At 41.5% G+C, this 144,179-nt stretch overlaps 1 protein-coding gene across 1 annotated transcript; it reads left to right on the top strand.

The window, feature by feature from the left end:
- Positions 1-26,961: 26,961 nt before the first annotated feature.
- On the top strand, positions 26,962-124,229 carry ARNT2 (aryl hydrocarbon receptor nuclear translocator 2; the record flags this gene model as incomplete). Its single annotated transcript, XM_080351116.1, has 19 exons — positions 26,962-26,992; positions 51,265-51,376; positions 57,405-57,452; positions 63,179-63,392; positions 65,424-65,637; positions 84,256-84,358; positions 85,986-86,051; positions 86,516-86,601; positions 96,156-96,232; positions 98,280-98,414; positions 99,277-99,351; positions 103,347-103,498; positions 110,272-110,344; positions 110,502-110,625; positions 114,992-115,091; positions 117,221-117,359; positions 119,440-119,605; positions 122,066-122,202; positions 124,131-124,229. The coding sequence occupies 19 exons, from the start codon at positions 26,962-26,964 to the stop codon at positions 124,227-124,229; spliced, it is 2,151 nt and encodes a 716-aa protein (XP_080207242.1).
- Between the last annotated feature and the right edge of the window lie 19,950 nt (positions 124,230-144,179).

Genomic DNA, 144,179 nt, shown 5'->3' with positions numbered 1-144,179 from the left:
CACGAAGAGCAAAAGCTGCAGTAAATGATTTCTCATTAGGGATCCTAATTTTTTCACTGTGGTGACTATTTGGCCCTTTGGGAAGCTGTGAAGGAATTACCCTCACATCTCCTGTAACCAGCTCAAGGTGAGGGGTACGAACCAGCAGTTTTGTGAAGCCGGACTGCCACCCGCTCCAGCCCTGACCTTCAGAGCGACGATCAGGAGAACAGACCCATTCTGGTGCCGTGCTTGCCTGTCATCAGCCCTCCTGTGACCTGCTGCTGGTAATTGTGCCTAACCAGCTGTGCTAAATTGGTGAAAACAAATACGTTGCAGTCCTGGAGGTAAAGATGTGATGCTTGCTCCCATAAAGGTGCCCCAATATGTAACACAGTGGTAATTAATTAAGATTTCTTAAGACTAGATGTTGTGTAAGGTGTCGATTTGCTCATCCCCCTGAAGCTTTTGGGCAGGGGACATTTTCTTTGCCACTGATGGGAGGGTTAAGACCTTCTGAGAACAGCAGCAGCTTGGTGGTGCTGAGAGGAGGCTTTAACCCCTTTAGTAATGGCTTTGAGAATTCCCCGGGGTGTGGGGAAATCCCAGCTGCCAAAACAGTGTGGTTAATGAATTTTGCAGGAATGTTAATCAGATGCTTTAGAAAAAGGGCAGTCAAGGACAGGCATCTAGAAGGAGGGTGTCACATTTCCCTTTGGGAAGTGTTGTATTAGCCAAACTTCAGCTTTTCCTGGAATTTCTCTGTCAGTGCAGCTCTCTATGATACCCCTCAGCATCCTTGGTACTGTATGTATTGGTTTCCATGCTGTGATTTCTGCCTGTGAAAATGACAAAGATACTCAATCTGCCCAGCTGACACATAATGCTGGAAAGATGCTGGTTTGCACTTTTGCAAAAATAACATTTCGGAGTAGAGGGGAAACCAGCACATGATATATCGGTGTCAGCATCAGTGGGTTTCTATGAAATAAGAAATCCTGACCTTTTTTTTCTCTCTTGTACTTACAGCTGTGTTTAGCACCTCAAGGTAACAAATTTGTTGAGTCATAGAAAGTAAGAACCATAAAGGTGCCTTGAATTTTAAGTTTGATGAATATAGTCATTTTGTATTAGGTGCTCATGTCTTAGCTCTTAATATGCAGAAAAGACACAGTCCCTGTCACAAGTAGTATCCAGTACAAATCAGACAAAATGATGCAGATGTGTAACAACCAGGATTGCCAGGGGACAGCCTTGTTGCAAGAAGAGCAGGAAAATCTGTCCAGATTTGGGAGCTGCAGTGTTGATAGCTGAAACAACTCACACTGAAGGACCTCAGCTTTTATAGGACCCTTTAAAAAGGCACTCAAATTTTCCTCATTATTCCTCTGTCACCCTTTTGCAGCACATTGATCTTTCCAATAAGTCCATTTACTTTCCTTGGTTGGGAGATAAGATGCAATGGATTTCTTTGAAGCTTGAGCTGGACAAAAATAGAGTTAGCACAGTAATTAGGTGTGGACTTTTTTAACATTCCAGTAGACATCAGCCCTGGCCATGGGTAGATAAGTAGTTATTCTAATGAGTATCATAATCTCATGTTCAGGAGCTGTGGTGTGGGCAGAGGGAAGGATTATAGACTTCGGTGGATCATTTTCCTCTAGTTTTCTGGGCTCCTTGCCTCAGCTCAATAACACAGCAAACTCTGCTATGCTAACGCATCACTTTACTTTCTGCTAGTATAACAGTATTTTAAACGCTGAAAACAAAAAGAACCGAGCAACTGATTTACTGGAGAGGAGAGGCACAAAGGACAACAGTGTTGACTTAAAGCCTTTAGGAGACGTTTTAAATTTAAAAGCACAGTTTTGCCCACAGTTAAAAAACACAAACCCAAACCCAAAGCTGTCTATGCAGTCATTTCAATGAAAAATAAGTATGTTGTAAAATAACTGTCACATTTAAGGAACAGACCCTGGAAGTGTGGGGTTGTCAGTTTGTTGTTGAGTAGGAAGGTACCAGTGACTAAGAAGCAATGTTGCAGAAGATGATTTAATTGAAGAGCTTTTCCAACCAGCTGGAGAGTATATTATATTTGCAAACTGCAATAAAAGAGAATTGAATTTTAACCTTCCTGCTAGGGAAACATAAAGGGCTCATAATTGACTCTGGACGTGTAATATTGAAGAGAGCCATAGAGTGCAGAGTGTTCACTTTTGAATCTATGTTTATTGTAAGTTTATTTATTTGATGGTCATAAATATAAAAAGATTTATATAGAAGCAATATAGTTGTGTCAAGAAGAGACTCCATAAGCTTAAAAGAATTTGGGAGAAGCTGTGATATGCCTTTATCAAAGTGTTACGGTGGTACAATATACCAAACAGGTTTGCTGTGGCTGCATTTAACAGCCCAAGCGATAGCCTGAGATAACTGGTGGTAGGTGCCATACAGCGAAGCGAGGAGCATGGGCTGCATAGTGGGCTGCTGAGCTGGAGGACAGTGTGTGCAGAGGGTCACACTGTCACTCCCGCTTCAGGTGGGGAACAAAAGCCAAGCTTGCTCAGGTCACTTTGAATCTTCAGAGAACTTGGAGAGCGCAACTCCAGGTCATCAAGAGACAAGGAAGTTCTGTGCCGCCTTCCGAAGAGTTAGGCAAAAGATCACCCTTTTTCCTTAATTTTAAAAATATTTAATTCCAATTTGAAATATTGCTTCATCACCTCTCATCTGGCTTTGTGGTCAACTGCGCTGCGACCCACAGAAATCAATCCCTGGAGAAAGGACTTCATTACTACACATCATATTATGACAGTAGTTAGAGAAAAATCTGCCTGATATTGTGTCCTAGAAGAAAAGTCATTACAAAAATTAGATATTTGCACATTAAGAGGTAGGACAATAATACTTGGTTTGATGTGAGATCCTATTTGTGTGCGCACTGAATGAAACTTACTGCAGTTAAACTGTGTTTAGTGTGTGAGATGGGCATTCATAACTATAACGCTGACATGCCGTTATTCCAGAATTATTTAAACTAAATTGAACTATGATTTTCAACATAAGCATATAACTACAAACTAAACAGGAACGCTATTTTTAGGAAGCTGCTTTAAATATGCATCTTTACTTATTTCAGGTGAATTTTCCTGAATATGCCAAAATAGGCAAACCCAGTAAAAGCGAATGCACAGGAGTAGTGCCTGTCCCCTCTAGGAGGACATTCCCAAATCTTTCTTGAACTGATTCCATCCTATTTCATTTGAGATACTACAGCTTGTGGAGATGAGCAAAAGGAGCTGAGTATGTACTCAGCAAAGCATCTCATTTGAATTAGAGACACAATTTGTAATTTGATGGGGTAATTAACTGTGGGATCAATATCTTAATTAGCTCGTGTTTTTCTCTTAAATTATCAGATTTTGTGCTCTTTTATACTGTGTTTCAGCTTTTCTTCTTTTGTTACTCTCAGTACTGTTACTCTTACTGACTTGCTACAAATAAAACGTATTACTTGATCCACAACTTTTCATCTATAACATTTTCTATGTAAAGCCATAAGTTCAGCCTTACTTTTTTTACCCTTCCTATATGATTGTTCTCTCTCAGGTCAAGACTAAATGGAAATCCTCTTGCTGCATTGGCGACTTGAGGTATGGCCCCAGTAAAACTGTAAGTGGAATCATAGTACTTGAACTTGGTCTAATTTTGAATATTCAAGAACATTTTACGACAATGGTAGTCCCTGTGCCCAAAAATACATTTGGCCCTTCACAGGTGACAAAAAGGCAGGCCCAGCCCTACAGATCCTTGCTTGGCAAAGACGTGCTCTGGGAGATGCACTATGGAGGTGCGGGAAGTTACGGGTTTATATTTCAGCACAAGGGAAAGATGAGCAGAATGCTACTAAGGAAAGCAGATGATGTGAACTGAAAGGTATGCAGACAGCTCGGGTTGTCCATGAGATCAGAGAATGTCTCTTCAAACACATTTTGCGTTTGGATCTTGCCACTGGACTTTTTTGGGAAATGATTGATATTAAAGTCTGAAGCTTTCTGTGTTTGTTTTGGTGGTGTTTTTAACTTCATCAGAGATAAGCATAGGGTGAAGGATAGTCTAAGTGGTACAGTCTTGATTTTGCGATCATAGAGATGAGAACTTGAGGTGGTTGCCACAAGAGATAGAAGCTTCTGAGAGTCTGGAACAGCAACTGAGGAGAGTGCTGTGACATTTCAGAAAAGAGCATTTTAGTTGCCTCTTAGATATGCTGAACTAAAATAGAAAGTGAGATCTGGGGGTTGTGAACAAACCACAGTCCCAGAGATCACATACTGTGCCAGGACAGAGGCTAGAAATTCATAACTCTGATACAGATCATGAGATTAAGCTGGGACGGGTGACCAGTCTCTTACTGCTTTTCTGTGACAGTTATTTATTGCACAGCAGTGAGAGGTAATGAACTTCCTTTCCCATTCCAACAGAGTTAATTCTACCTATCAAACTTCCTTTGGTATTGAAAATTCAGAGGTATAAACCAAATTATTTTTATGTAGCCAGTTCCCAAAAGCCTCCAAGAGAACAAAAATTGAATGAGTTCTGAGAAATATTTTCTTCTCTTTCTCCTGTGTCTTTGGGAAAGTGTTTGATCTGATGAGCTCCTTATCTGCACATCTTGTTCCTCTCAGAGTTGGAGTCAAACACTTAAAATGCTGAGTGAAAAGAAGAGCAATAGCAGATCTGGCTGCAAATGAAGGATTTAGGAAAATGGGTCTTCTATACAGACAGCTTCTACAAAGAGAAAGGCAAGAGCACAGTGCCCATGCTGTCCCATTGTTCTTCTAACTTGATCTAGAGGACCTGGGATGAGAGAGGAATTCAGGTCTGAAGGTCCATGATTCTCTCTGAGTGGGCAATGGTGGGTTTGTGTAAGTAATGCTTTAAAGAACCTAATATCAAAAGTTAAAAAATAACACCTGTGAGTTATCGTATAGAGAACTGGATTGCTCCATGTCTTGATGGCTTTTGTATGATAGGACAAAGAGCTAATGAGCCCTCATGAAAGCAGATTCCTATGGTTGCTTTGTGGAAACTGAGGTGCTCAGTCCCTCCATGGAATTGAGTCAAAATGACTGTTGTTCCTACTCTGTGAGGTGGGTGACCTGGAACTTACTTTAAGTGACAGTGAGGGGACAGACTCTTCTGTTCATTTCAGATGGTCTCTGAAGGCAGACCCAGACTATTAGAATTTATTTCAACACATGAATTTCAGCTTATTAGCTAATGTCTGGATACATCAAGTGGTTAATAGTTGGGTGTGAATCTGCTTTTAATGTTTTGTATTAAGCAACAACTGAAAATCTGTGTATTAAGACATCTAGGAAACAAAACTAAATCAAGAAATAATTACAGTGAGACCTTCTTAAGAGATTGAGACGATCTCATGAAAAAATGGGTTATTACAGGATGGATTGTAAGGCCTGTTGATTATAGGGTCATACATTACACCAGGCTCCTTTCAAAAATTTACCATGGTGCATGGCATGTATCCCTTGGAACAGTATGCAGGTAAAAAATGCATCATATGTGGAATGTGTAAGTCAGATGAGGAATAACAGCTATGAATGATCTCATTCATCTGTGCATAATTTTCAGATTATGTTGTTGTTACTCAGTATCACAAGACATTTATGACTGGGGGAACCAAAATGAAAATATGGACTTGGAACAAAAAATGGTTCATCGTGCCAAATGGAAGGGTTTGTGGTGTGTGGTTTTTTCCTTCTTTTTTTTTTTTCTAGAGAGCAAACCATGCCTTCCTGCCATATAGATGCTTTGACGTTTCTGTGCAAGAAGCAGATATCTTGCTGCAGTTCAAAGAATTGCAGGAAAAACACCTTAAAAGAGCATAAACCTTGGTTTATGTTGAAAAGATTGAAGGTTGAAAATGTCTAAGAAGTTCTGATTCTCTTTTGTACAAAGACAATTTCATTCTGTTGAGTAGTGGTGAAAATATTAAATGAGTCGTATAAATTGATGTCTGTTGGAAAATCTTCTGTCTCTTTTCAAACTTTCCTTCAAAATAGAGTCGTGTTCAGAGGGAAAATGTCATGGCTTTACACACCTGGTCTTTAGCAGGAATGCGAGAAGGAAATTTCACCTGCATGAAGTTCCCTCCTGAGGTTTTGATCTGTGCTTAGAAGTAAACCACTGTCTAAATGGCAACCAGCCCCAAGTCCCTAGATTTTCTTTGCTGATGTAAAAAGCGTGCATACCAAGGATCCAGATGGGGAAATCATAGACCCCCAAACTCACTGGCTGTTTTACAGTGCACTTCAGCAGAGCTGATGCTCTTCTGGAAGTGCGATTACACTTGGAATTGGCCTTTAGTTACTGAGTCCACAGGTGATGGGCTCTGGGTGGGACACATCTTTGTTTTGCTGTCACAGTCCTTTTCATTCTGTAGGGAATTTTTTGGCCATATGAAAGGCAACACTTACATACATGCTCTCAGTTTTTTTCATTAGACAGAATCATCTTCCAGGCTTATCCTTTGTGATTTCCAAGGGGTGCTGTAAAACAGCATGCCAAGCCCAATTTAGAGAAAAACTATTATCTCTGAGGTTTTCTAGCTGATGTGCTTGCTAAGATGGTATTTAAATTGGACCAGTGGGCTTATTATCCAGCCACACCACAAACCTCCCTATGGTCCTGAGATGGAGATGCATAAATAGGATTTTTATTTTGCTCTCGTACCTACTCTATATGACTCTATTCTATAATTTAGTGCTTGATTTGGCACAAATGATCAGCTCTGATCAGAGTTGTAGATGTAGAGGGAAGAGCAAAGATAACCCCTCTATTTGCATTTACCTACTACATGTAGCTCCTTATAAAACACTATAGCCTTAAAAATTAACAGGCAATGGAGGGAAAGCCTGCGTTCAGATAATGAGGTGTTTTCTGAGAGATACAGCTGCTGCTTTAGGATTTCATTTATTGCACTGTCATAGCAAAAGATGCAAGAAAAGTTTCAGTTACTAGTTTCAATAAAATCAGCTCAGCTTTGTGACAAAATAAATCAACCTCAGGCCTCAGGCATATGACAAACAACAATTCCAGTAGAGACTTCAATTTCTTCATGCTGAAACTGTCAAACACTATTAAAAAATCAAGAACACATTTTTTTTCTGTAAACAAAGAACCATTCATTATAATATCTGCCATCTGATCTTCTATGCTCAGTGTGTATTAACAACAAAGATTAAATGCCTTTTCTTGAAAAAGGAAATATACAATAAAAGTAACAGAATGTAATTTTTTACACACACAGAAGGACCTGGTTATATCACATGCATATTTATTCTGCTGCAAACATCTTTTAAAATCAGAACAAATCTCTGTTTCTCAGCTCTTGAAGAAAAAAAGCTCTGCTCCAGTAAAGCTGAGCTCAATTAAACAGATCATTACAGCAAACAAAAAGCTCAGTTCCCTAGAGAAGAATAACATTAAGAATGATGAGTTGTTTGTTGTTTTATGACCAAATGTCTGTGAACAGTCCAGTACTGAACTAACTTATTTTAATTTTTGCTCGTATTAGGATTATTTGTCCTTTACTAAAACAGTCTAAAAATCTCTTCCACAAACTGAAAGACCAGGAAAAAAATCCTTCTAGACTTCAGCCTTGTTATTGTAATATGATGGTGCTTTAAAGTTTTGAGCTTCTAATTTTTTTAGCCACCTGCAACTTCTCTTCACATTTGAAAAAATGAGCAAGGTTTGCCATTTATTTAGTGCTTCTCGATGTTTCAGTGTAATGAAAATGCATTAAAAAAATCTGAGTCCTGTCTCAGTTGTGCATGAGCCTGTTCACATCAGAGAAACCATCCCAGTGTGACTGATGGAAATCTTCATGGGAATCCCTTTGCAGACTTTCTCATTCACTGCTCAGCTAAAAAGGGAATCAGGGCTTGTTCTATTATTTTCTGAGAAGCCTTATACATCGATAATAACAACTTTTACTCCTTTCTGCTACTCAGACCACACTGATGGATTTTTTTTTCATCATGTGCCAGTGGAAAAAAGAATGAATTCCTCTCAGTAAGCCCCATTGTCCAGGAGGATCTGAAGACATAGGACAGACCTTCTCGTCATGGGCATCCCAAAATCTGTGGGAACCAGCCAACCCTAAAAGTGGCTCAACAGAGAGCCTTCAAAGGCTGGGAAAGGACATTTTCTTGCCATAGGGTCAATACACAAACACGGTCCTGAAGCTGCTCCTTATGTCCTTATATCTCTTTTGTATCAAGATAGCACAGTTCATCAAATGCACAAGGTTTTCAGCTCTGCTGGTACCAGTGGTTTGAGGATCCAGCTGCTGGATGGCAGCTGGGGCAGGAGGTGAGCAATCCTCAGCTGAGCACAGAGTGATGCTCTAGTCCTCCTGCCGCATCCCTGCCAGCCACACCGCACCTCTCACACTCACCCACTCACTCTTTAGTGGACTAACATTGACATTCTTCTTGGAAAGAATGTGTCCTCCAGAAGCTCATGACTGTGATGATGTGTGGCTATTTATAAATACCAGCTTGTTGAATAGTTTTCCTGCATCGCAAAGGAACGTTTCTTAATTCTGCGATGAGATGCTACATTTTATACAGCAGATGGGTGTTTTGTCTGGGTGGATTTTGCAGTGGCTCCAGCAGTTTCTTACAAAGTGCTGCAAAACTCCCACTGTTGCAATTTCACCTTGATGCTGAATTAGGAGAAAACTGTTCAGCCTGACACTAAGTGTGTGCACTGGGTGTTGCTAAGAGAAGATAACTCTAGATGGATTCAGTCCTTCTCTCACTGCTTTTGCCGTAGCGTGCCACCTTGTTAGCAGTGACTGGGGACACAGGCATATTCAAGGTATCAAGAGACACAAAAGATATTAATACAGTGTTATGTGGACCTGAACAGGACAGAGGCAATGACAGCAGTTGTACCCTTATCTCCTCTTTCGTTCCCAGTGCCGCTTTTTGTAGCATCACGTCAGAGGTGTCAACCAGATAACTTTGCTGTTTGTACATGTCAGCTGCTAAATCTGACACACATGCTGATTTAAGCTATGTTTTCCAAGAAAACTCGAAATGGATTTGCAAGTTCTTTTTCCTCTTCTAGATATCTATGTTTGTCTCCTTACATTTTAAGTGTATCTCATTTTAATTGTAAGCACCAAAAGTGAGAAATTGGGCAAAGAAGCAGGATGCACTGTTTTCTGTTTGAAGTGCATTGTTCTACCCACATATAGTATATTTTAAGAAGCCTTGACAAATATTTCCCATTTTATGCTGGAAGTGTTCTCTTGTATTTTGTTGCCCTCACTTTTGACAAGAAATCCAAAATAGTAAGAAACATCAGGCTGTATTGGAAAAGTATTCTCGGTATAAAATGGTTTACAAAAAGCAGCAGTGTGAAAATATTATACATTGGAGGGGGGCGAGTAGAAAAAAAGTAGGGAAACAGAAGTGTTGGAAAACTAGAAAATGTTAAACAAAGGGAAATACTTAGCAAGCGAATTTAAAAAGCATGAAAGCTCTAGTTGCTAGGATTTTTTGGAAGGAAAATACTTAGTTACACAATGCCTCAGGTGATGACTCACGAAGACCTACAAAGGAAAGCAAATTCAAGAGTTAGAGACCCTGCAGCACAAAAGTCTTTTCCACCAATGATCTAACCTATAAATCTGGGAATTGTTAGTATAACATTCTAGAAAGCTGATCTTAACTACTGTGGTTTGGAGAACCAGGGGAATTAAGTACACTTGCTTTCATGAAGAGTTTATATGCTTTGGCCTGTGCATGTGAAGATTACTGATAGAGTTAAGTCCAAGAAAGCTGTTTAGTCTAGGAGAAGATGGAAACCAATGGGCAACAAAACAGTCATCAAGACATGATACCTGGGGTTAACAACTTCAAGGGAGTTAAAATAACAATAACTCAATAATAAATTGGGAAAACCCTATTTTCCAGGCCCAAGGCAGTTACACAGCTGGTTTGCCAAGTCTGAGAGCCCAGAGATCAAAAAGAACATGAATCTTAAAAGGACTTTGTTGGAACAAGAAAGGAAGAAGTGGGTTGTGAGCAGCTGCCTGGGGATGAGAGGAAGAGTCTGAAAAAGGAAGGGAACGGAGCAGAGCCCAAGGATGGAGATAACTGAACAGACTGGGAAAGTGTGGGCTGAAACTCCCTGCTGCTCAGGGCTTATTTCAGCAGCAGGTGGAAGTAAATCCTAGTGCACCTGGGCATATGGCAACTAGAAATATCTGGTTCCTAAAAGGATTTGCGCAGGTATTTGATGGGGTTTGATTTTCAATGGACAAAGAAGGTGAACTCTAAAACTGCATTTTGGAGCCTCATGGTTTGTGATTCAGATTTATTTTTGTGCTCATATTTTCCTGAATTAGCCAGACTGTTCTTTCTATGCAGTGAAAAAAAAAATCTTGTTAGCTTTACTCATAATGTTCTGCAAAGTGCCTTTGTTCATCAAGTAATGTTCATCAAGCTACTTCATGTTGGCTGAGCTGCAATAATTGCTGGTGTTTCTGTACATTATTGGCCAGTGGCAAAGGAAAAGTCTTAAACTCTAAGTAAAATATATATTGCATGGAAACTGACTGGGAAGTAGGTCCCTTTAGGTTGAATTCCTCTGGAAAACACATTGTTTGAACATGATTATGACACATTTCCTTTCCCCCCCCTCTTCTTTTTCCCTTCTTTTCCTCTTTTTTCTCTTTGTCTCCTTTAGCGCTGATCCTAACATTTACAGGCTAAACCAAGTCATACACAGCCCTTCAACAAATGAATTGTGACCTTCCACATGAAGCATTTCTCTGCAGTCAACATCTCATCTGCTAACTCAACTCGCAGCAAAAGGTTTTCCACTGACAGCAAAAAGCTCATCAGCATGTAAGTACAAGCATCACCTGTGTGGGATGAGAGATTGTGTTTGGAATGACTCTTTTATCTTTGAAGTCTTGAAAACCTTACTAAATATTCTGGAAGCTGGTTCCCTGACTGGGGTTTGTTAGGGATGTTTTGGAATCCCATCGTGCCTGCCTCTCACCCCATCCCACAGATCTGTCTTGTCTGTCTGCTGTGGCTCATCAATTGAGCTTAGGCACCATGGAGCACGGATTGTCACTATCCTCATGCCTCAATGAGTTGGCTACTACATGCTGCATAAATATTTGCTACAAAATAATAACAACAGCCCATCCAAGTGGGATTCAGTTAAGCACTGAATTATTGCTTTTGAATTTGGAATTTCTTGTACAAATCGTCAGGAAAACCCTAAGCTTTTTGAGGTTAAATTCTTCTGCAGTATAAAAGTCATAGACCACAGCAGAACAGAGATCATTCAGTAGTGACCTCCACGTTGGAGTCTGCACAGTTGGAACACAAAGGCCTGAATACGCTTCTAAGCTGTGGCAAATGATCACCATTTTGATTGACCCTTTGGTGGATATTGCAATAAATATTGCATTTTTATGGGTGCTCAAGATTCTCCCAGTGGGTCTCAACTATTATTCAGTTTGCTGAGCAATTGCTAACAAACTCTTATGGTGTAGCTGAGCCTCTCCTCAATAAGACTGTGTGTCAGTTGTGCTATAGGCACACATCTGGCCCAGTTTGTGTCAACGTGGGGTTAGATGTCCAGGTCCACCCACAGATTAATGCCAGCACAGAGTAATGAGCAATGCTACAGATCATTTGTCTCCATCTCTGTAGAGAACTACTTTAATGTTTCCACTGAAGGTAAAACTGTGCTAGCTCATGAAGCAGAGGATTATAAAGTCTACCAGAAATACTGTGCCACAGAGTTTTTGGAGTGACATATTATCCTGGTTCATCTTCCTCTTCAGAATTAACATCCACCTAAGCAACTCTGGGCATCCTGGCTAGGGACCAACCCTGTTCTCAGCCCCCGGCCGGGACAAGGAAGGCTCAAGGCTGACCCCAAGGACCTGCCATCACAAGGGAGGCACTGACAGCTCTTAAATCATCACACATGTACAGCTCCAATTTGTTACTCAACAGCATCCTCGCTGGAAGAAACACGTGGACTTGGAAAAAGTGAGTCTGGAAGGGTGATTGAAAAATAGATGACATTAATGTTTCCGGCTTGGCACAGGACTCATGGACACCCTACTCTGACACCCTGCCAGGTATGTTCAGTGAGTGGGTAGGACTGAACAGTCATTTGTGAGCACAGTATTTTAATACTCAAATGCCCTAGACCAGCCATAACCCTCAGTGAACTTTCCCTATGAAGACTGATGGGCCTGACAAGAACGAAAAGAAATGTGTAGCATTCAGATATGTTTGTGCATGGGCTGCAAACGTGGGGTCTGAGAACTGGGAGCGACACATCTGCTTTCAGAGAAGTTCATTATGTTCCATCAATAGTGATTTTCAGGATTCCTGCTGCATTTTTGCTTTGGTTCCATCTAAACTCTTGACCCTTTCCCATGAATTCTCTTCCTTTTTTCCTACTCTTAGTCAACATAACAGGACTAAACATTGTGTTTGATTTTCAAATGTAATGAATCCTTTGAATTCACCACCAACAAAAGCTTCTTCCTTGGGAAAAAAAAATATTACAAATAAATAATGAAACATTTTTAATGGTCAAAAGCACTCAGCATCTCTGGCTGATATTATTCGGAGTCTTCCCATTGGCACTGATGTCATTTATAGTTGGATAAAAGACAGAAACATATGCATAAAAATTAAACATACGAACAGAACTTTCTTAATTTTGATCTATAATTTTACTGCTTGACAGAGAGAAGGCTGCCTTAGCTCCAGGAAAATTGCAAAATATCTTTTTATGCAGCCATCTAATACTGTTAACATGCACTGAATGTCAAGGTATAAATGTATTTTCTCTGTCTTCTGACACTCATTCCCAAAGAAGGCTCTCCACAGAAACAAATTACTTCCATCCCCTTACATCATTTTGATGATCTGGTCCCCTGTTTTTTTTTTTTCCCCTAATGTTCATATGTGATCAACGGGATAGAAACACAGTGTCTCTGTATCTGTCCATGCATTTCCTTCTTCCAGCATGTACTCCAACAGTAATCTAGCTAAATAAACCCAACAATATATATATCGTTACCTCTTGCTGCCCTATGTCTGCTGCCCAAGATTACTTCATAGCCCACTGAGTTTATTAGGGGATGTAAAAAAGGCATTTCTGGAAATGCTGGTCAGATGTAATTCCACTGGATTTAAATAAATATTTTTTGACTTTTTGCTGTTCTAGGTCAAAGCCAGATTCATGCCTGCATACATACTATTTCTTATTTTTGCCAAATGAGACAGTAATACAAAACACCACTGTCTCTGCATTCCTCATATTTAGGGATCATTGATTTAGCAAGCTCTTATTAACAAACTCTTATTTGTCTTTAAGAAGCATTTCAGAGATGACATAACCAACGTGAGAATTTTGTGTTGTGGATCCTAAGCTCTTTTTCATTACAAATATGAACTAGTGATCAGTCAAGAATCTTTGCACTGGGACTGTCTTTACCATTGCATCTTCAGTCTTTTATTTACCTTGTATTCATCCTTTGCACCAAGGGTGTATTTGCCTCAATATCTCAGGTTTATTTATTTCCACCCAAATGACAGTTTCCTGGAATTGGTTTTGAGCTCTTCAGTAGATCCAAAGTTTAACTTCTTACTTATCTAGATGGTAGTAAATAATGCATTCTTCTCAGGGGAACCAGATTCATGGATTGAATCTACTGAAAAATTATTATTGCTAATAAACTAACCTATTTCTGACCTTAGATCAACCTATTACTTGTCAATGGAGCAGACTTAGAAAAAAAATAATTACATTGTCCTAAGAACTGCACCTACATTAACAGACATGCTATTCCTTCATTAACTGACGTTCATCCCTCTCTGCTGCTTCTGCTTCTGCAATCTGGACTCTTTGCAAAACTAAGGGTTACTTGTATGAGTCAGGCTTTCAAGCCCAAATGTCTTCCTAGCTGCAAGTAACGTCCTTAATGGAAATGAAGAATGCGAAATGTTAGAATACCTCAATGCTGCACCATCACCAGCCAATTATTCCATGTGTGGGAGCAGAGGTGCAAAATTACTGAAGCAAATAAGCAAGAGATCTTAATAGTTGAGTAACATTATACTTCTTTAAATGTTTTGTTCATTTTTGGTGCTTTTTTCAGTGGCTCATCGAGCGTAAGTTTTGCATCTAGAGTTGCTCTCTTGGTGATTTAAATGATATTCAGTACCTCAGTCTCATTTTACTGTTCATTAATACTCATTCCTTACAATGAGGTCTTGCATCTGCATACTTCCTTAAGCCACTTGCTCATTATGCAAGAATTGCTGAATTTCCTTTAATACTAACGTGAAGAAGAGGGGATATGTAAAGAAATGCAATGTGAAATCCTCCTCGCTGTAAACCTATCTCTTTTTTAATAAAAGCAAGCTTGAATGGCAGGGTTTTTTACACAGTGCATGTCCCGCACCTTGCCTGTTCACCATGTCCTCTTTCAATCTAAAGCTTTGCAAGTAATTGAGCACTGTGTTGACAGTAAGACATTGATGCCGTATTATTTGTGGGGTAATTTGGTTTCTTCAGAACTCTTGCAGGTCCAAAGGATCCTGCAGACCTACTTGTTCAGGTGCATGAGGAACTTGGCGTCCAGCACTTCTGGTTATTAAATCTGTGTCCATCCTGTTGCCGTCCACAAGTGAGTGTGACCCCAGGGAGACGAACCCCAACCTGTAATTCTGCAATATGGCATCTTCTCCTTATGCTTTGATGAAAATGTTTCGTGGCATGTGATCCTCCAAGTGCTGGCGTTAACCTGCTCTAAAACTGGTCCATGAGGCTTAGTTAGTCTCTTAAAATAACAAACTCAAGAGATTTTCTGGGACCTTCCTTTACTTATGCAGTTAAACCTTATGTTCAGAGTAATATCCTTGAGTCCAGTGGCTCAGCTGATAATTTAATACACAATCCAGCCTGTGCAATGAAGGCAGAATCTGGGCATTTATTTACACCTCTATGACATTTGCATAATTTAAATAAACTCCTGTGACCCTTGTGTGAATGTTATTGTTCGTGTAATTACAGACAAAAATGATCTCGCCCATAAACCAGGAGAATCCTTTATTTTAGGGAGTAAGATTTTGAAACGTAAGTTACAGAAGGAATATAACACGCAGAAGAAAATGCTTTTGCCAGAAACAAACAAACATGTTGATTCACTGATCTTTATTTGGTTTTTAATTTGTAACAAACTTGCCCAATCTCAGTTTCTGTGACTTTGGTTGAAATATTAAATAACTGTATAAAATACATCCCTTTTGACATTAAAAGACATGGAAAGCTTAGGCGTGCATTATTTGCACTCCAAAATGTGGCATGTCGCTTAATAAACCTAATTTAAGGAACCTTAGAACAATGATATTTATGCTTTAATTAGAGCTGTGCTGCACACTTTCAGACCAAGTGTTTTTCTTGCAGGATGAGGCCTTCCTGCCTGTGTTCCCCTGCAGTTTGCCACGTGTCAGCCTTGGCACATCGGCAAAACTGCCCTCCTGGAGACAGACGCTGGCAAAACAAAGTACCAGAATAAAAAGTATTATGGAAACCCAATAGAGAGTATAGGCAGCGTCAGAGCAAGGCTTTCTCAAGAACAGATTGGACTTTCCCAGGGAAATGAAGTCATTTATTTCTCTTTAAGGAGAACAAATTGAAGGGACCAGATATGCTCCAAAACCAACAATAACAGTTTAAGATGAAAAATGTTGTTATAATGATCACTATCTACTCTGGTATTCTAATCACAGAACATATGTTTAAAGCAGAAAACATCAAAATCTGCAAAGAAATTACTGACATGAGATAAAAACCCCATCAAAAATCAGAGATAGATTAATAGATCTAATTTACTTTAAAGGTATTCACAAATGGTTATAAAAACCAGATTGGTCATAAGACGTAAAGTTGTTACCATATGCATCTCGCAGATTCGGAGTTATGTTCCTTATGCTGGCAAACTGACTAATGATCTCAAGACTGTTCCCCAGACAAGAACATGACAACTTGTGTGTTATGTATTAAAGCTCTTTGTGCTCTGCAGCAGAATGAAACATAAAGTTTGCAGAAGAATTTAGATGTTCTTTCACAATCTGCTCTGGTAAAAAGAAAATTGTGTAGAAGCTTAATGTATATTTAAAACTGACGATCTTAGTGAATATAGATAAATGATGTAGTATGTATAATGCACTCACACTTTTTTTTAATCCTACAGACACAATCTCAGTATTTTATCATCTTGTAGGTTTTTATATTGAGAACTTCTGCAGACCATTTGGCTGTTGAGTTAGGGATGTGTGGGGTTTTTTTGCAATTAGACAGAGTTTGAAGGCACTTGGGACTGTAGGATAAGCACAGCAGCCAGGTAGATTTGTTGAAAATAACAGCAATTTAATTGTTTGCACTGAAACCTAATGGCATTAATTAAAAATATCAATATTGTCAACAATCCAATAACATCATCGATGCTAAACACAGGTATTTAGAAATACAGCCAAAACCCTTTTTTTTAAAAAAGCTGATAATGAAATAGAATTCCAGTTTCTCATGGATTTCTAGAATCTCAAGGACTTTATTGCCAGTCTAAACACCATAATTTTTAGCAGGGGCTGATGTGGCAAAAATGCATTTAAATCCGGAAAGCTGTGGTGCCCTGTTTAGTTTAATAGGACAGAAGTATTTGATGCTGACTTTTGCGATTTATCCTACGTTGAGTTTTATAATAAAGTATTATTAAAATCTATTACAAAAGTCCAAACCAGATACATAAAGATGGTAGAGAAAGCTAAATGTTTTTTCTGTGGTTGAAATTAACAATTTTGATATGACTGAAATAAAATCGGTAAGTGAAAAATGCTTCCAGCTTTCTCCCTTCCCCCCTATTTTTTTTTCCTTTTGGCAAAAAAATACCAGAAAAAAAAGGCCAAAAAAGCCTGTTCCAAAGGGACGCTTTGAAACTCCAGATTCTGGAAAAAACTGTTCCATTCAAGAAATGTCAGCAACCTCCATCATGGGGATCATTCAAGCAATGTAATGAATACAAAAAGCTAACGCTTCCCCACACCCCCATAATCAAGAAGAACTAGAGAGGAAGTTAATTTTGGAAAACACTCGAACTGTAGGATGTATGTGGCATCAGGCCAAGTACTCGATATTAGCTGTTAATTGGAACTCCAATTCTTGCCCCCTTTTGCAGGCTCCTCTGCACAAAAGGATGACGCCGATGGGTGACGCGAGGGACGGCAGATGATTTGGGAGAGCAGCTCCAACGCTGTGTGATGCGGTGGTGAGGGAAAGCCATGAATGTACTGAGTTTCATTTCTTCCGCCTGGCAGTGAAGACGAGAATAAATGAGCAGTTATCGCTAAAGAGTTCTCTATTTTAATCCTGAGACATGCCCTGCAGCATCACACTGAAGAATTTGAAAACATTGAATCACACCACTTAATTGGAGGTACTTGAACCTTTGTTTGACTGTGACAGAGTTTTGATTCTGAAGACACAATACAGAAAATCACAAAATTTAGAGTTAATCAGTTCTTAAAATTAAGGGGTAAAAATGGTGTAAACTCCAGAAAAATAATTGCTATTTTAAGGAATTATTTTCCTTCCCTGTTACCGCCATCCTGTTGTAACACAGCCCAGTGGAGTGGGCTTTGCATGTGTGGTTGCAGTTGCCAAGCGATGGTTAGACGATTAGTAATTCAACATGACCTTAAATTCTGTCACCTGCAAACTGGTAATCACACAACTTATGTCTGTTTTGCTATTGCTTTAAGCAGGAGAAGATGGAAGGATTTGCCTTCTTCACGAATATTTTAGCAGCAGGGCTAATCTGATTCCATATGGTATTAATAGAAGTTCATTTTTTTTTTTTCTTAAACAATTTGAATAATGTCTAAGAACAGCATTTGATATTAGCCATGGTAGTGTGAAAATATTGTGTCAGTATGTTTTCCATGAAAAAGTACTGCAAGAAAAGATGTATTTTGCAGATGCTAGTCTTCAGGACACATTCCTACTATTTTGGTCACCTGTGCTCCTGGGATAAGGCAGTGAGAGTTACAACAACTAATACCCCAAACATATACCGAATAATTTGTTCATTGGGAATGAGAAGAAAATAATGTTTGCATCCCTGGAAACATCCCAGGCCAGGTTGGACAGGGCTCTGAGTAACCTGATCTAGTTGAAGATGTCTCTGCTCATTGCAGGGGAGTTGGACTGGATGAGCTTTGAAGGTCCCTTCAACCCAAACTATTCTATGATTCTTCATTGGGAAAATGCAGAGTACTAAACCCTGGTTTTAATGACCATCTTTCATTTCAGGATGAGCTTCTCAAACGCCTGGTCTCCCCAGGCCTTTTCAACATCCTAAATTCATTGAGGTAGCTGACAGTAAATGGAGTGATGCAGAACTCACCCAATCCTCATTTTAGCACTGGACAATGTCAAAACTGTATACATATTTTTCATTACCAGGCCTTGTCCATTCATGAGGTGAATCTGCCCTTGTATCTCTGTAAAATTCAGCAGCTTTTGGGCAGTGTGATCACTGTTTGGAAGTCTTACTGTTCTCTACAGACACCATCTGTTTCAAGCAAAGATAACACTATGCTGATGCTGAGCGTGACTAAAGGCAAATTTAGCCAAGGGTCAGCTGTGTCCAGCACCACTCCAGGAAGTGTTTGGGACAGTATTTTCCTGTGATCTCACATTATTATTTAGGCTCTGGTTAATCACATTTCACACAGCTCCCTTCTGCATTTGCTCTGGTCCATCTCCACCATGCACTGTCACTGCCATAGATGCTGGCAATGTAATTGTAACATGGGGGCAAACACACAGCCCTGTCCAGATAGACAGAGCTGCACAACCTTAATATCCTCCCACCTGGGGTTTGGGAATTAGCATAATCTCTGTGGTCCTCTATAGCTCCAATGCACCAAGGGCATGTCTTGAAAATCCTATTCTCTGATTTTGCCTTCCATCACTGTTCAATACTCTAATTGACAGATCTTAACGTTGAGGTGAAGCACAACGTGCTTAGAATGGCAAATCCCTGACAAAATCTGTAAACGTGACATTATGAGTTGATAGCTCAGGCTCTGAAGAATCAGTCACCAATCTACCGTTCTTCTGGTCTATCTGTCCTTCTGCCTCACACCAACAGACGGGATAAAATATATCATGAAACAGGCAGTATGATAAAACAGTGTCCTGCATACATCCCACTGATATAGGTTAAAAAGCATTTCTTTTCCAAGTTTGTTGTGAGCGTGCTGCTCTGGAGTGGATTCCATGCACACTTAGGGAAAAAAGCTCTCTGGAGTGGTAGAAAGTGGCTGTTCCAGGACTGTGGATTGGTCTGGAAAAGCCCCAAGTATCACCCGAGCCCACATCACACTGTGTTTTGTAGCGTGCTGATTGAATTGTGAAACAGTTAACTACTTTTTCATCTTTTTTTTTCCTTCCTTTTTTTCTCTCTCCTTAAATAGCGATGAGTGGGAAAAGGAAGATGCTGATTTTCCTGCTTCCAACCCCCCAAAATGAATTTGCCTAATATTGTCCAGGTGCCTTGTCCTCAGAAAACTTTGTGGATGTAAAACACTCAGGCAGGCATAGCGAATACAGACTAGATGAACACAGCAAAATGCATTTAGATCTCTGCATACCCAGGATATTTTGTGATAGATTTTCCTACTATTTTGTCCAGTTCAAAGCACACATATTAGGCATTGCTGTTCCACAGTCCTTTCCCTACAAGCATTCATCTCGGTGTGCCTTTCAGTGCTATTTGCACTGTAGCATTCTCTCTTACCCCAAAAGATGCAGCTACGAAACAGGAATCCATGTGGCGACTCTATCGCTTCACTGTTTAAACTCTTGACACTCAGCCTTCTGTTTGAGGGGATCAATACACAATCCAGCCCAGCTGGATAGAAATAAATTGATGTGACATTTTACGATTAATCCAGAACACCGGTCTGATGCTAAGAGGGGTTTTAATTATGCTGATGATACCTCCTACTTCACGATTTCCCTTAGTTGCAGTTTGCTGGAAGCTGCAAGAGAGTACAGCAGAGGGAACTATAACTCAGGATTTGTCTTGTCTTCACCAACTCAGTGGACATTGTCAGAAACAAAATGCTTGGCCAGGTGGATCTTCTGCTTAGTTCTTATATATTGGTAACTGTTTTTAACACAACTACACTAATACACTTTTATTTTCACACGTTAGCTGATAGAGTAAAATAATTATATTCAAGGTGATCTGATAGGATGGTTAGAAAGAAAAATTATCTGTGCCTATATATCTAGCTATTAAAACATTCAGGATGGTTGTTCTTTCTTTGTAAATGCAAATGCAAGAACCATAAAGCATATGGTAAGGGATGCTCCATCACTTTTAAAGTACGCTTTTGCTAATACAGAAATGAATTATGCTGCATCCCATAATTCAGGGGTTAGATTTTTGAAGATGATTAAGCATGTACTGTCTGGTCATTGGGACTCAGGTACCCGTGTTCAGTTTGTCTATTTCAGAAATAAAATCAAGTGGGAAGCTACCAAAAGTATCTTGTGCAAGCTTTTAAATGAAAAGGTCTGCTGAGAATTTGCATAATATCTTACTTGTGAAATGCCAAACCTGTCATAAATCATAATTCAATTTATAAGACAATTATAATGCATGTGTTTCTATTCTCTTTAATGGTTCCTGGAAATTGTTATCTTGCATAGCTGTAGAAAGAGGGGCTAAAGAAAGCAGAGAAAGAGCACATTAGAATAGAGGGCAAATATCAGACAGGCACTTCCTCCACGTGTTTGTTTTTTCCAGCTGTCCTGTGCTCAAATGAAATAGCACAGCGTGCTTCAGATTCCTCACAATTTCTTATTTTCCTTAGGATACAGATTGCCTTCTTTGTCTCATGGGACTCAGACATTTTTGTTGCAATTAACTGTGAAAGATTTTCTGCCATTTTAGGCTTTTTGCAGCTTATGATCCTCAGTAAATCTCTCTGATGAGATAAAGGAAACTCTGTAAAGAGGATAAAATGTTGTTTATAATCCTTAGCAAAATACTCTTCATACATTCTCATTTCAAACAAGGCAAAGGATTCCACCAAGTTGGCAGCAGTATTTTTCCAATATACAATGTTCTTATACATTTCAAACCGCCTTGCCATAAATGTAAACATGTCCTAGTCCTACTGTTAGTTTTATTGTATGTCAGAAAGTATCAGTCTTTTGTGGATTACAGACAGGTCAATTCCAGAGATATTGCTGAAAACCTAGAAATCATGAACCAAGAAATGACATACTTTCGTCAAGATGCGTGGATGTTACGTTACTTGAATCTTTACATGTTATTGCATTCACAGGCTTTGTAATAGAGCAGATGGGGCAGCAGGAGTCTGGGAAACTGGTAGTTTGGTCCCACCATGAGCAGTGAGTGATAAAAGGCTCTTTTTCCACGCAAATGACCAGCTCTGGTTTTTATTAAACTGTCTAATTTTTCACTCCAGCTGGTATTATAGGGCTAACGAGTTGAAGGGATGTGGCACAGTGGCAGGATCATTAAAGAAAGCCTTTATCTCACTGGAGGTGATGGTAATGTGCACATTTGCTTCTGCAGAATTTAGCTCAGGCCCTTATTTCTGAAACTGGAAGGGGATGAAGATATTCAGGAGTGTCTAGTGACTTGGAACTCAGTTTCTATGTCTCCAACCCAACTGGTTCATTCACCTCCTGCTTTAAATCATAGTATCCTGATTTAAATACACCAGAAACACATCCATTCAAATGAGTAAACTTTTATTTTATTTCTAAGTGAGAAACACGGCATTTTGGAGGAAAAGGCTTTACTCGTGTAGTTCTGATATCCATGCCGGTTTGCTGATTCAGTGCTATTTCGAGGATGTGTCTTTTTGTTCATGGCTTGGGATTTTGGTAAGTAGACCGGTATGGTTTATAGCTTTTTGGTTTGTACCCAGTTGCTTCACAGAATGGTTTCAGGGTTATAATTAGGTATATACTGTGAAAACTATATTCCCATATGCTGTGTCCAGTTCTGCCTGAGATACCACAAACAGCCCCTTCTAGCTTACTGGTGCCTATTGGTGGCAGTGATTCTTCCAGTGAGTGACATTAATACCAGGAAATAAACCAAAATCTGCTTGATAAACATTGTAAAGAAAACAAGTTATGTGTTAATGTGTTTGCACCAGCTATTCCCCTCTTAAGCTTGATAATCAAGCTTTATTGTTTACATTTTGGCTGTCAGTACATAGTTAATTTTATACAAACTTAGAAGAAGCTTGAAGAGAGGAAAGATGCCTCTGTGTTTGGTTCCTAGTACAGACTCTCACTAACACAGGAGTATTGTCTGATCTCAGTTACATTTCTTAGACAAGAGAACTGTCACAATCGTTTCACCTTTAGGAGAGTTTCTCCAGTTTTCCCTGGAGGAAAAGCACTGCAGATCTTAACAGCAATAACTGTAGAGAACATCATAGAAATTACATTTCTACACCTCCAGGACTGAATTGAGATTAATGTAACTTCCACATTCCTATCAAGGTATTTTATTGCATTTTATAGGAAGAATACAATTTTCTTTTAAATTATATGGAATAGTTTAAAGAACAAGGTTGTAATTTCCTTAACAAATGCTTTTAAGACCTTCCTATGATAGTTCATATTTTAAATTTCATCATTTTCTTTATAGCTTATTTAGGCAAGTGTGGTCATCCATACATGACGAAACAAATTTTGAAAGGGCACGTAATGTTCCAGTTCCGAGTACTTGGGTGGATATGGTTGTTTAATATACATATATCATACTCACTTCAAAGTATCCAAGACTTTCGGATGAATTGGGTGCAATATATTAACTCAATTACAATGGAAACACAGATCAAAGAATGTAGCTGGGAGGTGTTATTAAACTATGAGTCTTTATTAAAATGTCTCTGGGTTTGATTATATAGGATTAAAATGTCTGAAACTTCCCTTTGCTTCTTCATGTCCCCAGAAAAGAAAATTCTCCTGGGGACGTGTAGCTTCAAGCTTTCAGACCTTGATTTTTGATTCTGTTAAAGTGGAATTGTCATAAATCAGTAAGAAAAAACAAATACCTTTTTAATCAGTTTTTGACACTGATCATATATTATCATCCTATATCATCCCATTTATTATCTTTTTCTTTTGTTTTTGTTTCTGGACTTTACTCATTCACATGGAGTAAACCATTTTGGAAAGACGTCAGTTTTTCTAAAGGAAATAGCAAAACTCCCCCAACTTTTCCACATTTAAACAAAATAAAAATCTTTTAGAAATTGTTAGTGCCTGGCATGGGATGAAAACACATAGAAAGGTGCAAGTTCAGGTTTTCCAATTTCCAAGCCAGTGCTCAACTTCCAAAGGCAGAGTATTAAGGAAGAGCAGCTCCAGCAAGCTGCAGTGCTCAACTCATCTATTGCCGCGTCCAGTGCCACGGTGCAGAACACACGTGTGTGCTGAGCAACAGTGTCAGTGATAACAGCCCTCAAAACTGGGAACAACAATTGTAAAGACACCTAACAGATGTTCTCTGGTACATAATAACAAGATTGAGAGAAAAATCACTCTTCTTAATTTGTTTACTTTCCTGTTGCAACACATCATGCCAACACTTGTTGGTAAATATATTAATGTGGTAAGTGAAGCGCCCCGAGGAACAGTGAAAATTGTGCACATTGTGATTTTGTGAATGCCTTCTGTTGTGCACTTTGTATTGATATAGTGCTGTTTAATCTCTCAGAAAGGGCAGAGTCCAGCGCTGTCCCTGCTTTTCTTGTGAGGAACCCCATTCCATAGGAAATTGGCTTTCAAGGTACACAGTTTTGCATGAACTTAGAGAAACATGAATTCAGTCACTAGATTGATTTCATGCTTTACTGTGTGTGGGTTTTTTGCATTACAGCAAAACACAGAGCATGCACTTCCACTACTAATAGGACAAACTTTTAGGAGTAGTGATGGTTCATTTCTTCTGCTACCTTTGTTACGGATCTCACAGCATATATGGAATGAGACAGCAGGGAAGTAGTTTATTACGGATAAACAGAGAATAGTTCCATTCATTTATAGATTGTTTCAGGGATTCTGAAAGACCCTGCTAATACTGCCTATTAAGATAGAGGAGAGGAGAACATGTAGAGGAGAAAAAAAAAAAATCAATCTCATTTCTCAGTCTATTTAAGTGAACAAAGAACTGCATGTGGAACTGAACAGAGCGAGTCAACAAAGCTCACACCAAACCGAAAAGCAGCTTTATTTTGCGTAATTGTTTGAATCACAGTAGATTTGACAGAACATGTTCCATCCTAAGCCCTAAGGTCTTGCTGAGGTGGAGCAAAATATCAAATACATCGGTTGTAATGTGCTCTTTCTGGGCTAATCTAATATCTCATGGGATATTACGCAAGGGGACAGCACACACAGTTGAATGGTTTCATTGGTTTATATGCAGTCATTGTTTGGTTTATTCCATACGTCTGTTGAAAGCTATGGTAGTGCACTGTCAGGTCCCTCTGGGTTTGTTTCTTCTAGGATGGCTTCCTTATCTCTAAAATAGAAACTAAATAAGAAATGTTAATGCTTTTCTGGTAAGAGAGAGATAAGATTTAACCTATGAATTTAACCTATGCTTTCAGAGGACACTTGAGAAGTGCCTAATGCTATAAATTATGGTTTTATACGGTATTTACCTAGCATTATGGTATTAGGGGTTTGGCCCTTTAACTTTTATGCACGTGTATATAACTTGACCTAATAGTGGCTTGTGGAAAAGCTTTCATGAGCAGTATTACATGTGCAATTTGAACACGAGACTTTACAGAAACCTAAAGGAATTGAGCTATGACCTGTTTCCTGCAGCAGGATAAGTTACTCTGAATGTTGCTTTCCTCGTTAAGGGTAAGAATATAGAAATCCTGTGACCGAGGTTCTCTCAAATCACAATGACATTTTATCTGAATGGAAATAAGCTGTATTTATAAAATACAGTTTTATTATTAGCAAGGGTAAATGCCTTAAAATGAGAATTAAGATTGCCTGCTGAGCATCCAAAACTCCACAGCATCAGGAGGCACTAAAGCAGTAAGATGCTTAGAAAAACAGCTCAACATCTGATAGGCAAAAGCACAATAAATCAAAGTAAACTTTCCAGATAAGCAGGAGCATGTTAACACTACTCTGTTTAACTTCATCTACAGGAAACAAGTAAACACAGCCCCCATGCTTTCTCCATTTTTCTGCCACTTTACATTTTATAGTAGCTAAACTCTTTTCAGGTTACTTATTCAGCAAAGCAAGGGATTGAGTTGCAACTTTTCAGTTTGAGCACTTCCATTAACTTCTGCAAGGCTGTTCAGGGCACCTGAGCACAGCCTTGGGGAGGTGCTTAAAGATTAACAGGCTTTTGCAGCATTCCAGGGTGTGAAAAAGCCTATTTTTTCCCCTCTAGTATAACATATATGCCACATGTGACTGCTGCAGTTATTACACCGGTGGCTTTTCACATATCTTGCAGTTTGTTAATTCTGTGATATTGGTGTAGGGTTTTTTTTTGTGTTGATGTGTTTTTTTTTCTCCCTCTAAAGATCTGAGCTATGAGGTTATGAGAAAAATCTCAGATTTCATTGAAAGTGTATTTTTAGTCCTTGTGTTTGTAATGTAAATCCCTTAAAATGCCAGCTGAGTAAGTTACAAAGGATCATTTGTTCAGTTGCACTACGCTTGAACGTGAACATAGTGTGAGATAAACCATGGATTTTAGAGGGACATGATACAATTTCTGTGCTCCACCTGGAGAAGTGCAGAATGACCTGTCTCTGAATTCCTGGATATTTTTTTTAAAGAACTACAAGAGTTTTACATTTTCCATTATAATTCCAGGAAATTAGTATTATTAACAAACGACTGAGATGTTTCTGTGTAGCACTATCCATTTGAAGCACCGAGTCCTCCATCCTGCAGACATACGCTGAGTGTATTTGTAACGTGAAGATGACACCAAAGCTCCTTTTCTTTCCCCCCAAAAAAAAGCTCTAGGGCTCACTTCACACTTGACCGAGCTGAACGCCAGCCACACATCAGCGTGTGTGTTGACGCCAGGGACCCCCAGAACAGCATCCCTTGAACCCCAAGTGGAGGAAATGTTGAAAGTGGAGAAGTCGGGGTGTTCCATCCCACTTGCATCTCGCAGAGGACGCCCATCGTGCCTGGGGATGACACGCAGAGGGGTGATGTTGACTAACAGTTTTCCTCCTACACCCTCTCAGCAGGGCTCTCAGTTTCGGGGGTGGCGGGCAGGACTCCAACCACCCCCATCAATTTTGGGGGCGGCGGGCAGGACCCAACTGCCACCCCGTGAGCCTCCACCGGAGTGCGATCCCTCAGGGGATTCCGCGCGCTCCGGGTCCCCCGGTTCGAGTCCCGAGGGCGGCGGCTGGTTTGGGACCGGGGCCAAGGGCACGTTCACTCGGGCCCTTGCGGGACGAAACGCGGGGGGGTCCCGCTCGGACAGCGGCGGGCGCGGGCCCAGCGCACATGTGCGGCCGCCCAGCACATGCTCACTGCGCGCAGCGCATGAGCAGACGCGGCGCGGGGGCCATCGGACATCTTGGGCCGCCCCGCACGGAGCGGGGAGCGCCGCCGCCAGCCCCCGGGGCGGGAGCAGCCCGCCGCCCCCCGCGCCTCCCGGCCCGCCCGCCCCGGCGCTGGCTGCCTTCCCCTCCCCCGCCTCCCCTGGGCTGCTCAGAGCGTCCCTCCTCCCCTCTTGCATTTGTCTTAATTCTTCTCAGAGACAAGATGGCAACGCCGGCGGCGGTAAACCCTCCCGGTGAGTAGCTGCTGGTGCCGTCGCCCCCTGTGCCGCAGGGAGTGCGTCTCGCCCCATGTGGCCCCGCCGCACAACACGTCCCTCCCCGCCCCAGGCACACACCCGCACCCGGGGGCGGCGCGGTCTCGGCAGCCATGAGGCCGGGCAGCCCCCGCCGCTCTCCCCTGCGCCCCCGGGGCTCGTCCCCGCTCGGCGGGGGCCGCCGGCTGCGGGCCGGAGGGGGCGCGACACCGGCGGTGGGAGATCCCGGGTGAGGAGCCGCCCGCTCGCCCCGGCACCGCGGCGGGTTCCTCGGGCTGCGGGAGTCCGGCTGCCTCCTCTCACCCTGGGTTGTTGCCCTGGGGTGTTGGCACCCCAGAAATGAACAGTTTTGCATAAGCATCCGCGGTCATATGGCAGAAGGAGAGGAACGTGTTCCCCAGGCGAAGGCGGGTGGGACGGGCGGCAGCGGGTTTGGGCTGCACCCTGCAGACCTGTGTCTGCCCTGGGAACTGGTGGGAGTATTTGGTTTTCCTGCCAGTACCTTGGGGCCAAGTTCATTGCCAGGAAGTAACATCGGGTTGCGAAGCAAAACAAGGCGTCGAAACTGACCAAGGGCACCTCGGTGCCTGTGGGGTCTTTGCCACGTGTTTGTTTTCTTGCCAAAGTATGAAATAAACATTTCGTGTTAATGTCCTATTTGTTAAGAGAAGAAACTTACATGAACTTATCTTTGAAGTTTTGGTGAGGGAAGACTTTCCCCTGGTGTTGTGTTACGTGTCTGAGATGCAACATCTATTTTGTTGAATGCGTGGTGGAATAAAACAGGTTTGGGTGAAATGCTGTAGTATGTATTTTGGAGATGTACGTGGATCAACCGAGTGTTGGATCATCGAGTATCCCACACTAAAAATAAGTGGAACTATGGATCTTGCACTGGACTTAATAAGAATGAAGAATGTTTTTATCAAAAGTGGATTCCAGTTTTACTTGTTTTGATATGTGATCATGTTTTGTCATTTTTCAGACTCGAGTTCAGTTCTAACAATGAAGGGCTTACTTGAGTAAATGCCAACTAATTTTTAAAGGCTGTTCTTTAGATTAAATCCTGCTGTAGTTGGTCCTGTGGTTGTCATACTGAACGTAAATATTATGATATAAACAATTAATTTGTTTCAGTAAGTGTCAATAAAGTAAGAAGGAACACATCTTTGCCAGTCAGATTAAGTTTTAATATTGGAATTCTACATACTAAATGAAAATCAATCGTTAATGGAAGGTTATTAAATTAATATTATTTAGCTTCCAGGATACCATGCTGTGCATGATAACAGTTTCATAGCTTGCACACATATTTGGAATCAGTGAGCTGTTTTGCAGACAAAATAAAAAACAAACAGCCTTTTTTGGCTTAGGTTTGGTTTGCCATTGCCCTGTCAGCTCCTACAAGCCGTGCACAGAAAGACCAGCCCAGAGACAGGGAATACTCACTTTGTGAATGTAGAGAGCATTATGGGATTTTTGAAGAAACATAAAAATATATGAGGGAAACAAGAGCTAAGTGTGTTGGCTGTACGCATCTCTGGGCAGTGATACGGCACAGTTGAAGTCAACTTGCAGTGTGGTCCTCAAACTTTTAGACACAGATTGCCGGTCCATGGGAAGGATGAGGGGACATGTTGGTTTCTTGAAGTGAACCGATGCCTGCTGCAGGGTTGAGGTTACAGAGGTTTCATTCCTCATCTAGGCAGTTGGAACAGATCTGAGCTGAAAGACAAATTCACTGGCTGTTAATGATCCACTCAGGTTTTCTGTGTGTGAGTGCTGCTGTCAGACAAACGTAGCTGTGCGTGGCCAACGTTAAAATGGGGAGTTTTTCAGCTGTGAAGGGGTGAGGAGAGGGGACCTCCCATCTGTACTGCAGTGCTGTGTTTCCTCTACCATGGACAGCAAAAGACAGAGCTGTGTGAAATACCGTGATTTATGCTGTATTTTTGTTAATGTCACAATCTGCTGCTTTTGTTATTTTTTTGGATTAACTGCGAAGTAGTGCAGAGAAACAATAAAAAACTGTAGCAAGAGGATTTTGGTACTGTTATTTTCTCTTGGGGCCAGACCCTCAGCTGAAGTAACGTGAAAGTAGCCCTATAATATTGGTGAAGCTGTGCTGCCTGATGCCAGTTGACTTTCTCATCTGCAATGTTAGGGGAGGACAATAGAGAGATTAACTTGTTAAGCGTCTTCAATGATGATTAGAAATTACAATATAATTAAATTTTTATTAAGCAATTGTCTGGGGTTCTAATAACAGTCGATAATTTAGGCAGGACATTAACTTGCAGCTACCACAATACAAATACGTGTGATTTTAGTTATATTTTACATAGCAGAATGGGGATTAGTGGACATAGAAAAGCTGGGTGTTCTGTAACTCTGGCTGTGAAAGTCTTAGTGTGGGATCTCCTGGTACAGAACCATGCACTGCTCTGCATCGTCATCATCTTTCTCACGTTAGATGCCGATTGATCCGTTTTCCCCACTGATCCTTTTTTTAGTGGAGAGTTTGAGTTACAAAAATTCATGAGAGTGGGAGCAGTTTGCAGCCTGTCCTGGCTGTGTCTTATGGGAATTTCAGTATCAGGGACTGAATCATGGTGGGGATAACACCACCTCTGTGGGGCTCCTGGGCTCTGTTAGATCTAAACTGATAGTTCTTTTTGGTGAAGTTCATCCATAGCTGCAACTGGACCTTGCACTGACAAAACTGGGTTGCCTCTGTGACATAGTCTTCTTTCTTTCTCTTCCCACATGCTTAACCTTGGGAATGGGATCTGGTTAGAAGCACTTTGTTCGTTTGTCGTAATCCGGATGACTAACTGAAGTGTGAAACACAATACAGGTGTGTGGGAAGCTCATCTGCATTGGCACAAAGCATCAGAGTTAATTTATTTCCTCCTGAAATAAGATTGGCATATTAAATGGGATTTAAGAACAAAAAAACTGTGGAGGTGTAACAAGCATCTCATAAATTACTGCTTGCAGCAAAGTAACTTAGTGCCATGCCTGTTTTAAATGTGTATATTTTTGGAAGGCAAACTTGTCCATAACTGTTGCTACTTTGAGGTCAAATTTTCTTAACTTGTGGTGCAGTAAACAATGTGGTGATTCTTGTACTGGCCAAGCTGGGATGAAAACATCAAACTCTTAATGAATTCAGCATTTCTTTTCCCGAGATGTTACTTGGTCTTGGGTGACAAGTTCCAATCTGGCTCAGTCTGATGGGTGGTCCCACAGCAGCAATTTTCTGCTGTGACCGGGTGATGTGAAATGAACTGGTTATATCTTTTCAGTTCCTCCTGGTGAGATATCCCTTGATGGAAGGGCCGCCCTGGGTGGTACCCACAGATGCGTTGCCAAAAGCCACAAACTAAGTCAAGTCAGAGTAAAACATGAGATTTCAGAGTTTATCTAGACCTGGGCTAGAGGGCAGACCCATTAGGATGTATTTTTGGCTATATTTTAAGATTTTGTGAATCACAGAATGTCAGGGACTGGAAGGGACCTCAAAAGCTCACCCAGTGCAATCCCCCCATGGAGCAGGAACACCCAGATGAGGTTACACAGGAAGGTGTCCAGGCGGGTTGGAATGTCTGCAGAGAAGGAGACTCCACAACCCCCCTGGGCAGCCTGGGCCAGTGTTCTGTCACCCTCACTGTTAAGAAGTTTCTTCTCAAATTTGAGTGGAACCTCTTGTGTTCCAGTTTGAACCCATTACCCCTTGTCCTACCATTGGTTGTCACCGAGAAGAGCCTGGCTCCATCCTCCTGACACTCACCCTTTATATATTTGTAAGCATTAATGAGGTCACCCCTCAGTCTCCTCTTCTCCAAGCTGTTATATTTAACCATAAATTAGTTTTGTACATAATTACTAACTCTCCTTTAATGATTTCTTACTAAGCAGAGAACCAAAGGTGTAAAGTATGGAGGACAACATGTCATAAGGCTGTCTACTAGAGATGGGTTGAGACTGAGGGATTTGGTGGCCGTGAGTGAAAGCAACTTCTGTGACTTAAGACATCACTGTCACAACCACAATAGCTGATGGTGGGCACTTTTAGCTTATGGCTAATCCAAGATATGAAAATAATTGGTGTTGAACCTTGAAGAAAGATGATTAAATAAGCTCGCTCTTGGTTTATAATGAGTTAACAGCAAATTTTATGTCCTGTCAGCAGAAACTTGTAACTCAGCCCTGTGTCTGGGCTCTTGTCTTAAGCAAGTGTCTTGGGTTCTGGGTGCATTGGTTTTGTTTGTATGGTTTTTTTTTACCTTGGGAGTTAAATGTTGAGATAAATCATTCTCCTGTTTCTGCTGGACAATCTGAGAACAAAGTCATCTGTTAGCCAGTCTTACGTTTGCACTCAAGGAACTAAGATATTAGGTGCTGTGGGTGAATTTTCTTGACGATGCCTATTCCATATTCCTGAAAGGAATTGTATTTCTGAAGTTGACAATTTGGCCATTCTTTTATGGTTTTTTTTTTAAGTATTCATAGAGCTTTGAAATTGATGACAAAAAAAAAATCTACTTTAGTGTTTTATATTTCAAAATTGTCTATTCAACTCAGAGCCCAAGAGTAGTTGTGTTTTATTGCTACAGTAGTAACAGCTTTGCCCTTCATTACAATATAGACTATCCAGTAAACTCCAAAATCAATTTAACAGCATTCTGGGAAGTAAATGGAGTGTTGTAGTGATGGAGGTCGTAATGGGCTCTGATGTTGCTGGGATGCAAAAAAGTGGTATTCTTTCTAAGATAATGTTAAACCAAAGGTCTCAAAACCCGAAAACTCATTAGCTAATGTGAGGTTAAAATTGCAGATCTTTTTCTTCTTGTATTTTCTTCCTTACTGCAGAATTGGTCCTCGTTTCAGTAAAACTGTGGTACGAGATGATAGCACCTCTTGAATTGTTCTGTGATGTTTTGTCCTTCAGGACTGTGTACCACACAGTAACTTGCGTAGAAGAAATGTCAATTTTTGGTATTTCTAATATATAGGGTGTACAACAGATTTGACTTCAGGCTATCCCTTCTATCACAGAATATTTATTTAAAATTTGGGTATGTAGCTTGTGGTTAGTTCCAAATATTTTTTTCAAATACAATAATGTTTCCCATACCTCTTAATAAAAATGCAAACCAAAACAAATATTGCGTTTTTCTGTAATACCAGATGGTATTTTATTTCCAGTAAGAAAAATTGCTGTAGAGATTAGGTAGGAAAGGAAAAAAAAATGGCCTTTTCAAAAAGACAAGGCGAAATAATACTGTTGACGTAGTGCTTATTGTTATTAAGAGGACAAAAATGGGACTGTCATTATGAAGATGTATTCGGAGATTATGCTTAAATGGCTTGTGAAGATCAGATATATGTATCATTTAGGGTAATTTTTTGGGCCATACTTCTTGATAACTGGCAAGTAAGAATGGAAAATGCATTAATTCAGTGCTACCTGCAGAAAGTACAATGTTATTAAAATTTGCAATGGAAAAGGCAGAGAAGGATCTAGAGCAGGGGTGTCAAACTCATTTTCACCGGGGGCCACTTCAGCCTCATGGTTGCGTGCAAAGGGCCGAATATAATTTGAGGACTGTATGAATGTAACTATTCCTGCATTTATACAGTCCCAAAATTATATTTGTCCCTTTGAAGGCATCCGCAAGGCTGAAGTGGTAAAAAACAAGTTTGACATCCCTGCTCTAGAGTTTAAGACACGGGAATTTAGATCTCGGGTCTTGTTGTAGATCTTTGGCAGATTTTCCAGTCTATCTATAGCAAAGTGTCTTTGGGTGCCCGGCTGAATTTAGAGATGGATGAATCAGCCCTGGATGTGCTGTTCTCTCCACCCAGCACTGTGGAGCGCACAGACGCTGCCTTGGTTGCAGAAGCATGTGGATACCAACCCAAGTGACAATATCTTCTTGACTGTAAGAGTGTGCTTAATAAACATTATGTAGGAAGGAAATCTACAATGATAGAGGGGCTTCTCCACCCAGTCTGTAAGATAATTTATGCAAAAAATTAGATTTGCTGGACAAGACAGGCAAAAAATTTGAAATCTCATTGCTCTATGAGCAAATTGTAGAGTTGATTTCTTGCTAACAGTATTTCCTTTGTTCAGATGTAAAGTATTTCCTGGCACCCCTTCTGTATCAATCATCCTGTCAAATGAGGAAAAATTTTATAAGGCTGCAATTGTACATTTTCTCTGTGTTCTGATTATAATCCAAATAAGATGGATTCACATTGTTAGCAAAGAAAAACTTCAAAAATGAATCATGCACCATCTTCCATTGTTTAAAATGAAACTCCAAATGAAAATCATTTGATTTTCCCACACGGACCAAATACTCATATTTCGGCTACTCCCATGAATGAACTGTTTTATCACAAAAAGCTATAGGATTTCAGCAAAATATGGCCTTTAAATTGCGAAAGTTACATGGTTTGAAACTTCAGTATCAAACACAGAATGCCTATGTTTTAATAAGAGCTGGTTCAAACTTGGATAGTCAAAATTTCAAATAGATCTTGGTTTTATTGTTTACGTAGATTAATGACTGTAGTCATGCGGTGGGTAATGAATTAGAAGCTGTTTTCAAGATAGATGTAATTTCCTTTTTTGTACCCAAAGCACGCTAGTCTTCTTTGGGCAAAGCCATCTGCACAGGGAGAAAGAGAAATCCTTTGTTTTGCATACTCTACATATTGATGGATGTTTCTAAACTTTCTGCTTCCTCTCTTTTGTCAGCTGTTATTTCTATTTTATCTATCTTTGGTATTTCTATCCTGTGGTTTCAATCCTGCTTTCCATTCACATGCCTCTACCTTTCTTACAGCTCCTGTAACTACCCTATTTTAACCGTGGTGCTATGCTGAGCTGAGTACTGACTTCTTAGTTACTGCTGTTTAAATGTAAATTAATCCTGGCATTGTACTGGGCCTATCCCCAAGTCTTTCAACAGCTTATAAATTCAGACTCCATTCTATAGGTAGCATATAAAGTCCCCCTTAAAGAAAAGTGGTACTTTTTCTGCCGTACATAGCAACTGTGCTGCCTTCCATGTGACCCAGCAGGTACTGTAAGATATAATCAGTTGGCTCCAATTAGCAATGTGTATTAGCTTACATCTACCCTAGATGTATACATGTTGCTGTTTTGTTCAAGGACAGCTCATAACATTTGTTTCAAATGTTTAGATTTGGGCTGCTGCTGATTTTCTCATCTAAATGTCAACCGCATGTGACAAACAGAATAACATAAAATAATTATGATTTTTGTTCTAATCAAGCAAAAGGGATGTTGAATTGTTTAATCGCTGGCTTTGCCAGCGTGCAGATGGGAAGGCTTTTCAGGTAAGTTGCTCACACAAAATGCCTGAAATGGATAGTAATTAACAACTGGCTCTTCATTGGTATGTTAATTATGCTGCCATTTGTCCTGGTGCCTGTCCTTGTTTAAAAGTGCAGTTACACTGAACTGAAGCGTTCACTTCCTGGCAAACACAGAATGTATCAGAACAGTTTGACTCTCAGATATATGCAAATATTTTATGGGAAGAGGCATGCCAGTAAATCACTGAGCTGCAAAGAACAAAAACACTGCATATTTGTATTCCTCGGAGGTAAAAGCAAAACCTGTTTCTGTGGGATACACAGGCCTGATTTTGAGAAATGGTCTTTGGTACTTTCCCAGTTATAATCGACAACAGAATTTCATGCAAGTAAAAAATTGTAGGGACTTGTTACTGCTGGCTCTTTCTGTTAGTAAAGGTTGGTGGACATCTGGGTGCTGTGAAATGCCCTTGCAATGCATGTGTTTTTAAAACTGTATTGCCTGTAATACCTGGATGGAAAACCAAACTGAACTGGATACGCTGTTAAAATTCAGGATAAAACTGATTATTTTGAGTGCAAGGAGAGTTAAAGTAACTTCTTACGAATAGATCACATCAGTAGTCTCAGGTCTTATTTAACTTACAGTTTAATTCTTTGGAGAATGCAGGATGTCTTCTGTTGTGGGGATGGTGCTTTGCAGAGTGCATCCCCATCCTCCAGAACTACTGTGGTGGGTAAAACCAGACTGCATCTCGAAGGCTCTCGAAGCTATTTGGTAATGTCCTAAAGAGGGGCAGGCTGGTGAAGTTACGTGGCTCACCAGTGTGTCACTATGAAGCTGGTATTTTAATTTGCTAAGCTGCTGTTACATGGAAAGCGGTTGATCTGCCCAATGCTCAGTGACCCGCAACATGTGGCAGAAGTCAACCGCTGAAATTAGGTGCCGTTCATAACAGTAGCTGTGGGAAGTGGATTACAGTCATAAAATTAGCTGTAAAATGGCACTAGCTACTGTGTGTCACTGCCCTCTGAGTCATGTTTGATCTGTTTATTGACAAAATTTTATTGCTGTTGGTACTGCAGAGCCAGTACCACCATGGACGAGCTGGATTTCAACTGCTTTGTGTCCAAATAGCAAAGTTGCTCCCTCAGTTTTGAGTCCAACTTTAATAGTGCTGTCTAGAAAAGCTTGTTTTTGAAATGCTTAATAAAGCACACGCTCAATAAATTAATTCCTATGTTCCCAACCACTGAGAGGCAGCTCGTTTAACAGCAGTTTGTGGAGGCTGGTCCTGCGAGGGGGTTTGGGAAGGTAGAGGTCGGTCTGACGATGGCTCCTGTGAGTCACGTCCATGTTGTAGTAAATGGGGACACCAATGGTTTCCTCAGGTTTAATTTTTTTATTTGAAGCATCCTTAAGAAATTGCTTGGCCTCTTGTGCATAGCTCTATCACCCTTGAAAATACTCTGTGCTTTCTGTATTGAGTAGTGGTTTGATCAGTAGAAAACAAGGCTGTCTAACGAAAACTTCCCTTTACTTTTATGAGTCAGTGGCCTTAGGAATACAGTGGCAAATTACTGGAGCTATATAAAAGTTCCAGTGTTTCTGAGATGAATGTTCTTCTGCTAATTTGTTTTGTTGATGCTTTCACATAAACCAGATTTTTTTTCTGGTTTATGTTAAAAAGAAACCAAAAAAAAGTTGAATTTGCTGTGCAATCAAGTTTCTGGGAACAGCAATTGCATCTTAGCTGCATTGCATTTTTGCTTACCAGTGAAGGTCTGAATTATGCATTTTCATTGTTGAAATTAAAGTAGATGAACCATCACTAAGAAAAATACAGGAGGATTTTCAAGCTCTCATACAAAAATTGGACAATAAGACTTTCTGAATGTATGGACATATTTAAAAGCTGGACTGGAGTCCTAATATTCCTCAGCTCATTTCTGGTGGACATCGTATCAGACCAAACATTTTGTTTTGGGGTGTTCAGACCTTCATTGGCTGTGAAATATGGTTCCGATGGAAGAGGTGTCTGTCTGCTCTGCAGGAGGACGGGTTCCTGCTGCCATGACCAGGTCCTCCTGCCTGAAGGGGTTTGGAGGTCACCACCCCAGTGCTGAGAGAGCACAAGGGTCTGTGCTCCACCTCAGTTGCTCCACAGCCCTGCTGTGGATTAAAGACTAACGGAGTGGATTTGAGCTGCATCTCTGAGTGATAACCATGAGCAGTTGAGGTGTTGAGGACTTGTGTTCTTGTCACCTTCCCATCATGATGTTGGATATCCAGCAAAGTGTACAGTGGACTAATGGAATTAAGAATGTCTTAAATGAGCATTAAAATCTTCCCCAAATGCCACGTGGTGAGGCTTCCAGAGTCCAAATTTCGCAGCTCCTACACAAGTCCTTAAAAAATGTGTAATGTCTGTGTAGATTCTCTGCCAGGAGCTCTCTGCATCTGTGAGTTAAGGTTGTTCCAAGTGAAACCGTTTCTTTTATTGGGGAGATAAGGCTGAACTGGATTCTCACTAAGAACAAAATGTGCTAGATCAGACTTGTGCTACATGGAACCTCTATCTAAAAATAGCCTGTCACAGACATTTTACAATAAAGTATACAATTTTCATTGTGGATACTTGGAGAATAGGACAGCAATTGAGAATTTTCTTCCTTTTTTGTTGTTGATGGGCATTGTGAAGTACTTAGGTTTATATGAGTCTTTGGGGCTCCTTGTAGTTTATTCAAGCTTGAGACTTGGTTCTTGAATGATCACAGCTGTTGTTTTTATTCTAAATTAAACCATGTGTTTCTGTACTTGCTGTACTCTGTGATATCTTCCTCACACACCAAATGAACTTGTGCCTTCATGAGGTGTAATACTTTTCTGGCTAGATACATCTTGATACTCTTTCACCCTTCAAACAAGCTAATATCATATGTTTACAAATTGTTTCCTGAATCAAGATTTAATCTGATTTTTTAAATGGTGCCCTCCTTCTGCTTCTTAAGCCCTTTGGTTCAGAACTGTAAAGGAGACTCAGGTTTATGATGGTTTTTAGCAGTTTAGTGAAATCCTCCAGGTTCCATGCATGCTTTAAGAAAGGAGGCCATGTAAATATAATATGTAAGTAATGTTTGAGGTTAGGCAGCTGCAGGATGGCACTGTAAAACAAAGTCTTAATGCTGCAGCACGATAGCTGAATTAAAAGATGGGTGGTTTTACTTGTTGGCATTTCGGTTGAGTAGAATCAGTTGGAGATGTGTGAGTGGGTGGAAGGAACATTAACATGAAGTTCATGCTGAATTATGTTTTGCTTGAGGAAAACTATTCATTAGTCTCATAGCTGGCACATGCCTCTTTATTCCCTCTCCAAAGTAGTATCTGACTACTTTGATGAAAAGGTTGATATGACATTAAGGAATTGGTTCTGCCTCATCTACTGAGGATGTGCCGAAGCCTTTCTGCCCTTGGCAGAACTAAGACACAGGCAGCATGCCAGTCCTCGCCTTGCTCGAGGAAGGGCACGCACGGGGGGACACGGTCCATCTCTTCGGATGTTGTGTATGGAGGTTAATAACGTTGTCCCTGAGTCCAGCTCCAGACCTCACTGTGTCTCCACCTCAGCGCCTTTGTTGGTATTGGTTTTTCAAGATGGTCTTAAGGACAGAATGTTCTTTCATCATTGCTAAATTTAAAATGACTGTGGTAATTATGAGTAAGAATTTCAGAGACCAATAAATTCTAACTTTGCAGGAAAATTCTTGGCTGTTACCAGCTGCCTGCATTTTTCACTTTTATTGCTGGCTGGCTCTCATGTCTGAGAACTGACCAGGCAGAGGAGAGAGTTTTGTGGTACAGGCACTGGGCAGGGTTCAGATTTCCCATAGACTTCCTACTTAACCTCTGACAAGTCATATTCCCATGCCACAGTTAAGTCATCTTATTCTTGTTTCCATTTCTCTTGCCTCCAGTTTGCATGTCCTGTTTGTAAGACTGTGTATTCTGAGATGCTTTTATCATGTGTGTCTGTGAAATTACATCAATTACTTATAAAATGACATATTTGTAGGAGAGTGTGGAGTGCAAGTAGAGATTTTTTTTTTCATTGTGATGTACTAATTGATAATGTTTTAATAACAGGCTTTTATTGCAACCACATTTATGTTGGATTAGCAAAGATTTTTTTTCTCCCTTTGGGAAGAAGGGGACATAAAAAAAACCAGAACAAAGAGCTTCTTTCTCCTTGGAAACAGCAGATATTATTTATTCCAGGCACGTGAATAACCACTGATTTGTATTTTCTTTCTACAGTAGGTATGCTGTTGGGATAATGTGCTTTTTAAGTGTCTCGGCAAAATCTACACAAGCATAGATGGGTAGCTATTTCAGTGCTGAACTACCAACCATCCACCTAGCTTTAAAGTATTAATATAGATTTTACAATTTATTTCTTGCTATCTTGACTTATGGTTCCTTTTGTGACTTTGAAGACACATTAGTTTGTTCTCAGTTACAGTTTGAATTAATATAGAGAACAAAATATTAGTAGCTTGATACACAAAAGAAATGATCAAACTGTATGCAAAACACAGTTACAGAGTGAAAATGATGAGATCGTTTTCAAGTGTTGGTTGTGTGTTTGAGAGTTGAATTTTAAAAAGTAGGAAAAAGCATTATATGTGGGTATTTGGTTAGTAAGTTGACTCAAACCACTCTTTAAATCAAGTCAATGAGCTGTCACTGGAAGTAAATACATTTTCAGAAATCAAATCACGGTTCTTTGTTATGTTGCAATGCAATGACAAAGTGATTGCTCGGTAAGTGCCTTTGGCTGCCACCAGTTGTTTGTGTGGTTGTGGAGGGTCCCTGTAGTAGCTGGAACCTGATCACCGAGTTTGGCATTCAGACCAATTTTATATGTCCTTTGTACTTGTCTGTGCTGCTCTTCAGTCAGTAAATATCAAAGCAAACCCCTTAGTTTGGTCAATATTTACAGACAAACACTCAGCTTGTTTTTTGACAAACATCCGCTTTGTTTATAGTTAGGATTTTTTCAGTATCATTCTTCACTTCTGTGTTTGATATATCCACAGAACTGGCTGTATGCTTTTGGGAAAAAGTGGCTTGTAATGGATGTCGAATCATGTTTAGTATCAATACGGGGACATGGAAGAATAATGATTTGTTATTTTGCATTTTTGTTTGTTTAGTAGTTCACTGGTATAACATCCAGTGAATTCGTATATTTTCTAATTATGAAAGAGCAGGAAAAATGTGGCCATTACAGCTGATCGCTTCTTCAAAGCCAAGCAGAACTTACCTGGAAATATCCACATCTCTGGTAGGTCCCAGTTGAATATTGTGGAAGACCGGCACACTCTTTTCAGGTGGCTTTTCAAGGTCCACTTTGATTTAAATCTGCAATTTTCTGACTCACAGACCTTTTTCCGTAGTCTGAGGGCTGGACTATAGTGCTTCATAAAGTGGGCCTGGAGTTTGGAAAAATAATGGTTTGGAGTGATAGATGATACAACCATTCTGTTCACTTGGACATCTCATTTGAGGCATATGAAGTTTTTGATCCTTGTTACCACTACAAGAAAATGAAGTTAGCTGTTTTCTCATATCTCTAGAGAAAAAAATGGAAGGAAATGTTGATCAGAAAATCTCCTTTGACTTAGTGGAAGTTCAGTAAGGGATAAAAGGAACTTATTTAATATGCAAGGCTCAGGCTGGATTTTCAAAAGGGAGTTAAATGTGGGATTTCTCCACCCAATTTTTACACAGAAAACGTTGCATTAGAAATTGTGAGGAAATGGAGAAGTACTAAAGCTATTTTTAGAACATGTTTTGTGATGCATAGTGACATTCTTCTTAGGGTGTTTCACATAAATATTCTCATTCTTGGTAATAAATTGGAATGTGGAAACACCTGAAAGGCCAATCAGTTATCATAAGATCAAAAGAGCACCATTTGCTTGTTGATCAGAATTGAAGTCGTTAGTACTATCAATAAAATACTGTTTAACGAAAACAGTAGCATTCAGATTAGCAGTGCCCAAAGATGCTGTAAATATACTGATAATTAAGTGATTGCTGTTCTGAACAAAATTTAGAATTAACATACTATTCTGAGGCACAGTGAAAAAAATCTTTGTAATAGTAATAAATGCATCTGAAGTGCAGGAGTAAGTAATTTTCAATGAATAGTTTAAATCGGAGTGGTCTAAGTTTTATATCTGTGTAGCTGGACTATTGTTGCTGAGCTTCCCGTAGCTGGTATGCAGTGGATGTCTCCATATGGGTGGGTGCATCACAAAGTCTTTGACCCCAGCTTGGTCAGCGGCTGCAGGGCAGCTCATGGGCCACCACCACAGCATCAGTGGTCGGTTCAGTCTCATGTGGTTTGACAGTCGCCACTTCCTCAGAAATACTTTATGCAGGTCTTTCATGGTGGTCCTTACCAGCCCCTCCATGACTTAGCTCGATATGGTAACGAGCAGAAATTATTTCTTCTGGTGACTGACCCCATGCTCTGTTGTAGTAGGAATGTCAGCTTCAAGATACCATTTCTGTCTCCTTGGATTTTCAAATTTTTAAATTTAGGATAAGTTTTATAAATACTTGCATCTGTGAACTTACACAATGTTCACTGTGCTTGTCCACCTCATTGAAAATGGGCTATAAGAATATTAACGTGAAACGATTTTAAGAAGGGACCAGGAATGAATCCATTCACAAAAACATCTCTGCTCGTTATTTAAGAAATATCTAATCAAAGTTATTCCGACTTGAACCAAAAGCTGCAGTCATAAATACTGCCTTGCACACACATGAAATGTGACAGCTGATTTCTATTGTAGTTAACAGAAAACATGGACAAGAATCAGGTGATGTTGGCAAACAGCAATGATGGTATAAAACTAGTAGTCAGTGATCTAAAGCAAGGGCATACTAAGGAAAATGCTTGATTTGTTAATTAAATAAATTAATAGTTGTAGTTGGCTCATTTCTTACCTTTGTAGAAGGAGCACTTATGAGAAATGTTGCATCCCCTGCTCATGATGTAAAAACGGGCTGTCTTGTCCCTGAAAAATAAAGATTTTCCAGGCCCAGCATTCCTTTTGCAGCACTGGCCAAAAGCAGGTGCTTGAACGAATTATAAAATCAGAGCAAGGGTGTTCGGTGCTTCCCCCGGGTACCTTCCCACGCTCCGGCCGTGTGTGACTCAGAGGCTTCTTGAGCCAGGCATGACATTTGTATTTTGTAGCACTCAGTGGATTTATTTTCCACAATTTTGGACAGGCTCTGCTAAACCCCACAGAAACTTCCAGCATCCACAGCTTCCCATCGCAGAGAGTTTAGGGCATCCAGAGATGGTTGTGGCTGGTCAGGAAGGCTTGGCCGAAGAAGTGAGGGTGTGGGAAGGTGAAAAAGGGGAAATGTGGCAAGTTGTGGGATGGTTTGATAGTAGCTAAACAGTTTCACATTGTCCTTGAGGAGTGGACAGGCTTGGGGTGGCTCCCGCGAGGGGACAAAGCAATGCGATGGGAGGAGGAATCTAGTTTGGCTGTTCTGCTTGATACATGTGGTCATGAGAATGGGCAGCAAGAGACATCACGTCGAGCAAGGCAGGAAATGAGGAATGGTTGGATGAGAGGGTTTTTCTTTCTGTGTCAACTGAAGTCCGATCTCAGCAAGTCTTAGCAGAGCGGAGGCAGATGTGACAGAGCTTGGCCATGACTGGAATCACAGTAAAGCTAATGGTATGTGGTGGTGTGGATTGCCTCTATTAACCAGCACTGAAACAAATCGGGAGTTACTCGGTTGGCTCTTTGCTTTTCTACAGAGCAACAGATCTTACCAAGCCCTTTTAACAAGCAATTAGTGATAATCTTGTGGGTCAGGGCTATGTGCAGGTGTTTTGCCTAATTCAGTATTGTTGTGCTGGGCTTTAGTGTAGCCTTAGCTTGTCTTGCAGCTTCCACTTACGTCCTGATGTTTCACTGGATGAAATACAGCAAGTGTTCTGTTTTAAAAAAGGGGGAAAAAATGTGCTGTACATGCATTTCTAATTGAATGCCAACCAAAACAAGCTAAACGAAACAGAGCTGTTAAATGAAGAGTTAATAGACTGAGCATGATATGCCTCAGAGAAACTCGAAGAAAGGTCATTACACTTTATTATTTTTTCATGGTGTTTGTTTGCCAGGCTGGGTGTGTGCTTCTGCAGTGTTGGTGAGTTCATTAATGGGTTCGCTTTGGCCACTTCTGCATAACAGAACAGCCATATACGGTATTTGCTAGTTCTGATGCTAAGTGAAAATTATGGAAAATAACTTTGAATGTTACCTTCTGTTTCTTGCACACAACTTATAATTATGCAGTTATTTTTGGCAAATACGAAATGTCAGAGGAGGAGGGAGTATCACCATTCATTTCAAATGGAAATGATGCATAGTTTGGAGAGCCTGTTTCTTTTTGGTGATTTGTTTAGTACTTGTGCCACATGCCACTAATAATATCAATAAAACCTGAGCAAATTAGGGTAGAAAACAATTAAGTGAAGAATTATGTTATATCGGTGCACGATGATGTATATAACAGCCTGAGACCAGGTGGGGTCACATTCAGCATAAATAACCCTGCTGCTGTTGACTGCAGTTTCACTGTGGCCCTTCATGGAAGCTAGGAACCCTCCTCTCTTCTTTTAATAAAGGTTCCATCAATCCTGAAAAAGCCTTTCAAAGCCAGATTTTCATCCTCTCTGCCAATTGGCCTTTTACAGTGGCTGCCCTACTTCCCTGCCTGATTTGCATGTGTATTTTCCCACTTGCAACTATTTATACCTGAGAGACTTGCCAAGCATTGCAGGCTCAGGTTGTGTTTTCAATGTAAGGCTAGTCCAGGTCCTTAGATTTGCTTCTAGCTTACATTTTGGTGCACTTCCAGACTTTGGATGTGAGAAGTGATTTTTTTCTGGTATTCCAGTCCAGGATGACCATGGTGAAGACCTAGGTGATGTTCTGCTTGGGTTAAATCCTCCCCCACTTCTATGGTGAGAAAGATTTATCAAATTTCAGAGCAGGCCAGCTGCTTAGCTTCTGCAGTGGAGACAGAAGCCTTGTTTTAATTCTGAGGGGTTTTATTGTTTTCCAAGCCTAGAGACATGCTTTCAGAACAAGAGTCATTAAGGCCTCTTTTTTAATCTTTCCTTCTTATTTTGAATTCCAGCAACCTCCTTTTCTTGATGGAAATGGTCATAGTTTGGCAGGACTTGTCGTATGTATTGGCTTTTGTTAGAGGGAGTATGAGAAATAGCTCATCTAAGCCAGAGGCTGAATACGTTGAGAAGGGATAACAAGGAATTATGAATGAGAAGTGGAAAGATAGCTGAGGAGAGATGCATGGACGTACATGAGGAGGTGAATTGGGGCCATGCCATTTGTCAGGAAGACAAGAGGGATGAAGGAGCAGCTGCTCTTTCCCTTCTTCCCAGCCTAACCTCAGATAATAATGGATATATCCTGTCTGTGCTTCAAGTTGAATTTTTAGTCTGTAACAATCTCTGCAGTAGGTGCAGAGATGTGACTCCAGGTCTTCTGCATCATGCTAAAGGCCATTCTGAGTTTATTCAATATATATGCCTTGATGTATGTGGAAATTGTTGTGCCTTGACCACAGGGTAAATCTGGATGGAATGGAATTACCAGACATGGCTGGAATGAAGGTGATTAGCATGAAAATTAGAATTAAAAAGAACTGTTGTCAAAGTAGCATTCAAAATCCCTTAGAAGTACTGAATGAAACCATTTTTGGTGTTACAAATCATAAGATTGACATTTCCATGACTGGGTTTTTGGGTGCCGTGCTTTCTGCGTGCCCAGCTTTAGATGCTTTGTAGGACTGTGATTGGCAGTGTCGGCTGCTCATCCTGCAGGGATCTGACTTGCATTGTCCCTCAAGCCGAGCACTTAAAAGCAAGAATTTTCCCCTAAAGTAGGCCAAAACTCACCCCAAAATTTTGGGCCTACATCCTGCCTTCTTTTGCACGTCCCCGTGGTGGTGTTGAACTAGAGGGCACACACAAAAGTGTGGTTCATACTGAGATTCCAGGACTCCACAAATGGGTTGTGTGGACGCAACAGTGGAGATGGAGGCACCGTAGAGGATTTCGCCTCGGGTTTCACAACCTGCTCTCCCAGTCTACATATAGGGGACATATAGTAGATATCTCTTAGATGTGTTGCATTGCACTGACTTGAGCATCTGCTCCAGAGTCACGGCATAAAAGGCGGTGGGCAAGATAACTGGATCTGCCCTCAGGACCACCAGCTAGGCCACTCTCTTAAATGTTTGGTCACTATCACTGCGGAACAGTCAGTCCCCCCAAAATTATCAGCGTAATTGCATCATCTCCCTCCCCTGCGTGTGTACTTAACATTCACCTGTGACACAGACAGATGATAAAGCTCTGATTTTAATTTTAAAAAAGGGAGCGTTTCTCTAGTAACTATTTGCAGCATGCCCTAATTTTTCTTCAAGACTACGGGGGGGGGGGACACTCTCCTCCCCCCACAAAGTACAGGGCATCTTAGTGGAAGGGAAATTTTTAAATTAAGTAGGATTTATACGTTATTCATAAAAGCCCTCCCTGTCTTAGTAGCTTTTCCCAGAACCTAAATGGTTAAAGTAGAAAATGTTAGTAATTTTGCTGCAAATAAATTGATCAGTATGCAAGACGGTTGTCACCGGCTGAATCATGGTCCACAGTTAAGGTAAACAGATCTGTGATGACATTTTCTGAGCAGAATACCAATGCTGCTACATTTCTTCCCAGAGGTTTCTGACACTTCTTATATGCGGATAAAATTTCTCTCCGAGAAGGTTTTGTTTAGAGGAAGGAAACAGCATCTTTGCATGAGACTTCCTTAAAGGTGGGATTTATTATATTTCCTGATTTGTTTTCCTAATTCTGTTAAGAGCATGGAAACGAATGTTTTTGCTTTTCTGCATATCCTCTCTGTACAGTAGATCTTTCTGATGTGGAGTCTATTTAAAGTATCTGGCAATGGAATGCAAGTAAAACAGTATTAACTGAGTTATCAGGAACAATGAAAATGTTTTACTTTTTATGTTCTCTGAGAGCGAGCTCTGTTTTATAATCTCTACAGTAGCGTATAAAAGCAATAACTTGAGGATACAGCTAGATTTTTAGCAGAGGTGTTTCTGTGAAATATTTTTGGCTACGTGATGGCTTCTTATTTTCATTGGCATATTCTAAAGTTTATTATGATTTAGTTTATTCTTAAATGTCTGTGCTAGGCAGAAAATCCCCTTTGCAACTGACTGCAATCAAAACCCTTTTTGCTGAGACGCATCTAGCTCCCGTATGACTTCAGGGTATGGAAAAATACAGTTTCTAAATAAGTTTTTGAAATCTGCTTTCTTAGAACATTTAAGATCTCTTTGTATGATGCTGTTCATGGGAGACGGAACATTCATAATTCTGCGTTTAGCCTTAGATCCACATTTATGTGGAGGTGATTGACATCTCAGTCATTCTGTGGATCAGTGGCTGGAAATCTGTCGCGTTTGTATTGCTAAAAGTAGAATGTTGTTCATTTAATCAGATGCTGGTATCTGACTTTAATCCCGTTTATTACAGTAGATAGTGAAGGATAAAGAGCCCTATGGAGAGCATGCTCAGTACCTGACATGTAATAACAAACCTGGAATTGGTTGTTAAAAGTTAATGTTGGGGATTCAAACTCCATTTAAGTTGACGAAAGCATTTCTCCTGTAGGTTTCAGCCTTAAGCCCTTGTCTGGTGTCTGTAGGTGAGGGTGGTATACACCGAGATGCCCAAGGGTCTGAAAATCGCATGGTTAATAGGACCTTTTGTAAGATGGACTTAAAGTCTTGTCATGCACAGCGTCTGGTTGTATTTCAAAGCTTCACAGCAAGATGTACGGCTGTGGTTTTTGGAGAGGGGCAGAGCAGGAAACATCTCCGGGGCTGTGCGGTGCAGGCACTGAAGATACGTGGCTGCACTTCATGGAGGTGTCTTGACAAGTTGCGAATTTGGGTTGTTGGAGATGGGTTAGAGCTGCATTTCAGGTGATGGACCTGGGGTGGGGCTCGAGATTTAAAGTTTGGGTTTAAGAGTCATGTTTTAATAATTCTCTGATAAAAAGAGGAGTCCATGTTCATCCTGGCGTGTTGCACTGTAGAGTAATTCTTGTTGTGGTTGTAGTTCACATACACTTTCAAGGTATCCTTGAGCAGCATTTAACTTGCTTTTTGTGGTTTGCTTTGCGAAGTGAACAGTAGCTGTTTTTTGTACAGAAGTTTGACATGAACAGGGAATTTATTTGGAATAAATCCCAGTATTTTATCCATGTATTTTTAATGTATGTTTTCAGATTGTCTTTTATTTCAAAAAGATCCCTGAATATTTGGGGCGTGATGTACATGTGGCGCTGGAGGAAAGTGCAATATCCAAGCTGGAAGTGTTCAGCAGTGAAATTAATTCTGGACAGAAATGGAGGGACTAATTCTGCCGCTTTTACACTGTCCCTGGGTTCATGTGGCTCCTCTGGGATCCGCAGGATGAACCTCAGTGTTAGTGGCCGGATCAGGCCTGTGCCCAGGACTAACAGCAATAAGACAAGAGCTGTTAGGTGCCATCTAACTGGAAGAAGAGCCACTGAAGATTGTTAGTGTTGTACTGGGTTTCATTTTAATAGCATTTCTGTGTTCTTTGACAGATCCCCAGGTAACTTTCAAACTTTGAAATCAAATACTGTGTGGATTTTTACAGCAGGAAAGTGATTTCTATTTGACACTAAGGAAATTATTTTAAATAATTTTTTTCAGAACACTGTCATGATGGTCGTAGATGATTTTCATCAGCATTCCACCTGACCTTGTTTTACTTTCTGAACATTATACCTTTATGCTCATGTTTTAATTTTGGGTCAAGTAAGCAACACTTGTTTTATTTCAGTTGGCAGAAGGAAGGTCCGCTCTCAGAAGGTCCAGACTCAGAGAACAGCTTGTCTCCTAATGTTCATTGCTACTGAAACACTTCTGTGAACATCAGTGTTAACATCTGGCTGCATGTGGCTGTAGATGAGCCTGGAAACATGATCTTTATGATTGTTGACCCAGCATGTCCTTTTTTTTTTCTTTTTTAAAATACATATAACCACCTTGACACCTGCCTTGGCAGTGCTGGGCTTTCGTACTAGTTTATGCTACAACAGAATAGCTTCATTTACTTTCAAGGGGCTGCCCTACATTTATATTGATGTAACTTTACACAGTCACAGGTTACCCTTCTGATTTTATATATATATATTTTTCTTTAGGTCTGTGTCTGATGCACACTTTATTTATTTTTTCCCTAATGGTAATAGCCTCCCTGGAGTGCCCTTCTACCACTGTATTTCTATCTGAGATTCCAGTCTGTGGGTGTCTTTTTTTCCTCTGTCTCGCTTGTTTTCTTCCCAGAGCACGCACAGACAGGTAACTCCTCGGGTGCTTAGTCAGAGGAGCAGTTGTTCCATCAGATTTATCTTCTGGCTCTACCTTCCCAGATTGGCCCCTATTTTTTGAGATAACATGTTTCTGCTTTTCTGTCTAGCCCTTTTTTGTAGATGTAAAAATGTCATCAAAGATCTGGTCCTTTTATATGCTTGCGGATAAGTACAGAAGGGAGTAATTTGGGAAGCAACTCAGATCTGTTCCATCGTCTCCCCAGAAGTTCTTGCAGCAGCGAGCTGCTCCATTTGAGTAGAGTTTCTACAACCACAATCTAGCGCTTGTGTTTCTGCGCAACCATCCGACTTTGATGTGGCTTCCAGCACCCAGCTGGCTGCAACTGAGCAGTGGGTCACTCTATCATCTCTGTCCCTGAAGTCCCCCTGTACTGCTCTGGTGCCACTGTTTGTGCACTGAGACTGGGTGTGAGGAGCTTCCCTGCTGGTTCTTGGTGCTCCATGTTCCATGGTGGTGTTGCCCTTGGAGTTGCTTTCTTTGCTGTATTTGCCATGTGGCTTGGAAGACACCCAACGCTCTTGGCGTCTCCATCTGCAGAGCTCCTGTTGTGACAGGAAAGGAATCTCAGAAAGCCGACTGGTTTTGTTAGCAGTGGCTGTCCACCACCAAGGGTCTTAGGAAAGCTGCAGTAGGTCATGCAATGGCTGGTGTCTCTTTCACATGGGGAACTCTGAAGGGGAAAGGTAAATTGGGTGTGATGGATGTGCAGGTCTCTCACACCTTCAGGCTGTTCCATAATGGAAAGTCTTCTGATTTGAAGGGCCTGAAGCTTTCCTCCCCCCTAGTTGAGTTTTCATGTGGATTAATATGTGTGGATCCCTTGATTTTTATTTTTTTTTTCTTCTTGTGCTTATATCTTGTAAATGGCAACTTTTTAAAACATCCTTTTGGAACAGACAGCCCAATGAGCTTTGTTTCATTCTCCCAGGACTGTGAAGGCATATTTGAAGGCTATTTTGTGTAAGAAGTCACTTTCTTCATTGCGCTGTTTTTGATGTACCGTTCTAGAGGTTCAAGATACCTACACAGGAACTCTTCGACTTACACCCTTATAGACGGATGATCTATTTCTTGCAGAATGTTTTCTTTCAGGTGTTTTTGGACACTGATATAACTGAGTCTATAATTTGACTATTCCTCTGGCCTTTGCTTTTTTCTTATAAAAAATACAGAGTTTCTGGTTTTCCTTGCTACTTGAAACTCACTAACTACCCTTACTTCTCATGTCTTCATGCTTTAAAGGCTGAACATAAGAGCAGAAAACCAACTAATTCTGCCTAGCCTCAACTGCCGAAATTGAACATAGGGTCAAACCTATCTGTCTGGGTCTCCCTGAGTTCTCAGCAGCGAGAGCAAGGAACCTATAGAAAGAGGTTTACTCAACCAATTTTGGATGTACCTCTAACCATGGGATGCATAATAGTGGAAGGATGGTGCTTTTTTTTTCCCTTTTAGTGATTTATACAGTTACCTTTAATTAGATTTGGCTTTTAGACTTTTAAGAGTAGATGGATCCAACCCTTGGCCTGGTTTTTCATCGTCTTTGTTTTAGATGGAGGGAAGTGAGGTTACAAGAAGTTCTCATCACAATCACAAGTACAGTATTGTCTTCACTCTCTTAAAATACTGCTCAGAGTTGATCTGAAATTGTTTTACAATTACTACTTAAAAAAAATCTGATCTCCTTGATGGTCTGTACTGAAACATGTTTTTGAGTGACAGGGACCTTTGCAGGTAGATTTATTATGGATTTTAACATCTGCTTTAATTAATGAGTGAGCAGAGCATTTCAAAATGACCTTCGGTTCTATCCATGAAATGTGAGTTTGAATGTGAATTATTGGCATTAGACCACTAAGGGTAGTTGTTCTTGAAGTACTGATTTAACAGTTGTTTGGATGCTCATGCTTTTATTTGTATGGAAATATGTTTTTATACATTAATGTAGCGTTTCCACATAGCAGCAGCTTTAGACACAACGGGACTTTCCTTGGTGTGGTGTTGTAGGCAGAGGTCTCACTGTTTGTCCTTGCGTACTTTGCTGAAAAATATTGGATAGTACTTTGCTTCATTGCTTTTCAGTTGAAAATGTGTTAATAAAAGCAAATGTACAAGAAGAAATCCATGAAATCAGTGAACAGATAAAATGTTATTATTTGAAATGCACAATGTTGCATAATGGATTTATATAACGTGTGGCAGGTCTCCAGACATGATGAGAGAACATGGATTCCTGTTTCCATAATTTAAGTTCTTTTGTACTTATCTGTTGGGGGGAAAATAGCACAAGTTTTTAACAGATTTGCTTTCCATTAGTAAATATATTTATCTGTAGCTCTAGATACTCCACTAAGTGTTGTAAAAGAGAAAAGTTTGAAGGAAGATGCGTTTTCTTTTAAGATAATTAAATGTGACTGTAGATTTTACCATCAGAATTAGTATAAAGTATATCTGCATTTAAAAACTTTTAATTGCTTACGTGGTTTACAGGAGTTGCACAGAGGCAAAACATGGGATAGGAGAAAGGGGTATAAGTACATTATATTCCACTTTTCTTTTTCGAAGTGTAATGGACTGTTATTAGGGTGTAAAAGTACATACCATTAGCAGTCTGAAAACCATTGCTGTGCTCTTGGTGTTCCTCAGGCCAAAGCTCTGAGGTTTGAAGATCCCACTGACCTGTGGCTGTACCCAGGGCACTGGCAGAGGGGTGGATGTCCCACTGGGTTTCGAGCTCAGTTCTGCCCCCCACAGAAATACAGGAAACCTTGGAGCTCTGATCAGTTCAGTCTGGTCCTCTGAATGCCACCAGAACAGAAATAATAAAAACCAGTGTCTTCTGATAATTCGTCCCTTCTCTTGACCTCCCTGGCAAACTGAGAGGTTTTTGACGTTTGATTTTTCTTCGTACCCTGGTACCAAGATGAACAGCTTCATTTGTCTTGGGAATTCAGCTCTGCGTTGCTCTACAGGGCAGTTTAACTACGGTGAAAGGTTGTTTGCCTTCATCTGACAGCCCCTCTGAGAATTAAAATTAGAACCATTAGGTAAATTGAAATACAGAGGTTACCTACCTGCAATTTTCTCTGTCTCCCGAGGCACTCATAATGGCTATTGACAGAACTGGGCTTCTTTTAATGGAGCTGTGAGTCTGCTGGTCTTTGATAGGGAGAGCTTTACTTTTCATTAGAAATAAAAAGGAAAACTTTCTCTGCTCTTTTTTGGGGCCTTTCTATAATATGGTCATCACAGGTTTCCCCTTGAAGGTAATGGATTAAAGTGGTGTTGTTTTTTTTTGTCCTTCTCTTTCTCTACCTCTGCATTAAAGAAATGGCATCAGATATTCCTGGCTCGGTGGCCTTGCCCGTGGCACCAATGGCAAGCGGACAAGTGAGAATGGCAGGATCCATGCCTTCCAGAGGAGGAAAGCGCCGCTCTGGGTAAGCCATTCCTTTTCTTTTATTTCAGGTCAGAAACTGGAAATGACTGGTATTGAAAGTCTGGAAATGTACCTATATGTGTATGTTTGTTCTGCAATATTTATATAGGTGAACTACATTATGGCATTAGTCACTGATGGTTTGTTTTTCTCTTCAATGTATTTGCTCTTCCTGCAAGATCAAACTTGCTGATAAGTGTATTGTTTGTGTTCTGCATGCTTCAAAAGACTTTCAGGTCAGAGTTTGGAACTTGTGTCTGTTGTACATGTAATTAGTGCTTATTGCCTACATCTGTTTAACCTCAGAAGGATTTCTCATGTGAATAAAGGTAACAAGATGTGCTATTACTTGCACATGAAGACTTATCCGACTTCATCTGAAGTTTGGAGTTGGAATCTCTCAAGTAGAGGCCTTGAATTCTTTATAATCACAGGTACAGAAATAGCACAAGTAGTCACTCTTCAGAGATTGTGGTCTGTGATTTTCTAGGTCTTTCTGGAAATGCAGTGTAGTCTCTCTGATTCTGGGAGAAAGAGCCTGCATCCAGTTCAGCCCCTGCGCTAGCTCGAGTGCTCTGCTAAGGTAGAAATTGGGTTTTATCCAACTACAGAGGTTGGTGTGTTGTACGAACAGTTTTTCCACATCACATTGCTCTCTGACAACTCATACTAATCCTCTCTTGGAAGAAAAATGTATAAAGAGCTGCAGAAGGGCAGAAAACTACTCTCTAGTATTAACAGAAAGACCCGTTTTTATCAAAGGTTGATCACAAATAATGGTCTTTAGGTGATGCTTTCTCAGAGATATCTCTGACCCAAGAGTGCCTGCAAAAGAGATTGGTAAGTCTTATATTTCGCCCTAAATATGACAGTGATAGGGCTTAACAGGATCAATATTGTGAGATCTTCACTGATGGACACCTAAGGAGAAGACATTATTCCTTGTGAGAGCTACTCGAGGGATTGTTCGCCAAGGTACGTTGACTGTTTTAGGTGTCTGCATCCTGGAATGAATTAAGAAGGGAGAAGATGGACCTTGCCTTGGACGTGGAGTTACGTTGGTGTGACGTGAACACTCAGGATCGTTGTTTGGGGGGTTTCCTTTGGACAGGACATTTTGGAGGTTTACCCCCACTTAGTGCATTTCCATATGCTGAACTCATTGTATGAAATTGGTCTGAGAAACTCCTGAAATCTGTCTTTGACAGACATCACGTTTTTATTTTAAAACTGTTCAATGAAAAAGCCTTTTCAAACTTCCACTCAAAAGAGAAAACAAAGCTTTAGCATATTTTCATTGCTACCTAACATATATGAACTTTTGTACTTTTGAGTTGCAGGATAATTGATCTCTTTTTTGATCATAAACCATGTCAACCGCAAATACCAGTTTAGAAATTACTGTTACCAAGGGTTGATGCTTCTGACTGTGAAGTCTTCTGATTATATTAAGTACTGATTTGATATTAATTGAAAGCTACACTTTAACCGTTGCATTTTAAGTATCATCATCTATTTGCAAGAAAGTGGAGTAGGGGGAGGGTGGGTGGAACATAAAATCAAATTATTTTAGATGTATTTAACATGCAAATTCAGTGACAAAGGTAGTATAGATTTGCTGTTACACCCAGTTATATTCCATCTGTGCACCATACCTCTAAACTAATGGCCCGTCTCTAGGCCTGAGCTGAGAGTGCTTTTTTGTTTCATTTTGTTTTGATTTTTTGGGGTTTTTTTTGGGTTTTTTTGTTCAGTGTGCACATGTTCAGACCTTGAGGGAGAGAATGCCTGCTGTGTCTAATTCCTCCCGGCTTCTCTTTGAACAGAGTTGCAGCTTGGTCCTTTCATTACTGCCCTGGTGATACGTCTTTGTACACCTAAATCCTTGGGCATTTTAGAAATGAATGCTTTGTGTCAAACATAAAGGAATGTACCTAGTCAACACAGTAATCTTTTCCAGCTTCGGTTATCTCTGAAAATTGTTTCTTTTCTCATAATTGCTGAGGCAAGCTGGCAGAATAATTGCTGCATGGACTAGAATGTAGATCAGTTTAAAGTCATTGACTACCCAGAAGGTAGGAATTCAGCTTCATTGACAGCTTGGAAAAATATTTTTCCTTTCTATAAATTATACCAAGTACTTTATAGAAAAAAGTGACAGCCGAAAATAATGCACTGCAGTGGTCAATGACTACCGTAGGTTAAGGTCACATCAATTTTTTTATTCGATGTGATTTTTCTTTAGGCTTTGCTTTACTAGAAGATACGTGGCTTCTTTACCTTCCTAGGCTATTGGTACTTGGAGAAGGAGGCTTGGTGGGGTTTTTTGGTTGGTTTACAGGTGCATTGGTTTTGTTTCAGTTCAGCCTATAGCCTTGTCTTTTCTCTGACCCAGAACTGTAAGATGTGGAGGGGAAGGGGCTGCAGCCCACCCACCTTCCTCCCCAAGTGTACCCCCAGTATTGTACTGCGCAAAAGGCTGGAGTACAGATGCCCGTCTGCCTCTCAGCTGCATCTGCTCCAGATGTTCCTGCCACCGCCTTCGTTCGCTGCCTCGTCATAGCAAGCCCTTTTTCACACTTCTTGGGAATTTTATGTAATGATTTTGTTGCGATGTTCCAGCCCTCTCCCATCTCAATTTCTTTAACCTGTGCAGGACCACCTTGTTGTGGGTGGTGTTTGTATTATTTTTTTAATGAAAGTATTCCTAATTAAAAATAAATAACTTTTAAAATATTTTTGTCACGGTACTTATGTTACCCACATGACTTTTGAGCAAGATATATTTTAATAAATACCTCATACCTCAAGCCTTTTCACGATTTACATGAACAGTATGAAAGAAGAAAACAAGATTTATGCTGTCTCTTCGAAACAAAAGAGCATAGTGCAGCTCTTTTTTAAAGTCTCTTTTTAATGAGAATTTTAAATGAAGATAAAAGATACTCTTTCTGAGATGATGTCATTTATCTTCTTGGAAGCTGCTTCTGCTGTTTTGTTAATGTGCAATATATTCTATCTGAACAGAAGATCTTATCTGTCAGGGTATGAGGAGTTTGTTGGGATATTATTTTTATGTGTTCTGCTAAAGGTTACAGCTGATTCCCTTATCTTTCACTCTGCCTCGCTGTAATGCGATATGGTGCTTCGGGCAGGACATTGGAATCACTGACTTTACACCTGAGAATTTTTGTTGTTGTTTTAAAAGGGGCTTTTTTTCATTTTACACAGCGAAGTGTGAAATTAGGAAACTTGTTTATTAACAAGGGTGAGACAGAGATAAATTTGCTGTTGCATTTTTACAAATATTGACATTTTTTATTTAATTTTATGTTAGGTTTCTTTTTTTTTTTTTAATCTTGCATTTGGAATAAAGTGAAGATTTTTAGGTAGTTTAACAACGCAAAGGTGTTATTTAATAATTTAGACTGCTGTAGTTGGTATTGCACCCTGGACACTCAGATTCCATTGTAATGAGCCTGCCATAAACATGGTGGGTATTACCGATGGATATTAACCCATCAACATCGGGTACGATGCGAAGCTGACACCCAGCCAGCTGGATAAATAGGTGAGCTGGTCCCACTCGTTTCTTTGGCAGTCGGCACACAGCACAGGCGGCAGGATGGAGCCATCAACAGCCATCAGGGTCTCCCTAATTCTCTGCATTACATTCCAGTAATAATACACCAGACTAAATGTTGTAGAACTAATATTTGATTCTGGGGGAAAAATCCATCTCTTAGTACTCAGCTGGAGGATTTGGCTGGAAGCTTAAGAAAATCTACCAAAATCTCGGTGTACTGGAGAGGATGGAAAAGAAAGACAAAATGAATCCGTGCCAAATTAAATCCCTGAAGAAAAGGCTTCTCCCCATAGGTATATATATTTTCTGCAACACTTATCCCCCAAGTTTGAAACTGGGGGTTTCTCGCAGTTGCGTTTCAGTTGCCTGTGAAACCAGTGAAGGATACACCTGATGTGATGCTTGTGCGAATGGTTCCAGATGAGCAAGACCATTGCTGGTTTGACCATGCCCTTTGCTTGTAGACAAACAGCTCTCCTGTAACACTGACTTTCACAATTTTGGTGTTGGTAGAAACATTGCAATTGGAATAACTCAGAAGTTTGTTCTGGAATGTCACCTACAGGCACATTCTTATATGTGGGGAAGTAGCACGTAGGTTGTTAAATTGTTGGAAGTATTGTATATGCAACAGATCTGGGGAAATTCAGGCTGCTGGTGCCAGCGCTGGAGGCCACATTGGGGGTGACAAGTGGCAGCATGTTGGCTGTGCCAGGCAGCCCAGGTCCGCTGGCTTTGAAACCACATTTGGTGGTAATTGGGTGAGCAAAAATATAATTTATAGTGAAAATGATGACTACATCAAACTTTTAACCAAATTAAATACATAATCTTTTCTTAAGACTCTTTAGGGAAAATGGTTTTCTTTCTGCTTCCTTCAGAAATGAATAATCACTGTTACCATCTGGAAAATATTATTGTGACTTTTCTAATACCATTTCCAATTTCTGTACTTAGTTGCTGCCCTTATCCTGATTGTACATAGATTACTGGGACGCAGATACGTCTTTTATAGACCAGCCTTTCTCTGTTATCAAAGTTAGAATGCAAGGTGATATTGCCTGACTGTCACTCATATTTCTCTGTTCTGATGTAGTTTTAAAGAGCATTTTTACATCATTGTTCCCACACTATGAACATACAAATCTTAATTTTGAATTTGTAAGCGTTTCTTTTAAGATTGAGAGAAATATTGTCACTTTACAGGGTTTTTGCCTTTAGTATGACTTAACAATATGAAAAGTGTTAGAGACGTGGAATCTGTAATTGTATGAAGTTTTATGTCATTGAAATGTTAGAAACCTTGAAGTGCTAAGGAAAGCCGACAAAGTTGTTTGCAAAACAAACCTATGATTTCGTATTTACGTGAACTACATTTAAGTGACTGATCACGGTCTGTATATCATACTAAATGTATTTGCTTATTAAAATGAATACACTAATATAGTAGTTATATATGATAATTTTGTATCAGCTTGGTTCTTAATCTGCATTTATGGCAGAGTCACCCTTGTATAATTGGGATATGTATTTGTCCACCTCTTTTTAAAGGTGTAAAAACATATAAAATGGTTTGGAGATTATACTGTTGCATAACTTCGTGGTGACTTGATATCAGTGGAAAGGAGGCAGTCACACTGCCTAACACAAGAAGCTCATTTAGGTGGCTAATTTAGGAAATTAATCTTCTCAGTCTCTCTGTATAAGAAATGAAGAAAGAGGTTCCTGCTTTTTGTCGGTCCCTGGAGGAGCCCAACTGGAGGGTTGGGACTTGGCCCAAGGAAGAGCTTGTCTCTTCCACTAACTTAAGAAAAAGATCTGGGACATAAATCAAGTAAGTTAGGTACACAGTAGACCCATAGGTCGTTTTAGTAATGACCACAGGAATACCACAAAGTATTTGCTATCTGCAGACTGGTGATATAGGGCAAGACTAAAGAACGTGCCACAGTTACAATCAATAGTGGTGATGTAGATAATCCTCTTAGCAGGGATGCTGGGAGTTAATTCTGCGCTACCTCTAACGTGCTTGCTTTAGACTGGGGCAAAAACAGTGGCCTTTGTTTTCTTTAGACTTAACTTCAGTCCTCTAACATAGAGTCCCCACTGATTTCTGTTAGCTTCTATCAGAGATACTAGTTCTGACAATCTCGCAAGAGCTCTATTTGTTGTGTATTTAATTTCATTTGTTAATTTTAACAGTGCAGATTTCTGTGGAGAATGGTGTTTTATTCATTTAAAAACTCCCCTTGTGTTCTTTGTATTCTTGACAGTTGATGAGCTGATGTAGGGGGTCTGGAGATTGTGAGCTAGACTGGAATCTATAGTCATTAACACCTCCAGTCAAAATAGAAATCAAACAAGGTTGAGAACCTCTGGCTTGACTGTTCATGTCACTATTGCCAATGTCATAATTACTGATTTGGAAATCTTGCTTTTACAGAATGGACTTTGATGATGAAGATGGGGAGGGACCCAGCAAATTTTCAAGGTGAGCGTTTACAAAGAGTTGGCCAAATCTCTGACTTCTTTCAGTGGCAAAAGACAACAATCTCGCTGCTGATGTTATAAAGTCCATATGAATATGGCTGAAGAACTTGCCAACACTTGACCTAAATTCTAGTTGCTTTTTTTATCAGCTTCCTCTGCATATTAGACGTCCTGGCAGAAATCTGTGTAACGTAGTTATTGGCTCACAAAGCTGACTGTGCGTGTCATAATTTCGCTCTGCAGCTTTGTCAAATGAGAAAAATTGTGATTTTTAACTTGTTATTTCAACTGCTGTAGATGAACTCTGGTTATTTGACACTGCTGAAGTTGTCCTTCTGCCACTGAAAAGGAATTTTCATTTGGATTTATTTCAGATGTGAACTGCTTGCTTAGACAATATGACACATCCTAGAGGTGTGGATTATTTTTTTAAGGTTAAAGCTCATTATGTACCATTAGCTGTAACTGTATAGTAAAATTTGCCAAAATAAACGTTAATTAACGTGAAACATTCTAGGCTAGGAATAAAAACAAACATTAAAGCATCATTGCCATTTTTTCACTTTTCCTTTTTTTTCTGGTCACACTGTTTGCATTTTTCCACTAGAAAGCACGCAGCTGCAGTGAGGGGTGGATACTTTGAGGCCTCCAGATACCCACTGATTATCCAAATTTACCTGCTGCTCGTTAGCAGCCACCATGTTGAAACACAGCTGTCACCGTGGGGTTTTAACAAGACCTTACGAGTCAGTCTGACAGATAACTATGCTGAGAACGTGTTGTAACGCCATATCATAACCTACTAGATAAGCCCTGCAGCATCTCTGTTTATCTGATGTCATTTACAGAAAGGATATTCCAGTCTCTGGTGTTAATACTGGTGATCTGAGGGCTAGTCCAAGTATTTGCTAGAAGATACATGTTAAGGGAACGAGATTTGTGATGAACGTGACCTGATTTGTGCCTGTGTAAGCGTCAGGCACGCTGGTGCACATGTGTTGGTTGGTCTCTATCTTGGTGTCGGCTTCTCAAAGTTTGGTGGTGTGGAGAGCCATTATTTTTATTGGAGAAGTGTGCTGTGCGTAGACTCTGATTTTAGATGTCAGATCAAAATCTGATAATTAAATCTTAAATGCTGTAAAACCCCAAGTTCTGCTTTAAGAGAGTACAGCAGAACAGTGCAGAGATGCCTAGCACCATGTTCAGACATCTTCTAGTTGTGTCCCTTTAGGACTTTTCTCCAGGTTGCTCTTGTGACTAATCCCAGCTTGTCTTAATCCAAATTATTTGGTTAGCAAAAGCCTTAGTTTAAATGTTTAAGCTAACCCAGCTGGCTTTGAAGAAGCACATACACAGGGGGCTCAGCTGGGAGCGTGGAAGGGAGAAGACAGTAGCTGGAGGCAATAACATCCTCAGCACAGCACAAGAATGGGCAGCCAAGCCCCAGGCGGGTGGGAGCAGAGGAGGCAGCAGTGTTAGTGTGGTCCTGCACCTGAGTTAACACACCTTGCTTCTCAGGGGCTTCCAGGCCAGCTCAGGTATCTGCATGGCATCTCCCATGGAGGCGTGTGCATGTACTTCTCACCTAACCGCATGTGGCCGTTCCTCATTCAATCTGTCTTTCTGTTTAAAATCTTTTGGGCTCAGTCTGTTCTCTGGGCAGAGTCAAGTGGAATAAAGTGGTGTTTTCACTTGAGTGTTTAGAGGGTACTAGTGTTAACATAGGAATAAATACAGCTCAAGTCTCGCTTAAGCTTGGTCTTCAGTGCTTGAGTCTCAATGAGGAAGCAAAATATGAAATCTCCTAGAGGAACCTGCACAGTTGAAGTACTTAAAATCAGTTTTAATTCATTTGAGAAAATTAAAAAAGGAAAAGCTCATTATTAGTTTTTCAGAAGAGAAAAGATGCTTAATTATGCTGTATTTGTTAGCTAATACATGAGACAGTCATAGGCTGTCTGTTGTAATAAAAGGTGTAGATCTAATACAAAATCTCACTTGACTATTTTTGAGCAGTAATACTCTTCGCTTCTAGAAAAGCTGTTGTTCTTATTTTTGTATTTTTGAAAACCTACATTTTCTGTTTTGGAGTAAGCAATTTGATTTCCCCAGAAGTGAGACGTTTTTCAAACAAATGCATCTTTTTCTAACAACGCTAGCAAAATATCAATTCAAATGATCAGTATGTTTTTAGGAAAGGGAAAGGAGGAAACACATGTCATTTTTCTAGTGAAATGTCACATGTCACAAACGAGAAAATGCTTCAGAAACAGTGAATCCTTAATCCCACGGGGCGAAAGTCCCATTGATCTGGATCTCCTCTGTAAAGTTGCTGCCCATAGACTGCACATACCTGTCTGGGCATCTGACTTCCGTTGATTTGGGTAGGAATGAGATGCCTGTTTAGGGATTTCAGCCAGTTTTAATATCACTTCTATTTACCCAGCAGTTTCACCTGCCTGGCTGACTTCTGCCAGTCTTCCCTGCAGTGTCTGTACCTACCAGAGCTTATTTCTGAAGGTGTCCTTACATTAAGTATTGCGCTTCAGCGTGTGTCTCTGCCCTCCCATGTTATCTGTAGACCATCAGTGCCCTCTGCTGAGTGGAGTGAGCTGTGGTTGCAATCTGGAAAAGACACAGCCCTTTAACTTCCAACACAACAACGAATATTTCATGGGCTGCTGTCGATAAAAGCTCAGTGGTGTTTTCTGTAATGGTGCTGGTTGTTAAGTCTCCCAAGCAATGAGTGTACGTCAAAGTGTTTGTATAACTCCACTGAAGTGTGTCTCTAAGTTTTTTAAATATATAAGTGAAGCTTTTGAACCGGCATGGCTTGGAAGTTTCATCAGACTCGTTTTCTTTGCTTTATCATTCTCATGCCCTCATTTTTCTTGCTGTTAATGTTAATAGTTTGCAGTAGTGAACCTCTTTGCTTTCTGCTGTGTGTCGACTATCACTCAATGTATAACCCTTATGCATTTATTTACTATCTTTTTTTTTTCTAGGTATGATGGTGATCAAATCTCTGGTGATAAGGAAAAGTTTGCAAGGTAGGCGTGTTCTGTAGAGCTCTTCTGCTGAGAGAAAAGAGAGGGATGTTCGTGTCCAGAAAATCTCAGTACGTGTGCTGTAGCTTAGAGAGCTGGTTATTCTGTTTCTAGGTGGGAGGATGATCAGTGTACTGCTGACACAGAAAGGATGGCCAGGTAGGAAAAAGGGAAATCAAATACAGTTTGCCCCCATTTTTATTTTACATGATGCCGTTCTGACTGATCAAGAGGGTTGGCTGATCCAAAGATGCTTGAAATCAGAAATACTGACTCTGGATGTAAGTGGGTTTCGATCAGCTCCCGCAGTCTCCTGAAATGTAATGTCTCTCCAAAACTTCCATATGAAAACAAAGTTAGAAATGACAGAATTAGGACATCATTCTGTATACATGTTTATGAATGCCAGGGTTCCTAGGGCAGGCATTTTTGGAAGGGGAGCACAGCCCCTCATTTTCTTTTAAGGGTTTAAATTTGAACCGATTTCAGGAGAGTTTTGGGGGTTGTTAGCTTGAATGTTTTCATGGCCAGCTGATTAACATACTATTAATTTTTAGCTTTCATGATCATAAATGAAATGGACTGTTGGGTATTTTTCCCTTCCTTTTCAGGAAGTTTTGCAGTCTGTTTGTTCACCTTTTATAATGGTTATTTTCAATGTTCAGGAGTATTAAAGTGGCTGACAATGTAGTATTTATTTATAAATGTAAAATATATGTTGAATATGTGTGTTCTTTGTCTCTCTCTTTTCTTGATCACCATTTCTGTGAAAATGCTGAACTTGGAGCGAGCTTTCATCACGTGAAAATGCGTTTTTCTTCCCCTTGTCCATTTTTATCTGGATGCATACTGACATGTACACGCGAGTGCCCTTATATACATGTGCACTATCACAGTAGCTGTTCTGCTTGCCTATGTGTATACAGTCCAACTCCCACGTTCCCGTGTGTGCTCTTATGTACATGTGCACTGTCACACGAGCTATTCAGATTGTGTATACGATCCAGCCCCCACAGGCGCTGTCCTCTCCCACCCACACAGAGGCTGTTTACCAGCCATTTGAAATGCAAAGGTTCACTATGCGGTGTGACAGATAATTAAGTCAATAGTGACCTTAACCAAGGGACTGGCTGTAATTTACTGAAGGAGCATGGGCTGGATTTTGTGAATATCAGAGTAAGCATAGGCATCAGTAGGAATAATAACTCTGCATGTAGCCATAACAAGTGGTACTTCTGGAGACAATACTTCATGCATATAACACCTATATGTACAGGGGAAGGATACACATTGTAAAGCAGGGCAAGCTCATGCATTCCCCTATTTCAGGTAGGAGGATACTGTAGCTCGGATTCTTTCCTGTGTTTAAGAAAAGTCTCCTTTATTAAAAGTAACCAAAACGTGTGCCAAGTCTTCTGCTTTCCTGATCAGTCTTCATAACAGCCAGCTCTAAAGAATGTTGCAGTTTCTTTTAATGTTATGTTATCATACCAATCAATACTGGTGGACTCTTCAAGTGATCACCTTCCACATCTTGTTGGATCAGCCAGCGATCCCACAAGAAAATGCCATCCACGGCTCATTGAAATCAGTGGAAGATGCTACTTTGACATCTGAAGCATCATGTACCTGTTGTGTACTTGTGTTTAGCTGCCACCTGACAGGTACAGTATGGGAAAAATAAGTGCTTGGCACTGAAGTATTCTGGGTCCATTTGGACCAGTTCAGATGTATATATTGGTGTAGTTCCTTAATAGTGATCAAGCAATGGTGATTTACAGTATGGGAAAACTGAACTCCAGATCGTCAGTTCTGAAACACTTTGGTGACTGCTCATTTTGAGAATTCTCAAATTTGACTCACCACCTCAGTCATATGTTTGCTATAAAGGATGAGAACATGGGAGCTCGGCCCAAAGTGGGCCATCATTAAGTACTGTCATTGTTGTTTCCCTGCTGTGCTAGATTGTTCTCGAACATAAATCCTGATCTGTCTGACAAGCCAGATGTTTACTTGCTGTCTTTCATACTCATTTTATTTATTTACAGAGATTTTTTTTACATGTACTGTTATACCACATATAGTCCCTGTCCTGCAGTCTGATCCCATAGGGATATAGCGTCTCCCTGCAGGAGATGTGGGATGCTCCACCCAGCATTACAGGACTGGAGATCTGTGTTGTCATTGAGTGGGTTTTTATGTAAGTCAGTGCTGACACTTACTGCTGACCTGATACAGCTGTTAGTGAGCCGTTTCCTCTAAAACAAACGTTCTATAAGCAGATCCAACACCTTGAGCAAGGACTGGAAGCTGTGAGATGCATCACAGCAAATTTAGGAGTTTGGCTGGAGATAACAGTTGTCAGTTCTTCACATCTCTACTTCATTTGTTTCCTTTAAACCACAGGAAATTAAACCGTTAAGAGATTAAGGCCACAATCCAATAGCTAGAAATATGGACTCTTTTCACAGCTGTGGGCAAATCGTATTTATCCTTCTGTGGCCTGGATGTTCTGTCTATAAACTGAGGGATAATAGTACTTAGCTTTGTAAAGCACTTCTCTTTCCCGGGGTGAAAACAGCAAAACAAGTGTGAAGTATTATGATTCGCTACCTCCAGTTGAAATTCTTACTAATCGTGTCCGCTTTTTTGTTGATTTGGTGTTTCTTTAAATGTTCAGGGAGAATCATAGTGAAATTGAGAGACGCAGGAGAAATAAGATGACACAGTACATCACCGAACTCTCTGATATGGTGCCCACTTGTAGCGCATTGGCTCGTAAGCCTGACAAGTTGACAATTCTTCGTATGGCCGTTTCACACATGAAATCAATGCGGGGCACTGGAAACAAATCTACTGATGGAGCTTACAAGCCATCGTTTCTTACAGAACAGGTAGATTTTTCACAATGTCCTTTTTTTTTCTGGTTTGTGGTCTTAAAAGATGTGAAGAAATGCTGAGAGGAGTAGAGTCTCAGCTTGATGCTTTGCTGTTCTGTAGTAACTGGTAGAAGCTATATGTCCAAGGTGTGAATACAGACATTTTTTTGGTGACTGTTTGGACTTGATCTTAACTATATGACAAGCCTTTCTCCCTGGAGCAGCAAAATGGGCATTATTGTCATTGAGGTATGTCCGTCTGAAAAGCAAATCATTTGCTCCTCTCATCACTGGCAAGGAATTTTCACCTCCAGAACCGCGTTCTTCCCATCCTAATGAAGATCCTGTAAATAGGGAGAAATTAATCTGGAAAGACTTTCCACTCATGGTTTAGAGGAAGGTTAAAAACATTGTTTAGTCTTTATGTGTAAGTTCCCGGCAACTGAACTGTGCAGAGATTAATCCCCTTTGTACTGGCTGAGTTACTTCATTGGTTACACTTTTGATAGAAGGAAGATGTAACCAGTGCTTGCAGGAAAACTGCGTTTAACCGAGCGCACTGAAAATTCCTACCACCTTCATTGTTTTTGAAGTCCTATGGGTATAACGTGCATTTTTGTGGTCTGAAGGATTTAAGCACTTACACACGTAAGCGATGGCTAGAGGCAATACTTCTTTCTACTGGACAAACAGCAGCTGCTGCTGACCTCGCGGTGTTCCCATCTCTACTTGTTCTGGCTTTCCTGACGTGTTTCTGGAGGGACGATGCTACTCTACTGGTTGTTGGTAGGGCACCCTGGCCACTTCTCATTGCAACTTTTTGGTTTTTTGAACCTGCAGAATGAGTTTATCTTCATATTTGTTAATAACGTATGCAGAACAGCTCTCATTATCTTCTATGTAGTGCAGCCAGCTATACAGTGAGGGTTTTTGTTCAGTCAGTGGTTCAGTTTAGTCAGTGGCTTTCTCTATAAAGAAACAGCAGAAGCTGACAGTCTGTTAAGTGTATCTTGAGATGTTATGCATTTCTTTAGTAGAATTTGTCGGATTTTGATCCTCACCTAATCAGCTAATACCTGCCGCTTGCACACCAGCCATGCTGACCTGTCCAACCTGGAATGGGACTCAGATTGCCCAAAGCTCTCTGTCCCACTTCCACATGCAGTATCTGAGCAAGCTCTGGTGGTCACCGGAGCCACCAAGCAAAGGCTATTGGAGCTTGTTTCCCAGGCATTGGAGTGGTTGTTGTTATCCTTTCCCATGAGGGGTTTTCCAGCTCTGTTAAGCAAAGGTAGCGTTTCTGTGTGATGGTCGGGGCTCTGGGTGCTGCATCTCAGGCAGATGTGAGGGCGTCTCAGGACAGAAGTGTCCAGGATGATGAAAAGGCCAAAGACAAAGGTGTTCCAGACCCTTTGGATCTCACATGCACAGGCTGGAAAAATAAAGCGAGAAGTGATACAACCATCTTGTGTAGTGGCTCAGGCCCCTTAATGGGAGGGGAAGCTGGGGATTCCTGCCCTTGTTCCCGTTACACTTTCTGCCTTTTATCCAGGGACTGTTTAATTTACAAATAGAGCTCATCCTGAGGGGGAAAAAAGTAGTAAACCAAACCAAAACAACCAGAAAGAATTGTTGGTTTCTTTCCAAATACATTATTTAGGACATTCAATTAAGGAGTGAGTTTGCTTTATGAGTTATAGCTGTTCATTTCCGTTGTTTATACTCTGAAATAACTTTTATTTTTTTAATGTTAGATGCCTATCACATAATATGCAATGAGTTTTATTTACTTAATTTTCGTAAAGTGCATTGAGATGAACAGATGAAAGGCAATAAAGGAAAACAAAGTGTTTGTTATTGAGATCAGCAATTTATGGCTTGCTGCAAGTTCAGTTGTGTTGTTATACCAGGAATACAGGGAAAAATTCTGCTTAGGCTGTGATTAGCTACTAAGATCGCAAGAAAACAATATTCTTTGGCAGTGACAGATGTGTTATTTAATTCCCTTTTCTTGCTGGCATTCTAATAAAATCCTTTCTTTGGAAGGAACTGAAACATCTTATCCTGGAGGCTGCAGATGGGTTCCTGTTTGTAGTTGCAGCTGAGACGGGAAGAGTGATCTACGTATCGGATTCAGTGACTCCGGTGCTGAACCAGCCACAGTCTGAATGGTTTGGCAGCACTTTGTACGAACAGGTTCATCCAGACGACGTGGAAAAGCTGCGAGAGCAACTATGTACATCCGAAAACTCAATGACAGGTCAGCTATGTCTGATGTATGGTTCCGTGTGTTACAGATCCCTACAGAGCTTTTCTGACATTCAAAATGCCTGGTTTAAGAATCTGATAAAAATGAAAGCAAGATTTAACCACGTATTTTTGCTCGCAGTGCCATAATATAAATGTTCTTTTGCATGACTGCATTTTGCTTCCTATTTGTTTGACTTCAGTCAATCCACCTTCACGTAGCTCTGCATTCCAGCTTCTGGCTTGGGTAGGTTTGGAATCTGGATTGTTTTCAGGCTTGGTCTGGAACTCTAGATTGTCTTCCTGTCGTTGTCAATGAACTTGTGACTTCTTTACAAATATGTGTTTCTTTAGGGCAGTGCGTATTTTGAAGGCAAAAATCATACTTTAGACTCTTCCATTTTCATAAAATGCCTTGTGGCTTGATAACAGGAATCCTGGGGAAAAAATGCAGTGTTTCACAGCTAAAAATCTAGTGGATTTTAAATGGGAGGCTTGCTCCTGTAGTAGTGGTGTAAGTTAGCTGTAAGTTGACTACCTACCATTTTGCACATAAAAATAAACCATATTAATATCTTCAGTTTAACTCTGATTTTTACAGTTATTCATACTCAAGACTGCCAGTAGGAAACTACCCTTGTCTCTAATAACATACATGTATGTTAGAGCTATGAGAATTAGCTCAATCCTGCTTTGACTTGAACTTAGAAAGGAGGAAATTCAACTTCTCTTTTTATTCTTCCACATAGTATGTTCGCAGCTAAAGGCAAAAAGCTAGGGGAGAATGTTTATAACAAAGTCTTGATCCATGCAAAAGTCACATAATTTCCTCTTTCTTTAGTTATTCAGAATTCTGACCTGGTTTGCTGGAAGTTTTGTTGTGTTTCATAACTCAAAGGACAGTGATCCAGTTTTGAGTGAACCTGCACACTGTTTACAGCTTCCATGTCAAAACAGTGCCAAATTCATGATTTCCTGTGGTTTGAATGTGATGTGGGTTTGGCAGAGCTTTTGTGTATTAGAATTGGAAACTCAGAATTCTGTGGTGAAAATCCAGATGGACTGAAACCAAGGGAACAGTTAGGGGAACCTGTGCAGAGCAAACCAGCTGAGTTTCATTCCACGAGACTTGCAAAAACGCACCGCCTCTGTTTTTATCATGTAGCATGTATTACATTTTAACATGCTACCATCTTCTTCCAAGGGCTTATTCCAGAGCCTCAGTGAACAGTCATGTTTCAACTCCCAAAAGCGCTCGGTTATGGGGCTTAAACCTGCACAAACTAGAGCAGGACTAGACAAATACAGAACACTCCTGAAAACCCAACTGTGTTTTCCCCAGTTTTAACCGTGTGCTTTTCTTTTACACTGAATATTAATCTGTAACCAGCGGAAAGAGACGTTCAAATAACAGTGTTTATAGGGCTAAATCTTTTCCCTGCCTGAGTGTTTTGAGTTGTTAGATTGACACAGAAGGGCCGTAAATCTGCTGTACCTGGACAACTGAACATTTTTGCAGTGTGAGGAAAACATCAGCCTGTTCAGAGCCAGGGTAGCCTGCTTAACTACACTTCTTAAGGTGCAGAGGCAGCCTGGTTGTAGAAAGGTGCTTTTTACACACTGGAGAGTGTGTGTAGTTACAACTGTTCCAAGCAACTGCAAGTAAGAACAGTAAGTAATTGGTCCTAAGAGTATGGGGCACACTGTGCAAGTTTTCCTTTACAAAGTTATTGTGGTTACATGTACTGTGCAATTTTTTGGCCAGCTGAACATCTCACAAGCCATAAACACAATCATCTGCTTCTGAATATAGACAGACATATAGTTGTATGTATATCTTGTCTTGTAAGATCATCAAAGAACAAATTTTTAAGATGTCTGATGCATTTTTCTAGCTTCTTAATAAAATCAGTGTAAAGCAAGTGAGATCATAATACAGTCCTGCTTTTTGAGTAGTTCTGTTTTAACGATTTGGCAGGTGAAGTACATTTAATTAGTATACTAGTAGTTTTATCAGTCTGTAGAGCATCTAGATAAACACAAAGCTCTAAATTTTGCTGTATTGAACTTGCACTTCCTTGACCATGTAATGTACCATTAAATAAGAAAAGCAGCCTTTTACAAGGATGGTCAGCCCAGCATCAATTTGCTTGTAAAAACCATGCAGCAGGACTTCAGCAGCATCTCTCTCCCTCCTGTGAGATACCTTTCTGGGAGCAAAGTGATTCTCAACCACTTACACCGTCCTTCCTGTAACACAAGACATATTGAGAGTTGCAGCTTTGTACTAGGTAGGAATCAAATGAGATGTTGCAGTGAACAGAAGTAATGGGTGCCTTAGTGACATTTTAAAAGAAGTCATGTAGGCAAATGCGTTTCCTTTAAGTCAATATTTGTCAAACCATTTGGGCAGCCCCCAAGTCTCTCTTGGCTTTCCAGAGTTATGTTTCACACAGAAGAAAGGGCAACACAGAGCTTGGAAGAGATGCGAACTGCAAGCCAGCCAGCTGTGCTTGACATTTTTCCTGCTCAAATTGAAGTTTGCTGCATGCAGCAGGAAAATCCCCATCGTTTGGTGACCTCTGGCCATTGAGCACAGGGTCTGCTTAGGGAAAATAGAGAGTTTTGCAGGCGAAAGTGTCATGATATGTCATGATTTTTAATTTTCCTCTCTTACTCATCTTCTCAGGGTCCATTTTCTCAACCCTGTAACCTCCTCCATCAGAGCCATGTCCTTTGATTGTATTTGTTTGTCCTGTTACTAGTGTCGATTATTAGCGCTGCATTTCTGGGCTTTTCCCAGCACCTCTTAGCAATCCTGCCACCCAAGGAAGCTGGTCCAGACCCCAAGGACTTGGGAGCTGCCACTGCCGAAGGGGAGCGATGGAGAAGAAGCTGGTGGAGAAAGGAGGCGCTCTGTCACATTTCTGCGCCCAGAAGACTGGGACTGTGGTTGCATGAGCGTTTCTTTGGCAGTCACACCAGCTTATGCAATCCTCACCTCATCTCACCCTTTCCTCCTTTGGCATCTCTGTGGTACTACAGTGAGTCACATCAAGGCTGAGCGCTAAGCTAAGCAAAAAAAAACCGGTTTTGGTAGAGCCAGCTCTTTGGCCCACCTTATCATATGGTTGCTTGAACTCTTGTGCTTACACCAAGGAGAAGCCAGGGGTGAATAGTTAAGGGTAAGGAGAGGACGGGACTTCAGGAGCAGTAAAACCATATGTCAAATTGAAGTGGTTGTTTAACTATGGCCTAAACCCCATGGTGTGTTTGCAGAGTGAATTGCTTCCTCTATTTTTAACTCTCGGGATATGGAGAAGGATGGATAGCTTCTATTCCATTTGATATCCTTGGAGATTTTATTCCCTGGAAATGGAACAATTGTCTGCTTGTTTGTTGCACATTAATTGCTAACACATTGTGGTAACAGGAAAGCTGAACTGTGAAGTATATGTACAGTTTGAAATACTCTAGAAAATACAGCAGCTGATGATAGCAACAAATAGAGTTCCCAAGAAGTCTTTACATGCGTCATTGGCCTGATTAATCAGAATGGGCCAGATATTCAGAGTAATAATTTATTTTCCCTCTTTGTTCTTGAAAATCTGCAGATGGGAAGACAAATCACTTCAAATATGGATGAAGATCAGATCCCACAGTAGGATCCATTAACAAAAACCTCTTTCCCCTTAGGATACACTCATGAAACTTGATGAATGTTGGGTTCAGATGCAGGTTCTGGGCTGGAACTTGTGAAAGGCTGAATAACACACAGCACAGTGGAATCCTAATGCAAGCGAAAGGCTCTGAACAGCTGTGGACAACAAATTTCTAATGGCACAGAGAACTGACAGAACTTAGATTAAAGTGCAAAGAAAAACGACTTGCAAAGAATGCCTCTGCTACACTTACTTTCCAAAAAATGACTGAGCAAGTATTGCAGTAGATTGTCTTTCTGTTAAAATATAGTGCTCCGGAACACTTTGCCAGACTGATTTCTACCAATCTAATTCTCCATAAGCAGTTCATAAAAGAGCAGAATGAGGAATATAGGTACCTCTGTATGGTTGCCTGGAAGAACTCCAAGGGATTCCATGGTGTGTCTGAGATGTTCTTGTCAAGGCTGTGAGGTCCCTGTTCCTGCAGCCAACATCTCCAGTGGTCCAAATGGGAAACACCCAAGTTTATTATATTTGATTCTGAGCCCCAGGCAGCACAGCACATAGTAATCCAGCTATGACATCTTTCTTCAGCCTCGCTCTCTATAGCTAAGGTGAGACAGGGAGCAGCAAATGTAATCCCATCCGTGTCACAAAGCCTCCTGAGCACATTCAGGTTCAGGTGTCCTCACAAACTGTTTTAGCTGAGTAGTTTAAGAGGTTTTGAAACTGCAGATGTGTGACTGCAGGGAAGTGATGAGAACCAGAACCTCTACAGCTTTCATTTTCAAGTGACTTAAAAATGACTAAGTCAATTTACTTCCTAGCTGAGAAAGATTAATCGAGGTTACTTCTGGACAGAACTTGTATGCCAAGTTTAATCTTGGCATGATGTTTTATTGCCATATTTTATAAGTCCAAAAAAGTAGAAATTTATTATGGAAATAGTGACTGACCACAGCAGAAGTTGAGCTGATAGGCACCTTTTTAGAAGAAAAGACCATTGTGTGACAATTTGCTGTGGTTCATGAATATTATGGAAATATCACTCCATGTTATACAAGCAGAGATTTGGATTGGGGAACTAATCTCATGGAGCATGCAAATCATGTGTTGTCTTGCAATCATGGTTTCAGCATACACAGTTTTCTCCCTGACTGCAAAACTTTCTGTTACCAAGCACAGTTTGTAGACAGAGCCACAAAATCCAGATGATGTAGAGTCAAACTATCTGTAAAATTGAGAAAAATAAGTGTTTAACTCAAAAGAGGGCAGTGCCAGAGACCAATGGAGAAGCAAAGTAAAGCTTTCCACAGCACTGAACAGATGGGCAGTGCTCAACAAATGGTAAATAACCATGTGAAAGAAAAGATTAGGAATAACTTCTCTCTACGATAGATGGTCTTCCCAAAAATGAGTGCAGGACTACGTGTGCTGTGAGCTCCTCTTATACTTCTATGGCAGTTTTCCGATGATTTCTGCATGATTTTTCTTATAAGAAAAGGGATTCTTCTCATATGGGCAGCCAGGAAGTGAATGCAAATGTGATCGCTGAACTCTGACCTCAGGGATTGATTTAGGGGAAACTGTAACCGATATGAAGAAGAGCCGGATGAGGCTCTTATTTGGCTTCATGTGCAGAATTCTCCGAAGAAGTTCAAAGTCTAACCTGAGGCATGACCAGAAACTCAGCCCTGGCACATGTAATTCTGTTATGCGCTAAATGTCATCATCAGTAACAGTAAAACTCATATCCAATGAACAAATATTATCAAAACATTTAATTAATGGGATGATTTCTGCACTGTATTAGCAACACAGGAAGTTTCTCATTCAGGTGGAAATTCAATAGGCCTATTTTTTTTTAACAGGGTTAAAAAGTCTATTTATGGTTATTGGTGCCAAAAAATGTATACAAATAATCTGTTTTCAGATGCTTTGTTTTCCTTGTGTATTTTGTAGAAGTTCAGATACTTGCCACAGATGGATGCTTTTCTACTCAGAGCTCTTAACTCTCCTTGAAATAAATAAAAAGATAAAAAAAATCCCTTATGTTCAGAGAAGTGTGTCCTTGCGGAGACAGTTGGCAAAACAAGGAGCTGTAGGTAAACCTCCTTTGGGACTATGTTTTCTAGGCTTTGGTTCTGAAGAGCACATTTATCTGAGCTTTATGCATTGGAAAGGTGCTCTGCATGTAAAGGGCTGTTTCACTGACAGCACTTGATTTCTTTTCTTTTCTTATGTTTTTACTTCTGTTTGTGAACTCTTTTAAGTACATGAACCCTAAAGAACCATCTGTCTCTGAAACGTGCCCAGCCCAGCAGCTTACTAAGTCAGAGTACAGAGAATTAAAACCAGATCCCAGCATTTTACATTTTAACATCTAAGCACAGGATGACTGACCCAGTCAGCCCATCAGCCTCCAGGCAGGTAGGGAATGAGTTGTATAATTTTCTGTTTATACAGAGAGTTAATAGCTACTTGTGCGTTTTACCCCAGGGTAAAACTGGTTCATCATCAGCTGTTTTCACTGAATGTCCAAGAAACATCACAGCCTGTAGAGGGAAGACAAGCAGGCATCCAGTAAACACCACACAGCAAATAAGTCTCTATATACATGATATGAGATGTCCTGAAATCTTTCCTGTCTCTGCAGGTCCGTCTGAAATTTGGCACTTATTATTTTATATGATTTTTCCACCCACACACACATACCCACACACCTCCCAATTTATTCCTTAGAAGGATGCAGCTGTGCCAGGATTATTGCACCTGCAGTGGAGGGGAACGGAGAGATTTTTGAAAAGAGAAGCTTCAACACTGAGAGTGTCCCCTGAAAAAGAGAGGACAATTCTTGAAACATACTGCCATGTATAGAACGTGAGTGATTCATGCGAATGAAGTATTCATATTTCAGGTTTCAGTCTGGTTTTCTTGTAGAAAAATCCAGTTTTGGCAGGGCATCTTCTCCTATTTGAAGTGTGAAATCTTGGAAGAGATTTGGCTCATTGCTAACAACTACCGAATCAGCATGTGATACCTGTTTTTCAGTGAAGTTATGTGGTCCCACCGGCATTGCGGAGAGTGAAGAGGATGTTTCAGATGTAAGAGTTTCCATACACACCAGCCCATTGTGGTGCCATTGTTCCAGATAAAAAAGTCTGTCTGCATTTTTGTGGACTGTTTGTTCTCATAGCAGGACGGTCACAGTGCCAGCCAGAGGTGGCCTCTGAATTGGGCAGTGCCGAGCGTAGGAATTTGTGGGGTTTCAGCTTTAGTCTGTTCAGCTGGTGGGTTTTTACATGTAGGGTGGAGGAAATGAATGTTCTGCTTCTCCCATCCCCATTCTCTTTAGAAGCAAATGAAGTGCAGTAGATGCTTAGGAAACAATGAAGCTGTGTCTATACAGCATCTGCATCTTGGTCATCTCGCTGGCACGTGCCTACAGGTGATACCCAAAGCCTCCATGTCTTCAGCTTCTCTTCTGTCATCACTTGGTTTGATCCAACACAGTTTGCCAACTCCCAAAACAGAAAAGCTTAAGGGTGAGCAAGAGCTGTCCGAGTCTGTGGCTGTGCTGGGCTCTCTAGAAGGCAGAGAAGGAAAGCTTAAGATACTCTGTGCATTAAATTACACATACGGGACTTAATGTTGCCTTTGCAAGTGGGTCGCCTTGTTTTTCAGTTGAAGTGAATGAAACAAATCCTTCATTCATTTGTGGCTATGTGACCAGTGACTGTGGTCCCATGGTCTTACAGGGACAATGCAGAGGGTGGAATTCGGCTTTTTGTACTGTTTATGTGAGAAAGAGGATTTTAAGGCCTTAGAGCTCCATTCTTGCCCTTTGACACACTGGACAATACCAGAGAAATAAGAAAAACCCAGTCTGCTCTCAAAAAATAAGTACTTTAAAATGATCATATTTTAAACATATGGTACATTTAATCTCTGTAACTGATTCCAAGCAAAGTTTGTTTTGCTTTGCTCTCTTGGGCTATTTCTGGGGAGAAAAAAAATCCCAAATGTTGGGAGAAGCCAGCTATGTATGAAACAGTTCATAAAGCAACTCCTACACAAACACAGTGACCCAGTGGTATCCCCACTGCTGAGACGCTCCATTTGGGTGGATAGTCCTGGAAGGAAAACTAGTGATAATGAGTTGCATTTTTTTTTAACTACTTTGGTAATTATAATGGTGGTTTAGAGAGATCACTACATGTTTTTACCAAAATAAGGGACCAGTGTTAGCCTAGTACTTTGAGACAGACTTATGACACCTGATTAGCACTAGGGAATGCTCTTAGGGTGAATTTTCAGGTATTTGGGCATGCATGTGCAAGTGGGTTTTGTGGTCGCTATTCAGTCTTCACCTTGAGTTTCTCTCTCAGAAACTGCCGGATACTTAGGTCTGTTATCACAGATGTTTGGACCATTTTCAGTTGCTGGGTTTCAAGGGTGGTGGAGCTTTTTAACGTTCAATATTTATTCAACCTGCTCTGTTTTGTTAAACATCATGAAATACATGGAGTTAGTGATTTTTAATTTTTTTTCCCCTTTAAAAAACACTAACGTGCCACAAGTACCTGCCTAGCGTCTTTGGTTAACACATCGCCAGTACAGCAGTTTGTGTGCCTCTTGGAGCCTTTTGGCACTGGCCCTGCTTGCAACCCTCTGTAAATCTCAGGTGCTTCACTGCTTTGATGGGAACTCCACAGACTCTGGGAGGATTCAGTATCACCCTTAACATCTTGCCCTGTGGAGAACAAGAATTTCCTTTAGCCTAATTTGAGTGTTATGTTGTCTCAATTAAGTTAATACAATGCACTAAAACGTTCTATTATTGCGTGGTGAGTTGTAGCACCAGGCTAGGGAGGCAGGGGGAGGAGTGGTGCCTGGGAGTGATAATATTCCACCCGAGTGTCCGCTTGCTTCCAAAGGGAATAATTGAGTTATGCCATGCTGCTGACATCTCCTTCCTGAGCTGAAGCTCTCCTATTTATTAATATTGGGACAGCAGAGGCAGGATTTCCAGTCTCTGGTCCTTTCCTGGCCTTTTCCCAGCCTGCTGAGCCCACGGCACCCACGTGCTCCACACTGAGACCCTGCAGAGCTGCACGGAGGGAAAAGCGCAAACCAGCCTGGTCACCTGGCCCACTGTCAGTTTTCCGTGGTTTTATCTGGTTTATTGTACTGCCTTAGATCCGAATTTATGTCATCAAATACTCTTCTTCCTGTTTTCGTAGTATGGAGACTTTTACATGTAATTTCTAAATGTCTTGAGTCTCCAAAAAGATAATTAAAACTCCATGAAGTTTTGCCCCACACACCTTATTTTAATTGAACGAAAGGAGTAGCCTATAAAAACAACCAGACAGCATCTTTGGGCCTTTTTTTTCTCCTGCCTCTCTCTCCCTCTTCATGTGTTAAAATTTAATTCTGTCCCCAGCAAAATATCTCACTAAGTCATCTTGCAGTCATTATTTGTTTCCTCTGATGGACTATTCCGTGGTGTGTCACCAGCTGATGTGGAACAGATCACAACCAAATTTCAGAACCAGATGATACTAGTATTTACTAATAAAGCATATAACCTAGTTATTTGAGTTTGATAATGAAGTAAAAGTAATACAGAATGCCAGGAGTTGAAGCTTTTTTGGCAGAAGTGTTTTTCGGTAAAGCTTCCTGCTGAGCATTAGAGTGAAACAAATAGTTTAATTTAAAAGCTACTTACAACCTTTATGTACTGATTTATTATGCAGCTGTGAATGGTAAAAGAATAAGTTACATATTGCAGAGTTATTTTGGATAACTGTCCTGTCTTGAGAGTCTCTGCTGATGGTGCTTTGGAGTAACTGTTTCTGGGGTTTTCCATCCTTTTCTTAGTTATAGAAAGTCTGCTCTGTATTTTGAGGAGTTCTTTGTATCTTGGATCACCAGCAGGATTTAGTATGAGAATTTTCTCCAGCTCAGGCTTTCCTTCAAATACATCTGAGAATTGTAACACAAATGCTGCCCCAACTGCCCGGCTCATTGAACCATGAACTTGGTGACATTTATTTGTTAGTGACCAGGACTGAAAGTACCTGCGGAGATCAGAATGTGGCTGTGTCAGGACTTATACAAACCTATAGCAAGATAAAGCTTCTGCTGCTAAAGTTTGTATGGACAATGCAAGGATGAAAAATGAGAGGATCATCTTCTTGTTTTACAGATAGGGAACTGGAAATGGAAATAGATGCTGTTGTATTTATTTCTGAGGAGAGCTTATACATCTGTACGGGCTTCTGTAAGCTACTTTATTTAGTATACTGAATGTTTCCCATATGTAAGATAACCATTGTTGAGAGTTGAAAATACATTTAGTCCTTAAAATGTTGTGGGTTTTGGTTTTTTGTGTGCATTGTAACTTAACTTTCAACATGTGCTTTGAATTATTTGCTTGTTTTTTCACGTACAGTTTTTCCAGGTCCATCAGCCGAGAGACTCGCATGTGATCTGTAACACTATCCCTCCAGATAGTCCCTTAAAATTAACTCAATAGCAAGGCTCAAAAGCTCACATAGTTTCCTTTTTAATGTAATTAAAATGATGCATATTTGCCCAACGCTGTGGAGAATTACATGATGCAGACTGGTTAGTCAAACATGAAGGCAGGCACAGCGGAGACCTTTTGGCCTCGTGGGCTTTTATAAGAACAAGTTGTATTAAGCGAACAGCCGTGTAACGTGTTTCTTACTCAAAAACAAGAGGGGGTGAGAAAGCTTTTCAGTTCCCCCTTTGTGGGTCAGTGTCTCCAGTTGGTAAGTAGGGGACAGACAGATATTTAAAAATAGCTACATTTCAATTGCATTACTTCTTTTTTCTATTTTTTTTAACTTTGCTGTTGATTGGATCGACTCTTCATTCTATTGTAAGAATGTCATAACTTGACTCTAATGCTTATACAACGCCTTTTGCAATTAGATGATGTAAACCTTAACATATTTAGAGAGGTTCAAATAGTCCCCCTGAGAAGCTAGCCTAGTGAGGAAAGTGAGCTTTGATGGTTTATATTTATAAGCGGAACATTAGCCGTCGTTACAGGATAGGTAGTTCAGGAATTTTTTCATGAGTGCAGAGGGAAAAATGAGCAGTAGAGAGCATGTCTTACTTGTAAGTAGCATCGTGAAAGTGGAGTCTTCAATTCAAGTGAGATTTCTTTCCCCTATTTGGGCAAATTTGTTTTAGGTTCTATACATCAAGAGGTTATCACTGGATATAAAGAAAGATAAATCAGCCACCCAGCCTATAGTCTTTTTTTTGAAAGCATCATCATGTTTATTTCTCATTTAAGCTGATTATGCCCTTATAAGCCTATAGTTGTCATGAGTTTTTATGGACTTTCAGAATCACCGTGGATTATATCATTAAGAATTTTCATCTACAGCTACAGTGTGTTGGGAACTCACATGGCTTATGTGGCTTGGACCCTGTTCCTAACTGCACCTCTGCTGCTGGTTTACCACAGGCAGGAGAAATCACCTTTGAGTTTCATTATCCTCATCTTTAAAATAGCAGTAACAGTGTGGATCTCCTCTGAAAGTTTCTTTAATGTCTGCCAACAGGAAGTACATGCTTGGAGCCAGTTATTTATTTCGCATACTGGTATATTTGCTTATCATATATTAGCCATGCTTTGTAATGCAGCGGTGTGTGCAGTGGGGCAGGGCCTGGAGAACAGACCCTTTCCACATGTGAATTAAGACTATATGTACACCATTAATCCACAGTATGAGAGAGAAAAGCCTGCTACCTATTAGGAGCCTATCTGCATCTCTGTGGGCATGGCAGTGTTCCCACATGGTGATGCAGCCTCTGGTGTGTCAGGAGTCCAGTGTCTGCATGTTGGGTCATTTGTGGGCAAGCAGGGGTTTTGGTGAATGAGTTAAGCATCACAAGTTAGCAAATCTGTTTTGTAAAAACAACCTCATCAGGCTCATCCTTTCTAGAACTGTGTATTCTTCATGGCCTCTCGGTGTGTTTTAAATTTTATCACGTCTATTTGTCGTAGATTTAAAAGACCAAGAACTACTCAGCAAAGATGAAGTGGTGGTGTTAGAATAAACAACAGGTTAGCAGCGTTGCCTTGTGGGAGCTGCATTGTAACCTCTGATGTGAGTGAAAACGATGCTGGAAAATCAGTGCTGGTTTGGGGTGCACAGTGTTAACTGGTGCCACTCACGTGGTTCTGCCCTTAGTTTGTAGTTTGAAGTTAGGATGATGTTAAGTCCAACTCTGTTTTGAGTGTCACGCTCCTCTTATTGCTCATGTGTTTGCCTCCCCTCAATGAGAGATCAGAGAGCCACATTTTTTGTGAGTGTAGTTTTATTAGGATTGTATCGTCTGGTGTGTTCACATAGTTTCTGTCTCTCGCGTTGTGATGCTGAAGGGACGCTCTGTTTCTAGAGGACACTTGGATGGCCTTCAGTGCATTTCTGTGCTATGGCAGTTGCCTCACCAACCCTACAGCAGATATTTTGTTATAGAGTGGGGACTTGGGCTTTCAGGGCTGGGACTGTGTATGTACACAGTAGATATGTCTGTGCTTTTGTGAACGTTACCTTTACGTAAATAATCAAACCCAGAATGTTGAAAGAAGAGCTATATGACCATGGTTGGTGTGGGTTGTTTGATGGTTTGTTTTTTAATGTGTATATTGTTTTATTTGTGTATTGCGAGCTGCTTCTGGTTTATGTCAATGTGAATTCCTGGAAAGAGAGCCTTCAAATACTGTGTTTGCATTTTTGCATTGCAGTTTTGATTGCTAATGTGTTTTTAGATCACCTGTAGGTTTTTTTTTTATATTGGGATCCACAGGGTAGATGTATGCTTATTAAAATTAATAGGGCTTAAATCACTTGCTGAGCTGCATTAAACATGAGACAGTTTTATTCCTTGCAATTGTAAGGATATAAATTTTTAAAGTTTTTAGATTTTCTTTTAATTGTTGAATTAATGCTGAATAATTGATTTGCTCTGTCATGAGTTTATCAAGATTAATTTGATATAAATTGGTCAATTTTAGGCTATTTAATCTTATTGCAGACAGTTTGTTTATGTATTCATAATGCATCTATTGTTTTCAAGAGGAAGTCTGCCAGCCGAATACCTCAGCTGATATAAAGCCGAGTGCTCAGTTGTACTCAGTGCGTATGTGTAAACTCATCAATGAAAAATTAAAACAATAAAGAGTTTAACTTAATGTTCTGGAACTTTATTGCTTATCCCAAGCAGCGCCTTGTATCTGATGTTGGTACAAACTGTTGAGGAGTGTCCAGCCGCCCTGGCTGTGTCCAGGCACATCTTTCCTATCGCAAGGTGCAGTGGCAGATTTGGCTTTTGATGCTGCACTCAGGAGCGGTAACGACTTTTCTGTTCTGTTCTTATCAAATGATGAGTAGTTCACGTGCAGTGTTGCATTGCTGCGTGATGGGCTGGCAGCCGGTAGTTTTAGCTGAAAACATGCGTCTTTCTAAACACTTAATGTACTCATAGAGAACATCACCACAGAAGAAGTCCTTTGTTCTCTGACCCTTCCGTTTGAGGGTCAGCTTATATTTGGAGCTGTGTCCAGAAGCATCAGAACCTTGACCATTACTTAATTATTTTTTAATTATGTCCTTTTGCTTTCCTGCCTCCTGTCTTGCTTTTTCCATTTTTATAGTGAGATGAAGACGTTTTTCGTTTTCATGAGGATTTTTAGGTGCACTATTCCTGTGTCCTGTTTGTCTTCCCTGAGCAGCCTGTGGAGTATTTTTGATGAGCACAAAGTCATCTTTTGTTATCTTGTCCAAGCCAAACTTACTTTATCCTCTATTTTATTTTGCCTGGACGGAAATACATAGACAATCCGGTGGCTGAGAATAATTATGAAATCTCTAACTTATTCTTTTTAAGATAAGACACTATCAACTACAGCACAAAGCTTGCTGAAGGTACTGAGGGCAAGGTGAGACTCCATGTATTAATTCAGCCTGTTTCCCTATTAGGTCCAAGATTCTGTGAAAGAGAGCAGTCCATCTACTGATGAGTTCAAGGGAAATGGAAAATTGTATAATGTACTTTGCCAGCAGTATTTTTGTGTGCATGAGGCCAAAACAAATTTCTCCTGATCTTCATAAATGGGTAGACTTTTGTTGCAAAAGAGGATGTGAAAACTGTATGATTGTTTTTAGAGACGTCCATTTCAACTTGCACTGAAATTTTTGCAGAATGGCCTCGTGTAACAACCCTTCATTCAAATGAGAGACTGTAGGATTCTTAGGAACTGGAAATCCAGCAGAGAAGGCATTTGTGGTAGAATTAAGTGTCGAACCTTATGGAGTTTTAAAACCACCAAAAATAAACAAACAAACAAAAACCAACTGCAAAAAAGTAACAAACAACAGCCTGTGTATCATTACCAGGCTATAAACCTTAGCATGCAGTGCTTTTACATGGAGGAACAAATTTTCTAGCAGGCTGGTGCTATTATGTAAAGATGGATTCGAGCCAAACTCCCAGATTTGAAAGCCCATGAACTTCAGCAGGCACAGACTAAATCCTTGGCTTAGGTTCATCTCAAACATTGCAAGCACAGGAAAGGTATTTGAACATTCACAGTAGCAACTGGAGATCCAAAAGGGCAAGGTTCATGCATAGGCTGTTCACTGTTTGCACACACAAGGGACATATCGGTGCCAATATGAACATTTGTCCCCTTGATCATTATGAGAACATAGAGCATCTTTGAAAACATGCTGCAGCGTAACAGAAAGGGGATATTTCTGCCATGCATCCTCAGTACCTGAATCTGTTACTAACTAATCTCTTCAGTGGGAAGAGCTTTATGTGGCTCCTCTAATTTTACTCAAATAATGAATCTCTTGCACGTTGTCCTCACTTCTGTGGTCCCCTCTGACAGCCCTTTTCTGTAATGACGGCTGACATCAGGTTCCTGGGTCGCATGGTGGATTCCTGCCCAGAAGACAACTGGTTTACTTCAGGTTTAAGCAATACTGGCTTCTGAGTGGGGACCATCGGGGCTGGATTTCAACAAATGGTCAATTATACCCAGACCAAGAGGAGGGATACATGTGCTGGTTTTAACAAGCATTTTTTGCCCATTTATATGCTTTCTCTTTTGTAGCAGAGTAAACTAAACTCTGGTTTCCTCTGAGTTGTGCAGCTGCTGTAAATGGTAATAACACACCAGTGTGATGGAGACACGTTGTGCACTTGCTGTGTCTGTGGGTTGTGTCTGGAGCTGAAGAGGAGAAAAGTTTAATATGAAAATGAACGACACGCAATTACCAATTTATGGGGAAGCTCATTAAGGTATCCAGCTGGTGGTGGCACTGGGTTGTTAAAACTGTTCTTCTGAAGAAACTGGAAGAAGAAATTAAAAAAATGCACGTGTGCTATTCAGTTAGCAGAAGCTCTCAGAGCATCCTAGAATATTTCTTATTAATAACAGTATAATTGCTGACTTTTACATCAGATGTACTTTGCATCTGTTTCCTGTGGAAAAACCTAAATGAGCGTTTGTCACCGAGGTAGCAGCACTAGTGTAAAAGATGCAGGAACACACTGAGGTATGAATATGTCATGGTTCTGTGACAGCTGTCATCAAAGCATGCCACCCCCTTGAATTGAGCTGTCTGTACGACGCCAAGTTGAGATCTATGCCAGTTTGCCTGACTGCAATGTGGGACCTGCCAAGGTCCATCTCATGAGCAGCTGCAGCGAACTGTAGTTGATATTAAAGCAGGTAGAGGACGATTCTGCAATTCCACGCTGGCAGCAGCGGAGCTGTGTGTGTACATCCCCTTCTCGGAGTCAGGCGAGGAGCCTGGGGAGAAACAGCTGCGACTTGTCTTGAGACCAGGTGACATTGTATTGTCGCAGTTGCAGATGGTCACAGCAATAAGAAGTCATGACAAACGCTGTGGCACAGCTCCAGCTTGTCCTGACTTGACCATTTCCCATCTCTCTGGGGTTCTTTAGAATTATATGGTAGAAACTGAACGCTGTCAGTCTCGATCTAGAGATGCAGATGGCTTTTCGAGCAGTTAGCGTGAAAATAAAAAGCGATAATGCTGTATCCGGCTTACCATTGTTAACTAGGAGAGCTCTCCAGAGAAGGCTCACATACAACCTCCCAGAGAGTTGTTTCCTAGTTTACTCTCCCAGATAGGCTCCACACACTGGTGACACTGGTATTATTAACTTAAAAGCTCTAGCAGAGGTGTGAGCCCTGGTATGCCGTGTCTTAGGTGATCCCTTTTATCCCAGGGAGTGCGCTCACAGGCTTGTTTAAGCTAAAGAGAAAGCTTTGTCCTTAACCTGTTCACCTCTAATTCTTCCCCTTTTCAATATATTTTGATCATAAGCTTCTAACAAAATATGACACACAAACTGCTTGTTCTTTATCAAAATCCGCACTGTATTGTTAGAGCTCTACAAGGTTAACACACGCAGAATGGACTATTGGAACAAGCTGCTGAGAGGTTTGTTGTAATGTCTATGTGCTAAACATTTCTCTGACTCATAGCCCCACATACCCCCTGCAGTGATTTTGTAAGTCAGGGCAAAATTTAGACTGCTATTTGTTATCTGGTACATATTTCTAAGACATTGCCAAACAAAAAGCTAAATTTAAAAACTATGACTTTTGTTTTTGGGGCTTCCAGCCATGCCAAAGGAACACGTGTCAGCAATTTCAGGCTTAGCAGCCACGTAATTGTGAAGTATATTTATTTTTATAAATGCTCTTGGATGATAAAAGCTGAGAAATTTGTTAGCTGTCTGAGTTACGTTTACTGTCACTGCTTTTTGATTATTAGTGTCACTTCAAGAATTTCTATTGGAATGGAAAAAAAAATGTGCACAGAAAAGAATTCTTATTTTGTTTATGTGCATGACAAAGTTATTGTATCCAAAAGGAAAATGCTTTTAGTGGTTTGATTTGGCTTGCGTGCTTATTTGGACAGCCATTGGGTCCTGCACATATATTATGCCTTAATTTACGTTGTCATGTATTGCCTTTGTTTGAGAGTCAGTTTGCCTCCTGCCTAATGGTATTTTATTTCTCTAAATTGTGTAATTTGTTGAAGGGATGTGTAAATAGCCTGTGGCTTTGGCTATAGAAGTTGAGACAGAGAGATGGGCTCTGTGATGCAGGGGCGGGGAGTGTGTTTGAACCTCAGATCCGTCCTACAGCACAGAGTCAGCGTAACTGGGCTGGGAAATACAGTGATGCGATTTCTTCCCAGCTCACACTTGAATCATCAATATTAATATATAGCCCAGTGCTTTGAATTGAAGCATGTTTAGGGATTGTTCCCAGGCTTGCTAACTTCTTAACTGTCTGAGATGCACCTTGAAGATACACCAAATGACATCTAACCTGCTGTCGACAAGGGTGGCTTTCCTCCAGAAGTAGTTTCCTTGAGTATACCTTAAGAATAAAATGCTGCTGCGTAGCTCCTTACTTAAAATACTGATATTTACACTGGTTTATAGTGGTTTTGTTCCCATTCATGGGTGGAGGTATTTTCAGTTACGGTAATTCTGAAATTAACGTTCGGCAGTTGGGTTGTTTCAGAACTTTAATTTTGGACAGAGACTTTAAAGTGAATCTGGTGAGGGAGCGTTTGAATGTATTCTGCATGATTTCTTCAACTTAGTACAGATGGAATATGGTGTCTTAAGTTGCTGTAAACTTGACTAGTTACATCACAGTAAAGACTTAGGCTTATGTAGTTTCAGTTGTTGAAAGGCACCCACCTTAAACATGTGGGATTGCTCATGGCCATGTGTCACCAGCACTGATCGCTGTCATTTCATTGTCCAGCAGCTGCTCCACTGCATTTCTCTTGCCCACTGTCACTTTTGTGGCTGCATCCAGACCTGAAGCATTGTGGATCTGGGCCAGTGATTCATTTCTCGTCTGTGTTACTGATGTGTAAGATTTTATAGTCATATGTTAGCAGTTGAGCTGTAGATCCCTTCTGTTAGTTCTTTGGTGATGCACAACAGGATTCTAGGTGATACCCTGTACCCTGCCATCACTGACCTGAACCTTTTGCAGCAATTGCTGCCTCTGTTTTCCTCAGGAGAATGGAAAGATTAATTTGTTACTGCCTTGCTACCTTTGGTTTTTAATAAAGATCTGCCCCAACTTACTGTAAGAGCATCAGCTGTCCTGTCTTGAGGTGACTTGGTTGCTGCCATCGCTTTTCAGCACTGTGTCTGCGGGGTGAGATTCTGAGGTTTCTAGTCAGCTTATGCTGCTCAGCACAGTCCAGCCGTAGACCTTGCATAGACTCATGTTGTTATGTGGTGAGTCAGGTTATCTCGCTGATCCGGCTGAAAATGAACTTCAAAAATATGCCGACGTGCCAGTTTTTTATCAACTATAAAAAGGCCCTACCACAAGTGCTGTTGTGACATATCCTGTATCTCATAAAGGAGAAAAGCTTGGTCTTATGTGTTCCTCACCATCGCTGCAGCTCTGAATATGTGGGGTGGTGATATGGTGAGAGCATTTTGGACAGACATGAGAGCACAGGGAAAGAGAAGCAGCTCTCAGGGGAATGATGCGTGTTGCTTTATCCACAGTTCTGGTAAAAAGTGGAACAAGCAGATGCTATGCTTGCTGTCATTGTCTTCTCTGCCTCCAGACGTTTGACCCTGCCTTGGAAGTTGGTCTTTGGCCAAGCAAGAAAAGAGCCATCACTGTTATGACTCAGAGTCAGCTTGGCTGAAATCATGAGTTAAGCCAGCACATAGCTGATGTGAGAACCAGGATCAAGATTCTTTGTTGGTATTTTTTTTCCACCTAGCTGGGTTAATGGCATTTAGCTTATGAACTTATTGTCAGCTTAGTTTGTAGTAGATTGAATTAAATTTATGTACTGAACATCAGTTGCTCTCTGTGGCTTTTCTAGGACGAATCCTGGATTTGAAGACTGGGACAGTGAAGAAGGAGGGTCAGCAGTCCTCAATGAGAATGTGCATGGGGTCAAGGCGCTCTTTCATTTGCAGGATGAGGTACGTGTTTACCTGGTATTCCTATGGTGGTTACAGTCCCGTCTCAGATTAGACTTCAGACATTTGACCTTGCTTAAAAAACTAAGCTGGAATGACCCACTCCCATTAAGCGTTTCCAGAATGCTTGCTTTTGGAACTCAGGTAAAATCAAAACCTGTCTTCCTTAATGATTAATGACAAAAGAGCACCTCATTTGTGTGTTGCAGTTATTTTTATCAGTGTGGGGTGTAGGATGTTTTCCCCAGAGAACTTCATGACAACTTCACCCCTGGAATGTAAGCCATTGTCTCTTCTAGTCAAATAATTCAAATCAATGCTTTGGGAACAAAGCTTTCGCGAGTGTAATGAAAGCCCAATTCTGTGTATTTTTTCAGAAAACCAATAATATTAAAAGAATCTTGAAGACAAACAGGAATTCAGTTGCAAACTTGCCAGCCATGTAGGAATTAACCTAAGCCTGGTATGAATTAACCAAATGTCAGCCGGTTGATACTAGATAAATGAGTAATTGTTAGAGGAGTTTTATTTTGCAATTTCCCAACTTCTCCTGCATTGCTTGGGCTTCTTTAAAGAGATCTGCCTGCCCAGTGGGTCTGACTGGGGCTAATGGGATGAAATGCCTGCTGCTATTGCAATAAATTTCTCTCTGTGTGGTTAGGAGGGGAAAGTACATAGTTGCATCTCTAGCCTATATCTAATATATGTGTTTAAAACAGGTGATGCAGAATTTGTTATGGAATGAAACAAGCAAAGCAAAATATTTGACACATCAAAACAGATCCTTGTACTGAAGTTAGGTGGTGGAATTCTTCCAGTTGTGAGGAAGCTGAATGTATGGCTCTGGGTGCCTTTGTGAGGGGTTTATATATTTCATACCTGCAAAATCAGACTTCAAAGCCATAGCTCCTTTTCCCCATTTAACTGAGGGGAAAGAAATACAGCCTGGCAGAGAGACACTTGGAACGTTGCTTTCTTTTCCTCCAAGCTGCACATAGTGGCCATGCGAGGAGGGCTCCTTTGTGCTGTTTACAGTTGTTCCTCAGCTTTTAAAACAACATTTGAGATTGCAGTTATTTCCTAGCACCCTGATTCTGTAAACTCCAGTGCACAAGAGTCATTTCATACATGCCAGTAGCCCGGTTGTTTTTGTAATTCTAACTCTTACTTTAATTGTTCATTCCTTCTCCTTGGCAGTGATTAGTATTAAAAAAGAGAAGAATTGAAAAAAACCTTGTGGGAAGAATGAGCCTCAAATAGTGTGAACTTTCTTTGTGATTATGATTACTTATTTCATTGTTATTTTCCTTTTTTTTTTTTTCCATTGAAAATGAACTGGGTTTACCCTTATTTACTTAGTTTCAAATGGATTTTTCAAATATACAGTTAGACATAGTTAGAAATATCACAAAACATACGTGAACAAGTGTTAAATGAATTCACTTGATGGAGTAAATAGTCTGTTCTGGCAAACAGTTAAGTGTCTACTAACACGAATTTGCGACTTTCTGTCAGAAATAAATATCCATAATTGTCTACTTACATATACTAATATACATCTTAAAATGCATTTTTCTCTTGGGTATTTGTATTCCTTTTTGAGCCCTTTCAAATATTAATTTACTTTCAGGTGTGGAAATGCTCCTCTGGATCATTTACCTCTGAACAGAATAACCACCATGAGAAAAAGATACAGGTACCATTACTTAATTTACTGCAACAGTTAGTTGCCATAAGCACTCTCATTTTCCACCAGGCTGATGCTCAGTCCAGGAGAACTACCTGGACAAACATCTGCATTAGCACAGCCTAAATACAGCACTGGGTCTCAGGAGACAAGAACTCGCCACTAAATTCAGCTGTGGCAGAGTCACTGGATCTTTTTGCAAACCTTGAGCAAGTCACTCAGCTTCTTTGTCTTAACCAGCTCTGTCTCTGAAATAAGCTCCAGTATCTTTCTCAGAGAAATATTATGGAAGTCAGGTACGGCTTGAATAGCTTTGTAATGGAGCTGACATTGTGCAGAATTCTAGGTTGGCGGTTGGTTGTTTCTAACTTAAGTCACAAAAATCAGTAAATCTTTAGTAGTTGTAGTTTAAAAGCATAAAGCTATTCTGCATCTCAGTCTACATGGTATTTTTGTGTTTCCTTTTCATTTAGGAATGGCCTTGGCCCAGTAAAAGAAGGTGAAGCCCAGTACGCTGTTGTCCATTGCACTGGCTATATCAAGGCTTGGCCACCAGCAGGTGTGTATCTGTCTCCCTGGAGGTGATGCCCACAAGACAGTTGAAAACCAGGCTCAGGTTCCTTTACTGGTACAAAACCAGGCTGAATTTTAGTGGGGTCACCAATTCAGGCTCATCTTGAGAAGCTTTTGTCACGAAATCGGCTGTTGTTACTCATGGCCTCTCCATTTTGCCATGTGAAGCCCTTCTCAGTTTCGTTGGCACAGAGAGCTGTTGGGATTGCCAGTAATGCAGAATTCCAGCAACCAAAAGTTTGTAATCTGGTAGACCAACAAAAATGGCCTGATTTTAAGAAGGTAAACACAAAGCATTTGCACCTCTAGAAAACACCAACTAGTGCTTTTCTATTTAAATACTGATGCAAGTATGTATAAAAATGTGTAATTTCAGTTTAGGCGTGTAAGTCTTCAGAGTGGTGGTGTTAGTGGAGACTGTTGAGTGTTTGTGATAAATTCTGTTTTCAGGCTGTTTTTCTGGCAAACAGGTCTTGGCATATTGCTTTGAACTACAGAGAAAAACATTTAGCAACCTCAGTATTACATATGGGAATATTTACCTTTGAAAAATTCGAGGAGGAGACAGTGGAGCTCATCCAGACACCCTCATGAACTGGGCTGGTTGACCTTGGCGCTTGCAGTAGTTGAAGAGACCTTGCGATGTGACGGCGCCTGCTGGCGTGGATCAAACCACGAGTTGTCCTGCCCTTTTGCGGTTGTATACCACAAGCATAAATCACATTTGTCCAGGGATTATGAATGCTAAGAGGTGGTTTGCACCAGGTCTGTGCAATGGGTTGCAGACACCAGCAGGCGGATATGAACTTCTTGTTGGTGTCCTACTGAATTGCAGTTTTGGAAGAAGAGGAAAACCTCTCCTCTTGTTGCTGATAGGATTTAATATACTTCAGTGTGCTGTAGGAGGCAAAATATTTCAGTTTAATTTCTGTCTCCAAAGAGTGAGAGCACACTGTGTGTAAATTGCTGTATGAAAATGAAAGGGTGGGGGTTTTTTTGTTTTCTTCCACAAAGAGATTAACTTGTTTGTTGGTAATTCCAAACATAATTGAATACAGCCTTGATATACAGGGCATCTCTTCAGGAAGATGCAGGTCAAACGAGCTTGCTTTCAGCTCCTTGCTTAGCTTGAATGGAAGGCTTGCTGCATGTTCTGGGACGTTTAAAGAGATCTGACCCTTCAGGGATGTATTCTTGGAATATGTTTCACTGAAGATCAAGCGAGAGTTTTCCTGCCATGGGTCTCTGTCTCTCTCTAGTGCTCTGATGTGTTTCCAGAAGGAGGACAGGTCCTCTCGGCCTTGACTATGCACAGTGAAACCAGCCCTCTTCTTCACACCTCTGTTCTCACAATGCATTCTGTTCTTCATCCTTGTGTCTTTCCTCTGCACTTGTTCGTATTTTCTCTCAGCTTTTCAAAATGTGGGTCATTGGCCCTATACACTCTTCTTCCAGATGAGATTGTAGTGATGTGTAATGAAAATGATATTTCTTATCTTGACTGGCAGTACATGATACAGCAGATTTCTCTTCTGTATAGTGCATCCTGCTGGCATCCTAAATCACCCGATACGTATACCAGCCTGACTTCTTCTCAGTTATCAACTCAGGATACTCCAGTTCATAGCAAAAATAGCTTTTAATTGTGTGGTCTTCCAATTAGTAATACAAAGTTGCATCCCATTTCTGTTGCTGTAATTTATGACTGTTATTAGTCCCCAAGTGCATGCTTATGCATTTAGTAATGTTGAATTTCTTCCCATTTGTATTACTCCACTTCTCAAAATCACATGGTGCTCCTGTATGATATCCCAGTGCTCCTCCACAATGTTAATGCCTCCGAACTATAGCACAATCCTAAGGGATGTTTTTGATTTTGACAGCCTTATGTGGAATTTCAGTGTTCTTTTTTATGCTACGGTCCAAATTGTTACTCATCATAGTCATGCCTGAGTGCCTTTTTCAGGGCATATAGTACTGAATTGGGGCTTCTTTCATGAGTGTTTATTTGCCCTCCCAGTCTTGCTCACTTGGCGTTTGTGGTTGTTACATATCCATTGACTTTTCCGAGTTGAATGGGATTAGCCAGGGGCTGAATTGGTCCCCGATAATGTTTGGGTAAATAAGTGGCAACATCACTGCATTTGTTCTTATTTCCAGTGGTAATTCAACCATAATCTGCAAAGCAAATTAAATAACTGCAGCAGTAATTGGATTTGCTAAGACTTTTCTACCCTGTAATAAAATTACTTTTGTTCAAATCAGCTAGAGAGTAGCAAGCCCCTGGCCTTTGCATTGTCTCTGGATTCTTGGGAATGTGCTAAGACACAGCTGCTTAAAAATTCAGGATGGATAGGATCATTTTCATTTATTTTCCAATTGCCAAGTGATCACTGATATAAACTCTATATCCTTTTCTTTCAGAGCATGCAATGTAGTGTGAGCATTACACAACTAATATGCAACACGTAAAACATACTTCCATAAATGAACTAAAATATATTTAGCAAATGCATTTAATCTGTACTTAATCTTATTTGTTTAGCACCTGGCATTTTGTCTTTCTGGGTTGTATTGCATTGTCTGTGGCCAATGTGTTAATTTTTTTAGTCCCACACTGAGTATAAGGATCACTATTGATACAGAAATATCAAGACAAGATCTGTTCTGTGATAATTATTAGTGTCATAAGCTATCAGGTTTGACTGTGCTGCTGCTGTGAGTAGTCTGTGCTGAATCTCTTAAGTAATTTGAGTACTTTAAACAGGTGAAAAGAAACAAGCTACAGACAGCTGGTGTATTTTAAGGTCTCTTACGGCTGAGGTGTGTGGTCGGCATGAAAACACTTTGGCACACCTAACCTAGCTTTTCTCTTCTGTGGAGCATCACTTACTGGCAGACTGTCTTTCACTGAGAAATGGGACAGAAAATACAGGGAGCATCACACCTAACCCTCCGTTCAGGCTGTGGTTGTTAGTGGTCCATTCGTTTTCCTCCCTTGCACCTGCAAAAGAAAGGTAAAACTAAGCTCAGATGCAAAACCTTGCATATGATACCTACACGCTTATATCTCCATAAATTATGCATTGGCTTTGAGTAATTGGGGTAAACTTTGTGTACAAGTCAAAGGATAAAGGAGTCGGATGTTCCAGATCAACGTTCCACCCAGTTACATTGTATGCTTGATTAAAGGAAGAGAGTGTAGTGTTGGATTATTTTGAATGAGGTAAGAAGACCCTTGTTTGAAACTGTCTGAGCACCAATTCCAGTCTTTGTTTGTCCCTTTGTTCCCAGCGAAGCAGCACAGCTGGAAGAACTTGTGATCCTTAGCCCAGATGAGGCTTCAGGTTCATAACCAGTCACTAAACTGAGTAATTCAGATCTTCTGATCATTTAGTTTTCAACTTAGAAGCATTTGCTTTTTTTTTCCCCTCTTTTCTCCCCTCTGAGCATCTTGTTCCTGGAAGCAAATGAATCTTTTTTGGTCCATATGATATTTTCCTAATAGGGTGTTTGTTTTTTTTTCATGCCATAACAATTGATGGAAAATATTTGGTGGAGAGACAAGATACAGTCTGTCAGGGTGTTGGTAGTTTTCTGTAAATCAAAGCCAGAACCTGCAGAAAAACACGTGGTAAAGAAAAGGCTTAGATAGATACTTATTTCGAAAACATCAAATAAAAAGTCCCAGAATAATGTTAAATAATGTTGAAATATTTTTTTTTTCTAAGTTTTTTTATCTTAAAAAAGAAACATTTTCATCTTCCAAGTCAGACTTACGGTAACGTCTTAACCACAGCATGCCAAAGCTGTTAGGTTATTTTAAAGTTTTGGCCAGAATCTGGACGTTTGTGTGAAGTACTCCCTCTTCCAATACAAAACAAAATAGTTGCTTGAATATTCATTTGCAGTGCTGTCATTTTTAAGGCTTTTTAAAAAAGAAAAAGAATTTAGTTTTTTGTTGGGATTTTTCACAAGATTTTTCCTTGGTATGCTGTAAACATCTGCAACCTTTTTTGCATGAAAGCCTTTTTCCATTGTTGTGCATGGGAGAGAAAGTCACCCAGTGCAGTTTCATGCACAGGCGTGTAACAATCAGAAATGGTTCTGATGGAGATAGGCGGTAATGGGCATTGCTAGTGACCGCTGGACACTTCAATTACACCCTTCAAAAAACTCATAAATCATTTGGTTTTGAGTGTAGTGAAGTAAAACCACAAATCTACTAATACTGTTCTGCGTCTTGCAGGAAATATGGGGCAGAAGGATAGAGCAAGAAGGCAGAAAATGAAGCTGTTTTGTTGTTGGAGCCAACTGGAAGCTCCTCGGGAAAAATGAAACATTCCTCTTGTCCACACAAACACATGCCGTTACTCTGTGGGAAACGGTTTGCTGGCATAAAGGACACTTGGAAATTAAATATAACCTCTAACGGCACAGCATTCTATTTGTGATGCTCACTTGCAGGCTTAGCTTTGCAAATTGTTGATATTAACTGGAACAAGCGTAGCACTATATTTGTTATTCAAGAGGAGCATATATTTGGTGTTGAGAAATAAAGCCTCTCTCAGGTTTACACATAAAGAATGTGAATATCTGATGTATGTTTATTTTGTTGATACCTCCTAAAGAACAGTTTCATGGCTGCTTTCCTGGAGGCTTTTGCAACTTCTTTTGGAGATACTGAGGGTACTTAGTGATGTTAAGGAGCAGCATTGCACTATGTTAAGGGCTGGACAAACCATTACTAAGAACTTTACACACATCTTTATTTACCTGTCTGTAATGGAGTATTTTCAATAGGAAGTGTGCCAAAGCAAAAGTAAATCTTTCTGCCAAGGCATCTCATATAGAAGCTCACCCACAGCTGTGGCCAGGAAGACTAATGGCATCCTGGGGTGGATTAGAAGGGGGCTGGTCAGTGGGTCAGAGAGGTTCTCCTGCCCCTCTGCTCTGCCCTGGGGAGACCACACCTGGAATCTTGTGTCCAGTTGTGGCCCCTCAGTTCCAGCAGGACAGGGAACTGCTGGAGAGAGTCCAGCGCAGGGCAACAAAGATGCTGAAGGGAGTGGAGCATCTCCCTTATGAAGAACGGCTGAGGGAGCTGGGTCTCTTTAGTTTGGAGAAGAGGAGACTGAGGGGTGACCTTATTAATGCTTATAAATATACAAAGGGTGAATGTCAGGAGGATGGAGCCAGGCTCTTCTCGGTGGCAAACAATGATAGGACAGGGGGTCATGGGTTCAAACTGGAACACAAGAGGTTCCACTTAAATTTGAGAAGAAACTTCTTCATGGTGAGGGTGTCAGAGCCTGGAACAGGCTGCCCAGGGGCTTGTGGAGTCTCCTTCTCTGCAGACATTCCAACCCGCCTGGACACCTTCCTGTGTAACCTCATCTGGGTGTTCCTGCTCCATGGGGGGATTGCACTGGATGAGCTTTCCAGGTCCCTTCCAATCCCTGACATTCTGGGATTCTGTGTGGAGCTTGGTGGCCATCAGCGAGAGTAAAGCAAGCAATTTCACTCTATGGAATGCTGTCAGTAATAGACCTACACAAGCAGACAATCATTTTGGTGTATTTTTACTCTAGGCACTTTTAGGGAAGGGTTAGCAAATCATGTATTGATTAATTCTAGGCAGGTTGCTTTTTATTCATAGGGTGTCTTGTGGTATAACCCAGCTAATACATTTTCCAGTGTGTTACACAGAATAAATGTAATCCATCTTGGAAAAAAAAAAAGTGAAAATTAGAACAACAGGCTCCATTGCCAACAGAGTGACATAAAAAATGGTGTTGCTTAGCTAGGTTTAATTCTGGAGATTGTTTATGTTGCTTTGAGTTCATTTGGGCAGTAGCAAGCATGGACCAAGTGCCTAAAATGGAAAGCCTTGTTGAAAGCTGCAGAAAAAAGATTGTGCGAAGTGGAAGCCATCCAGTAGAATGTCTTTGCTGCTGTTTGCAATACACTGTGGCGCTAAGGAAACGATTGAAAAAGCTTTTGAAGTCAGGGGAAAATACATGAAATTTGTCCTTCTCAAATGGAAAACTCCATGTTAAAGGGACCTTTTGGTTAAGGTTATCCAACTAGAATGCATAGAATTATTTCATTAAAACAGCACTTAGGCCCCTGTAGCAGGCATCCACCAAGAAAGTCCTCTGACGTTGGTAGGACCTGGAATTGCTCACCATGTTTGAAATCCGACCACCTGTACTGCGCTGTCTGAATGTCACCGGGATCGCTTCAGGCACCGGCTTTTACAATGTGTGCTCTTTCAGCTAAAAGTTGGACTTGTAGGTTGTGAAGTTCAGGAGCGAGAGGCTCCTCATCCCTCTCCCAAAGGGCTGCGGTCCTTGCTGCCATCTTCCAGCTGAAGGGTCAGGTCAGCTATTCCGTTCATCTGGTGCTTTCTTTCCTCCTGTGGTTGCTTCTCTACATTGCTGCGTGTCTTTTGCAACAGGGTCAGCATCACAGTATCACGGTATGTTTGGGATTGGAAGGGACCTCAAAAGATCATCTAGTCCAATCCCCCTGCTGGAGCAGGAACGCCTCGTGGGGTCACACAGGAACATGTCCAGGCGGGTTTTGAACGTCTCCAGAGAAGGAGACTCCACAACCCCCCTGGGCAGCCTGTTCCAGGCTCTGTCGCCTTCACTGAGAAGAAGTTTCTTCTCAAATTTAAGTGGAACCTCTTGTGTTCCAGCTTGATCCCATTACCCCTTGTCCTATCATTGTTTGCCACCGAGAAGAGCCTGGCCCCATCCTCGTGGCACTCACCCTTTATATATTTATAAACATTAATAAGGTCACCCCTCAGTCTCCTCTTCTCCAAACTAAAGAGACCCAGCTCCCTCATCCTTTCTTCATAAGGGAGATGCTCCACTCCCTTAATCATCTTTGTTGCCCTACGCTGGACTCTCTCCAGCAGTTCCCTGTCCTTCTGGAACTGAGGGGCCACAGCTGGACACAATATTCCAGATGTGGTCTCACCAGGGCAGAGTAGAGGGGAAGGAGGATCTACTAACCACCCCCCTTCTAATACACCCCAGGATGCCATTGGCCTTCCTGGCCACAAGGGCACAGTGCTGGCTCATGGTCATCCTGTTGTCCACCAGGACCCCCTCGTGCTCCATCCTAAACTGCTGCATCATTTAATTTGTCGTCCTCTCGGTTCACACTTCTAGTCACCTCTTTGTGATGTGAAACTGCTGGATTCCAGTTATCAACCCCTGCAAACTGCACAGAACTCTCAGTTAACCTTTTTCCACCTATTTAAAATTAGAATTGCTCATGTGGAGGAGTCAACGTTTAGTTTGTATGTGAGCAGATAGCAGCCATGCATCTGCCAAATTTTGTCCGAAGTGGACACAATTTTAAGCATATATGTTTTGCTGCTGCTTTTTCAGGGTAATATTGTTTCTCTTTTTTTCCCAAGAGGCAGCCGAATTCAGTTCCTTTGCCTATTGGAGCTGTCATTAGCTAATTACCAGGTGTTGTATGGAAGAAATAACTGTGTGTGTAGAAACAGCAAGGAAGGAAAACAAAATACTTCTGTAATATGAATCTCTTAACTGTAGTTTGATGTGAGTGGTTTTTGCTCTTCATGCTGAGCTGGTACCTCAGAGCATGGGATTTATTTGTGTGGGGGCTCTTGTTTGTAGTTGTTTCCCTGGAGTGTAACAGGAAAGAGTCTGGAATAGTGGTGAGTGTAAAATCAAAACAATGTTCTGTCATTTAACTGCTTGAAGGATAAACTGACAAACTGCAGGCGGTGCAGAACGGTCTCACATTGGGTCAACGCAGGTTGTCTTCATTTCAAGGACATTCTACATACAGTGAAGGATATCGAGTGAGAGTTTGTGTCCCTGGTAACCCACAGATGAACCTTTATCAGAAGCACAAAATAATATTTAATTGAAAGATAGCGTGACAATTTCTTCCAATGTTATTTTTAACTTTAGTGTTCAATGACAGATTTTTTTAAATGTAATCTTAAAGTCACGCACTGCCACCTCGATCTTCTCATACAGCTTCTAAGAAAACATTTCAGAGGAGTATTTCCAGCTTTTGGTGAGGGATATCATATAGGTTTAGAAGCTAAGGAGTTATTTGGGGCCAAATTTGATCATTGTGTAGAAGTCAAGGGGTTTCTGCCCATCTCTTAGTATGTGAGGTTGAAATTTGTGCTGCATCTCAATTTGCCACTTGTTAGAAGGGACACTAATGTTCCTCCTTTGTAAAGCTCTTGAGATCCCCAGTAAAATCCTAGTTATCTGTTGTGGGCTGCAAATGAAGATAAGCCACCGAAATTGTGAATTCCATTGCAAGTAACGTTTGAATATATTATATAAAAAATGGGGCTTTTTTCTTTCATACTTTATATATTTTATTTTATTATATAGCTTAATGGGAACTGAAAAATACCTGTAGAGAGTGATATTTAGAAACTGATTGTCAGATAAGATTCAATTATTTTGATACAAAATAACTTCCTCCAGAGAATACTTCAGGTCAACCAGCAGCGTTTATAGCCATTTTTTGGGGTCATAATTTAAGAAAATTGTATGCCATCATCCTTTGCATGGTCCAAAGATTGACGTTCATTGGGAGTTGTAAATTTCAAGAATAAAGTGGCTGCTGTTTTATAATTGGTAGCTGCTTTGCAATAATGTCGTTAATGCTTTAAAGTGCCTCTTAAATGATTCACTACTTGTTGTGACTGAATTCCTTGAAAAGCCTTGTGAAAGAGTTGACAAATCAATTAAAATAAGTCAGCAGCGTCACTCTTGGAAGATGTTTTTTCAAGTGCTTTGTAGGAAACCGGTATCTCAGAATTTGAGTTGGGAAATAGCCTTAGCTAAAGGCTTAGACAACCAGCAAGTAAACAGAGCTAATCTGAACATTCCTGCTTGTGAAACACCGAGATGGAAAATAGTATACATGTATGTTTTGAAATTATTCCTGTGTTTGTAGTAGTTACTCCTGTTACACAACTGATACAGGCAGTGTTTAGCAAAGCATCCGGATTTTTTTAGTCTTTCAGCGTAATGACCCAGATTTAGTCCATTATAGGAAAAACTAAAACCGGCTGTTAAATGTAAGCATGAAGTTAATGAAAAATCTGGGCTATGCCTTGTTTTTAAGGCTCATTATGGTATATTATTCACAAAGAAAACCGAACATGTCTCCACTCACTGAACATATTAAGTCACCACATGGTTCCAGTAACATGCTGCGGAACAGCACTCACGGGAATGTTATCGTCCATCTCGGTGTATAATGGAATTTTCGTGTCTGTTTTGTCTACAGCAGCCAAAATTACTGTCGTGGGTACTGTATATGCATGTGAGGTATGTAAGATCAGCACAACTGAGAAAGATCGTCTGATCTGAACCCAGAGGTAATGCCCGAATCCTAGAGAAGGCAATAAGGTTATTTTGTATGATTTGGAGCATCTAGAATACTATAGAACCAGGTCAGCAGCATCTCTGTTCATCCCAACTTCCTGATTATAACAGTATTTGTTATTGTTTATTCTAGGAATGACTATACCAGAAGAAGACACCGATGTGGGACAAGGTAGTAAATATTGCCTCGTGGCAATAGGAAGGCTTCAGGTAATGCCAGTCTTTCCTTATATAAATAAACTACTTCTGAACTCATAACCAGTCTTGTGCTTTAGTTGTAAAGGATTTGCACAAAGTTCTGGTGCTAGACTGTAACTTTGAATATGGCTCCAAAATATGAAGTGCCTTGATGTTGGTGTGCAGCCAGTGACAGGTTTAGAACATTTCAACAGAGTGAAATGAAAATATGAGTTTGGTGCATGTGTGTATTTAACCCAACAGCAGCAGCAGAGACGCTCCTGGAGCAGGAGCACATACAGACCTGCCGGTCTCTGGGATGCATAGGGCTGGGATACTTGAGATAGTGAGAAAGGTGGGAGTGCAGGTGCAGCAGATGGCAGGTTGAAGTGGCTCCGGACACAGTGATACGCTCCCTGCCATTCTTCCATTCCTTCTCTCTCCCTGCATAATCAACTACATGACAAACGGTGATTGCAGGAGTTACCCTGAAAATGGTAAAGATAAGGGCAGTCAAGTTGCACTTCACAAATAGCAACTTTATTCTCTATGTGTATTGTATTGTCCATTCCGATGTGATGTCAGCCAACAGAACTGCGAGAATAAAGTCTTATTTTCTTTTTGTCCAGACGTTTGCAGTCGGTGTGTTACATTTTCTTTCTTTGTCCATTGCTGACGAGAGTTCTGAGTGGGAGCTTGAGCAGTCGCAGTGAATCTCCTTCACTGCAGCAGGGAGGCTGGTTTTTATCTTCCCAGTCTGGGAATTCTGCCATGGGTTTGAGCCTCCTGCGTGATCTCCTCTTGCCCTGGACTTGTTGCCATCTGCTAGGATGGCGTCACTTTTTCTGAGAAGGTAGCATGACCCTTTCATTGGAGCGCAGGTGCCAAACCCATCTCCTCGGAGGAGAACAGCCTGCACTTCACTGCATTAGCACTTCTGAGTATGTCTCGGCTGTGATGGCAGAGCTACAAAAATGTATTGCATGATGTGTTTTAGGTTAATCATGCTTTTATAATCGAGCATAATATGGATAGAGGGAAGTTACAGGGATTCATATGTTACAGCTGCCAAAGAAAGATGATTCCCAAGAAAATCACATTGTTAGCATGCGGAATGTCAAAACATGTTAGGTTAGAAGGGGCAGCGGTGTATGTGAGGGAGGCTCTGTGGGTAGGCTCAATCACAAAGAAGTCAAGTGGCACTAATTAAAAACTCTGTTCTGTCACAGCAGAATGAAAGCTTGCATACAGTTCATTTTGCATACAGTTGTGCTGTCTAATCTGCTTTAAGACAGGAAAAAAAAAGAAGAGATTTTGCTCTTTTTGTCTTGGGACCTTGACAACAGAGATAGCTCTGGAAGCTGTAAGAAAAACAGTGGTCTCATTTGTAGCCCCAGTAGGAATGAATGGATTGGAAGTGACCTGATTGCCCAGGTTTCAGGCAGAGAGCTGGAAAAATATCATTCTCTCTGGTGAGATTTGAGGAGCATTTATAGGTGATCTGTGTTTTTGCATGATGAGCAGCCACTTGCTGGTTTAATACAATCTGCCTCAGCCTCTGAAGACCTTCGTTCAGGTTCTCTGGGTGTTTCAGGTGGGGTTCATCTCACCTGAAAGTTGAGTGTTTAGTCTGAGCTGGTCCTGTTGGATATATCTAGATATAACGAGTTGGCCTCTTCTAGAGATTGACCTTCCTGTACTAAAATGGGTGGACTGAATCATCCTCTGCAAGTATCTTGGTTAACAAAGGTAGGAACTAAGATGCCTAATTTTAATGTGGTGCCAGAAAGTGAGATGAATCTAGCTCTACTTATATCCTTGCTACATCCCTCCTTCTTGGGAACTTCTGATGTATTTGTTTGCTTGCTGTGCTGCTAAGCCTTGGTAGGTGCCATGGGCTGAGATATTTGCCCTGCAAACTAGACTAAAGGCTGTTTTGTGTCACTTATCTGTGCTGTCGTTATGACTTCCTTCGGTAGTTAGCACTCTGCCAACAGATTATGTTCTTTAGCTACATAATGAAATTTTACTTAAGGTGACCGTTCTGTGGACTAAATGTTGTGGACTTCATTGGTCGTAGGTAACCAGCTCTCCAGTGTGCATGGACATGAACGGCATGTCGGTCCCCACGGAGTTCTTGTCTAGACACAATTCTGATGGAGTCATCACCTTTGTGGACCCAAGGTGCATCAGTGTCATTGGGTACCAGCCCCAGGTCCGTGAGTCACTGTAAATGTGGAGACTGGTTAGAGCTAACGAGGAGAATTCTATTTGGATGTTATAGACAAAAGCAGCAAAAGTGAAATATTTGTAGCTGATAATACATGTGTCATGTACTAAATGCTGTTCACTTTTTTTGCTCTGTAAATGTGCAGTTTTCCCCTTTGTTATGTACAGTGTCTTTTTATAGCTTTTCATCCAATTAGAATTCTAACAGCAAGATGCTTTAAACCTTGCACAGCTTCCCAGCGGAGACATTTCTGTGATAGGAAGTTAACGGTGCTTGAAGAGGATTTTAGTCCTGTAGATCTGTACTTCTGCCAATCTACTGAACAGTAAACAAACGTCACTGATGGCATCTATTTTCCTTTAGGCTTACATCTGCTCCTCTGAATAGGAGGCTACTCACAGAACTGGGTAGAACAGTAAATGAACTTCTGACTGCCACAACTTTTCCTCAGATAACTCTCAACAGTTGCAGTTTAGAAGCAAAAATAATTTATTACCCATTTGTTTTTCCGGTTTATTTTGATTTTAGGTAGTTTTATAATAACTGTTTTTACAAAAATTAGTGCCATAAAATGTGCTGTACTAAAGAACGTCAGTCTTTTCAAGACACTTTTTTGCAGCTATTCAAAAATCACTTAAAGTTTGTTTGTAAATACATACATCTGCGCAGCAGTACAAATATAGATTGGGACATGATGCCTACAAACCTCATTTGTATGATTCATCCCTGATTAACTGAGTAGACCATTGAGGGGAGCAGATCTAATGTCTGCAAGGATTACTTGCAGATCTGCACAGGGGTTTGTGTTGTGGTTTGAGTTTTCACACAGCTCTGTGTTTTGTTCTAGGATCTTCTGGGGAAAGATATTTTAGAGTTCTGCCATCCTGAAGATCAAAGCCATTTGAGAGAGAGTTTCCAACAGGTGCTGTGTCCTCCTTCTTTTCTTCCACAACTTATTTAGTACTTTTGTTATTATTTTGTTCAGAGAAGTAGCTTTTATTTTACATTTCAAGGGGTTTTTTTTGTTATGCAGGAGAAGCGGCAAGATACAAAACTATTTGTTGATCAGTAATCAGTTAAACTGCATAAATGTTAGTTTAAACTGCAGTATGTGTTGTCTGCATTTTCAGAAATAAGTCACCTAGTTATACATTTTGTTTTCTTTTTACAAAAAATTAATTGAGTGTTCACTGCACATTTACGTTCCAAGGTGGTTTGTTGATTTGAAAGCAGTTATGCTCTGTAATGCTGGATTGTTTATGGCCTAAATTCTCTGCTAACATAGATGCTTCATATTTTAATGGAGTTACACCATTTTACATCAATAGAGACTTTGCCCCTTCTCCCTATTAGGAATTGAAATGTAGGCAAAAGAAATACAACATACGGAAAGAGTTACTGATCTGGATTAGTTTTTACAGTGGGCCGCATTTACATCAGCTATATCAAAGGCATTTATTCTGCTGTAGAACTTTTTATTTCAGATTAATCTGGGACATACAGTAGAAGTACTTTCCCCAAACCTTCTGCTTGTTGCTGGTCTTTTCAGCACCTTCCCGACTGCACTAGAAAGCGTGGTATAGCATGTTTAACCCATTACTGAGGTTCAGATGATCTAACTGGTTCCAGATTTTCTGGCAAAAGCCTATAGCTCAACCAAGATTTCTTGATCCATCCTGCATCAGATGCTGAGATGTATTTTCAGCTGTGTTACATGGATATGATGTGACTTCTAAAATCATTTGTATAGCCAACTATTTATTCAGGCATGGCATGCAAAAATGGAGCTTGAAAAGCCTCTCTGGGGAAAACAACTAAATGCTGTTCTGTTACGATGGAACAGACTGTGAAATGGAGATTTTGGTTCCTAAAGAAGCATTTGAGATAGTGTAAGGTATCAGTACTCTTGAGCTGTTTCTCCCCAGCCCTTCCCTCAAGTGGAGACTACCACCCCACTGCTGAGCAGGCAGAAAAGACTATGAGAGCGCTCTGCATCCACACCTGTGTCCCTTGAACGGACTGAGTTCAAACAGCAGCTAAAGACCTTTTAAATTCAAGATGTTGATTCACTGGCAGGAGCCTGTGAAGAGCCAGATGCTTGGAAGAGGTCACCACTCCCAGTCATCTTCTCTGCCCCACCATGGCTGGGGCTGTGATGCTGCAGGTGAACCTACCTGATGGTAACATGTCACCAGGAGTCAGGTCCTGTTCCCACTTTTCTCCTCCCTCACTTCTTCCCCACTCTCTCTACTGTCCTTACACTGGCATGGATGGACGTGCTGGGTGGGAGAGCTAAGGAACTAATCGCTTTTGCATGGGACTGGCTTTCAGCTGGTTCAGCTCCCCGAACTTCTGCCTGGTCACATCAGTGGCTCAGGAACAGCAGCGAGAACACGTACGCTGTTTATCACAAACACCCAGATGATTGGTTCCAATAACTTATCCAGAGAGCTGCTGGATAATAACACATCAAACATCCATCTCTACAGTGATGGCCTGGGGCTCAGAAGGGCTGACTAACTACCATTCCAGTTAATGACTTGGTCCTCGCTGTGCTTGCCGACAGCGAGATGCTGGTGCATCCTCAGGCTCAGCTGCTGTGGACTTCGCTGTCACTGCTCACTGTGAACCGAGTGCATAAATGATTTGCTGGATCAGGGACCTACATTATTTGCTTAAGGTTGTGCAAAAAGACTGCAGGAAAAAATGTAGATCAGAAGTGAAAGCTCCTGCTCACTCGACCTGTGTCAAATCTATGAAAATATTGTGCCGTTTCTTTGGTAGGCAATTCCTCTTTCAGTATATTTTTGTTCGGTACAGTAGCGATGTGATTTGGGCTGTTATTTCAGTCATGTAATAAAAGACTGAAGCAAACAGTTGAGCTATGCACCAGGTGGTTTTTATTTGCAAAGAATGTAAGAAAGTAAAGGTTAAACATTAACTTTGACATTTTTTGCACTATCTTGTTTGCGTGCACTGTTTTTAGACAGTTCAGGATTTTCCCACCAGCAGTCTCTATGCTTTATATATTATTACAGAATTAGTGTTTGCTTAATTCAGACGTTAGGACAATAGACCACTGCGGTTTGTTTTATTATTGTTAGTTGGGCCTCAGAAATATTTTCATTTAAAAGGTAACTGTGATTTCCAATAAAATCTCTGAAAACTCGATATTTCTAATTTGCTGACAGTATCAGAACCAGGTTGGTGCATAACAGAGGAGGGAGGGAGGGTTTTGCAGTTTTTGGTCTATTGCCAGTATCCATCCCAAAGCTTTGACTTCCTTGGGAGGATAAATTCATTCATCAGGGTGGGAAAATCAGTCCAGAATAAGATAGTCACAAGGCCAAGATCAACAAATAGAGTTTGGTATCAAAGGATCCAGAATCCAGCTATATGATATCCAGTAGGATGCTGTTCAGATTGGACACTTTTACACAAGCACTGTGTTTTTTTTACCCTGGGTGTGGTGGTAGAAAATTGCTGATAAAAGAATGTTACTCACTGAACTCAAACTACAAAAGTTTGGCTTTTTTTTCTCTTTAAAAAAAAAGGCATTTAGCTCAGTATTATTTTGAACTTTCCTGGGCATCGCTAAAGCTTTTTGTGTCTTCTATTTGCATTATTTCAATTTAATCCAGTATCCAATCAATCACTTTGAAATGCAGACCTTTGGACAAAAAAACCCCAGAATTGGAGCATTTTTCCTAATCCAGTTGCTTGTTGATAAAGACAGAGGGTGAATACTGGGTTTTCTACTTGTAGGCAATGCAGGCTGCAGATAGCTAATAAAAAATACCAGTGGATACGCATTAAGAATCCACAATGAGATGTGGCAATTATTTGCAGTAGCCATTCTCTTTCCTTCCCCTGATATAGCTTGGTGGACAAGCAATCAAAAATAAGCACAGATAGCCCAGGTAAGTGCCAGCTCAGTGACTTGAAACCATGTAAGTTTTCTTCTGACTTAAACCAAGGTTATTAGATGATACGTAAAAGGCAGTTACAGTGCCAGCGTGCAGGTATTATTTTGAGCATACTGCTGCTTCTCACTTGATGCCCAACTATTGACTTCAACGAAACTTAAGCTACCAAAGACAGAATTTGAACTGAATATTGCCAGAATTCTTAGTCATAGATGAATAGGCTGTCCAAGCAAAGTATTTGCTTTACGTTTTCACTAATACTATTAAAATGGGCAGTGACTTATTGGTGTTCTCCATTCAAAGGCTGGCTCACTCTTTCGTGTTTTGAAAGACAGAAGCACGTGTTTCTTGTTAGCGCTTTGCCATTGTAGATGGTCTTAGAATGTGTTGGGGACAAAAAGAAAAAGGCAAAACAAACACACAAACAAAGCCAAAAAACTACTACATATGGTTTCCAAAAATAAAAATCTTAATTATTATCCTAAATGTTGATGTGTGATTTGGTATATCACATGTATGAATTGCATAGCTAGGTATCTGTGCAGAACATCAGATAGCCAACGTCAAAATGTTTCTTCTTGTGGGCTTTTGTTTCAGCTGCAATGTTTGGTTTATGGTTTACTGATAAACATTTAAAAGATCCTCAGTTTGGTTTCAGTCGATATCTCAATATGTGCTCCATATTAAAACCTCCTTAAATCTTCCCCATTGGGATAACAGCACAACCTGATTGTTGTCCTGAATCTGTGTTGTTCTTATATGTAGCCTGGAAAGTGGCATTTTGCACAACAAAGCGTGAGGGTTTCATTCTGAAGGAAATAGCTTGAAATATGAATCATATTTTGTTTATTCTCTTCAAATTAAGAATCTCCCTGCTGTGTCCATAGTTTCTGTAACTCAAGTTTAAAACACACCAGTTACTGCTATTTACTATTCACTTGCACAGCAGGTAGCAATCTCCTTTTATTAACCTTTCCAAATGGTTTTGCAGGTTGTGAAGCTGAAAGGTCAGGTCCTCTCTGTGATGTATCGTTTTCGTACCAAAAACCGGGAATGGATGCTGATCAGAACCAGCAGCTTCACATTTCAGAATCCTTATTCCGATGAGATTGAATACATCATCTGCACCAACACTAATGTGAAGTATGTACCTCTGCAGACGCTCGCGTATGTGGTTGCGAAAGAATATAAGCATTGGTTTTTGCTGTAAAGCACATTCAGATTTTTTGGTAGCCTGTTTCTAGCTACATTTCTTTCTCTGTGACAGCACAGTCTGTAACAGGGTTTTTCTACATCACAAAATCTCACAGCGTAGCTGATTCTCTGTGTCATGATGCTGCGATGCTTCCAGGGCCTTGGCTGTGCTGGGGGAGAAACGTCTCTTATCTGTTATGTCATTAGACAAGCCCATTGATCTTGGTCCAGGCTGCCTTAAACTAGCACAGAGCTTCCAGCACCAGAGCAGCTGTCCTGATACTGGAGGAACGTTAGCCTGATTCCTAATCCAAAGAGAAAATGGTGTGTCTGTGCTCATGGTGATCATACCATTCCATAGTTCTGGGCATCTTCGCCTTGAGCTGTGGGTACACTTAAGGCAAAACTATTTCCTAGTAGCCCTGAGTGGGAGAGGTTTCTCATACTCAGTTTAAGATCTGGTGGAATATCCCCAAGTACGGGGACAGATCCAAGCCCTTATCTTAAGACGGAAGTTAAATCATCCTGCCTTTGAGTTAATATTTTCAAGAATCTGTTGTTGGACCTTTTAGGAGGAGGTCACCCTAGGAGTACAGTGGAGATTCGTCACCGTGTAACTGAGCAGAGTTGCTTTTGGAGCCTTCTGAGTTCTGAGCCAATAACTGCAGAAACTGATCTGGCCTTGATAAAGCCATCGCTTTGTAGTGTGAGGTTTTTTTTATAAATATTTCTTCTTTCCAATATAAACTTAATCGATTTCTAAAAGAAAATCTGCTTCTGGTCTGACCAAAGGTATTTTTTTTGCCAAGTTTTTAGCTCAGAAGAAATTATTGATTTTAAGATCTCAACCTGTTAGGCTGCGTAATGGAAATGCTGAAGGAGTATTCTGCTAGTAGAGATGCATGCTGAGAGCTCCACTTGCAAAACCAAACCCCTGCGGCTTTGGCATTTGAACTTAGCAAGCTAGTAAGTGTCCCTGGGTGTTTCTAGACTTGATCCTTTGGATATGACACATACCTGGACTAGAATGGCTGTGCTTTCACTCACTTGAAACCCAGCATCATGATTGTTTTGCTCAGTTTTTTCTGCATGCCCAAAAAGTCGGGCTTAAACAACTGAATGGTTAAGCTCATTGAAAACAAGCAAATGTGTCTTGAAATGAGACAGCTAAATATCTCCCTGTCTGCACTGTGCATCTAAATAGATATTTCCACATTTCTCCTGTCCCATATTTCTTTTCCAAATAATTTGTATATGCAAAAACAGGCCTGCAAAATAAAAAGCGACTTCTGAAATCTGTCCCAGGCTGGCTTAATTGTGCTTTGTTCCCAAGAGTCCAGAGATCAAAAAGCGGGGCTGTAGACTTATGTTGTGCTGACTCTTGGAATGTTTTTTTCCGAGCCTCCACTATACTGTTCAGCTTGGCATCGCAGCACTTGCTGTGATGAACAGGACCGTGCCAGCTTCTGGCTCTTGTTATATCTCTCTTGCTAAGGCTTGAATAACAACCCAGAAATGTTGGCCTAATATGGAAGTTGCCCGCTGCTGCTTTCACAGAGGATGTTCCCTCTTTCCTGTCATGTAGAAAATGTTCTAGTCCTATGGCAAGATACGACACATTATACATCTGCTTTTGAATAGTAGAAAGAATGCATTATTCAAAATGTTTTCTGTTTTTCCCTCCCCTCTTCTCTCCCACTTCACAGACAGATTTCCAAAGAGGACTTACTGTAATGTGCTGCTGTTCCTGCCTGTTTTTCTGTATTTATTTATATTTTTTGCACATTTTGGGTCATGTTTTGACTTCTGATTTCCTACATGCCTCGGGGAGTTGCACGCCATGGTAACTGTTGATTTCCGCCTCCTCATGAAGCTCCTGCTGGGGCTGGTTGTTTGGCACCGACCCCGGTGCGCGGGGCCGTCTCCACGTCTCGGTGCGAGTACCAGATGCTCGGGGTCCAGCAAAGGGCTTCTCATGGAGCCCAAGGGCAGCCTCCACCGCACGGTTCTGGGCACTTCTGCACGGAGACGCATTTCCATTTGACTTTTTGCTGTGGTATCCTAGCCAGTTCCATAAAATAAAGGCATGAGGCAGTTAAAAATTCAGCATAAAGTTGTAAAGACAAAGGATTCAATCATTTTTTAAGTTAGTTTGATGCCACAGTACGCATATCTGTGTTTCTGTTAATGGAATAGCTCTCATTTTGCATTGGCCGGTGAACAGCATTTTCCCAAAAGACTGTAGAGGGCAGTGGTGGTTCCAGTTGTGGAAGGATTACTTGATTTTTATTTTTGTTGGTTTGGCTGTTTTGTTTTGTTTTGATTTTCTTAAATAAAGATCCTCCTTTAGAGCTTCAGTCGACTTTCCAAACTTGCATTTTGTGCGGAAGGATAACGAAACATTAGGTTCAAATGTTCACCCAGTTCCTTGCAAAAAATAAAAGAAAAGCAAACTTTGCTGAGTTTTACTTGGGTGTAGTCATCCAAGAGAAACTTCCTGCAGAAGTGAAGCATTAAACGTTCAGCATTTGTGCTGGGTTCGGCTGAAGAGTCCCTGTTTGACCACATCTTCCTGTGTAGTTGGGACTGTTTGATTTCCAAAAAGAAATAGTAATTGTGATCAGTGTTTATTTAACATACACCTAGAGCAGTGTTTGAGAGATATTTTATTTTTTTTTTTCTGACCTTTTTGGAAATTCTGCTGTTTCATTTTTGTAAGCCCCAAAGCCCTGTGTTGCTCTGCATGAGTTTCTGAATCCTACAGTTGTCCTAAGATCTTTGCTTTGGAGTGAGCTGGCAGAGGTCACTGCTGGAGCAGCCTAATGGTGAATCGGCTCACACTGTGGGAGAGATGCTTCCTGTCTCCAATTTTCATGGGCCAGAGTACTAAAAAGATCAACTATTCTGACAAAATTCCAGCCCATGGTAGTGGTCCTAAAGACTTAGGTTCTTGTGATCCCTGTGCCATCTCTGGGGCAGCCTGATCCCTCAAGGCTGGAGTAAGACGGACCCTTTCACGGGGGTGAATTGAAGCTATAAGCTAAATTAGGGAGATTTTGGGTGTTTCTGAAAGAGGATTTTCCAACGGCAGTCCCAAGGCTTTTGTTGTCCAAGCCAGACACGGGAAGCACGTGTCCCTGTGATACATAAAAATAGCTTGGTAGGGATACAGTATTGTTTCTCTCCCACCATAGAGACTGTTAATTTTAAAGCTCGAATCCTTTTTTGGTCACTCTGATGCCTGGAAAAAGAACAGGTGACTTCAGTGCTCATGGAGAGAGATTAATTTGGCTGAAATTCTCCCCAGTGTCAAATCTTCCCTTTTCCTCCAAATACATCTAGTGAAGTAAATTTGAATTAACTATTAAAACCTTCAGAGCTGCTGAACCATTCCTTGTTCAAGCCAAGGGCTTTTCCTGTTCCATACCAAACCTGTGGGTGAGCCAGGAGTTCCTGCAGTACAGGCAGAGTCCTCTGTTGACCCAGACAATCCCTTACTTGCTGTGTTGGGTGTCCTGTAAAGCCAGGAAATACCTCTTGCATTTACTCCTTGAAGCTGTGAAACTGAAATTGCAACCAAGGATAGTTTGAATTTTGGTTTAAAAGTCAAAAGGCAGTTCGAGTTTTGCCCAAATCAATAATAATCCCTTGTTCTTTATCATCTTTAAACAAACAATCTAGCAGCTGGATGACTGAAGGGACCAACGTGTGTTCACTGTTCAGTCTGAAGCAACCACGACAGCAGCACTCAGCTCTCCCTGCTCAGCTGGTCCATGAATTCCTGCACCGTTTCTTTCGGGTTTCAAGCATCTTTTGCACTATTTATGCAGTAGCAGCAAACAGCAGAAGATGCTAACCTGGCTTTGCATTTCAATCTTAAGTGCAGCACAACTTGCGCAGAGCTCAGTGAAGATACACTTAAGTATTTCTGTTTTATAGGAGCTGGATTTGGGAGGTGGTTCCCAAAGTTCAGGGCTGTTAACGCAACCTGGTATTTATATTGTACTGCAGCTTAAGGAGTATTAGAGATGAAAGATAGAGAAGGGTGAAGGAGCACTAAGTTAGAAGTGCCTACAAAACAAATAACTAGTAAGTATGCTGTTTTGTTTGGCTCATTTGTATGTATATGGCTGAATCAAGAAAACATACTTTATACGGAACAGAAGAGACCTAATGTGCTGTTTATTGACACACACACCAAGTCACTGGTAATAAAAACAAATGAAACAGTGTAATTAGCTTTCACGTTAACAACAGGATTTAATGGGTGTTTATTGTCCACAGGGTGGTATTTAGAAAAACTTCCCCATAGATTTGCTGTGATTAAATTACCTCCCATAGTTCTGTTGGAAAACTATGCATTTTATGCTTGCGAACAAAGAATTTCTTTGCATTCCAGTGGTAATTTTTAGGAATTTTCTGTGTACTAAAATAACATGGAACATCCGTGGCTCTCTAATGACCTGGAGGAGTTATATCTGCTGCATGTTACTCGTAGGACAGAAGTGATTCTGTATATTATGTGTTCTTACACAGAAGACTAGAAGAAGGCTTTTGGCCATCTACTCCAATCTTCTGTTTGTTGTAGGTCACAGATTTTTGTCCAGTTTACCATGGAGCCCAGTAACTGGTGTCTGAGCAAAATGTCTCCTGGAAAAGCATCAAAGGGTGGAAAAATCTACTACTTACTTCATTGAGTGGTCCCTCACATTCCTGTCAGTTTGTGCCTAATTTGACATTTGACTTTGTCTGCAAGTTTGTCTCAGTATTTTGACATTTGAATCTATCTAGTTCAAGATTTAAAAAGAAGGTTTGGATAAGAATCTAAAATACAAGGCTGTGGCGAAAAATGTATTCTAATTTTGCAGACTTTCAAAGCCATTACCTTGCTCTTTTGCAAAATCTCATCTATTACTGCCCATCACATTGGTGTCTCTCTGGGAGAAAACCCATGTGGTGTTTAATTCCTGTCTCTTTAGATGTTTTTTCCTGTATGCCAGAAGCATACAGGAATTGTGGCCACTGGCAAGTATCATTTGCAAGCCTTGAGCTTACTTTCTTGTCAGTCCAACTCCAATCTTATCCAAATCTCTGAGCATTAGTGTGATTTGGGGAGTTTATATCTTCTTTGCTAACTGACTAAAGCCTTGCAGAGAGGCTACCTGCACATCCTCAGGCCAGAAGTAATGGTTATGGTTAATGGTTATGAGCCGGTCCAGCGCAAGGGACTCTGCCTTCTCCATGGTATGGATGATGCCCAGACAAGGGCCAGCTTGGCATTAGGACAGAGCTGAGTTTGTCTGTCCGCAAACAATCCCACAAACCTGCGTTCAGATAAATGAGGTTCCTGATATCCCAACCTGAGGATGGCATAAGTCCAAACAAGAAGGCATAAGTTCACATTTCAATAGTAAAATTCTGGTCTTGAAGCATCAGTAGCTCTTTTGCCTTTCATTTCCAACAGATTGGGTTTTATTTCTGATAAACTGTACTACACAGTGGCTTTTTGTGTAGAAGTTTTGTTACAGTACCATCAAAATTTCCAATAGCAACGATTAATATAACTGTCTCTGATTTTTTTTTTTTAATTGGGAGCTTTGAATTTTTGTCCTTTCAGAATTAAAAAGAGCAAGTGAAGAAGTGGATTCAGAAGATCACTGTGCTTATAGATTTACTACAACTATATAAAAGATGTGTAGATTTTTATAAATAAGCAATATTTACACATGTCGAATGTGAATATGCCTGACTTACAACCACTTGTATGCTGTCCCTACAGGCGGCCTGTTAGTTAATTCTCATGACTTCCAATGATTTTATCTGTTGGTATTGGCTAATTGTCGTAGTTAAGTAACAGTGCCTGACACTGAACACAAATCAGCTGCATTTAAAGGATCTGCAGAGTTTTCACCACTGAAGCTCTTCATTCTGCCATATGACCCCTAATGTTTATTAGCTCTGGCAGCTTCTTTTGAAGTATTTTTCTGTTGCTGCACCACATTTAATTTTTCCTAAATTCTTATAATTGGATTAAGGCTTATTACTTCCAGTGATTTTTATCTCATTTGAACAACGGATATTTTTTGTTCAATTCTGATTAGACTTGTGTTTTCTGTAGCACTTGTCAACACAAATTGATTTTACGTAATGTCTTGATTTTATATAGTAGCACAAGCAATTTATTTCTGGACATTCACTCCCTTAAAAGCTTTCAAAAATTGAATAGAATCTGGACTTGGATCATGAGGAAAGTAGAACCACAGTATGTAAAGCAGGTTTTATTACAAAGAAGGATTTATATGCAGTTCTTTCTGTCTCAACAGGTTGTTCCATTTGATATGATGTGCTTCAGATAGAGCTTTGATCACATTTTCTTATTCACTGGCGTAATTGTGTTAATGTTACTGATGGTTCCTGTTTACTTCAGCAGGATCAGTGAAGGGGTCTGGTATATTCTTCAGTAACATGAGGGAGACATTCTTGGTTTCTTAGTAGTGAATTCTTAAATCCTTTATAAAGAGGCTGTATTCCATCCTCCATTACTTACCCACCTACATTTCTTGCTATTCCAGCAAAACTTCGTGTGCCCTGTTGCATTCCTGTGGTACAACCTTTCTCAATGAAAAACGTTTGAAAACAGATGAATCTCACAGGAAAGGATTTACTAAATCACCTGCATCTTAATTGTTTTTTGTAACTAATTCATTTTGTCTCTTTTGCAGACAACTTCAGCAGCAGCAAGCAGAACTTGAAGTACATCAAAGAGATGGGCTGTCATCCTATGACTTATCTCAGGTGGAATTTCTCAAATTTTTACTTTTGTGCCTCTGATCCTTTAAAATGCATAGTAATGGTAGATTTCAGCACAATTAAAAATACATTGTGACTTTCCTTGAATTCCTTTTTGTCAAATACAATGGAGGGAATTACATTCCTCCGTGTATCTCAACAGGTGCCTGTTCCCAGTATACCAGCTAATGTTCATGAGGGTGGAAAGTCTGTGGAGAAACCTGATGCAATCTTCTCCCAAGAGAGAGATCCTAGATTTGCTGAGATGTTTGCTGGAATAACTGCTTGTAAGTGAACGTCTCTGTTTAATTTTTAATACATGTTAAGGTTGGTTACATGGTATGTAGCACAGCTTCGAGAGAATGAAGAGAAACTACAACATGGCAGAGAAATTTCCAAGCAATGTCAGTCTTCAGGACATTTCCTAGAATTTGCCTTTATCTCCCCTAAAGATGATGAGGAGTAAATTCAAGGAGGGAAGGACAGCTTTTATGTCACCAGATCTACCTATGTTTGATTCTCTTTTCATTTCACAGGGGCACCTTGAGCAGTGTTCGTAGATACTAAACCTACTGGGCAGAACTTGCCATTTCAGAGTATATATTTTCTTTCTTAAACAGCAGATGTGAGTTCATCTCTCTAAATAGACCTGGATTAAGATAGGCCTGCACTTTTTTATCAGATCACCAGCTTTTGCACTGATGCTTTCAGGTGCATATGCTGCCGTGAATTGTAATAATATACTTGTTTTCTGGTCAGTTGAGGCATCTTCAATCACATTACCTGTCATTGAGTCCTTGCTCTTTGTCCCACAAGTTTTGGACGTGTTGGCAAGTTCTTTTAAGAGTGGTAGGAGTCTCAGAAATAGTACATTCTTCTATATTTTGTGGAAATTACTGTGAGGACCCTCACTGGAGAGTATCCCAGTCCTGTTCCAAGAGGTAGCAGCCAACTTGTCAGTCAGACAGATGACACTGACTTCAACTAGCCCCAGCCATACTGCCTGTTGCCCTGACAGACAGAAGTCATTGAGAAGACTGGCAGCTGAAGGGGTCATCCGAAATATATCTGTAGGAAACCAGGCTCATTAATTCCACTGCTTGTGGAAGAACTCATTAATTGTTTATTGTTCTCAACTGTCCTCACTGAAGAAGAGAGGTTTTTTACATTTGTTTTAAATAAATCAACATGCCAGTGTCACACAGTGCATGAAGGAAACGACCCACAGGGTTTGACTCCAGGGGTGTGTGGAGATGACCTAACTGCATTGGTTTCTTGTGCCTGGCTTGGCCTTTTCAAATGGAGAAGGCATTGTAACTGCAGGACAGACTTAATAGTCTGTCCTCCTGTTGCTAGGACTTCTCTGTTATTCCTGTTGATCCTCGTCTGTCTACTCTAACAGTGAAGTCAACAGCTGAGGCCATAAAAGGGGTCTATTAGAAGGTAGCAAGACTCCAACCCTAAACACCAGAATATGTTTTTCCAAGCAAGAACATCCTGCTTTTTGGCTGCCTTATTGGCTTTTTTTCAGGCAGCTCTCAACTGTTTGTGGGGAGGGGTTAGGGTTAAGGGTCTATCAAGCTGTGAGGTAGCTGGGAGGTTATGTTCTTGGAAATGCCATTTGTCTTTTCATTCTTATCAATTTACAGGCTATGCTTTTTTTGGGACATTCACGCTGTCTAAATTTCTCCTGGGAGCTGTGATCAAGGTCTTCTCTGAATGATAAAAAGAGATGGTTCACAGAGATGAGATACACTGTCCAAAAACAATATTGACAAACCTGCATGCTGCCTGCAAGACATTTGCATTACATTCATACTCGATCTCATTCTCTGCTATGTTCTGTAAAAATACAGCTTTGACATAGGGAGATTGTTGCCATAATTCCATACAGTGGCCACACGTAATTAAAAAACGAACGTGGGGAGAGGAAGCCTGGCTTCACGGGTTCATGCAAATGCCTTGAAGCACAGGATGATGTGGGTCTTACAGAGATCTTCATTCTACAGGCAGAAACTCTGGTCCTCATGGGAGAAGGACATGTCATTGACCAGTACAGTGATGGGGTTTAGAGGGAAACAAGTCTAAGGATGCATGTTAAAAACACCAAATAAAAATAGGTTTTCAGTGCTGTACCAAAGGTGAGAGAAGTAGCGTGTGAAGTCCTGAGTGGGACTGCAGCTGGAAGAGATGTGGGCCAGATTCAGAGGCTGAAGAGCATTCAGTGAAACTCAGGAAAGAGATTTTAAAGCCGAATAAGCCTTTGCGATTAGTGTAGCCATTCCTTTTGTCTTGGCCCCATCCTGTGGCACAGACCATGGAAGCTGCCATGGCAACTCTGCTCCACTTGAGGAATTCCAGTTCATTTAGGTCACTCTCCATTTTGCTGGCGACTTGTTCTCAAATACCTAAAGTACCCCCAGGATTTTGGCTCAGTCTCTTCCAACCCTGAGAGTTTGGTATCCCTGTAAAGGCTGGCCTTAGAAAATGGGACATCTCATGCAAGAATGACATTACTACAAAAGAAAGCAAAATCATCTGTCCTTCTCAGAGATGTTGCAACCCATTCTCAATCCTTCCTACCACATATGTGACCTTCTCTAGACCTTGTCCCCATTTTTCCCTTTTTCTTTATACGAGAGCGTAGGTTTGCAGCCCAGACTCAGTGTCTGTGCAGGGTGACATGTAACCAGTGAGGAATTTCTACACATTTATACATTACAGAGGAAAAGCAATGACAGCTTGCATCAGTGGCAGACATGTTTCTTCTCCAGCGTTCCTGTGAGGTAATTTGAGGTGACTTTTTTATTTGGAAGGCGAGCTTCGGTTCTTGTTAGGAACATAACATTAATAAGAACTTAGATGACAGAGATCTGGTGTATATTGGATGCCTTTGATGAGTCACACTCACAAGGTCTCTAAAAGCTAGGGGAAACTCAAACATGCTTCTGTTAGTTGTGAGCTGAGTGGGTCTTTAGTCCAGGAGAGCACCTTGTGAAATGAGTGGGAATCTGAAAAGAGCGAAGGGGAATGTGAGCAGGCAGACCTGGTTTCTAGGCCAGTCAGAGGTATGTGGCAACAAATGGTTGCAGAGCCATCAGCATGTTGCAGGATGTTCTGTACTTGGAGGTGGTAAGGGAAGATGGGGAAAGTGAATAAAGGGTGGTGTATCAGACCTTTAAATTAGTTTAAGAAAAGTAGTCGTAGCGAGGTTTCCCTGGGCTTTGGAATGATCCAGTGGCAGAAAATTAAATTAAGGGACCAAATGGCATTGTTCACCCAATCTCATTTCATTCAATTAGAGATTGATTTCTAATTAACAGTAGACTATAAAAGTTAATGGCTTCTCCATATGTGCCTTATTCACTGTGCTAGTCTGTTTTACACCCCACTGGGATGCTTGCATCCTATCTCATGGCTCTCTCAAGCCACATATAGGACAGCAAAATCTGTGAGAAACCAGTGGTTTGTGCCGCCACAGCCTTGGGGACACTCAAAAGCAAAGTGCCTGTAGCCACCTGTGAGATGGAAATGCAGGTGGGGGCTGCAGTATCACCCAGGCTTGCAGGTGGTCACCCACAGGTCTACAGATGTGCCACCAAGCGTTGCGTGTTCCTCTCTGGCTGTCAGCTGATCAGGACAGGGACTCTGACACTATTCCTTGGGATGTTCAACCCAGGGGCGTCTGAGGCCTCAGCCACTACCTCAGTGTAAAGAGGCTGCAATCAGCAGCAGCCCTGGAGGGCTTCTTCTGGAGCTGCTTCTTCAGACCAGGCTTGTTTCATGTGGCATTCCTCCATTCCCCTGGGCAGACTCTCCCATCTTTCTTCCAGAAGACTTTGTTTTTCCCCTTTCCAGTCTGTAGCTGGGACCCACACACCCATCACTGCCCATCTGGGACCCACGCACCCATCACTGCCCATCTGGGACCCACACACCCATCACTGCCTGTCTGGGACCCACGCACCCATCACTGCCCATCTGGGACCCACACACCCATCACTGCCCGTCTGGGACCCACGCACCCATCACTGCCCACCTGGGACCCAGGCACCCATCACTGCCCACCTGGGACCCAGGCACCCGTCACTGCCCACCTGGGACCCACACACCCATCACTGCCCACCTGGGACCCACACACCCATCACTGCCCACCTGGGACCCACACACCCATCACTGCCCACCTAGGACCCAGGCACCCATCACTGCCCACCTGGGACACACACACCCATCACTACCCACTTGGGACCCACGCACCCATCACTGTCTGCTTCGGCCAGACCCACTCTCTGTGTCCCATTCCTCCTCATGTCTATGTGGTCAGGAGCAGCTTCCAGCGGGCACAGAGAAGGTCTGGGCTGCATGGTTGGAGGGCACGTACCAGTGTTATGTTCCATGCAAACAATAGCATAAATGAGGTACATCCTGGGAAGCGGGTATGAAGTAGACACAAACCAGCTGTGCCTCTTGTTTCGTACTGACTTGTCAAATAGCCCTTCTGTGTCATTCTTAATGTGTTCCATAGGGCTTCTTCATCAGTGTTTAAGAAGGAAAGAAAAATCCCTGCTGCATATATACATGGCAATTCTCATTAAATAATTTTGCCTTAATTTTCTCATCCCCTAAACTCTGTGATTTGTTTTCCTTTTGTAGCAGATAAAAAAATGATGGCATCAGCATCCACAGCAGGAAACCAGCAGCTTTACTCACAGGGAAGCCCATTTCAGCCGGGACATTCGGGAAAGACTTTCAGGTACTGGCTACATGATGTCTCGGCAGTTGCAAGATGAGATGATTTGGATATCTCTGTTCAAAACAGTGGCTGATAAGTAGATACTTGTTGCTGTGATGAGGTAATTGGACACAGCTAAGAGATATTCAGGGTGCATGTTGTTGCCTTCCAGCTGGCAGCACAGGTTTGGCTGATGTGAAGTTTAAGAGTTTGCCTGCATTTCCAGTCACTTTCTAAGAATCTGGTAACAGTGATGATATTCACCATAGTGCCCTTCATATCACTGTTCCAGGAACGTGATACTGAAGTTTCATTCTCCTGTTTTAGACCAACAAAGATTGTGAAAGTGAAAGAACAACCATTCAGAGGTTGTAAGTTCCAGGAATTAGAAAACATCTGCAAACTATAATTGTATTTAAACCAATGCGTTCTTAAAGTTAGGATTGCTAATAATGTCAGTGGGGAGAAATAAAATCCCCGTGCGTATGTTTTGTCAAATTAAAACAAAAAACAACTTGGAGGAGGAAGGTTATGACAGTAAATTAAAGTGTCTTTTAATTGGATATTGTATATTACTGAATAGATGACTTGCCATCTTGGAATTTGGCCTGTATTTTGTTAATTTCCTTTGTTAATTTGTTTGCTTTGTTAATTCCTATAGCTTTTTTCCTACTGCTGTTCTATTACATCAAGTAATGACACATCTGCTGGCTTTTCCACCCTCCGTGAACTGTCGTCCCTTAATGTTCTCCAGGCTGGTCCATTTGGTCACTGAGCCTGGGCAGCCTTTAGGTGCTGTTTTACAGGCTGCTGGTTTCAAAGCATATTCCAGATGCAGTCCAGGCCCTTGTACAGTGGGACTGGCCAGTCGGGCTGGGATGTCCTTCTGCATCCAGCCAGATTTAGGTGGACTTTCTAGTCTGCATTTCCCCCTTTGGAGATTCTGTAGTAGCAAAAAAGAAACATAAAGAAATAGAAAACAAGCTCTGCAAAGACTCTCTAAGCACACACTTTGCTTTTAGGCAGCCTAAGAAAGACAGAATAACAACTCCCATATTCAAATGCCTGCCACGTTTTGGTTACTGCTCTGGGAGGGGTTTTGTCAGCCTTCTCAGAGGTTCACATTCCTGCTTCCTCTCTGCTCAGCCTTGTTTATTTCTCTTTCTGCATAACTGTGAAAACAGACAATAGGGAAGGGATTGGAGCAAAGTGCATGCTGTTTCAATTCATGTACAAAAGCCATTTTATATGTAGTGTCTTCATTTATATTCATTTATCTATTTATATATGACATCTAAAATAATAAATGGATATTTTATATATAAAATGATATAAAAGCGCATTCACAAGTCTGGTTGTAGAGATTCAGTTGTTCAAGACTTCACAAGACTAAAATGGTAAAGTGTAGCAATCCTTCATCAAATTTTCCTTCTAATTAGGAATTTCTGGGAAATTTCTCTATAGTGAAATTCAGTAATTAGGAAACAGTTAACACATAAACAAGTTCCTTTGGGAATACTTTTTTTTTCTTTTTTTTTTTTAATTCCAAATCTATTACATTGGTTTAAGTTTCTGTCTTGGTTATTCTTTCGCGTAGGTATATAGCTGCATACCCTTCTTTAGAATCATTTGGTGAAAACAGGAATTAAAAGCTCAGATTTTTAGTATGTATTGCACACTTCTTCATTTCCCACGCAGGAGACAAAGCAGCACTTACAACTGTCATCTTTTTGTACACCTTCATTTAGGATGGCATTTAAGCAAATGCCTTAAGTACTGTTGATTTAAGCACAAATTATAAATAAAGCATCTGCTTGAATACACTCTACAAGCAGGTTTTTTAATGCATTAAACATTGAACTAGTATGGAGCTAAGTGTTTGTGCACTGTGTGTTAGACTGACTTTATCCTTCCAAGCCATTCTAAAGACATTAATGTCATTCAAAATAATTTTGCCCTCTGTGTCTGTTTGAACTGGCATTTTAGAATGCTGAAAGCTTTCATAGTTTTGTGATGGTTTTAAGTCATTTTTTTATTAAGAGAGAAGAAACAATTAGGTTTAAGGTGATTATGAAAATGTTCATATATGAAATACTGTTTGTGCATGGAGAATATATCCTACAAACGAGGCGCTGTCTCTTTTCCTTTAGTTCGTCTGTGGTGCATGTCCCTGGTGTGAACGACATCCAGTCGTCTTCATCAACGGGCCAGAATCTGACACAGATTTCTCGCCAGCTAAACCAGAGTCAGGTTGCCTGGACAGGAAATCGCCCACCATTTCCAGGACAGGTATTGATTAAAGGTGTTTTATTTTCATGTTCATTAAAGGTTTGCAATCCCTGTGCTTTCTACAGAAGAATTAGTAAACCCTATTTATAACATGGTGAAATGTACTTTGTCGTTATCATTTGTGGTTGGAGAGCAATGAGTTTCCCCGCTTCTGTTCCTTGAGAGAGCTGCCCTATGTGTAACTGCATTTAATTTGTAATAGTGTCGATAATAGTGGCAGTCGTAACTCCAACATGAATCCCAGTGGTAGAGCTCAGCCCTGCACTTATATTTATATGTGCACTGAATGAAATAAAAAGAGGGCAGCTGTTCAGCTTTAGTATTAATCCTGTGAATTAAATCTTTCTTGGACCAAGCCCTTGCACCCAGCAACGTTACCCTCAGTTGGCAGAGTTATCAGAAAGGGGCACATACAAATCCAGCTATAATGTGAATTCAGAGCAGAGGCTGCTGAGCCCAGTGTAGCTCATGTGCTGTAGGAAACAGCACATCCCTCCATCAGGTGGCCTGTGCTTGACAATGTTTGCCCAGAAATCACCTTGTGGTCTGTGCAACAATAGAAAAACTGTTTTGAAACTCCATTAAAGACAAATAATAGGAAATAATCATGTTTGATCTATCATTAACACTGCTCTTAATCACTCTTGACTTCACATTGTTCGGTAGGTTAGAATGGCTTGTTGGGGCAGGCACTGAATAGTTTTTTGGTAACTGAATTGTTTCCACATTAATTACTGTTTTTTCCCAGCCGTCAGTGTACCATTGTTATTCTCTCACACCTGTTTAATGAAATGCTGTCATAACATTAATTTTCCCTTTTTAGTGATCTGGAGTATTCTAAAAATTACTTAAAGAAAAATGTACTCATCCCTCCTACCATCCAAATTCCGTCCAAGTCAACAGAGTTTGTATGTGAGTGTAGGGAAATCGGAATTCATTCATCAATTGTAAATAAAGTAAAATAGAGTTAAACCCTGCAGAAGTGATACATCATGCTTTCACTGTCTTTGTAGAAAGCTTTAGAAATGTACTATTTCTTAGCTTGGAACTGAGCTAAAGAGTTAATAGCATCTTCATCACGTTATATGCCTGTTGGGATCTGTTTTCCTCCCCCCAGCTCCCTTACATTTGTCCAAGAAAATAGCTTCACTTGAGTGCATTGATTGCCAATAACACTGCACATCATTAGAAGTATCCAGACATGTAATCACCTTTAATTTCTATTTCTGGAATTGGTTAGGCAGCGAGTTTTTCTTGGAGCTGCTGGATTTGTTCATAATGCAGGAAACCGTTTATAAGCAGATAGTGTCTGTAGCGTTACACATTGCTGCAGCACGTGACTTCGGATGTGACACTTCACATCGCTTTAGTCTCAGGGTGCACGTCTCAAAGCAGTCTTGCAGCCTTTAATCATGTGTGTAGCATCCTTGGAGACCCTGTGACAAAGCCATTATGTAGATGAAAATGACAGCAAGGTGGTTTTTCATACCCTTGAATTAACTCAGCTGCCCAGCTAAAGCAAAGTTAGACTGTTTCTTCCCTGCTCCCAGGGCTGGTGATTCACACTCCAAAGCCTTTTACAAGGCAAAATAACTTGGCTGCATGTACTTCTTAGGCAGGGAAAGAAAGCAGCTCATTAGCTTTGAAACCTCTTTGACCATTTACCCCCCAAGCACTGGAGACTCTACTCATTTGAGAACCGTATATGTTCTGCAAGACATTCTGATAACTGTAATTTTACTGGCGCGCTGCAAAATCAAAACACACGGCAAATAAAGTTGAATTCTTTGTAGCTGTTCAGTTTGAGATGAATTCTTGTAACAGAGGTGAAGGAAATCATGTTTTTCCAAATAGCTCTGATACTGAGTACGTGCGAGATAATCAGCAGGTTTATAGTCTGTTGTGTTCCTTATGCAGCAACAAGTTGGCTTTGACAGAAATGAAATACGTCTGAGACAGGAATAACGTACCTGTTTGCATCCGCAGAGTTTATTTAGTCTTTACACTTTTAAACAGTGAGTCTGCTGCGCTATTCCTCAACAATAAAACTCATTCCTTTCTTTCACCCCTTGTTCCGCAGCAAATTCCGTCTCAGTCTGGCAAGGCTCAGTCGTCTCCCTTTGGGATTGGGACCAGTCACACCTACCCGGCGGATCCATCCTCATACAGCCCCCTTTCCAGCCCCGCCACCTCTTCTCCCAGTGGGAATGCCTACTCCAGCTTAGCAAACCGAAGTGCAGGCTTTGGTAAGTTTTAAATGACTTAACGCACAAAATGAAACTCTCCGGCGTTAACTTCATTAAAAATCCTCCAACCTGTTATTTTGATGGGTTGGCTGGGAAGCCCAGTGCGTGAAAGGGTTTTGTTTTCTCCCACTGAGCAGAGTGGACTGAGATGACCTGTTCCCTCTGTGCTACATCTCCACATCCAACACACTTGAGAATATTGTGGCATTTTATGGTGTGCGGGCTTTTTTTTCCTTCAGTGAATGATGTCATGAAAGATTCAGCTAGTTCATCACTAGTACACATGTTCCCAAGTCGTAGTCAGCAGGTTCAGTTTCTTTTCACTTCTCAGGAGAACACTTATGGCACAAATTTACATTCTTTTCATTTGTTAAGTTCCCTGGCTGCCTGTCCATGTCCTCTTGCCCAGAGGCGGCTTGTTGGAGTTTGGCTGCAGACAGGATATTTTTGTACCCACAATACTACTAACCTAATGAGAGTAGGTGCCATGTTTTGAAATGGTTTTCTTTTCCTATTACATGCTCATTTAGTGCCTTTCAGACTGTGACCCAGTGGGTGACCTCTTCATAAATTTTCTGCACTCCACCAGCACAATAATATTCAAGAGAAAAAGCATTATGAATCCATCAGTGATAAACCCATTTGGAGTCCTTGAAAAATGTTGCTGGCTGATAACAATATGTGATTCCAAAAAGGTGTAGGTAGCACTGTGCTAATATTTGTCATTTTTCTGTTATCCCTTGAGAATAAAATGGGTGCAGAGCTGTTGCAGCTCAACCTCGCGGAGCACAGACCTGCTCTGCGTTGACTAGAAAAAGGGCATTGAAACAGAGCTCTTCTCAGAGACCTTATTCATGCCTGCATTTCCACCAGGCTTTGTACATTTGTTTATGAGACAGCCTTGCATTTCAGGCCTAAGCTACTTGGCAAGAACGCTTTTGCCTAATGAGAAACATTTCCTGACCTACATCAGTTTGGATACTATTAATAACACAGCCTTCACAGAGATGAATGTCTTGAACCTCCGCCTAGCAGTAACCGTTTTGCTGAAAAGAAGCTTCATTTGCCTCATTGAGTTAATTTCAATGTATTGTTCTGAGAAAAAAAAGAATAACCGTGCCGTTTTCTTTTGAAGGGTAACTTAGATGAATTTAGCTTTGGCCCATGAAGTGGCTGCAGGGTTTCTGAGTCAGCTCAATTATTGGTTATGGTAATGTCAGTAAGGGAAGAGCTGTAATTATCTACTTCAGATGTGATAGAAATATGTCACTACAGCCTGTTTGCTTTCCTGTAAAATGCTCACTTTGTGTGTTTTGCGTGGTTTAGCTGGCAGCCAAGAGGACTGGACTAAGCATGTGTTTCTGTATTTTCTGAAGCCACAGCTGTGAGTAGTGACTGATGTGACACAATGGAGTCTGGTTACCAGAGACCTGACACAGCACGTGTGTGGAAGTTTGGCACGGGAGAATGGGCACCTTGGCAGAGGGCGCTGATAATTGGGGAGAACCAGGTCTACCCAGCTCGATTCTCTGCACTCAGGGGAAAACAGGCAAAAATAGTAGGAGTAGATATATTAAAAAAAAATAGTTTTGAGAAAAAGTATAACCCTGGCAGCAAGCTTTCTAAAATGCTGGTTCTTAGAAGAAGACATTATAAGTAATTGAAGGAAGATTTTATACATATACATAGTCTGTAGAAATACAGGGTAAAATTAGTCCAGCTTAAGTGTGACCTGTGACTGTAGTCACGAAAAGTGTACCTTTAACAGGTGATCAGATTAATGTGTGTGGCATCACGTTTGTTTTTGTTTTGGTAGACTACTTAGAAGAAATTAATATTTAATTTTAGAAGAAATTTAAATGGCCTCAGACTTTTAAGAAACCATCACCATACTAACAGGATAATAAATGGCTATAAGCTGCATGTTAAATCATTTTCCTGGAGGACAAGATAGTGCAGCAAGCAATAGTCTGCATTTAATACAGCAAGAGTGTTGTATGTTGATCTGTTTTTAAATCTGCTTACAAGATCTGAAAATGTTTTCCTTAGATGAGTAGGCAACTGTGCACCCACTGCTCTACAAGGATTAGTCTTTGAAAGGGAAAGAGCATTCAGATGATGCAGTCTGTTTTTTAAGTGAAATGGTGAATGTTCTTTATTAGTGATTAAAAAGTGATGGGGGAAGCTTGAAAATTGTCTTCTAGCGCCTGGCTTGTGGTGTCACTGTGTGTTTTGCTGTGAGGGATTCACCTGCCGTGTCTGTGCAGCCGTGGCAATGAGCTTTGCTCTGGGGGTGGCCCCCAATCTGCGGTTGGGGCTGAAACTCCTTTGGCTTCCGCCCCGCGGGGTCTTCTTTGCTACGACTCATTTGTGACCACGGGCATTGACGGATGAAGAGCAGGCAGGCGTTTTGAAAGAGCTGCTCTCTGACCTGTGCCCTTTCTCTCCCGCCCCGGCCAGCTGAAGGAGGCCAGAGCAGCGGCCAGTTCCAGGGGAGACCTTCCGAAGTCTGGTCCCAGTGGCAGAGCCAACATCACAACCAGCAAAGCAGCGACCAGCATTCGCACCCGCAGCCCAGTCAGACCGAGGTGTTCCAGGTGAGGAGAGTCCAGACAGCACAACTTCTGACAGCGGCGCTGAAGAACCGCGGTCCTGGATGACCGGGGCGCCATCAGGGCTTGGAGTGATTGCCTCTTGCTGGGTGCTGCCGTGGGTTTGTGTTGCCATTAGCTACAACTGACATGGTTTTGTTTTCTTTACCTTTGCTGATTTAAAGTGCTGTTTGCCCTTCTCTTTGCACCCTTTACTTAGGGCTTTGGTGTTTTGCAGGAAAATAATCTCAAATAGTGTCTTTTTATCCTGGTGCTGGCCCCTGAAATCTCAGTCGAGTCCAGTTAGGCATCAGTGTAATTCTCTTTGATAGTTCAAGCAGGAAAGGAGGCTGACACTGGATAGAAGATAGTGGCCAGTAATTCTTTAAGGTTAAACCCAGTCAGATATCAGATAGCTGGTAAACAATCCTCTTCAACTGCCTTAATTTCAATATTAAGTATCATTTGGGCCTTCACTACAGATGGAGTGGGACTTCAAGTTAGCTAATAACGTCTCTGTCCTTGTGTAGCTTGTTTTGCAATTAGATCAAGAAGACAGTTTGCAACAAAACAATGCAGGAAAGACAGTTCAAGCCTCAAGCAAGGTTTGGAAGTGGGCTACCTCATTATCTTTTAGAAAGTAAATTCACCTGCAAGACTGGGCTCGTGCTCAGTTGCTCGCAGGAACGCTGCAGAAGAGGCGTTAGCCTGAAAATATTCATGTGTGAACAAACCATTGCTTCACACAGGAACAAGTAATATCACTCCATCAGCTACCTGTCTGCGTGCTTGTATCCCGTGTCAGACTTGAGAGGGTTTGTAACTGAGGAGACCTTGCCTCAGAGGAACCAGCAGCAGAAATGCATTCAAAGAGATGGAAATTTGAACAGGTGGGGACAACTGCAACTCCCCCTATGCTGGGGTGGCATGAGGGAAAACATAAAATAAGTGGAAGTTTTGGTCAGAAAATGAAGGCAGCTGAGAAACTGCCTCTTGTGTTCAACCGGGATGCCACAGAGACCTCAGATGGATTTTAGTCTGTCTTAATTTCTCAGTACACAGCAGCTCTCCGTAGTTATTCCTTCAGAGAGCTTTCTTCTTTGCTCCTTAGGTTTTCTTTTATTGTAAGGATAATGAGCCATTCCTGGCAAAACTTGGCTTTGCATTAAGAGCTTATTATTGTAAGGACTGACAGGAAAAGCAAGCGTAAACTCTGGTTTTCTCAGCAAGGGATATCTTTTCCCTGTGGCTTCGGTCTCCGGCTGAGAGGAAAGGTTGAGTATTTTTTGAAGCCTCCTGCAGGGACCTCACTTGGCTCAAGACACGTGGGAGCAATTACCATGAAATGCTGTTTCTCCTGAGAAGTTCCCGCTATTTCCTCTGCCTTTGTACATGCATGAAGGCTGCTTGGGCATCTTGTCGGCTGGGGTGGATGTCCAGGCTTTAGTGTTTCTCAGAGGATGAAGAGCAGTAATAAATGCACTTACAGCGTGCTGGTGAGGGGGCGAGATCCTCCCCAAACCTACGTTCATTCAGCAGGAGCTCCTTCTGTAGGGTGTGGGAGTGTGTGAGATGTTTGTATACTTCCCATATAGTGAAACCGGGGAGGTTGCTTCTCTCCATATGTACCTACGCGTTCCAAGGGGAGCTGTTTCAGCCTGGGAGGAGTATGGGGTACCTCAAATGTGCCTTGTTCAGAGCAACAGTCCAAAACTTATGCCCTGCTAAAGTCCCACCTCCTGTTCAGAAACACTCCAGCAAAACATAAGCAGCGAATAAACCTCAGCCCAGCCCCGTGCACAGGTCTGGGTTTCACCGTGTTTATCTAACCTTTGGACTTTTCTGGTTTTACACTTGAAAAGATGAACAGGAAACAGTTTGTGTCTGGATAACGTGTAAGTGACACTTCACTTTGGTTTTTCCTTATCATGCAGGACATGCTGCCAATGCCGGGAGATCCGACACAGGGTACTGGCAATTACAACATTGAAGATTTTGCTGACCTGGGCATGTTTCCACCATTTTCTGAGTAGCTTGCGAAGCAGAAATGGAAGCTCTTCTCCAAGGCCATTTCGGTGTAATTTCGGCTCTGCTTTTTCTGTGTTGCGTTTCTGTAGAAGCTACTAAACCAGAAGACACATCTCTCATGTTTCAGGTAGTGGTGTAGGGCTTGCTTTCTCCTCCTTGGGGTGCGTCAGTGCCGACAGAGTTGCTCCAGCACTTGTTAGTGTTAGTTGACAGCTCCTTTTTTTATTTGATTTTATTGTCCTCTACCTCAGAGATGAAAAACTTTGCTTGATTTAAAACAAAAAAATCTCTGAGTCTTAAATATTTGAATGTGAATGATACCTAATATTTCCTTTGAATGGTAATTTTTAAATAGATAATGAAGTAACAAAGACTAACAGAGAAAAGGTAAGGTAATGTGTCGTTACAGTGCCTACCGCTCAATTTTGATGCCTTGCTTTAAGCTTAAGTTTCTGGAAGCAGACACAGTATTCTGTTTTCTTTGATTCTCGTAGTTTTTAGGTCACTTTAAATGTGAGATTAAGCAACATAATGTAGGCCTCTCTCACCAGAAGATTCAGCTCCGCCTTTTCTAACTTAAACTTGAATGTGTGTACATTTTGGTATTTTATGTATATCTTGTGCTGTATGAAGTGATTTCCTGTATTGGTTTCTTTTGCCTTTGCAAAGGGTCCATTCTGGAGTGTACTGAAAAGGTCGATGATATATGTGGAGGATTTAGATATCGTGGGAGTCTCCATCTCTTCACATAGGTGTTCTTATTTTTAATTCAGGTGGTTCTCTATTCAGAACAAACATTTACTTACATAAGCTATTAGTCTGGTTTTGCACTGAATTGAGGCCTATAACTCTACACATTTCTCACTGACTGCTTTAGTATCTATTGTTCTTGCTTTCCCGAAAAATATTGCCTCATAAAAAATGACTGTAAACACATCAAAATTGCATCTTCTATAGTAGCTGCATTTCCTTTCTGTGAAGTACCTTTTTATACTGTGAAACCTCACATTTTAACAGTGCAAGGTGGTGGCCTACTACTAGGAAATCATTCAAGCTCATTTGCTTCAAGCAGTGAGATGGTTTTGTAGTGTATCATTTTTTTAGGGTGAGTTGGTAATAGATATCAATTGGACTATTGTCCACTGCGTACACAGTGATAACTTGAATTTTTGCTTGGATTCCCAAGCAATCACTTCTGTTAAACCCTGTTTACCCTATTCTGTTATATATGGGATTTTCAGCCCACCAAGTATGTTGAGGACTCTTGACTAGTCTGAATGCTGCATGCTTTTCTGCAGAGGTAAGTTAATCACCTTCCTCTTCAGCAAGTCCCCTACCATATGTCTTAATCAGAAATGTGGTAGAAAGTTGTTTATTCAGTATTTCGCATGCATGACAGGTTACAGAGGTTGGATTGTAAGGTCAGCATTTTTATCCAGATAGTTTCTTTTGGGATGGGAGGAGAAGGAATCTCCCATGAAGGACAAGGAGCCCAGAGTTCACACGTGCAGGTCATTCATGACTTTGGAGGTTGGATGGTGGTGACCAGCCTTTGCAGAGGAGGAAGGGAGCAGCTTCCCTCAGCCTTTGCTTATTCAGGGGCCATCACAGATCTTGAAACAGCAACCCCCATCTAGAAGACCTGGATTTCTGCAGCAGTTCTTAGACCTCCCAGCAGTCAGCTCTGCCTTCTCTTCACTCCTCTTGAATTGGAGGCTGTACATCACTGCAGTCCATCTGGCCAGGATAATACTTGAGAGGCAGGCAGTGTCTGTCCTGCCGCCTGCTCTGTCTACGTGGGTTTTGTGCTGACAAGCAGCAGAGACAGCTGGGCTGCAGCCAACATGACCCAGGGACGCAGCTTTAGCAGTTGCCCATGCGGTGGTGGTCCCATCCAACTCTGCTTCCCCAGCCTTTCCCGAGAACAGCGTGTAGCTTTCATTATCCAGCAAGAGTCCTTCCTACTGTTCCTCTCGCTAAATCTGGGACCAATGTCTTACCCTATTTGCAAGTGGGGTTAGGGACTCTTTTTTTACAACAATTTTAATCTCTCTGGATGCAGCACTGGAGAGGCCTCAGATCTCCTGGTCTGTACTTGCCTCACCAAATTCACACTGAGAACAAACAAAAACCTTTCATCTCTCCCAGAGATCGGGAAAATACCTTCTTAGGTGAGCAAGCCGTGTGCTTATGCGCTATTATTTTAAATTCATGGATGTTTATGCTCTTGGAGCCTTCTCCCTTTCCGCTAACACACTTGAACGAATGGCTGCTCACTGGATTAGACAGGCAAAGCTCTGCTGTCCCAGAATGAAATTCATTGATGTCTGTAAAAGGTGGCCAGATGCTGCGCCAGCTGTGCAAGGCAGTCAGCATCTGTGCAGCAGGGCGAGCGTTTTAAAAGGGGCTGATCACGAGGGGCTGAGCAGTTTATGTCTCTGCCCAGAAGATGCTTGACACGATAAATGTCAGTTCTAAAATTTTTAAAAAGCATTTATCTGTAAAATGAAAAGTAAAAAGTGAATTGAAAAAATGCTGTTCTTTTGTTTTACCCAACAAACTGCTCAAAGTATAATTATAATTTACTTTTCCTCCTGAATTCAATCTAAAAATAAAGTTCTTTTAAATTTTCTCTCTCCTGAGATCAGCAATGACTTCCTCGGTGTGTCATGGTTTATACCACTGCAGAAGCCTTGTCATGTACAGAACTTGGTTGTGCAGCTACAAGTGCACTGTTAGCAGAATTTCAAGCACATCTCTCTCTTTTTGTTGTTGTTTTTTAAACACAGTATTATATTTTTGAAGCCATTATGCCTGAGGCATCAGAGCGCAGGCTGCTGCTCACCTTGTAGACCGCTCCTGCCTTTCTGCTCCGGAAAGGGGGTGGCTGCTCTGTGGAGGAGCGGTCCAGATAGTGCCAGGTTTGGGTTTTCCCGGTGAGCTGTTACCATCCCCGTTTCTGTTCACCCATCCCAGCGCTTCCTTCTTGATGTTTCCCCCTCTCTCCCCTCCCGTTGCTGGCCATCCCATTTCCACAGCGCGTTCCCACACCCATGGGGAAGGTGTTGCGTTTGCCGTTCTCGAGCCGGCGAGGAGGGGACGCTTAATGAGCCTAAAATTTGGCAACTTTTCTGCTTCTGACCGAGCTAACGAGTAAGTTCAGCCTTTGGTACCGCTGCTGGGCATCCCGTGCTGCCCTGGCCGTGTCCTGCCGCCGTGTCCGTGGCTTGCTCCTCTCAAACAGCCTCGTCCCACCTCTTGAGGCCAAAAAACCTGCATAGTGCTGGCTGTGCTCGTTTTGTCACGTGTTTCGTTACTAAAGCAACTTACTTATCCTATAGCTGAAGTTATAAAGTGCGTTTGGAATGCTAATGTTTTTTTATTATGTGCCCTCGGTGTAGCTTTGCTGGCACTTTGGCTGCTGGTTTCCCGAATTTCACAGGTGGTATATTTCTCATATCTTTTGTGGTTTTTAAGCTGGAAATGAAGCTGTGATTTCTGATCAAACTGTGTTGGAAACACAGTGTTTCTTGAAACTGAATCTTTTGGTTTTTAAAGTGATGGAGCAAGAAGCTGCTAAGAGTGATGGTCTGGGCGAGTTATTTCAAAGAGCGGGCATGCAGACTGAGAAGATTTTTAGATACTAAAATATTTATATTCATTTATTCAGACAAGCAATCCTGTTTAACAAGAGGGACTCCATCACATCACTTGTTGTAAGTGCTACTGGCAGTACCTATGGTGATGCTTTAACCAGATAGTTCCATTTGTAGCTTTGTTGCCTTTTCTCTTCTTTTGAAGTACAGTATGAAACTGTAAATACTTCTTGCAGTACTGCCTTTTTAACTCCTAATTACTTTTGGCACAGTGTTAAATAGTGTTGGATTTACCCAATTGCTATGACATATATTTTTATACATAGGTGTACTCTTTTTTCGAGAGTAATACAGCCATTTTGTCATTAATGCCTTATCAGTGTCATACTGCTGTTGCTCTTTGTTTGCAAGGTATCGAGTGGACTAATTTCTAGTTCAGATATTTTCCCTTTTCCTGGCAGTTGCTCAAGTTTGGTTTCAGGTGATTTTTGCCAGAATTCTATTTTTCACAGTGGTTCGCTGTGAGAAGAGGAGAATGTGGGCTTGGTTTTGTTTCTATTAATGGAGCAAATAAATGGTGATGGCATCTAATTGTCTTTAAAAGGTTGGTCTTTTCCTACTGTAAACCAGAGTGCATTTCATGGAACTGATGACTGTGGGCGCTGCTTACTTTGTGTAGATTAATGTTCTTTAAAAAGGGGGGAAACAGGGGTGTGGGGAGGGGGAGAAATGAAATTTAAAACATTTTAAAAAGAAAAGAACTCCAAAAATGGGCTTCTGTCATTGTTAGGCACTTGGTTACTTATCTGTTTAAACTCTTCATATTGATGTGAAATTGTGCTGTGGATAAAGTGTATTTTGTACTTCTGAATGTTCTATATTTATGACTAACAAGTACAGAATCAGTTGTGTGTATGTATAACTAATAACTGCCTTTTTAAATTTCATTAAAATAAAAATGTCATGAGCTGTTGTTAATTCCTGTCTCTCTGTAAATAAATAAGATACACTGCTGGGAATTGTCAAGTAGGAAATAACCCTGAATGGTAAGATTTGTGCCAAAAATCAGGCGATTGGGCATTGATCTTTGTCTTTGAAATCTCCTGTGTGGTTGTGGATGGGAAGTTTCCCTTTTATCTGTCCTGGTCCGGAGGGAATGGGAGGGGAATGGTGGTTGGAGATCTGAGCTTTTCAAAGACATTCAGAAAAACATTCATTAACAGCCCTGTTGTGCTGACACCGAGGTGTGTGAATCCGTATCTGTATTGTAGAGGGTTTCATTAGAGCACAATTGATTCAGAATTAATTCGTAGTATGTGGCAATTTTTATTCACTCCCTGGGGCAGCAACATTCTGGTTTCTTTGTCCACCTTTTAGTCTCATTGCTCAAAGTTAAAAAATAACCCGTATCCTTCCCACAAACATTCTGGTGACCTTTTCAGACTTTCTTGTGTGAAGCGCGTTTGCCTTTCGCTGTGGTTCTTCATTGTTTTTATACTGTATTTCTTTGTCAGCTTCGTAGTTTGTGAGCAGGATTTACCTTGTGAATAAATCCAAGATGCTGATGGCTGGACCGCAGCAGGAGCTGAAGATGCTGTGCTCTCGGGATGCGTTGCTGGTGCAGGGTAGGTGGTGTCACAGCCCATACCGCATTTTTGGGGCTGTGTCTGTGGAGAACAGACACAGGCTCTGCTGGGACCTATCGGGGCACTGGGATGTGCTTGATCTGACACGGCCACCAGCCCCATCTGCTCTGTTGGGCTCCACTTGCTAAGCGCTCATCCCAAAGAGAGAGGTTGGTCAGTGAAAATGTTCCGTTTGTGCTGTTTTGCTGTGAAAATTGGGTTTTCAACAAAGCGATGTTCTTTGGGCATTTCCCCAGACGCTTGTGAAAATCTGTGATGAATGGAGATGCCCCAGACCATGAACCCCATTTGGAAGTGCAGCGGTACCTTCATCATCGCTACTGTCTGGTGCTTTTTTGATTAATCTTAATAGGCTCTTAGTTCCTTTTGAAGAACATTATGCAAACAGAAGGGTGCACGCAGAATGGGTGATGCACCAAGCCAGCTATGGTGTGGTCGGGCTGTTTTAGGATCCCTCCTAGCTCTCCTTTTAGATTGATCATCATTAACCCATGCTCTTGTGCTTAACCAAGTTTATTCTGGGCACCAGGGTGACAACTGAGTGTGGAAGTGCTGGGAGCTGCTAATTTTGGTGTGGAATCTGGGTTTGGAGATACGGGATGTGAAACGGAGCTCAGCGTTCGGTGACACATAGTCGCTGCAGCTCAGCATGGCAGGACACTGTGGTCAACATACACATGCAAAGGCTGGCACACCAGACAGAAATGTAGTTGAGGCTCCCTGTGTCCCTGCACTTTTCATCTTTGGCTCTGTAAACTGGCACTAATGACTAATAGCAACAGCTTAAGTCTTCATTACGATGATAAAAACGTATTTTTCGTAATTTTTCCACGGGAGCTAATTCTTAGCCACATTTCCATCAATGTACAGCATCATAGTTCAGGAAGTATTACTCATTTAATTTTCCCACTTTCTGTCCAAGTTGGATGTAAGAGGAACAGATACAGGATAAATTCTTCCATCCTTTTTCACCAAGTTTTGGCATATTCCAGGCTGGAAATACTTGCTAGCATCTTTCTTCAGACTTCTTGGTCTGTTCCACATAAGTAAAACAGAATCACTTGAATGGTTTTAATGGATTTGGGATCAGATCCAGAGGTTGCTGGGTCATCTTTTCATTAGCTCTGGAAAAAATTATCTTCTAATTATAGACTAGCACTAAATACTAATATACAAAATGTGCCATTTGAGACCCAGTTGAAAAAAGTGTCAACCCAAGGCTCACACATGGAAGATGGAGCAATGCTTAAGTGCAATTACCATGGCTCTTGCAGCCAAAAATATAACAGCTGTACACACATTGCTGTAATGGCAGATACGCAGGTGCAACTCTGAGAGACAGAAGAAAGTCTCAACCACAGCTTGCAAACCTGCCCCAACACACACACCGGGGTAGAGAACGCATCACCCAACACTTTGGCGTTGCTGCAATAAATGCCTCTTCATAGCTAAGAATACTTGAAATGGTTTTAAAAGCAGGACTTGAAAAGCAGTGCAAGGTTGAACTACTTTGGTGCACCCTGTCATCCAAAACGTGTTTTGGGTGGCTCGCAGAACCTCCCCGAGCCGCTGCCCATCCGCGGGTGCTGTGGCGATGACCCGTCCCTCGGATCCCACAGCAGTTCTGTGTGTGGCCCTGAGAGGCGGCAGCTTCGGTCTGCAAAATAAAATCACACTATGGTTATTTTCCACTTAGCGCTGGAATTACTGGACAGATGGTCAGACCTATTGTCACTGAGGAGCAAGCATTTTGAATGCCTAAGTTTGGTGCTTTTTTTGTAGTTTTGAGACCTCCACTTTGCTAAATAAACAGGGAAGAAAATGCTGCCCTGGCACGCATGGACATAACCCACGCTGCCTTCTTTTCAGTGTGTGTAGCGGGGAGGCGAAGACTGGATTGTAAATATTTCCACTTATCAAATGAGTTCGTACTGTAGGATTGGTTTCCCTGGCTGCATGCAGTTTCAGCATGTCCATGCCAAATGTGTGTGAAGGCCCAGGACGAGGGATACCACAACATGACTCACAGAGGAGACGTAGATGCTGTGGGATTCCTTCCTTCATGTTCCTTCATGTAAATCATGCTCTGCCAACTAAATGTCATGGCTTTGCTTCTGGATCATGTAATTTTGAGCAGAAGACATCAGGAGGCAACACAGTATAGTGTCAGTGACTGAAGAATTAATTTTTCTTTTTGTAAAGGAACTCTGGATGGATACATCACATCCTTCATTTCCTACCACCTTCTCCAGCCACCTGGAGAGCGTAGACTACTCTGTGAAAATTTAGGGTTGCTTGAGGTTGGTCATTAGACATAAAGGAAAGATGTAAGCAGTCAGCTTGCGTGTCTGCTGGGGAAAGCATGGGTGCACATCCTTTCTTCATAAAAGACGTAGGTAGAAAAATGAGCTCCTGACCCCACTCGCAGTGTCCCTTTGGCACCAGCTTACAGACATGGACTCGCAGTCCTCCCTGCACCTCGCTGTATGTGACTGCTCAACCCCCCGGAGCTCCCGCAAGGCTCTTCAAAATTGAACAAATTATGTATAGTACAATAAAGTCTGGCTTTGGACATTAATTTTACACTAATCGCAGCCTCTTACTTTAATACCAAGCACATGTGTCATCGTGGTTGTCTTGTGTAACTGGGGAAAGTTCTTGGGCAATGATTTATTCAGTGGCGTAGAAGGATCTTTGTCACTCTGCCCATGAACCTCAGACACTTGAATGTTTGCATCCATCCTACGGTGAGGAAAAAAATATCAAACCCTTTAACTGAAACGTCTTGATTTTATTCTATGAAACCCTGAAACTAGATTGTTACAGCCTTACAAAGAATTTGCAGAACTGAAGCCTTGTTCATCTGAAGTTCTGATGCTTTCCAGTCTTTGAAAAATTGCATTTGGTGGGTGGGGTTGATGAAAAAAAAGGTATACATTGAAATTTGTGAAATTCCTATGAAAAGTTTTAATTATAGAGAAACTATTAAGTGTTCTGCACTTCCTTTATGTCATGTTGATGCTCCCACTGCACAGAGATGCTTAATCTAGAGAGGTTCTGAATTGGAGTTCACTCAGATTCTTAACATATTTTTGGTGACCTCTGTGATTTAAGGTCAGAGACCTCGCAGGGAGTCAATGGAGGTTGTCACTTTAATCATTTTAGTTCTACAGATTCATCAAAGTTATGCGAATTGACCTAAATTTTCAGCTCCTGCTGAGGGAGTGGGGTTCTGCACTAACCTGCCGAGGCTGACCTGGATATATCATCTGGTAATGAAATACTGGAGCAAACCCACTGAAGCAAGTGTCAATTATATAAATAAGGCTACTAAAAGACAAAAGCCCTAATTCAGTAAATGCCAATATTTGGTATTTATAGACCACTATAGATATGCACGACATTTCATCACAGACTCTACACCCACTCTGAGCTCAAGCAACAGATTTCCTTTGACAGGTTTGTAAAATTCCGTGTTTTATCCGTTGTACCACCGTGTCAGCGAAGGGTGGGTGAGTAGATTTTTGTACTACTGTTAATAAGGTGTCAAGGCAATTTTACAAGATTCTTTTAAAACCAACCAAGACTTCAGCACTGAAAAGAGAACTTTATTAGCAGAGGTGGGAATATTAGATAACAGATCCCTGGTTTTCTCTTGTTTTTGTGCTTGTTTTCCCATCAGGAGCATGTTTTACAGACATTTAAAACACTGGAGCTGAGCTTCCAGCAACAAGTCCATTAAAAACTTGTACTTCCAGGAGGTTCTGAATTGCGTTAAAGGTACCCTGAAGGCTCAGATTTCTTTGTTGTAAAGTTTGCCATCCAGAAGAGAAAATATCTCTCTAGAAAAAAAAAAAAGGCTTTAAGTTCTGTCAGTTCCTTGCAGTTGTTTCTCATGAAGAGAATATTCACTAGATACTGTGTTTATCAGATTTTAAAAATCTTTCCCCATCACCTACGAAAATGAATTTGAAAACTGTACTTTTCTCAGATGTGTCTGGAAATGCTGCTGAAGCGGTTGCCATCTCCATCTTGCTCGGTTGCCATCTCCATCTTCCTCGGTTGCCATCTCCATCTTCCTCGGTTGCTCACCGAACTTGGAGCCCAGCAGCAATGGAGGAGGAGGGTGGATTCCCGAACCGCAGGTGGCAGTGGGACTTTGCAGCCACAGCTCGGGAGGTTCTGTTTGGACACTTGGAAAAACCTCTTCACTTGGAGAGCTTGTGCAGCTTGGGAACCCGCTGCCAAGGGGTCCTGCTGTCTCCATCCTTGGTTGCACAGAGCCTTGGTTGACCAGCCATCAAGCTGGGGAGGGCCCCACTGCCCCAGGAGGTGGAGGAGGCAGGTCTCTGGATCCTGCACCTCCAGCATTCCTGGGGTTCGGTGGGGTCAGCTCCAGCCCTCAACCACGTTGTCAGAGAAGACACCAATATCCTTATGTTGTCACTGATCCTGAGTCAGTTAAACAGTCCAGCTGGCCTCCTCAGCAAGTTAGAACAGCCACAGGACTCAAGATACATGGCCACAAGACTTTCTTGGGCTGTGGCCACCTCTGTCTCCTTCACCCCTTGACGTGTCCTTTCCCCATACCCAGAAGCCCTGAGAAAGTGATTTGTGCCACGCTGGCTGTCAGCTGTTACACCACCAAGCTGTTCCCACACCCATCCTCCTTTGCAGAAATTTGCTTTACAAAGCGCAGACCAGTTCTCTAAAGTGACTCAAGTTGTTGACAAAAATCCCCTCAAGCTGCTGACAAAACTCCAGAGATCCAGTCTATCGGTTCCCTGAGTTTTGCAAGCAACTTTTCCTTTTTTATTACAGGCCCTGAGAAACCAAGAAGAGGGAAGAAATAGTGAAGCAACCAAATAGCTATTGCCTGATTTGGAACGTTTTTTTTTTTGCTGGATGATCTCCAATATTCCATCAAATAAAACCCTTCTTAACAGCAGAATGAAATGCAAACACAGCACTTACCAGACGTAACAGCAGTGGGAGAAGTAAACAACAAGGACATTAAATGGGTAAGATCCCAATTTAGCTACCAGCTAAAATACCTTCCTGTAAGATTATTTTCCATCATCATCACCCAGAAGTGATATGGATCGGTGTGCATGCAGTTTCTAGGGCAGATGTGAAGTCTACTCAGTAATCTTGATGCTGTGGCAAAAGTATCCTGAACTAAAGGAATCTAGGAAGGAAAGCTGGAATTTAAAACGGTATCACAGCACAGGTCCTAGTTCAATACCAGTTTGGGTTTTATTTGATTTTTAACTGTCTGATCTAGAACTGGAGCCAGGCGCTTCATGGTACTTCTAGTCACACTGCCATGCAAGCTCCTGTTCAGATGTAATATTTGACAGGTTCATCAGCTTTTTGGAAATTGGTGCTTTTTAATCATTAATATACCTGGGCTACAAGTTAGCACTGCTTCTTGTCCGCCTTTTCCCTTCGCCAAGGATCTGCCAAGCCGTGGTGGTCTTACCGAGAAGGTTTGTGCTCCTTTGCTGCTGGGAAAAGTGACGAACTGTTGCAGCAAGCTTATGGGGGATCTCAGTTTGGAGCAGAAAGACTTATATAAGACCATGTCAGATGCATCATTTCTGATTCAGAGACCGGCTAACCCAAACTCACAAGAGGTGAGGACAGAGGAGAAAGAGCCAATGCGCCCTTCCGCAGTCTTTATTTGGGTGTTTCGACCCTGGGTACCACATCAGGCCCTAGTCCTCTCCCACCTCAGGACTAGCGCATTGATCCTCAAAATCAAGCTGTGATGAGATGTCTTTTGGGGATGCTGAAGCACACAGGGGTTAAATGACTCGGTCTGTGCACCAAAGTGAATCACTGGTGACCCAAAATCACGATGTGGGAGTTCCTGACTGCTAGGGCCATGCTCATTCCACTAGACCACACTGCCTCCTGAGAAAATATGTTTTAATGGTGTCTGACCAGCTGTGTAAACATGCCGAGAGACAACCATGTAAAACTGCTCCCATTATGCACGTTATGGTCTATTTTATTTGTAAGCACAAACCCTAAATCCCTCCTCCAAAATAATATTTATGCAAACACAAAAATAGGGAAATGAGGAAAAACAAAATAATTCCAGATAATTTTGAAGTTGGGTGATATGGGCGACATGATCAAGTTCATTTCCTCTTGAACAGTGAGCCTCTTCCACTCTACCAGACTCCACTTTCTGACCTGGCTTCTCATTTGAGAGCTGTTAGAGATTTGGGGACGGATGGGCTGGTGCCGATGCAGCAGATGGGGAAGGCACCTCTCTCTTCATCTTGTGAGTCCTGAAACTCCTGAGTAATAATGAGTTCCGAGCACACTCAATATTCAGTATTGTGTTTTCCCATCTTGGCTGTATTATGGGAAGACAAAACTTTGCCTGGTGTGTGATGTGGCAAATAACCCAACAGGAGATCTTTATTCCTTTTTTTTTTTTAAATCCCCCTTTTTAACCCGAGCATTGCAGAGTACAGAACAAGTGACGAGTTGTATTTAGTACCAACGTGACCCATCTTCCCAAACGTATTTGTAGCAACATCAGATACAATGAATTTTTGCTGAGTTTTATTGTAAAAAACAGAGGATGGGTTGCCATTTATTACCACTCCAAGAAGATGAAAGGCGGTGGTTTGGGGTAAGTAGAGTGCCCCAGCACTTGCTTAAGCTGATTTCTCTCTGAAAATGTGTTTCAGGCTTCAGTGGGATTTGCTCCCTAGTTCATGGTCAAGGGCCCTTCTCTTGGCTCTGTACGTGGCACAGATGCTCCAGAATTCAAATCACTTCCCTTTGCTCCAGCATGTGGACACAGCTGCATCACAAAATAGTGAAATTTCTCACTTCCAAAGAGTTTGATTCAGGTTCTGGTGTTAATGCAGTTGCTAAGTGACAGCATTTCCCAGATCCCACCACTCTGCACTCACTCTAAAGCAGCGGGAAGCTTCATCCACAGACTGTGACAGCGTGTTTCAGCCCCCAGCTTTGCTCTCAGGCATGTACCATGTTGTTTCTGCAGCGTTTATCTGTAGTATTTTCTCTGTTCCTCCCCAGCAGTTACATGCAGAGCTGGAGATGTGCAGGGCAGGAGATGCAGCACTGGAACTGCCACTACAGGGACAACATGAAAGAGAAATGTTCACCTTCTGTGTCACCTGCAGCAAGGTTGCTCCATAAGGTCTTCAAGGTTCATAGAGACCTTCTGGGGCTGGAGTCCAAGTGACGGCAGTAAGTAGTGAGCCAAGCACTACAAAAAGGCGCAGTGGGCTGGCTCAGCTCAGGTTATAGCTCTGATTAGTGATAATGTATTATTTTCATTCTTTGTTTAGTGGGATTGTGAGCTCTGCTCATGCTATCGTGTTAGGCAGTGGATAATAAAAATTCACAGGTGGTCGCTATCCCAGTGAAGTAAATGAAAGATGGTTCAGAAATTCCAGGTGTGCTAATTAAGCAGGAATGCCTAATACGGGCAGGAAGAAAGTCTGAGTGTTGGATGCTAAAGAAAACGCTCACGTTGGCAAGGCTGAGAGCAGATATTTCTCACAGAGCAAATCACAGGAAGGGAGATTTCATGGCTTCTTTCTTATCTTCGTTTCCTCCATGATTTTCCCCTTCTTCCCTGGCCTCCCCTTTCCCAGCCCCAGCCCTTTCTGCTCTGGATTTGTCTCCAGGGCTTAACACCACCTGATGGGTGAGAAAATGATTCTCTAGGTGTGTTGAATGTGATATATGCCCTGTGTGCAGGGATTTGGAGTGGACTCTGTGCTGGGCCCCAGCATTAGCTATGCTGTGGATGTAACCTTTTACCTGGCCTTGGTAGGTCAGTAGAGTTGTTCATCTCACTCGGATGGGCAGATCTGGGCTCCTCCTGTATGTTACACCAGGAATAAAGCCGAGCTTTACTCAGGTGTGAAGCTTTGGAAGCTGTGCTGGGTTGAGACTTGGAGATGCCGTGTGGTTTACCAGCCCCGTCCCATCCAGGCGCCTGTCGGCAGCTGCGTGAGGTTGCTGGTGGCTGTGTCAGCCTTGGCTTTCTTGTGAGGTTCCTCTGCTCTCCATTACTCTGAGGCTGGAATAAGAGCATCCACCTGCCTCATAAGCTGCTCAAGGCTCTGAATTTTGCTGACGGGGACTGTGGTGCGGGGTTTTTGTAGAGGCCCCGGCTCAGGGCAGGATTTTAGCAGGTGGTGAGGTCTCCCCGAGGCCAGACTCCGGCAGGCTGAAAGCAGCCTTTCAGTGTTACCGGTGATGACATTGGATGAGAAAACATTTTTTTTAAAACGGTAGTTTCTTTAAAGCATGATGTGTAAAGCAAAAAGTCCTTGTCAAACTAGAATTTGCTTCCTAGAGTAGAACACTGAAGACTAATGAAAGCCAGATGCCTTGGCCAGTCCCAGGAACAGGAAAGGGAAGAAAAGCTGACCTCAGCAGCCTGGAAATCTACAGTTACAGGAACCTGCTCCTGGACCTAGGGTCTCCCAAGCAATAGAGGAGTCTGGGAAGGGCACGTGTTTGTGACACCGAGACACGGTGCGAGCAGGCAGCAAGGGGACCGGTACTGCTGACACAAGTGAAGCAGCTTCCAGGGGCTGGACTGCTTCCAGGATTTGCCCGGAGGAAAGGGAGGATGTTGAAAAGCTGCTTCGGGAGCCCAGGTGTACTGAACAAAGCCCAGACAAGCTGAGAGCCTGGCCTGAAGGCCCGATGTTGCAAAAGCTACATAGGTGTTTGAGTCCTTCCTGGTTAGAGACAGCAATTAGAAGCTGAGCTGTGTGACACAACCATCAAAGACGAGTTTGGCCACGCATTGACCCCCACATTCATGTTGCAGTGCAGACAGCACCAAGCTACCCTCCCACACAGTGTTCATCCTACCCTTCTGTGTCATTATTTTGCAGGAAAAGAGGTGGGAGTTGTACGTTTGTTGATGGAAATACATAAGCATGGCAGAACTGAGTCTGACGCACTTTCTGAAGGACCAAGGTCACCATACAAGTGTGTGTATTTGCAGGAATATGTGTCTAAAGTAGGTGTGTGTGCATGTATAGATACACACATATCTGTGCGTATATAGACACTTGAGCAAAACATGTATGGGTTGGAAAATACCTGAAAGAACCATGAATAATTGGTATGGTGGGCAAGAGAAGAAAGTGCCCCCCTTTCCCTATGCTCCCGCAGCCGCCCCACCTCTGCTGGAGACAATGGCAGGAAGCCAAGGTGACAGACAGGGATGGAGGGGAGTCGAACCAGGCTGGGCTTCCTCTGTTTCACACTGAATGTACGGAAACTCAGGCTTAAGTCGTTTTTTGTGAACATTTCATTTGGACTGAAAGAGCTGATAGGAGCTGTGCTCACTAACCATGCCCCTGGGCTCACATACAGAACTCAGACTGCAGATTTCATCCAGTCTTGCTGATTTTTCTGGGTGGGGATAAAACATTGATTTCCTCTGAGGAAAGCTCATCTCTTCCTGGGAATGGTTAAATAGTGCTGACTGCGCATATACCTTCTGGGAGGAACAAACCCAGCCAGTTCCAGGTTTTGCAAGTGGAGCAGACATTGGAGAATAATATTTAGTAATGAGAGACTGATAAGCACTTTGTTACAGCCACTTAATGCATGTGCTTGACTGATCCCGAGGTCAGATACTTCTGCCCTGGTGTGTAAGTTCAGATCAGAGAAGGATGCCAGATCCAGGCAGCCACAAGTCTCTCCGTGCTCTGGATCCAGCTCATACTGATGCTGCACATGGTGTTGGGAGAGCCTGTTCCTCTGCCTGTTCCTCTGCCTGTTCCTTGCCCACTCTGCACCCTCCTGGGCTCAGCTGTCAGATTTTGATTAATGATTGACCCACACCAACACCGCACAGGTCCTCAAGTTACAGCTGACTTCTAAATGGCACATAGTCCAGTAGACACATGTATGTTATTAGCACTGCAAGTCTAGCAAAACACGCAGCTCTTCATCATACACACTTTCGCCAAGGTATTATAGCACAGTTTCCACTTCTTGGCAATTAACTCAGTCTTTCCCATTCAAGAAGAGGCAGCACTACATTTACAAAGAGAGAGCTCTGCAGAGTTGGGGAGCTTCTCATTCCAATTTGGAAACCCCAGAAAATGACTATGACAAAACATTTTTCCCGTCATTTAAGCACAAAGAAAAGACTTCAGGCATATTCCATAAATGATTAGTTTATCTCCCCTCTGTTTCTTCTCCTTTATCCCTCCTAAACGTAATGCAAGCCTAGTATCACCCAAGCCAAGCATATACCAATGACTTTGAAATTAAAGTGGGATTGTTATTAATGGTATTGATGGATATTGACAGATATCTGACAAAGCTTCTCTCTAGTTTTTTGCCATTTTTGTCATAAATGAAGTATCAACTTAAGATACTGCTTTAGCTGGAGAGACTAAAAGCAGCTGAACCTCTCCTGGAAAAGAAACACTGTCTTGTGTACCCTTGTGCAGGTTTGAGGGGTGTAAAAGATATGAGTAAGAGGAGAAAATCTGGCAGAACCTACATCAAAACTCTTTTCTTTGCCTTGTGTCTTACCAGGAAAGTCACTGGAGCAGATGCCTGGATTTAGTGTGATTTTTTTTTTTTGTTAAGCCTTTATTTGAGGAAGCTGCCAGGAGGACAACTATAGTCAAATAACTCTTTGCAATGTCCTCATTACCAGCACCAGGTATTTACTGAAAAACTGAGTGAACCATTTCCTAAATATGTAAGAAAAAGACGTGCAGGCTGGTAAAGCATGAGAAGTGGTGTTGTTCAGCTGACTTGGCACAGGACTGAGTCTTGGATGACCTGGGTTCAGCCTTTGGCTGTGCTGTGGACCTGCACCCTCTGACCTTCTCTCGCCCAGCCCTGATGTTTGTCTGGCTTTGTTATCTGTGGGAATTACTAAAGACGATGAGGTTAAGCATCAAAACCATAAATCAAACAATGAGCTATTGAGGAGGGAAAGGAGGTGTTGCTGTTGTCCTTCCAGGTACTGACTCAGTAGCATCCTCCGTGGCCAGGGATGGGTTGGTTGGACTTGGACTAGGCTGAGCAGGTTGCACAGATACAGTGATCCCTGGTGGCTCTGGCTAAATGGTTTGTGGGTCTGCTGGTGGGACAGGCCCTATTTAGTCACGTTGTAGTTGGGTTCAATTGCAAAGTCTTCACGGCCAGGACTGTTTTCAATCTGGTGGCTGTGCCCAGAATAACAAGAGCAGGATGTCAGTGGGAGCCTCCAGAGCTGCTGCAGCACAAATAGTGATCAGTCCCTAACAGATAATATTTCCTGTCTCCCGCTTTTAAGAGAGCCTCATGAGCCAAGGGAATGGAAATCTTCCTCTCTGTTTTACTAGTTGTGGTCTCCAGTTCAGGCAGGTATAACAGCGGAGTTCTTGTTCACTGCTCCATCAGCTCTGGATGTTCTCCAGATGCCATTGGTGAGACCTGATGGGTCATTGGTGAGACCTGGTGGGTCCTGAGAAAGAAAATGTACCCACGAAGGCTCATTGGGGTGATTACTAGCTACTCCACGCCTTGGGAAGACAGTGCGATCCGTGGCCCTGCCCTGACAAAACTAGGTACTGACTGGATAACAGCCAGACCTGGGCAAAATGGCTGGGCAGAGCACAACAAGGGAGCCAGGAGGAAGGAAATGAAGTCAGTCGGTGATCTGCACCAGATGTACACTCACGCTTTGCTACGAGCTTGCTATCCCTTGTCCATGCACTGTCCTGGTCTGCAGCTGGGGGAGCTGCCAACCTCGGCAAGGATCATAGAACCAGCAAATAGTTTGGGTTGGAAGGGACCTTCAAAGCTCATCTATTCCAACGCCCCTGCAATGAGCAGGGACATCTTCAAGTAGATCAGGTTGCTCAGAGCCCCGTCCAGCCTGGCCTGGAATGTCTCAAGGAATGGGGCATCCACCACCTGTCTGGACAATCTGTTCCAGTATTTGACCACCCTCTTTGTAAATATATCTTCTTCATACCTAGATCCGGCCCATTCCCCAGGCAGCCCCTTCCCCAGGGCCTGTGTGGAGCGGTGGTGGATAAATGAGTAACACAGAAATCCCCCTGCAGCCAGCCATAGCACAGTGTCAGAGCACAGTGATTTGCAGGGACCAGCATGATCCCTCCTGGGATTGCATGGTGGCTGATGAATGGCCAAGGCTGAAAATATTGGGTGGGTAGTGATCACGGAAAGTATTTGCATTGTTTATCAGGACATGAAAAGTCCCAGCGTTTAAAGGATACATCCACTCAGTACAACCAGTAAGTAGTTGCTTAAGACAGCCTGCTGCTGGGACAACCAAATCATGGCCTTAGGGCAAAGCGGGGAGCAGATCCTGTTCCCCACAGATCTGCTGGCAGCAGCCCCGGCTCTGTCCTGAACTTCTGCAGGACCGGGACGACCGTGACTCCAATCCCAGGGTCTGTGGCCAAAGAAAGAAGAGGCGAGCTCAGAGAGGCGGCTCTGCAGGAGCTTCTGACACCAGGAGATGAGGTAAAAGAGCTGGAGCTTGGCCTTTTCACAACTCTTAGTAGCACAGATTTGTTTGAAGAAGTAGCAGTTGGAAAGAGAGGGAGCGGAGCAGACACAGCTGTGGGGTAGGAGGCCAAAGGAGAAAGAGGCAAGCCGAGGGAAGACCACTGCTAGGGGACTCATTCAGCCAAGCCAGCTGCACGACTCGTGGGGTGTGGGGTTTTGGCTTTTTTTAATTGATTTTTATACTAACAGACAATTAAGCTGATCTGTTTATTTTGTTGATGTTTCTCTAGTACTGAGTCATTTCCTGGGGGGGTCGGAAGAAACCAGCATTTTTCTCAAAGCTTCAAAACTGCATTTTAGGGTTTAGGTTGAGGATTCTTTGTTTCTTTCCTTTCTTTCAACGAAGCAGCTACATTTCTAAAAGCAGGAAAACAAAACCCAGAGGCTGACAACCGCATAACTTCTGCCAGAGTTGCTCTTTGCTCACAGAAATGAGTGTCCATAATGAGCAGCCCAAAGCAGTGTAGAGAGTGACGGATGAGACCTGCAGAGCACCCAGCACAGGCTGCCTTGTCATTGTATTCACCCGCAGAGGCTGATGCTTTTTCCAGCTCCTACACACGTCATTGGTGTCGGTGCCTGTCTGCTCCACAGCACGCTGACCTTTCTTCTGGTTTACACATTAAAATGGACTGATTTGGCAGTGGTTTCCAGTTCAGTAAGCCACGTGCCTTTGCACTGTAGTGGACGCAGGGTGAAGCTGTCTGTAGCACCCAAAGCTTATGTGTCAGTAAATGCTGTTGGTCTGGGGAAGCCTAGTGTGAAACAGTGGTGAGTCTGGATCTTTTTGGGTTTGGTTGGTTGGTTGGTTGGTTGTTGTTGTTGTTTTTTCCAGAAAGCTATAAGTACAATGCGTTAGTTAGGACTTTGACTAATAAAGGTGGACATCTGCAATCAAGCTAATTTGCTAGAGATGAGAGGCTAATTAAAACCAAAGAAGCAAAGGGGCTGCCAGCCTCAGAGTGAAGCGCAGGCACAGAGCAGCATGCACTGGCAACTAGGGGATGCATTGGCCTTTCAAAAATGAACAGCAGTCAACCACCTTGAAGGAGAAGTCACACCACCCACAAAGCTCCCAAGTACTGATCTCACTCTGTCCTGTCTTGCCTGTAGATTTGGGACAGGAGAACCACTGGCTGTGATGGAATGAACAGCAAAACCTTCCACTGACGTCAGTGGGTCCTGAACTCATCTTGGGGCCTTTTTAGTTTGTTTGTTACGCACATCCTGTAGTACTTGGTGTTCATAATGCTTTACGCATAGTTTTTCAATGAAGGAGGAAGAAAACATACACTCCAGAGCTATTGCTTGTACGTCATGCAGTTGGCATGAGAGGGACCATTGCTCTTGGTTGAGCATTGGCGTCAGAGTCCGTGCAGTTACTTCAGATCCAGAGAGGTTTATCTCACTGAAACATTTAGCCAGTTTTCCTCCCTAAATAGTGTGCCATTAAGCCACTAATGGGAGGAAATAAAACTTTTAGAGGTGCGCTCATTAACCCAGTGAATATGGCAGGAAAGCACAAAAGGTGTGCTGGGACCATGCACAAAGCAAACTTAATCCTGCCTCTTCCCCTGTTTTCTCATGTCTTCCTTTCATGGTACTGCTGCCTAGTAGGACCCTTAGTACCACGGAATGTGCAGTAACACCTGGAATTAAGTGCTAGCCTGAAGCACTAACCCTTGGAAGACAACAGGCACATGCTCAACATCAGGCGCTTGTAAAATACAGCCCGCTGAAAACAGCTTGTTTTCTTACAACAGATTGTATTAACCCATTCTCAGCTAAAGTGGTGAGGGGCAGTGATTTGACGTTTTCAAACAAAAGGAAGCAAGAGGATACTGGTGACTAATTTCCTCCAAACAACGTCATGTGGTTCATCTTCCTCATACATTGTTTGTTTTGCTCGTTAGTCTTTAGGTAGATATTCATATATCAACTATTATTTTTCCGTTGTGAATTGTGGTTTTCTGCCCAGGAGCAAGTCCAGTTTCCAGGGTAATTGGGAAGCCAACTCCTTTCTAACTACGCAAGAGATGAACTGTGTTTCCTGCAACTTTAGTGTCTCTAATGTTAGTGGTTGAGTAATAGCCGGACGCGACAGTGTCTTCTGTAAGGAAATATGCCAACAGTTGCTGCTTAGAAG

Source organism: Nesoenas mayeri, assembly GCF_963082525.1.
Source record: "Nesoenas mayeri genome assembly, chromosome: 11".
Lineage (NCBI taxonomy): Eukaryota > Metazoa > Chordata > Aves > Columbiformes > Columbidae > Nesoenas > Nesoenas mayeri.
Note: the sequence above shows the minus strand (reverse complement) of the source record. Positions and strands in the feature narration are given on the sequence as shown.